General features: G+C 40.1%; 2 protein-coding genes across 2 annotated transcripts; both read left to right on the forward strand.

Moving 5' to 3' along the window:
- Positions 1-4,063: 4,063 nt before the first annotated feature.
- Positions 4,064-40,558, forward strand: LOC140202447 (protein disulfide-isomerase-like). The gene is made up of 11 exons (XM_072267312.1): positions 4,064-4,277; positions 5,871-6,077; positions 17,093-17,226; positions 17,351-17,488; positions 24,085-24,201; positions 27,749-27,874; positions 28,684-28,878; positions 30,599-30,719; positions 38,741-38,922; positions 40,268-40,372; positions 40,481-40,558. Exons 1-11 carry the CDS (start codon positions 4,064-4,066, stop codon positions 40,556-40,558), a joined length of 1,617 nt encoding a protein of 538 aa, XP_072123413.1.
- Positions 40,559-43,003: 2,445 nt separating this feature from the next.
- On the forward strand, positions 43,004-80,378 carry LOC140202448 (protein disulfide-isomerase-like). Its single transcript, XM_072267314.1, has 12 exons — positions 43,004-43,022; positions 45,775-45,918; positions 60,566-60,772; positions 63,849-63,982; positions 69,139-69,276; positions 69,762-69,878; positions 70,276-70,401; positions 72,615-72,812; positions 77,183-77,303; positions 78,594-78,778; positions 78,868-78,939; positions 80,325-80,378. Exons 1-12 carry the CDS (start codon positions 43,004-43,006, stop codon positions 80,376-80,378), a joined length of 1,515 nt encoding a protein of 504 aa, XP_072123415.1.
- The last annotated feature ends 63,801 nt before the right edge of the window (positions 80,379-144,179 follow it).

Consider the following 144,179-nt stretch of genomic DNA (forward strand, 5'->3'; position numbering starts at 1 on the left):
GTAGTTTTCATGGCTATAACTGCAGATAGTACTGGTAATTTTTCCCCAGATGTATTTAATTAGTTTGCATTTCTTTGAGGAGTGTGCTGTCAGTATGTCTTCACCCGTGAAGCTACAGTTTCTTTGAAGCTGCTACACTTCATTGATGCATTCAATAACAAAGTTTCCCCAGTGCTTCTACAAATATAACATACAGGCTCAAAATCCATCTTTGATAATGCACTCTGAAGAACTAAACTTGGGCTGTTACTTGTAAAAGGCGAGGTGTGTGTGAGTGCCCAAGAAATAAAACAAGAGTAATGGTGTATTATTTCACAAAGATCTGCCAGTCATATCCATGCCAGCTCATAGGGGACAAAGCCATTAGGTTCCATTCCCCACTTTATTGAAAACTATTTCCTCTCTCATGCCTATCAACACCCTCTTGATATTTTTCCACTAAGGGGTGATTTATAGTAACTAATTAATCTACCATCATGTCTCTGTCGGTCCTGATGAGTTAGCTGATATTTTTGCAGCTTGTGATTACATTCCGGAAGTAAAGTGAGGCTGCACTCAATGCCAGCGCCACCTAATTTTGACTGGGTGAAATTGGCACCTTATCTCACTTTTGTTTCTTGTTTTGGAATTGCAAGATTGATTTGGCAGAATTACGTCACCTTTTTCCGTTTCTGTCACATCCAGTGTTGTTTTGGTATGTTTAGACATTATTCTAAAATGGTACAAACGCAGTTATGAGACATTCAGTAAACCAGCTGGCAGTAAACCTATTGAACCATTTACTTATGATGTGCTCCTTCACCCGACTGCTTGCATGCTTCAATGTTTCGAGCAGTACCATTTAAAAAGACAGTACAGTCTTTTTAAAAGTTCCACTCTTATGTTTGTAGTATACTACCTCATTAGTTATGTTTCCCCACAGGAACCGGTCCAGTGAAGAACTAATGGGCTGACATTCCTACATAGAGTAGTGCAACTCATTTCCAATTAGAAAAAAATATGGTATAAACCACTAGGCAGAATTCTGGGGTTTGTATTGCTGCATATTTTGTACAACTAGTATTGTTATTTATTTTATCAGGCATCTACTTTCCCTTTGTAATATCTGCACTTCATGAAAAAGTGCTGAGTTTGTACATTTGGACTCTGAATTTCTGCTTCCATTATGCCACACAGAATTCAATTTCTGCTATGTGTGAATGCTATTCAATCAAAAATGCAAGCTTTCCAATGAATACAAATAGTCAAAACAATTTTGGTTGAGTCACCTTTTACACTTTCCTTTATCTTTGCAATTTAATAATATTCGTGGAAAAATAACTAAACACTAACATTGTCATTATATTTTTGTGGGAATTTGCTCCTCAAAGTTAGGAATTGGCTATTTTATCATGCAATGTGTTTATATCTTACTCACTTACTAACTCCCATATTTGTTGTCAAAGGTCAGCTGCTTCACTTAAAATCAGCAAGCTATTAAATTTGATGTCTTACAATATATTCAATCCTTATTTAACTATCAGTAGGTCACAGTGATATTAACAATTATTTTCACCAGCTGAGCTCTATATTCGGTGACTTTATATTATGTCCTAATGTGATTTGAATAAATTCTAAATTCTTTTCAAAAATTAAATACAAGGAAAAATGAACACTTTAGAATAATAGTGTAGCTGGACAGAAGTTACACAATGTAACTCAATTGCAACGTTTAAGGGAAGTTTGGATAGGTATATGGATGGTAAGGGTGCGGAGGGCTATGGTCCTGGTGCAGGTCGATAGGGTAGACGGTTTAAATAGTTTGGCATGGACTAGATGGACCAAAGGGCCTGTTTTTGCACTGGACATCCCTGTAACTCTATGTAATTTATATTAAACATATTGTTAAAAATAAGTTAAATATTTGTAGGTGATGACTAGCTAATATACTGCATAATCTATTTACTTAAATTTGTTAGTACATTCTCAATGACTAGTTACAACTTTTATCATTATTTTATCAAAGTCATCCCAGACTTGATTCAATATTTGGCAATATCAGTGAGAAGGTCACTGCATGGAAGTCTAGTCATTCGATGTGAGAAGGTCAGCAAACAGAGTAACTGACTTGTACCAACCAACATTCACCACGTGTACCATTGCACCTGTTTTAGAATTATAATTTCTCATCTTTTGTGTGTTGTAAGCTGAAGTTGCCTGAAAAATCCATCAGATCAAGTCATTTGCACATATGGACAAGGCTGGCAAATTCTCACATCTATATTTAAGATTTAAATATACAGTAAATACAATTTTGTCACACATCAGGTTAAATCAAACTGTATGAGGAAAAAATACTGCTACTTAAATACAAGTTTTCAAATAAAATCTATTGATTTATTATAAGAATGCGTAGCATTATTTATGAGTCCTCTACTAACCCACGTTTAGCTTCTGGTGTGTTTAACAAAAACAGAAATATTTTGGCATGTGTACAATCTTATAAGATCACTTTACATGCAGGAGGTTGTGCAGGTGCTGGAATCCAGAGTGACACACACATTTTCAAAGAAACTCAGCAATTCTGGTTTCCACACTCTAGGAAGGAGGTGGCTGAACTGGAGAGAGAGCAGAGGTGACTGCCCAGGAATTGCCTGGATTGCAGGACATTAGGAATGGGCAGAGATTGGATAGAGAGGCTGGGTTTTATTTTTCTGGAGAGAAGGAGGCTGAGGTGTGACTTGATGGGAGTATAATAACATTATAAGAAGCATTGATAGGGTAGATGGGTAGATAACCATAATCATTTTTCATGGTAGGATTATCAAAAACAAGTGTTTGAAAGGATGGAGTTTTAAAGGGCGTATGAATGATTTTAAAAAAATTTACACTATGGTTACTTTTCTAGAGGAGGTGAAGGAGTCAGGTAGAATCACTACCTTTAAGAGATATTTAGAGAGGCATTTAAACAGACAAAACATTGAAAGCCTGACCTTTTGCAGGGAATTGAAATTAATGTAGATGAACAAATAGGTTGGCATGGGTGTGGTAGGCCAAGGGCCTGTTGCTAAGTTGCATGGCTCAATGACTGTATCTCTCTTGTGCACACCAGGGAAAATTTACCGTCAATTAGCTGCACAGTTTGTGTTGTTGGAAGAAACTCGAGCACCTTGAAGAAATTCATATGGGAAATGTTCCAACTCCACACAAACAGAAGTCAGGATTGACCCCAAGTCAGTCGTGAGGTAGTAGCTCTACACTGCCACCTGCTGACTATCATCACTGCTTCCCTGATTCCTCTCCGTACCATTAATCTCTTCAGCTCTGTCTTCCTTTCTATCCTACAAACTCCCGGCACACAGAAAGTTGACAACAGTGAGGAAATATGCTTTTGAAAATATTTCCTACACTGTCTCAACACTGGCTGTGATGATGCAAGATTATACAATGCTCAGACTCCAGAAATCTGTACAAATATGTAAGCAGGCTCATATTTTACATACCCATTTCATTCCCAGGACAATAGGTTTGTCCATTAACTGGTTCATATTGTGAACAAGTTTTATGAACCATAGCTCTTCTAAAGCATATGGTTACTTGGGGGGAACAAAGTCCTTCACTTGAGAACTGTCGTAGAGAAAAGACAACAGATAGCTTACATTATGTGGAGGAGTTACAAATACTCATCCAGCCAACACTTTGGAGATTGTTTCAACCACTCAGAAATGGAACCTAATTAGCTTAGAATAAAGATTTAATTTTATTTAATGCATTGATTATCAACTGATAAGATTAATTATCAATGCAGTAAAACAATTAATGGAATAATTTCAGAAGCATTAAGATAATAATCAGACTGTGATTACCTTTGCAGAAAATGACGTTTACCGATGTGCATATATTAAGTGCTTTACATGCTACAACATCAATTCATATTCTAATTCTATAGGCCAAGAATAAACCTTAAACTGCTTTATTAATACCACAACCAGTAATAATACTCCACGAAGTGCTGTCTGTCAGGCGTCATGGTGGCCTTGTCTTTATCAGTGTTGCCTGCAATCAGCATACAGTTCTGATCACCATGGCCAAGTGGTGCCTCTTAATGCTGGTCTTTGCCTTCATCACTGCAACGAAGGCTGAAGCCACTGAAGAGAAAGATGAGGCTTCACCACCAAAAGAAGATTCTGAGGAAGACATTTCAGATGAGATTACTGAAGACCAAGATGTTTTAGTGCTTAACGAGCACAATTTCGAGAGAGCTTTAAAGGAGAACAAATACCTTCTGGTGGAATTTTGTAAGTAAGCATGAGTTCTTTGCGAGCTTTGACTGAAAGTTAAATCAAATTTCCTTGACAAATCAATTGTGTATTGGTAACAGTTAAAAATATTGCCTTGAAATGTCAAAACATTGCTGAATACTATATCCAATAATATCATTAGTCAACTATCAGTAGAATATGGTCATTTTCTGATATAATTACATATTGCAAAGTTTAATCACAGTTCACAAATATGGATAATTTCCTTTATCCATGCACAAATATGGATAATTTCCTTTATCTATTTCTCATCCTTTGCTTTTAGGTAAAAATCAGTATCTGAATCAGCTTTATTTTCACTGAGATATGTTGTGAAATTTAATATTTTTCAGCATCTCTCTACTGTAAGACATAAAAATTACTATAAGTCACAAATATAAGTAAAGAATGCAACAGAGGAATAATGAGGTATAGTTCATGGGTTCATGGACTGTTCCTAAATCTGATGGCAGAATGGAAAAAGCTGTTCTTAAACCATTGAGATGATTTGTAAATACAGATCATTGTCTCTAATTACTTAGAAATAATTAATATTTCATTCTTTCTTTGTATTGAGGACTGCACTATAATATAATGTGTTGTGTTAACCAATCATAAGTAAATAATGTGTGAGAACAATGTTACTTTCTAAATTTTTGTTCTTCTTACAAATTAAACACTTTTGTACTAATTTGAATCGAGCTAAAACTTTACCCATGTACTTAATTCCAAACAATACTATTCATGCTCAAAGTTAACTCCAAAACTGGAATAATAACTTGTGTAAATTCCACAGTCGGCAAATGTTGTTGTGCCGAATGAAGCTTAGATGTTTACTTCTATTCAGTACAAAAGCAAAATTTTGAATCAAACGACTCAGTGTTATTGTCTTCACAGAAATCAGAATCAGAATCAGGTTTATTATCACCGGCACGTGTCATGAAATTTGTTAACTTAGCAGCAGCAGAAGGGGCAATGCACTCGGGTAGAAATGACGACTAAGATTTAAATAAAACCAGTATGGCACCATCGTATCTTTATATGGTATTGCAAATCCATTATGCTGACTACTCTATCTAAACCCTTAAGTGGTTGGACATAGTTTAAATACAATAAACGTCTGTCCCTTTTTGTGTCTCTTAATTTAAATGCCATCTGGTTACAATGCAAATACTAGGAATTTAGCAAAGAACTACCAACTTTCAATTGCTTGGTGGGAGTTGGGGATGATCTATTCAATTAAATAAATTATGCCTAATTTGGGTGCCAGGGCAAAATTATTCGGAGCAAACAAAGATGCAAATCCAATATTGTTCTGTTTTAGTTTTATGAAAATGATTCAGTTACTTGGGATAGTTTTTGTTTGCTTTACATACAGATTTCTTCAAAGTTGAAATATTACACTTGTTCAGACCTTAAGGTGGCAATTGTTGATTTAGCATGTCTAATGTATTCTGTGGTAGAACATTTGACAGATAGGCAAATCAAAGAAACTTAACGTCTTTTTTATGTGGCACCCAAATACTGTTTTCCAAATGTATAGAGTTTAAAATAATTCTTTAATATTATTTCTACTTATCCTTCCCAAAGATGCCCCTTGGTGTGGACACTGTCAGAAGTTAGCACCAGAATATGCCAAAGCTGCAGGACAGCTGAAGACTGAGTCTTCAGAATTGAAACTGGCCAAGGTTGATGCCATAAAGGAGAAAGAACTGGCGTCAGAATTTGATGTACGCAGCTATCCCACACTGAAGTTTTTTCAGGAAAGCAACAGAAAAACTCCAATTGACTACACAGGTAATGTGGTTTCAACAGATATTTACTGACTTCAGACCAGACAAAAATACAAAAGATTTAATTTTATGGAAGATAGTAGTTTAAGGAACTACAAGGCAGTTGGATCATATGAATGCAAAATTTAGATTCTGCATAAACCATTGGATTAAAACCAGAATGCCCTATAACTAAAGTCTAAATCCTTATTATTATGTTATTGCATTGAACAGTGAGAAGTAGATAATATGCATTCTGTCACATTTATACACTCAGTGGCTACTTTATTAGGTATCATCCGTACCTAACAAAGTGATCACTGAGTGTATGTTTGTATTTTACTGCTGCTGTGGCCCATCCACTTCAAGATTTGATGTGTTATGCATTCAGAGATGTTCTTCTGCACACCACTGTTGTAATGCATGGTCATTTGAGTTGCTGTCACCTTCCTGTCAGCTTGAACCAGTCTAGCCATTCTCCTCAGATCTCTCTCATTAACAAGGCACTTTCACCCACAGAACTACCGATCACTGGAATTTTTTTTGTTTTTTGCTCCATTCTCAGTAAACTCTAGAGACTGTTGTGTGTGAAAATTCCAGGACATCAGCAGTTTTTGAGAGACTCAAACCACCTGTATGGCACCAAACATCATTCCACAGTCAAATTCACATAGACCACGTTTCTTCCCCATTCTGATATTTAGTCTGAACAACAACGGAATCTCTTGACTATGTCTGCATGCTTTTATGCATTGAGTTGCTGCCACATGATTGGCTGATTAGATATTTGCATTAATGAGTAGGTGTCTAGGTGTACCTAATAAAGTGGCCACTAAGTGTGCCATAGTCATACTGCACCCCAGTTGATTTCCGGAAGAATTTTCCACAAATATTGTTTTACATCGTGGCTAACATGTTTCAGTCCTCGTGTACTGAATACTTATTGTAAGAGACAATATCTTTCAGATCTCCTTGATTCTGTTAGCTTTAATTAAGACCATTATAGCATTTAACATTTCCCTTTCAAATCTCTCAGTGCATTCAAGCACCAAACTGGCTGATTTTTATGTCGTGCACATCTGTACTCTGAAGGATGTCTTGTGGCATCCTCCAGTACTGTCATAATAATCTGTCTGATCAGGTACCTGCAATGCATCTTGATCTGGAAGATCATGGGCAAGAATATCTATTGTGAGTTTGCAGACGATGAGATAGCTTTGAAATGGAAAATCATTGCTAATGGGAGCAGCACTTCCATGGCATAACTAGGGCTCGGAACTGCTGAGAATTACCCTAAGTGGTTGCTGCAAACTTAGTGGTTGCACACTGTCACTGGATGAACAGGAACCTGGTGTATCATTTTGTATCAGGTTAGATCTGTCCAGGATCCACAAGCTCATTCATTTCATGCAGATCTCATGGCTATGAACAGCAATAATTAGAATAAAGTGGGTTACATTGTATAATTATATTGGTCTGCTCTCATGCTTCTAATTATTCAAAAGTTTTTGAAAATAGTTTTGGAATGCCTCTGAATATTAGCAAGAAGAAGCATTGAAAAACGATAGTGCAGTCTAACAGCGAGTGATCCTGTGATCGCAAGAACCTGTTGGACATTGATTAAGTGGAATGCTGCAAGTTTAGTTCACTTGTTTATTGGTAGGAGCAATGGTGGGGTAGCTGTGTGGCCCCTTTTGAAGTGTGGAAAAGGCTTCATGGCGCAGTGCCACCTGTTTGCAGCCATCCAGGAGAGAAGTGTCGGAATTGGAGCCCGGAGGCAGTGAGATGTGGTGTTGTGTATTTAATATTCCAATAACAGTTGAGTGATCTTATATATGTATGTTGTTTGATTAAACATTATTTTCATATAAATAATTAATTATGGATTATACGTGAAAATATGGCAATTGCATTCGTCATCACACTATCATGTGGCACGTGCGTCAATGTTCCCTCTAAGGTTTATCTTTTGCCACTAGCACACAAAGGAATTTAAACTGCACACATAAGGTTGCCAACCTCTACCTTGTTGGCCTGTTAAGTATATTTCACGATCATGCACAATCATATTTCCTTTTCCAGTTTCTGATGCTGAAGGTGTTGACAACATGGGTTCGTGATGATTTATCTGCAGTTCTTAGAAATGGCTTATGAAAATATTGAATATGTAATATATGAAATATATTCAATGTTTTCATATGATCTAATTCTTTTTTACTTTTTCAGTTATTTTTTTTTTCTTCTCCCTGAAGTTTTAGATTTGACCAGAAGGATTTTTCCTTTTTTTAAAACTGTATCCTCAAAATGGACTGCCCAGTCCCCTTTTTTTTGTCTTAGGTTAGTTTAGTGGGTTTTTTTCTCAATAATAGAAATGTTGAGTCTTTTTATTCTATGAACTGTTAAAAGGAGAAGTGGTTTGTTTTTTTTCTTTATATTAGCATTATACAATATATGATTTTGACAGTGTATATTCCTTTCTTTGATTGTACTATTATTGAAATATGTATTTGAGATAACCTCTCCTCTGGTTTGTATTTATCCTTATTCTTTTAAATCAATAAAAAAGATTGAAAGTGAAGTTCTTAGAAATGGCTTATTTGTGCATTTTTATTGAAGAAATTAATCAGTGCACACACGTTGTTGTCGCTGGGCAAAAAAATTGCACAACACAAGATTTTTGTGAACTCTCATTACAAATTAGAGGATAAATTGACATGCGCACCTCGCTTAAAGTAAAAGTCCAAGTTACACTGGTATTTTGGACTCCCCATGTATTCTTTTGAATTAGTTTAATGTTTTGAAGTTACAAAACATAACACACATAACATCCATGCTGGGACTGGTGCTGCCCTCCAGTGTTTGCTCAGTGGAAAACAAGCTGGATTACGTTTGTCTGCAAACCGCTGTGAGCTTGCTCTTGCCAACAACATTCGTAGACTCACTCAGAGACTTGGACTATATTATATTTTTTTGCTTTGACTGTATGTTTACTGCTATCTTATGTGTGCTATATGTGCTTCGTGCTGCGTATGACTGTTAGTACTGAGTTTTGTGCCTTGGCCCCAGAGGAACATTATTTTGCTCACCTGTATTCATGGGTATTCATGTATGGTTGAATGACAATTAAACTTAAACTTGAACTTGAGTTTAACTATGAAGGACAGCAGCTTTGGGGGATTTCTTTGACATTTAGCAAACGTTTCTGCATCTCTAATGGAACAAGAAGATTATAGCTGGGAGCTTAATGTCTGTGGATACATATTATATCGAAAGGACAGGCAGGAAGGCAGAATGGCTGGGGTTGCTCTGTCAGTAAAAAGTGAAATCAAATCATTAGAAAGAGGCGCAATAGGGTTGGAAGGTGTTGAATCATTGTGGATAGAGCCAAGGAAATGCAAGGGTAAAAAGACCCTGGTGGGAGTTATATACAGACCCCCCAAATAGTAATAAGGATGTGATCTACAAATTACAATGGGAAATAGAAAATTCATGCCAAAAGGGCAATGTTATTTCATAGGGTGTTTCAATATGCAGGTAAATTGGGAAAATCAGGTTGGTCAGATAGGTGATGGGGCAGGTAGTTTTGAGGAAATACAGAGGCTACAGAAGGACTTGGACAGATTAGAACAAGCAAAGAAGTGACAGATGGAATATAGTTTTTAGAAGTGTATGGTCATGCACTTTGGATGGAAGAATTAAAGGGTAGACTATTTTCTAAATGGAAAGAAAATACAAAAATCTGAGGTGCAAAGGGACTAGGGAGTCCTTATGCAGGATTCCCTAAAAGTTAACTTGCAGGTTGAGTCTGTGGTGAGGAAGGCAAATGCAATGTTAGCATTCATTTCAAGAGGACTGGAATATAAAAGCAAAGCTGCAATGTGGAGACTTCATAAAGCACTGGTGAGACCTCACAGAGTATCGTGAGCAGGTTTGGGCCCTTTATCCTTCGAAAGGATGGACTGAAACTTGAGAGGATTCAAAGGAAGTTCACAAAAGTGATTCCAGAATTGAATGGCTTGGCATATGAAGAGTGTTTGATGGCTCTGGGCCTGTATTCACTGGAATTCAGAAGAATGATGGGTGACCTCAGTGAAAGGCCTTGATAGAGTGAATATGGAGAGGCTGTTTCCTATGGTGGGAGAGTCTAAGACCAGAATAGTGGGGGGCATCCTTTTAAAATGGAGATGTGGAGGAATTTCTTTAGTCAGAGAGAGGTGAATCTATGGAATTCATTGCCACAGGCATCTGTGGAGACCAAGTCTTTATGTATATTTAAGGCAGAGGTTGATAGCTGCTTGATTAGTCAGGGCATGAAGGGATACATGGGGGAGGGCAAGAGATAGGGACTGAGAGGAAAAGTGGATCAGCCATGATGAAATGGTAGAGTGGACTCGATGGGCTAAATGGCCTAATTTTGCTCCTATGTCTTATGGTCTTAATCTGTTCTGCTCAAGTAGATTTATTCCACAAGGCCCAAATTCCTTATATGGATTCACTGGTCCTGTTATACCAAAAGTTCAAATTATGGATTAAGGATGAAGATAAGTGCAAGATACAGTAATTGTATATAGAGCACAGAATTAATTACCTACCTTTTGAAATCCCATTTAGTAGCACTTGGCCTGAAGCCTACTATGCCTTGATACAACTGCTTATCTTTCTGTCTATTAAATTTTGCCTCAAGACCTGCTCAGACAGATTCCGCCTCCCCCCCACCATGAAAATGTTCTTCCGCCGAATCCTTTTAAATCTCTTACACATTGCTGTATATCTATCCTTCAGCAATGACGAAAAGTTTTCAATAATATATCCTTTCTCTGCCATTCAAAATTTGTTTTCTTTTTCCTATCCTCCCTCAGCTTCCTGTAGTACAAGGAAACAAGTGCAGCCTATCCAGTCTCTCCTCATCATACGAACACTCCATCCCAGGCAATGTGCTGGTGAATCATCTCTGTGTCATCTTTATGCAAACACACCCTTCCTGTAGGACAGTGACTAAAACTGTACACAGGACAATAGCTGAGGCCTAACCAGTATTTTGTGAAGTCGTATCAGAACTTCTGTGCTTTTATATTCTGTGCCCAGGCCGATGAAAGCAAGTATCCTGTGTCTCATACAAAATGCTGGAGGTATTCAGCAGGTCAAGCAGCATCTTTGTATGAGGGGAATTAACAGTCAATGTTTCAGGCTGAGACCCTTCATCAGGGCTGGAAAGGAAGGGAGGAGAAGTTAGAATAAGAAGGTGGGGGGGGAGTGGAAGAGTACAAGCTGGCAAATGATAGATGAAACCAGGTGAAGGGGAAGGGATCCCAAAGACTTTAAACTTCTGTAGCAATCTCCCATGTGGGACCTTGTCAAAGAACTTCCTGAAGCCCATGTAGATCTGCATAACTTAGCAGAGAGGGTGCATGGGAAATGACGCTTAGTAAATTAAGTCTGTAACAACCAAGTCATCCTTCATGCATGTGACCTGTATGTTGAGGAAGGTCAGCAATAACAGAATGAGCAGGCAACATATGCTGGTATTGCTTCTACAAGATTTCAGTGTGCTTACTTGTTGTAGAAACTGTGTGGTGACTGAATCAGAATTAGAATCAGGTTTAATATCACCGGCATATGTCATTGAGTTTGCTTTATATATATATTTAGATTGGATTAGATTAGATTAGATTATGAGGACATGCAGTCCTCTTTTATTGTCATTTAGTAATGCATGCATTAAGAAATGATACAATGTTCCTCCAGAAAAAATCACAGAAACGCAAGACAAACCAAGACTAAAAAAAACTGACAAAAACCACAAAATTATAACATATAGTTACAACAGTGCAAAGCAATACCATAATTTGATGAAGAACAGACTATGGGCACAGTAAAAAAAAGTCTCAAAGTCTCTCGAAAGTCCCATCATCTCACGCAGACGGTAGGAGGAAGAGAAACTCTCTTCCTGCCATGAGCTTCCAGCGCCGCAAACTTGCCGATGCAGCACCCTGGAAGCACCCGACCACATTTAAAATTAATTTAAAAGTTAAATTAAAATAAGTAGTACAAAAAAAAAACAGAAATTAAAAAAGGTAGTGAGATCGTGTTCTTGGGTTTAATGCCCATTTAGAAATTGGATGGCAGAGGGGAAGAAGCTGTCCCTGAGTCACTGAGTGTGTGCTTTCAGGCTTCTGTACCTCCTTCCTGAGGGTAACAGTGAGAATGATGAACTCTGCCTTCCTGAGGCACCAACTCTTTGAAGATGTCTTGAATACTACACATTCCAGTACCCATGATGGAGATGACTAATTTTACAACATTCTGCAACTTACTTCAAACTCGTACAACTGATTCCCCCCCCCCCATCCCATAACAGATGGTGATGCAGCCAGTCAGAATGCTCTCCATGGTACATTTGTAGAAGTGTTCAAGTGTTTTAGGTGACAAAACCAAATATTCTGAAACTCCAGATGAAATATAGCTGCTCATTTGCTTTCTTTATAGCTGCATCAATATGTTGCATCCAATTTAAATCCTCAGAGATATTGACGCCTAGGAACTAGAAATTGCTCACTCTCTCCACTTCTGAGCCCTCTATGAGGACTGGTTTGTTTTCCCTCGTCTTACCCTTTCTGAAGTCCAAAATCAGCACTTTGGTCGTACTGACATTGAGTACAAGGTTGTTGCTGACACCATTCAACTAACTGGTATATCTCGCTCCTGTATGCCCCTCATCACCGTCTGAAATTCTGCTAGCAGTGGTTGTCTCATCAGCAAATTCATAAATGGTATTTGAGCTGTGCCTAGCCACACAGTCATGGGATTAGAGAGAATAGAGCAGTGGGTTAAGCGCACACTCCTGTGGTGAGCCAGTGTTGACTGTCAGCGAGGTGGAGGTGTTATTTCCAATTTACACAGATTGTGGTTTTCTGGTTAGGAAGTCGAGGATCCAGTTGTAGAGGGAGATACAGAGGCCTACTGTAGATTGTGTAGCTTTCCGATCAGGACTGTAGGAATGATGGTGTTAAATGCTGAGCTGTTATCAATAAACAAGCACCCTGACATAGGTATTTGCATTGACCAGGTGATCCAAGGCCATGTTGAGAGCCATTGAGATTGTGTCTGCTGTAGACCTATAACCTACGTGGCGACAGGAAAATTGCAGTGGGTCCAGGTTCTTCCTGAGACAGGTGTTGATTCTGGCCATGACCAACCTCTCAAAGCATTTCATCATCATACTTGTGAGTGCCACTGGACGATAGTTATTAAGGCAGCTTACACTACTCTTCTTAGACACTGGCGTCATTGTTGCCCTTTTGAATCAGGTGGGAACTTCCGACTGTAGAGATTGAAGATGTCTTTGAATATTCTCACCAGTTGGTTGGCACAGGTTTTCAGAGCCTTACCAGTGCTCCATTGGGCCCTGCCACCTTGTAAGGGTTCACCCTCTTGAAAGGCAGCCCGACGCCGGCCTCTGAGATAGAGGTCACAGGGTCACAAGGTCACCAGATGCTGCAGGATCCTCATTGTTGTGATATTATTCTCCCTTTCAAAACAAGCCTAAAAAGCGTTGAGCTTATCTGCTCATGAGGCCATTCATGACGTTGGGTTTTATTGTGTAGGAAGTAATGGTCTGCAAACCCTGCCAGAGTTAACGTGCATCCAATGTCGCCTCAAGACACTCTCAGAACTTTTTCCTTGGATCTTGAAATAGCCTCCACAAGTCATACCTGGCCTTCTTATACAGACCTGGGTCGGCAGTCTTAATTGCCACAGATCTAGCCCTCAGTAGATTATGAACCTCCTGGTTCATCCATGGCTTTTGGTTTGGGAATGTACAGTAAGTTTTCGTAGGCACCCACTCATCCACACAGGTTTTAATGAAGTCAGTGACAACTGTGACATACCCATCCAGACTCGAAGATGATTCCCTGAATACAGTCCAGCCACCGACTCAAAGCAGTCCTGTAAGCACACCTGTGCCTCCCTGGTCCATACCTTCTTGGTCCTCAATAACGGAGCTGCAGCCAGGTGATCAGACTTGCCAAAGTGTGGGCCTGGGATAGCACAGTAGGCACTCTGGATCTTAGTATAACAGTGGTCCAGTGTGTTATTTCCTTTGGTGATAATAATTATTTAGTGATTTTATCAAGCTGGCCTAGTTAGAATCCCCCAAAATGATGGCGAAGGTATCAGGAAGTTCTGTTTCATGCCTTTTGACTACATTGAACCTGAATGGAGGAGCTGAGCTTAATGGGAGGAAACAGACCTGCATCTATAGAGGCTGAAGGGTCTCTATATCTGAACTTTATCTGAACTTCTTTCAGAGTCTTCCATTGGTTAGCCTTGGAATATTCATCAGTTATCCCCTTGTGCTCAATGTTGCAAGGAAGTTAGGACAGGATAAGAAATATTACAAATCAGCATCTCTGAGTGCCTACCCATAACAGCACACTGTGTGAGATCAGGTTCTCATCCTCATCCTGTGACTTCAGAGAACATTGTACAATAGCATCACATCTACAAGAATTGAATGTTCACATTGAGACTCATTGCTTTAGGAGCTCAAGCAATGGTGGGAATGACCTAGTTACTTGTTCTACCAATTTGCCAGCGTTTTGCGGATTTGGATCAGTCATTAGGACACAGTTTAAGAATGTTGCTCCTTCAAAACTGGCTTTCTAACAGGAAGCAAAGAGATTCATTGAAGGTTTGTTTTCAGACAGGAGGGAGAAGTTGATGTCCCCAGGAACCATTGTTTCTGCAAACATATATTAATGTCTTGGACTTTAGAGTCCAGAGTACAATTTCCAAACTTGAGACTGATGCAAATGTTGGAAGTTTAGTAAACCATGAGGCTGATATTAAAAAATTTCAGGGAAATGTGGATAAGCCTGCAGAATGGGTGGATGGGCGGCAGATGAAATTTTACACCAAAAAATATGTAGTGTTGCATTTGTCAAGAACCATAAGAGGCAACGTAAACCAATGAGCATAATTCTAAATGGGGTCTGTAGATATATTCCATGTTATATTAGAAGAAAGCAACTCAAATTGATAAAATGCTTCAAACGGCCGAGGATCCTGGGAAGTAGGATTGGAGGTAAGAATCAAGGATGTCAGGATAAACCTTTCCAAAACAACAGGAGTATTATTCTCAGGTCTGCCAATCATACTTCAGGAAAAAGTGCAAAGGCTTTGCTGAGAAGAGGCATTTTAAGGTGATTCCTGAGATGAGATATCAGTTTCTGAAAAATTAGAGTGGATTAGATTGGACTGATGTTGGTCCCTGTACTGGAATGTAGTGAAAAACTTTGTCTGCATGCCATTCATTGAGGAAGTAAAAAGAAAACAGAATACAGAATACAGTTTTGCAGTTAGAGAGAAAATACAGTGCAGGTAGATAAATAAAATGAAAGACCGTAACAAGGTACATTAAAAGAACAATAATTCATCTTTAGCATTGAGAGGTTCAAATTATAGCCGATATGAGTCTGTCTTTGAGCAAGGAGGTATATGTTGTCGAGCTTTTGAAAGTTCTGCCCAACAGGCCAGAAATGGCCGCATTTGAGTATCACCCATGTGAGCAACCATTCTTGGGCTGCTGAATTGGATATTGTCACATCTAAAAAAGAGGACTTTTCCTTAATGAATAGTTTTGTTTTTTTCCCAGTCACCCCACTTTACCTAGATTGTTTAGTATGATTTTTAAAACCCCATCTTGGGTCCTATTGATTCCCACCTGCTGTCTGTTAATCACTAAAGTGCCTGTTACAGCTTTAGAAGAGCTCTAGTGTTGCTCTAGTGTGGTAATTTTCCATGTTCCAAACCACCATTTGGGTAGTGTTATCGATTGAGCCAACTAATGCTAAATTAGCTACTGCTTTATTATCTGCAATAAAGACAAATTTTAAATCGGACCCATACTGCCAATTGAAGAGATCATTCCGGGTTCAAGGTGTAAACTGCCAGTGTCTAATGCATTGGAAACACCCAGGTACAATTCCTGGAATTATATGAGGCATATTTTGCAGAAATAAGGCATTTGATCCAACTGGTCCATGCTAAAATTTATGTTGCACGTTCACCTACTCCCAACATAATAAGGTCATTTACCAGATGTGCCTGGACATTCAGAGTTTGATTGTGAGTGATTACAAAAACTGGAACTGTACCCTGAAATTCACAAGGTTAACGAGTGATTTGATTCCAGAGGTAGAAAGAAAATATTTTTGCTGGCTGAAGTCATTGAAGAAAGTGAACGAAAATATGTCCATATTCTTTGATTACTTATGTCAGCAAACGGATGAGAAAATTTTGGAGCTTTTTGCCTCAAAGTGACGATCATTGCTAGGCAATTATTATTATTTTTCTGAAATAAATAGATTTTTATTAAGCTAAGGTATTAAACAGTAAGGAGAAAAGAAATGTGCATGCAAAAAATGTCACTGATCTGTCAAGAATTCACTGAATGGTGGGAAGTGTCCAATTCTCTAAATAGCTAGTCCTTTCCACTTGTACCTATCTTCCTTATGACTTGATAATGTCCCGTGAAACTCTGCAGAATTATTCTTTTTTAAAATGCAGTTTGTATTTCTAGTAACACACACAAAATGCTGGAGAAACTCAGCAAGCCAGGCAGGTTTTTTGGAAAAAGGTATAATCAACATTTCAGGCCAAAACCCTGGTTTCAGTCTAATGAAATGACATTAATGTAAACAATTCCCTGATTAGCAGAATATTCCTTCAGAAGAGCATTTTACTTAATGAAAGTGATTACTGGTACAATTTGTGTTTACATTTTTGCCTCACAAGGATGTGATATTTGTCTTCACAGCGCACATCTGTCAATTACCCACCCTTCAGTAGGCTCAGGTATATGAAGTTAAGTGACCCTTTCTTTCAGCAGCTATATTCTATTTCTGAAAGTGAATTTATTTAAAATGTTATAAGTATAATAGTTAAATAAATGTTGATCTTAGACACATGTCCTAGTGATTTTGGATTATTTGAATTGCCATATATTTTGACGATTAGTCGATTTTTTATGCTTCAAAGGGAAAAGAAATGCAAAAGGCATTGTCAGCTGGTTAAAAAGAAGAGCTGGTCCCACCTATACATTTCTAGATGGTCTAGCTGAAGTTGAAGCCTTTATTGATTCAGCTGAGGTTGCCATAGTTGGCTTTTTCAAGGTAATGATTTTACCGTGAAAGATTTTCAAAAACTTGCAAAATGCACTTTTAATTATTTTCTTGACATTATCCTTTGTTATATCGGAAGAAACCTATACCGCTGATTTTACATTTCTTTATTGAGGACCTTGAAAATGACGACGTGAAAACATTTTCTGACGTAGCCAATGATGTTGTGGAAATACCATTTGCTATCACCAATAATGCAGAGGCTTTTGAGAAGTATGGAATTTCGAAGAGTACCATAGTAATGTTCAAAATGGTAAGTTCTGTGAAGTTTTCTTATTTCACTTGGACTATCTTATGGCAATTGACCAGCTGAGCCTTGACATCTTTAAACAGTTCTCGTAAAGACCCGATCTGAACTGTAGGATAAATTTTAGAAAATACTTCCTAGTTGCAAGAAAGAACTAGGAAGTATTTCTAGTTCTAGTGTATATGTATGGGCTGAGAAATTGAACCTATTTATGATTTTTTTATGCATAAAATGTACAAAAAGATCATTTTGGACATGGTCTGAATTGATTATTCTGATTTGCATGAGCTCCGGAGTCATAAATGATTTTAGTTTTGGCAATTTATTGGGTGTTTTTGTTTCTGGGGGTAAATGAGGAACAATAGTGTGATGGGGAGCTAAGGGACAACTTGTATTCTGAATGCTTAAAAAGCATTTTATGCATGCTATTGATGGTGTTGTGTTGTGGCTGCTGCTGGGAACAGCTGATGTTTGTCCTCTTGTCATCAGTCAACTTTAGCAAGTGAAGACCAAGCAGTAGTTGGGGCAGCACTGATGGCCTGTGCTGGCGATTCTGCTTAATCTCACAATCAGACATGAATACCCCTTCCCAGCAGCACCAGCAGACTCCACCATGGATCGCATCTAACACTTTCCCCACTCTGACAATCACTGACCTCTGTCCTGGGCCCACACATACTGTGTGCTCCCATCTCCTGCTAACTGCTAGTGTCTCTCCATCACCTCTTTGCTTCCTACTGGAATGGAAATCTGATACTTGCCGTCTGCACTTCCAGGAAAAATGCAAGTTCTGTGGGTTTTAATACTCATACGTTGGCCTCTACCTTTTTTGTCACAGTGTATAATCCCACAATTAGGCGTATGAACCATTCATTTTACTAACATCTAACTCTACTTGTGCTCACTGCCTCTGAATCAGTCATGCCACTTACACCTTAATGTACAAATATTTAGCAATTAATTCAAAATGGAATTATTTATATATTTAATGTATATGTATGGGCTGAGAAATTGAACCTATTTATGATTTTTTTATGCATAAAATGTACAAAAAGATCATTTTGGACATGGTCTGAATTGATTATTCTGATTTGCATGAGCTCCGGAGTCATAAATGATTTTAGTTCTTGCTAAAACAAAGAAAATTCATGCAGAAGTCAACAAGCTGAAAATATTAAACTATACACAAAAGCTGATGAAGGAACTCAGCCTTTACGGAGAGAAATGGATAGTCGATGTTTAGAGTTTCACAGATGTTGCCTGACCTACACAGTTCCTTCAGCATTTTGTGTGTTGCTCCAGATTCCAGTCTCTGCAGTCTCTTGTGAGTCACTATTAAGGCATTGCCTGATTTAGTAGGTTTTCCTTATATTGATAAAACCATCACTGGATCTCATTGTGTTTAATGTTGATCACAGTATGCAAGTATGTTCTTATTTTTACCGACTTGTTGCCATATGGGAGAGGATCTGAGAAATCAGTACAGTACAGGAACAGCTCTTCAGCCTTCTCTGTTGTGCCAAATTAATTAAGCTATTCACGCCTAATTAAGCTACAGCACGCGCATGGCCTCCTCCGTTCTCTGCATATTCATGTGCCTGAGACCTTTGAATGCCTCTATTATCTCTGCCTGTGCACTACCCCTTAATGCTGAATGATCAATAATGATATATGTGGGAAGAGGGGATGCAGGGTTTGAGCCATGTATACTGAATACAAATGACCTCCCCCTCCACTTATTCCACTATTTTTCCTCCTCCCCCGATGGCCTTTACCTAAAGCTATTGCAGCTATCGTGGAGTTGCTTCCCTTTCAGGTTCTGATGTTTCCAAAATGTCTTAATAGCAATGAGGCAGTAACTGCAATGTCTGCAATCGCTCCTGCTGGAATTGCACATTTTAATGCACAAAATGGTGAAATCACCCTAATGATTGTTTAAAGATCAATTTATAGTGAATTATGCATTCTTATATAGAGATTCCTTGGTTGGGCTAACTTGTTTTGCTGGTTTTGGCCTAAAAATGCATATATTGAAAAAAAATTATCAATTCTTAATCTAAATTTAATGTTTATGCAACAACTTTCATTCAATCATAGAATTAGTTACATTCGCCTTCTATTCCCAGCAGTGTGAGTTCAGTCTTTTGCAGGTTACAGGGGATGAAGAAGGTGGAAAGAGTGAAGGAGAAGGAAATTGGAACCTGGGCTGCATTTCAGGCCTGTTGGATTGGGACGTAGAATTAATATTTTTCTTGTATTTGCCTTCAATAGTTTCAGTAGGTACATTTAATGTCAGAGAAATGTATACAATATATATCCTGAAATTCTTTTTCTTCGCAAACATCCATGAAAACAGAGGAGCGCCGCAAAGAATGAATGATAGTTAAATGTTAGAACCCCCAAGCCCCCCCAGCTCCCCCTCCCCCTTGTAGTTTAATTTCCCTGTTCTTGCTTGTATTTTTATATTTTTTATATAATCACCTATATACTGTATATGTAATTGTTCAGTGAATTTTCCAGTAATTATGGTACAATTGCATTTATATTTGTCATCTTAGTTTTTAGTAGCAGGTGTTGTGACACTTGAATCCAGCTATTTCGTAGGTTAGTCGTCATCACTGGAATTTGCTGTTATCTCCAAGTTGAGTATGAGACGATCACGACTACTTTTTAGTCTGGTCTTCTCTTTGTTCTGTTGATGCTTCAGCTTGTTCGTTCTTTTTGTAACACTCAATAAATGATCATAAGCGACAAGCACTAGGATCCAATAGGCCCATTCTACAGAAAACATGAAACTTTGAATATAATCATCAAAAGAACTTCATTAATTCCTGCTGTTCCCTCTACCCCACTGTCCCATAAATTTGCTAAGAATTCCCACAGGAAAAAAAATCTGAGGGTTGTATGTGGTGGCGGGTCTGCACTCTGATAATAAATTTTACGTTGAACTTTGAACTTCGAACTTTATCTGGCAGCTTTTAACCACTCCACTATGGAGAAACTTGGAAATCCTGAGCGTTGATTGTCTTCTGCTTCAGCTAAATCCTGGCACATCAGTGCTGGTCTGATCATGTTCTTACTGGGCTCAGCAGCAATGCTGACTTCCTCAGCTATTCCAGCTGTGAAATCTGCCCTTTGAACCTGCATCACATTAAAACAAAAATAAATACAGATACTGGAACTCTGACATGAAAACTGAAAATGTTGGCAGTAATGAACAGATCAAGCAGAATTCACAAAGAGAAACTGTACTGGTGTTTCAGATCAGGGAACTTTTGTCAGACGTAGAAGAGTGTGTTTTAAGTTACAGACAGAAAGACAGAAGACCAATTTTTTTCAAGGCAACAATTCCATTAAAAATCAGTTTAGAGATGGAAGATAAAAAAGAAAGAAACTGAAATAGAAAGGAGCAGCTACATCCAACAAGTGAGAATGAAGAGTGGTTACCTGAAAGAGTAAGTATATTTTGAAGTGCCAAGGGCTGCAACGTACCAGATATTGTTCCTTAAGCTTACCTTGAGTATTGTTGCTGCAAGCAGGTGGCCAAAGGCAGAAATATTAGAATGGAACCACACACACATACACACACACACACACACACACACACTCTCTCTCTCTCTCTCTCTCTCTCTCTCTCTCTCTCTCTCTCTCTCTCATTCTCTCTCTCTCTCTCTCTCTCTCTCTCTCTCTCTCTCTCTCACACTCACTCACTCACAGCAGTTGACGTTCAGGCCACGGCCCTTCATGTCAGAATGGAGAGAGACTGGGAGATATACAGGGTTACCCTTACCAACTGAACTGAGGTGTTCTTTATTCAAGTCCAAGGCCCTGGTTTCAAATTAACCTAAATCATACCCTATTTCTATATGAAATTCCTTCATATTATGATCATTAATCACTAAATATCTTATTTACCAGATGATCAACTATCCCTTTACCTTCACATAGTACTAGATTCAAAATATCCTGTTTCCTCTTGTCAACATACAGAGCTAGGCACCATCTTTTAAGAATTCCATGAATTAATTCTCCACACTAACTCTCATATTTCATAACATAAAATTTATATATTTTAGGAAGTTTTTTCTTTGTTTTAGGAAGTCTATTCAGCTAATAAAAAAGTGAGAAGATGAGATATAAACAATTAATGCTGGAAAGAGAGCAGATCGGGAAGCATCTATGAAAAGGAGAACAGAGTTAATTTTAAGTTATAGACCCTTTGTCAGGTTCTGAAGGCTGGATAACATGATTGTATTCATTGCTGTGGCAATGTATTAAAGGGAAAAAATGGTGATACATAACTGGACAGTATCTTCTTTCAAATTCAATCTGTTTTAAGAGCATATAATTGGGGGAGGGAATTTTGAAAGTAAATCCAATTGCTTAGAGCATAATTGATAGAAATTAAGTGTAGGGAAATTGGTTGAAGAAAGAGTGAAGAGGACAACAGTTTGAGGCTGAGTGAGTTCATGTCATAGAGGAAGGTTACTTAAGGTGGACAGATGTGGATGGAGAGTTAAAGGTAAGGGATAAATAGAACGGGAATGCAAGGTACATGGGTTGAACATGTATGTCGATGGAAAAGAGAAGTTTTATAGTAGTGATGGCTGGGGAGATGTGTGAGTAACTGAGGAGGACCTGACCTTAAAGGCAGTCTACACATCAAGTTGGCTCTTATCCCTAGCAAACCATAGCATACCTCTGGCTGCTCTTCACTGAAAATCAAGTTCAAAGAAAATTTATTATCAAATTACACCTGTGTTACCACATGCAACTCTGAGATTTGTTTTCTTGAAGTCACACTCAGTAAATCCAAGAAACATAATAGTATCAATGAAAGACCACCACAGGATGGACAAACAAACCATGTGCAGAAGACAACAAACTGTGCAAGTTCAAAAGAAAAATAAAATAAATGATAATAATAAATAAACAAGCAATAAATATTGAGAACATGAGATGAAAAGTCCTTGAGTCCATAGATTGTAGGAACAGTTCAGTGATGGGGCGAGTGAAACTGTGTGAAGTTATCCCCTCTGGTTCAAGAGCCTGATGGTTGAGGGTAATAACTATTCCTGAACCTGGTGGTGTGAGTCCTGAGGCTCCTGTACCTTCTTCCTGATGGCATCAGCAAGGTGAGAACATGGCCTGGGTGGTGGGGGTCCTTGATGATGGATGCCGCTTTCTTGCGACAGTGCTCCATGTAGATGTGCTCAATGGTGGGGAGTGCTTTACCCTTGATGGACTGGGCTGGACCCACTACTTTTTGTTGGTTTTCCATTCAAGGGCTTTGGTGTTTCAAAACCAGGTCGTGTTGCAGCCAGTCAGTATACTTTCCATCACACATCTATGGAAGTTTGACGAAGTTTTAGAGGTCATGCCAAATCTTTGTTAACTTCTAAGGAAGTAGAGGCACTGCTGTGCTTTCTTTGTAATTGCATTTATGTTGGACCCAGGACAGATCCCCTGAAATGTCAACACTGAGGAATTTAATGTTACTGACCCTCTCCACCTCTGATCCCCAATGAGGACTGGCTGATGGACTTCCGGTTTCCTCTTCCTGAGGTCAATAATTATCTCCTTGCATTTGCTGACATTGAGTGAAGAAGGAAATTAAAACACATGAGGACAGAGAGTAATAAGAGCCAGAGAGCGCAAAATAGAGGTGAATTTAAGGAAGCAGAAGAGGCAAGATGTAAATAAATGAATTAAGTTAGTTAAAAGGCAGATCATTTTCTCTAAGACATGTTCAGTTCTAGGAACAATTAAGTAATGCATTGATTCTATCTGCTCGACATTTATGTCAATCAAGAAAACCATATAATTTCTAGATGTATACATTCCTATCACCATAGCTAAACTACTTCAAAAATTCTCATCATATTCCCATAGTCTCCCACCTCCCTCTGAATGTAACTTTCCCCAGTTATACAACCCTCCTAGTTCTCCGTGCTCCACATTTCTAGATTATTGTTTCAACCAATGGATACTAGATTTTATTTGATAATTACTTCCTTGAACTCTCCTGGGACATTTTTACATTGTTAAAGCTGTTTTAAAATGCAAGCTTAGAGTCATTAATGTATTCTGAAAGAAATTTGCTTTGTCCTAACTTCATGTAAGCAAAACCACAAGAGAACTATTAGTGGCCAACATGTGTGAAGATTATACTCGTGTCTGTAGAGGGCTATAGCCTGGTTGTATTTAATTGGAATTGTCAACTATTAAACAGCCCTCATGGATGCTTATTCAACAGCATATGTTTTTAACCACACTCTGTGATTAGTTGCACACCTATTCTCAGTTAAAATGGTGTCATTGAGGATTTCCATCTAGACCATTGCTCTGACTTTTAGTCTTAATTGTGTGCTTACTTTCAAGCTGTGAGACAATTATCTGGATTTATGTAATTAAAAAATAGTTTAATTTGTGCCAATTACAGAAAGTGAGCCCTAGGCATTTGTTAGCAAAATTTTGCTGATGTTTCTAATTGTAGAAACAGCCTCCTTATCTTAATTGTAATGAACAAAGGTATTTGTATTTGAGCAGTGGTGAATTTCTTTGTTGAAAGTATAATTAACTTGACATTTTTTTCCCTTTAGTATGATGATCGGAGAAATGATTTTGAAATTGATAATCAGATGGGTTTGGTTAAGGATGAACTAACTAAGTTTATCCATGTTAATGAAATACATCTTGTTACTGAATTTACTGAAGAGGTATGTTGCCAATGGTTTTGTTTCCTAAATAGAATAATGTATTCTTTTATATAAGTAAACCAAAACACTGTGAATATTGAAGCTCTATAATAAAAAACAATGACAAAGATAGAGAGCAGGTTAAACAACTATATTTTTGTGGAAAGACTACAAATTTTTGGTTCGGAATGCTGATATTACTTCAATTGTTTGCATGACTTGTATTTTTTTTTATCTTTCTCTAGTGCATCAAGTGTTGGTATTTTATTTTTATTTTTATTCTTTTTTTGTTTAAATTGGGTTCTTTTGGGTTTCTTTCTTTGTGGCTACCTGTGAGCAAGCAAATCTCAAGAACATAAGAACTAGGAGCAGGAGTCGGCCAACTGGCCCGTCGAGCTGCTCCGCCATTCAATGAGATCATGGCTGATCTGGCCATGACTCCTCTCCATCTACCTGCCTTTTCCCCAAGGTTGTATAATTTATACACTCTTTGATAATAAATGGATTTGAATCTTGAGCTACTTGACAGGAGAAACAATAGCTGAAGTGAGAAAAATATAGTCATCGTAGCCCAATAGTTTAAATATGGTTGATTTCCTGCTGCTGTCTGTAAGGAGTTTGCATGTTCTCCACATGAGTGCGCGAGTTTCTCCAGAAGCTCCAGTTTCCTCCGCATTCCAAGGGTGCATGAGTTGGGGTTATTAAGTTGTGGGCGTATTATATTGGCATTGGAAGCATGGGAACACTTGCTGGCTGCCTCCAGCACATCCTCAGAAAGTGGCGGTGATTGCCGCAAACCACGCATTTCACTGTACATTTCAATGTTTCAATGTACATGTTATATTTTATCTTTGGGTATCAGTTTAAGTAGGCTGGTAAATGAATTGTTGAGGAACCTGGTAGATCAAATTCTTATCATAAAAGGTCTATATTGTGGAGGAGTATAAATCACGAGTTGAATGAGGACACCCAACAGTGAAAGGACAAATGACAGAGAACCTACAGGATTTAGTGAACATACTCTCATCACAAATCCAAGCCGAGATGATGGTAAAGCATCGTCGAATAAAATCTCATGGGAAGTCCTTGGAAAACGAGCAACTTTCTCCATTAAGTTATAACATGGTTTTGTCTTTACATTAATATCGAGGCCAGTTCTAGGCAATAGACCACAGGGAGGTCGTTCTGTGCTGTGGCAGGTAGTCTTATTGTTTCATGGCACCATAAGCCCAGGTTTGATCCAGACGAGTGTTACTGTGTGGAGTTAGCATATTGTCCCTGTAAATATGTGGTTGTGCCCTGAGTGTGTTTGATTGCCTCCCTAATCTTAACACTCTGCTGTTTAATAGATTAATTGGCTACCTGAACTTACCCCTTATGCAGCTAGGTGCCCAAAGTATTAGAATAAGGTTGATAGGCATGTGACAGAGAGTAAGATAGAGATATGTGTGAAAGCTGTGATAGCTTTGAGAGCCAGTATGATTAAATAGGCTAAATAGCCTCCTTCTGTGCCATTAGAGGACATCTACTGATTTATGTTACCAATAGACGACATTAGCCTGCACAGGGGATTAAGGAAAATAAGGAACGTTGCAGTCAGAACTTGGTGACAAATTGAAAACCCACATTGTTTGTTAGATATTTTCTGGATTAATTTTTAGTCTAATTATTGAGGACCAGCTTGATCGCAAGAAATCCAGGATACAATCAACCAAAATTGCTATTTTTATTTTAAACTCTACTAAAACTGGTAATACAACCTCATAAAATATAAGCTCAGAATTATTTATTCAGATTTTCTGGAAATCAATGTCATGGGGAATGGAGAAGGCAGGGAAGTGCCAGTTTGACAGATTTCTTCGGGGCAGCTCTTATGGTAACGTTGTAAACTTAGCAGGGAAGTGCATAAGTGCTGTCTATACTATGGAGATTTTGCCACAGGTAAACTCGCAGAGGGCCAATTATCCCAGGTGATTTTATTTAAAAATACAAAGCATCCAACATGTAAGCTGAGTTAGCAATGTGAAGCAAGGAGTTTGGCTGCTATTTTTGATAAGAAGTTGTAGGGATTTCTTTTTTGTTTCTCTAAAATTGGGAAAAATACTTTTAAATGATAACCTGTCCAAATTAAACCTACCATTTTATTTCTCAATGAAAAACCAATTAATAATCCCTAAATAAAGCCAGCTGAGTTTTAAAGTCAAAGTTGTCTGTATTGGGAAAAGAGTTTAGAGAAAATTATTCCCCCAAAATTTTATATACACTGGACAATTTTTTTTTGAAAGTGTTGCTTCCTCAATGTTTTTTTTTGTTTATGATAGACTGCTTGAAAGTGAACACAAATATAATTTCAGACTACTTTTATGGTGTAGAAATTTGGAGAGACAGGAAATTAACTTTTATTAAATAGAATGCATTTAATTGCATAATGGTGCTTAGTTGCAATCATTCAACTAAGCTAAAAATGTTTTGTCGATGATTTTCATTTGTACTCAGTGTCTGAAGCTTCTTGTTTAAGTGTCCAACAATAATCAGCCAGCACCAATAGATTCCGTTTATCCTGATACGGATTCTCCATGACCATGATGCCCTGGTGAAACCTTTCACCATGATTGCCGCTGGCAGTGCCAAGATTTGCAGAGGAAAGCAGAAAATGAATCTTTAGTGACGTGTTGCACTTCATGGCTTTGTATGCTTGAAACATGTTGTCAACCAGCTGCACATAGCTTGGTGCTCTGTAGTTGCCAAGAAAATTTCAACGACATCCTTCAATGCCTTCCACTTGATTTTCTACAGTCCAACTCGAAGTTCTTTAAATTGCCTGTCTGATTAACTGTTTGATTTGCGGACCAACAAAAATGCCTTCCTGGGCATCACATTCTGGCTTGAATGACGAATTGAAATAACAAATATAGGGGATTTCAAAAAAATTGTGCCTGATTGGGAAATTTCATGGTGCTTTTCATGATCAGCAGCCCAAAATACATAAGATACACCCTAAAGTGTTCAGGAAGCAAAATCTTTGTTATCCAGCGATATTAATACAAATCCTTAAATAAGTTGTCATTGATTAAAACTCAGTTGTGAAAAGATGAAAATAAATTTAATTTACATATAATTTGGTAAAATGAACAATATTTTACATTTTGAAAGAATTAATACTTTGTGTAGATATGAAGCTAAATAAATTACATGGAAAGCCAAATTTCGAGAGTGGAAGAAGAATCATTCTCTGATCTAATCTATTTTGGGACATATAAGGTAAGAAGGGTCTGGTTAGGCAAGAGTTTCCTTCAATATTGACAATGCAGAAGCACTTTGAAAAAATACCTCAGTGATCTTGAAATTGTTTAGTTATTTTCAAGATATTATTGCCTTTCCTTTGATCTGGTAGTACTGCGAAAAAGAAGGGATGATTCAATAATATGCGTCAACTAGTGGATAAAGAATCTGTTTTACACTGGTTTTTGTATTGCTACCAAATAATGTTTTAATACAAATAATTTGCACAATTATGCATTGCAGTGTTCTGTCCAACTAGTTCTCACCACTCATTTTTAATTTGCAGAATAATCCAAAAATATTTGATGCTAAAATTGACAACCACATTCTGTTGTTCATCAACAAGACAATTAAAGAACACAATCATCATTTGGAGAATTTTAGGGCTGCTGCAGCTTTCTTCAGAGGCAAGGTATAGAATACATAGCTCACGTCTATTAAACCCTTCCACTGTTTCCCAGTGAATCAATTACAGGTGTTTTAAGAGCTATTGGAATGGTTTTGTTTCTCTTTTTCATTATGAAGCACTTATACTTTGAATAGCTTCTTAAAGACAAGTTTAAAGGTGGAAAATTACTCATGTTTGAAAGGACAACTTTGTATCGGGATTAGAAGATCTATTGACTTGATCCTTAAAATATGTGTTTTATAATACCATTTTGAGCAGCAGGCTTTTCAGCTTTTGACACATTCAGAAATGTTGATACATTAAAATGTTACAAACACTAACTGTTACACGAATAATGTCAAGCAGTTCTGTGGTAAAACATCATACTGGAAATTCATTAATTTGAAACATTTGCTGTAAAGAACATGTGTGTGCACATAATTACATACACACACAAGCACTCATTGTCTTTGTCTCACACATACAGCATTTAATACATGCAGTAATTTAATACTTGCAGTATCCTGGGTAACTTAAAAGAGGTAAGGGTGAGAACTTGATTATCACATTAAACTTATGCTCAATTTTAGAGTTTCTTCTGAGTCTTGATTGTATGATTTTAGTTTTCAGTACAGTTAATCCCTAGTTTGGACAATCAACATTCCTGTCTTCCTTTGGTAAACAAATTACAACATTGAAAGAAATCATACATGTAACTATATTGACAATAAGACAGAGGATCTTTCCTAAGTATCAGATTTTAGTAGGTAATATATGATACAAACCACCGTTTACAGACTAGACTCAAACCCAGTTATTTCGATATTTTTCAGATTCTTTTTGTTTATATTGATATTAACGGCGACAACGATCATGTGCTGGACTACTTCTCTGTAAAGAAAGAAGATGCACCAACAATTCGTTTAATCAACATCACCACTACTAAGAAATACAAGTTTCCATTTGATGAAATTAGCACAGATAACGTGAAAAGCTTCTGTCAGAAGGGCCTTAATGGAAATGTTGAGGTACACCCTAATTTCTAATAGAATTTTGCCCTTGTTAGATTTTTAAGAGAGGAGTTTACAAATTATTGTAAAATGTTAACTCTTTACATTATCCCTACTTTATATAGTCTTGATTTGAAAGTCTTATCCTGAGTACTATTCATTTCTTGTACCGTGAATAAGATCTGAAGTATGAAATCAATCACAGCACACAAAAGGTCAGATTTTACCATGTCACTGAACGATGCAAAAACTGAGCATCTTTCAATGCTCAGTTACATAATGTTCTAAGAGCTCCTTTTGAAGTAAGTACAAAGAGAAAGAAAGGCAGTTTAAATAGTCATAGCCACAGGTAATGATATTTAGACCCTTCAATATATTGAAGCATTAACATAATAGGTAAAATGATGAATTTCTAGAGTGTATTATGCACAACATAAGAACAGAAGAAAATATAAGGCCATTCGGCCCCTCAAACCTACCCCTCCAATCAATACAATCATAGTTATAACTACCTCCGCTTTTACTGCCCTTAATGATCTGGCCTCCACAACCTTCTTAGTTAGAAAGTTCCAGAGATTCACCACCCTTTGTGAGCCTTGCTAAGAATGCAAAAGTAAGTGAAATTTGATTATGTTTTTAAATTTAAGTTAATACAAATACATTGGCCCTAGCAAACCAATTTCAACAAAGAAACATCCACACATAATTTGGTGTTCCTGATCTTATTTCTAGGTAATCCCTCAGGATTGTGGACATCTTGATTCTCCTCTGATTCTGTGGGATTTGATGTCACTAATGAGGCCCATTTAGGATTTGCTGGCTGTATCAGAGAACGGACAAGAGATGCCCAATGGAATTAGAGTCTGGGTAGATCGAGGGGTGTGTACTACTTTTGTCATTTACACTGAGTTTCCGTGTGCTTTCAGTTCATGGACTTAAGGTTCTCAGTGCTATCCTGAAAGTTCCTTCCCCATTTTGAGCAGTCCCGAGCCAGGGATTCATAGGAATCAGTCGGGCCGAGCATTTTTTTCAAGCAGGCTTTGGGAGACATTTTTGAATCTTTTCTTCTGCTTACTGTAATCAATTCCTGGTGACAGAGCTCAGAATAGAGTGTTTGTTTGAGACGTGAATGATACAGTTTCTCCAGTGGAGCCTACAGCATAGGTAAGACCTTAACAATGGTGGTGGTGTCCTAGTGGAAGTCACTGATACTGGTTCACTTACCCTGTCAGTGGAACTGGAAAATTTGTAGAGATAACATTGGTGCCATCTCTCCAAACTCTTTCCAAGGTGCCTTCCATTGATACTTCAAGTTTTAGAAACATGTAAGAGAGCAGTGGCCACTTCCTGTCCAGGAGACCATGTTGATCATAAGGCCTACACCCTCACATGCTTCCCTGAATGAGTCTCTGAATATGCACAAGAATGTGCTTCATCTGCCACTGAGGTTAGGGTGGCCTTGTTTCTAAAATAGAGCTGCCATCCCTGATATCACCTCCATTTCCACTCTCAGAGTTAGTCAGGTGGTCAACAGCATGCAAAAAACAAACTAATGGAGGAACTCATTGGATCAAGTAGCTTCTGTAGAGGCAAAGGAATCCCGGTTTGTTTTCTGCTCCAGATTTATGCATTGGCAGTGTTTTAACTTTCTAGTCAATCACTGATCTTAATTTTAAATTGTTTACAATATATTCCCATTCTATCCACTATAATCAAAGTTTCTTCAAATCATTTAAAGCCTTATTTAAAGAGTAAAGACATACCAGAAGACTGGGACAAGAATCCTGTTAAAATTTTGGTTGGGAAGAATTTTGAAAACATTGCTTTTGATGAAACGAAGAATGTGTTTGTTGAGTTCTGTAAGTATTAACCCAATACTTGAACATATATTTCAGACATTGAATTCTGTATATTCAAATAAACACAATTGATCTATAAATTTTTAGATAATTTTGCCTTCAGTTTACCCAAACTAAGGTGTAGAGTTATTCTGTTTTACTCCTCATCCACACTCCATCATGTGCCTTTACTGAAATTCATAAATGTTTCTAATTTAGGTTCTCCCGTGATTACGTGTGATAGCGATATGTGTACACAACCTAGTTTCAACAAATGTAAAGCTAAAATTATTAGATAAAAGCATTTTATGTATTGTATTATGAGATAATATTATGTTAAATATTAAATCACTACACAATAGCACTGATGTGGATTGTTCAGCCATGCCGTGTTCAAAGGACAAGCTGCTCCTAGAAATTTATTCGAAGATAACTTTCCCTAGTCCTTGAATTTTTAAGATAAATAAAAACATGAAAAAATAAATCAAAATATAGTTATGAAAAAAGGTTTAATTTTCAATAATCCACCGCTTTAAGCTTCTAACCCCTTCACCAACACACAATGGTTAACAATCTATGACTCTATGGCTGGGGTGTGCAAAGCTTTGAAAGTGGTTATGATCACATGAGTAACTTTCAAAAGTGAACTTGGAAACACAAGCTGAAATCCCACCTAGGATTGTGCATAATTAGTACTGAATTATTTGAAATAACCCTGATGTAAAACTGGTATCGGTAATGGTGACCATAAAATTAAACTAAAAACAGAAAATAGCTAAAAGTACTTGGCAGGTTCAACTGTGTTTGTGGGAAGTGGAATAGAGTTAATGTTTCTGGTCAAAGAAATTTGACCATGAAACTCCAGGATTGTTGCATAAACCCATCAGTTTCCCATACTGCCTCTTAGGAAAGGAACTGACCCTTCCAAATCTGGCCTGATGAACTTCACTATGGGGTTGATTCGTAACTGTTCTCAGGTTGTTAATCTGAAGGCTCAAAATCATTATTTTTTTCCAAGTCACTTATCCATTAACAAGAAAGCACTGATCTTACCAGCTCCAGGAATGAAAGCCGAAGTCATAGTGTAGCACCTGCCCAGAACTCCTCCAGATTACTGAGTGTGAGCAGTATGGGAGAACCAATGTTTCCATATTCTTCTGGGGCACACCCTGCCTTGGGCATGCATCCCATCCAGTTCATGTGGATGGTTTTATTTGCCCAGTGAATGTAAAGCATAGAAACAATAGTGGAAGAGTTAAAAAATTTGTCTTGATCTGTTTTGCAACAGACCTTCATCTTTTAAAATGGTAGTAGGAAGTTCCTGTCTGAGGCAGCTGGAAGACTCTTTTAAAAGTTGAAATACTTATGGTGATGCCCTTTACATGATTTCTTAAATATTTATTATTATTGGTGATAATAGAATTCCTTTTAACTGGGTAACCAAGGTTGTTAGGGATAGAAAAAATAATGGGAAAATTTATTTAGTTCAATAGGTGTTTTCTCCTAGACTATTTTCATCTTGTTTTGAGTTGGCACTGGATCCTCCTGACTCTCCATGACCATCTCTCATCTCTTATCAGCCCTAAACTACCCCTAAATGGCTGATCTGCTGGGAATTCAGCACGTCAGGGTTTACAAAATAAAGAGAAGTTTAACCAATAGACTTGGCTGTACCAGAGGGTAGCGTGGCCATCTGCTGGTACTCAAGACAACTACATCTGCAGATAAACCTGCACACATGTTACTTTAGATCAGTGAAGTATGAGAGGCAAAGGTTCACTAGAAGGACTGAACCACCAGATCTGGTGAACACCTATACTATTATCACCTCAGGTTATACTTGGCGATTGTAGGGATGACTTACAGTGGACTGAAAAGCTTGAGCATGTAGATATTAAGAAAGAGGATGTGCTGGAACTTTTGGAAAGCATCAAGTTGGATAAGTCACTGGGACCAGACGAGATGTACCCCAGGCTACTGTGGGAGGCGAGGGAGGAGATTGCTAAGCCTCTGGTGATGATCTTTGCATCATCAATGGGGACGGGAAGGTTCCGGAGGATTGGAGGGTTGCGGATATTGTTCCATTATTCAAGAAAGAGAGTAGAGATAGCCCAGGAAATTATAGACTAGTGAGTCTTACTTCAGTGCTTGGTAAGTTGATGGAGAAGATCCTGAGAGGCAGGATTTATGAACAATTGAAGAGGCATCATATGATTAGGAATAGTCAGCATGGCTTCGTGAAAGGCAGGTTGTGCCTTATGACCCTGATTAAATTTTTTGAGGTTGTGACTAAGCACATTGATGAAGGTAGAGCAGTAGATGTAGTGTATATGGTTTTCAGCAAGACAATTGACAAGGTACTCCATGCAAGGCTTATTGAGAAAGTAAGGAGGCATGGGATCCAAGGGGACATTGCTTTGTGGATCCAGAACTGGCTTGCCCACAGAAGGCAAAGAGTGGTTATAGACGGGATATATTCTGCATGGAGGTCGAAGACCAGTGGTGTGCCTCAGGGACCTATTCTGGGACCCCTACTCTTTGTGATTTTTATAAATGACCTGGATGAGGAAGTGAAGGGATGGATTAGTAAATTTGCTGATGACACAAAGATTGGAGGTATTGTGGATAGTATAGAGGGATGTCAGAGGTTACAGCAGGACATTTGTAGGATGCAAAACTGGACTGAGAAGTGGCAGATGGAGTTCAACCTAGGTAAGTGTGAGGTGGTTCACTTTGGTAGGTCAAAAATGATGGCAGACTATAGTATTAATGGTAAGACTCTTGGCAGTGTGGAGATCAGAGGGATCTTGGGGCCTGAGTCCACAGGACATTCAAAGCTGCTGCGCAGGTTAACTGGTGGTTAAGAAAACATACAATGCATTTGCCTTCATCAATCATGGGGTTGAATTTAAGAGCCAAGAGGTAATATTGCAGCTATATAGGACCCTCGCCACAACCGAATACTGTGCTTAGTTCTGGTCACCTCACTATTGGAAGGATGTGGAAACTATAGAAAGGGTGCAGAGGAGATTTACAAGGATGTTGCCTGGATCTGGGAGCATGCCTTATGAGAATAGGTTGAATGAACTCGGCCTTTTTTCCTTGGAGCGACAGAGGATGAGAGGTGACCTGATAGAGGTGTATAAGATGATGAGAGGCATTGATCTTGTGGATAGTCAGTGGCTTTTTCCCAGGCATGAAATGGCTAGCACGAGAGGGCAGAGTTTTAAGGTGTTTGGATGTAGGTACAGAGGAGATGTCAGGGGTAAGTTTTTTTACGCAGAGAGTGGTGAGTGCATAGAATGGACTGCCGGCGACGGTGGTGGAGGCAGATACGATTGGGTCTTTTAAGAGATTCTTGGACAGGTACATGGAGCTCAGAAAAATAGAGGACTATTGGTAACCCTAGGTAAAATTTCTAAGTAAGTACATGTTCAGCACAGCTTTGTGGGCTGAAGGGCCTGTATTGGGCTGTAGGTTTTCTATGTTTCAATGTTTCTATGTTTCAGCAACATCCCAATTAAATTTTTTGTGTTTAATTCAAGACAAAGAAATTTAATTGAACCATTGTGCAAATATAATGAATGTGTGGCATAACCTGATTGATCAGACAAAGTAAGATCTCAGCTCTCATAAGCAGGCAAACACAAGAATGGTCCAAGTCATCCTTGAGCCTGTTTGGTGGTGCTCTAAGAAATCTAAGGACAGATTGCCCTTTGGGATTACAAAAGTGGCATAACTAGTGATAAATCCACAAATTATTGCAGCCATTATGCGATATGAGAACCTTTCATTCTGTCTCAGTGATGGCATTATGAAGTGACATTCACCTGAACTTCAGTAATAATACAGGACCAGGAGTTCAGCTTCTAAATAACATGCCTGCAGATTCATGTTAGTATTTTGTTTTAGACCATAAGATATAGGAACAGAATTAGTCTATTTGGCCCAGCGAGTCTGCTCTGCCATTTTATTATGACTGATCCAATTTTCTTCTCGGCCCCAACCTCATGCCTTCTCCCCATATCCCTTCATGCCTTGACCAATCAAGAATCTATCATAGTCTGCCTTAAATATCAGAATCAGAATCAGGTTTATTATCACTGGCATGTGACGTGAAATTTGTTAACTTAGCAGCAGCAGTTCAATACAATACATAATCTGGCAGAGAGAAAAAAATAAATAAATAAAATAAAAGTAATAATAAATAAACAAGTAAATCAAATAAATATATTAAATAGAGTTAAAAAGGTGCAAAAACAGAAATACTGTATATTAAAAAAAAGGTGAGGTAGTGTCCAAAGCTTCAAGGTCCATTTAGGAATCAAATGGAACAGGGGAAGAAGCTGTTCCTGAATCGCTGTGTGTGTGCTTTCAGGCTTCTGTACCTCCTACCGGATGGTAACAGTGAGAAAAGGGCATGCCCTGGGTGCTGGAGGTCCTTAATAATGGATGCTGCCTTTCTGAGACACTGCTCCCAAAAGATATCCTTGTTACTTTGTGGACTAGTGCCCAAGATGGAGCTGACTAGATTTACAAACTTCTGCAACTTCTTAAAGTCCTGTGCAGTAGCCTCTCCATACCAGACAGTGATACAGCCTGTCAGAATGCTCTCCATGGTACAACTATGGAAGTTTTTGAGTGTATTTGTTGACATGCCAAATCTTTTCAAACTCTGAATAAGATATAGCCACTGTCTTGCCTTCTTTATAACTATATTGATATGTTGGGACCAGGTTAGATCCTCAGAGATCTTGACACCCAGGAACTTGAAGCTGCTCATTCTCTCCACTTCTGATCCCTCTATGAGGATTGGTATGTGTTCCTTTGTCTTACCCTTCCTGAAGTCCACAATCAGCTCTTTCGTCTTACTGATGTTGAGTGCCAGGTTGTTGCTGCAACACCACTCCACTAGTTGGTATATCTTGATCCTGTATGTCCTCTTGTCACCATCTGAGATTCTACCAACAATGGTTGTATCGTCAGCAAATTTATAGATGGTATTTGAGTTATGCCTAGACACACAGTCATGTGTGTATAGAGAGTAAACCAGTGGGCTAAGCACACACCCCGGAGGTGCGTCAGTGTTGATTGTCAGCGAGAAGGATATGTTATCACCAATCCATACAACCTGTGATCTTCTGGTTATACATAAAGACTTGGCGTCCACAGCTGCCAGAATTACACCGATTCACCACCCTCTGGCTAAATAAATTCCATGTCATCTCCATTCTAAAAGGACACCCTCTATTCTGAGGTTGTGTCTTCTGGTCCTAGACTCTCCCACCACAGGAGACATCCTCTCCACATCCATTTTTTAAAGGCCTTTCACTAGTCGATAGGTTTCAATGAGATCACCCCTCATTTTTCTGAATTCTAGTGGATATATGCCCAAAGCCATCAAACGCTCATCATATGACAAGCCCTTCAATCCTGAAATTATTTTCATGAATCTTCTTTGAACCCTCTCCAGTCTCAGCACATCCTTTCTTAGATATGAGGCCCAAAACTGCTCAAAATACACCAAGTATGGCATCACCATGCCTTATAAAGTCTCAACATTACACCTTTGCTTTTATAATCCAGTCCTCTTGAAATGAATGCGAACATCACATTTGCCTTCCTCACCACAGACTCAACCTGCAAATTAACATTTAAGGAATTCTGCACAAGGACTCTTAAGTCCCTTTGCACCTTAGTTTTTTGTATTTTCTGTCCATTTAGAAAATAGTCAACCCTTCCATTTCCTCTCGCAAATGCGTGACAATATACCTTTTGACACTATATTCTATTCTACCACTACTTTGCCCATTTCCCTAATCTGCCTAGGTCCTTCTGTAATTTCTCTTCTTCCTCAAAACTACCTGCCTCTCCACCCTTCTTCATATTGTTTGCAAACTTTGCAACAAAGCCATCAATTCCATCATCCAAATCATTGGCATATAACGTAAAAAGAATTGGTCCCAAAAAAGAGCCCTGTGGAACACCACTAGTCACCGGTAGTCAACCTTTATTCACATTCCTTGCCTCCTGCCAGTTATCCACTGTTTGAATCCATGCTTGAATCTTTCCTGTAATACCATGAGTTTGTAGCTTGTTAAGCAGCCTTATGGGTGGCACCTTGTCAAAGGCATTCTGAAAATCCAGGTACACCATGTCAACCAATTCTCCTTTCTCTAGCCTGGTTGTTATTTCTTCAAAGAATTCCAAAAGGCAAGATTTTCCCTTGAGGGAAACACACTGACTATGCCCTATTTTATTATGTGCCTCCAAGTACCTCATCCTTAATAATTGACTTAATAATTGACCTCATCCTTAATAATTGACTGGAGTGGAGTGAAGAGTGAGTGACATTTGTAATTTTCCAGTCTTCCGAAACCATTCCAGAATCTAGTAATTCTTGAAAGATCATTACTAATGCCTCCACAAGCTCTTCAGGCACCTCTTTCAGAACCCTGGGGTGGATACCATCTGATCCAGGTGACTTATCTACCTTCTGACCTTTCGGTTTCCCAAAAACCTTCTCTCTCGTAATGGTAACTTAACACACTTCATAAGCCCTGACACCTGGAACTTCCACCATACTGCTAGTGGCTTCCACAGTGAAGACTGATGCAAAATACTTACTCAGTTTGTCTGCCATTTCCTTGTCCCCCCATGACTATTTCTCTAGCATTATTTTCCAGAGGTGTGATAATCTATGCTCACCTGTCTTTTACACTTTATGCATCTGAAGAAACTTTTGATATCCTCTTTAATATTATTGGCTAGTTTACTTTTGTATTCTACCTCTACTTTTTTATGACTTTTTTAGTTGCCTTTTGTCTCATGCTACTTGTCTTTTGCTTGGAATGTCTTTCAGTATTTCCACAATCCATTGAAGAGATTAATTATTTCCTTTGATCTTCATTTTTCCTTAATTGTTGCCATCTAATGGACTGAATTGCATTTGATCTGGCATGCTTCCCATGGTCAAATCCACCTATATTGCTCTTAAATCTGAGCTTAACTCCTGTGTTCCATGGGTTCAAACATTCTTGAGGCTTCAATGCAAAATGAACTGATCCATGAAGAGCAACTAGACCTCAGACAGAGGGTCCTAAACAAAAGCTCAAAGGTTCATTTTATTGTCCAAATATGCAGGTACAATAGTCCTGATGAAGGGTTTCGGCCCAAAATGTCAACTGTTTACTCTTTTCCATAGATGCTGCATGTTCTGCTGAGTTCCTCCAGCATTTTGTGTGTATTACTTTGATTTCCAGCATCTGCAAATATTCTCTTGTACAATACAACTCTGATATTTGTCTTCTCCAGATATCCATGCAACACAGAAAAAACCATGGGAGTCGGTGAAAAAGAAGACATCAACACCCCTCTTTGCATGAAACAAACCCCCAACCCCCTCTCTCACAATAAAAAGGTGATAATAACATCAGACCCTCAACCCCTTTTCTCACACACAAAAACTAACAGATTGTCCATACAGAAAAACCAACAAGTATATCCCCAACCACTCTCTTGCACAAAAACAAACATATCACCCACCTAAGACGTCAACTCACGAATCAGCAACAAGAAAGAAAACACAGAAAACTGGAAGAGTCCTATAATCACATAAATCTTAGAATTTCGAAACTTTCTCCCATCAAAAATGGGGGGAATGTACCTTCATAGTAACCAATACCAACAGAAAACTGATGGAAAAATTACAGGGACTTTGGCAATGAATGGAGGACTTAGAGCAATCCAGTTATAATTTTTTGGGATGTCCTGTGTTGCATGTCAACACCAAAAAGTATGCGGCTTCTATACAAGTTCTACAATATCCTCCCTAAAACAACTAACAGTTACAGTTGTGTTTATCTTGTGGAATAAGCGTAAGATTAGTAACAGGCGATGTAGTTGCTCTATAATGCATTTTTTCACAAGCATCAAACTCCTACACAACAGTTTGGGTTCCTTCATTAATATCATAATGACCAATTCAGTAGAATGAAGAGGTCAAAGCTGTTGACGATGTTTGTTCTAATTTTGTCTCACAGATGCTCCCTGGTGTGGTCATTGTAAGGAATTGGCCCCTGTCTGGGAACAACTAGGCGAGAGGTACAAGGATCATGAAAACATTGTAATAGCAAAAATGGATGCCACTGTTAATGAAGTTGAATCAATCGCAGTCCAAGGATATCCAACAATCAAGTATTTCCCCGCAGGCTCAGAGAGAAAGGTACTGTATGTTGAGACTTTCCATTCTAAGCACTGATTAGGCAATTCTCTCCTTCAGTAATTACTAGGTCCCTGGCTGGCCCTTATCTTATTCCAACTCATAAGAGAGGATGAGCTTCCCCAAGCGAAAGGGCTCAGATGAGACCTTTAAGAGGCCTGCAGAGCTTTGCTTTCTAGGAAAATGGGAGAATGTGCACCAGTAACTCAAACAACTGAGCAACTTGGCCATGTAGATTATCCATCAACACACAGAAAATGTTGGAGGAACTCAGCAGGCCAGGCATCATCTATGGAAGTGAATAAACAGTTGATGTTTCAGGCTGAGACCCTGAGGAGGTTGCTTCAGGAGCACCAGACACAATAGACAAACTCAACAGATTCGCAGGTGCAGTGCTGCCTTATCTGGAAGGACTGTTTGGGACCCAGAATGGAGGTGAATGGGCAGGTGCAGCATTTTTGTTGCTTGCAGGAGTATGTGCCGGGAGGGAGATTAGTGGGAAGGGACAAATGGATAAGGGATTCACAGAGGGAGTAATCCCTGTGGAAAGTGGAGAGTGGAGAGGAGGTAAAGGTGTGTTTGGTGTTAGGATCCTGTTGAAGATGGCAGAAGTTGAGGAGAATGATATGTTGGATGCAGAGGCTCATGGGGTGGTAGGTGAGGACAAGAGGAACCCTATCCCTGTTAAGGCAGCAGGAAGATAGGATGAGTGTGGATATCTGGGAAATGGAGGACATGTGGATGAGGGCAGCATCAATGTGGGAGGAAGGGAAACCCTGTTCTTTGAAGAAGGAGGACATTTCTGATGTCCTGGAAAGGAAAGCTTCATCCTGGGAACAGATATGGTGGAAACAATGGAAATGAGAAAAGGGAATAGTATTTTCACAGGAAACAGGGTGGGAAGAAGCATAGTCAAGATGGTCATGGGAATCGATAGGTTTATAAAAGATGTCGGTCGACAGTTTGTCTCCAGAGATGGAGACACGGAGATCAGGAGAGGTGTCAGAAATGGAACAAGTGAATTTAGGGCAAGGTGGAAATGGGAAGCAAAGTTGATGTAATTGATGACCTCAGCATGGATTCCTGAAGCAGCTCTAATGCAGTCGTCAATGTGGAGCAGGGACAACAGAATCTCTTTTGTTTATAGATTATCCATCAACTAGATTTGGGATCAATTAGTTGCTGTCTCTGCAAACTAATCAATCATACAAGCTGGATGATTTTTGACCTTCATAACAATATCACATCTCATCCTAAAGTGCTACCTAGTCACTTATTTTAGATCACAGTGCTTTTGAAAAGGAAGCACTTTATCCTGTAAATAAGTTGCATTTGGATTCTTTCATAGGTTGTGGACTATGATGGAGCAAGGGATCTGGACACATTTATAACATTTTTAGACAATGGTGGTAAATTACCTCAAGAAGAAGACGATGATGATAATGATGACACAGTTAGTGCATTCTCTTTTTGATTTAAATCAATTTTCTTAAGATTCTATTTCTATTCTCAGATAAAATAACAATTTTCTAATGAGTGATTATACTCTTCATTACTACAGGACTCTGATGACATTCTTCTGGGGAAGACCAACAAAACAACTGAGCAACTTGCAAAAGATAAAAGGGATGAACTATAGTTTCCTTCATTAAAAAAATCAGTAATACAGTGCAAAACAGAGCTAAGCATCGTTGCTTTGGTAATTTAGGTTTCACAAAGATCAATCATTTCCCATTGGTAATATTGTCAAGTCTGTGTGAGAGAACTATTCTCTTTTGTACCATTCAGTTAATCTGAGTGCTTGTGTGTTTGAATTTATTGAACCTGCTGGGTTTGATGAGTAGAGGAAAATTGGGTCGGTTAAATGTGGGACCATTAAAAAACTTGATCCATCCACTTTGGAATACCTATTCAAGTAGACCCCTTATTGGAGCTACTATTCATTGAATTTTCCTCTATTTACTATACCTTGGAAATCCTTTGACAAATTGGGTAGGAGTAGGAAAATTTATTCCTTAGTTTTACCCATACCATTTGCTTCATGTTATGAAAACGAACATTGTACTTATATTGTTTTAAGTCAAAATGGCATTTTTATTCGATACAAGACATGCTAATAAACAGTGACTTATATCCCAATCAAATAAAAGGTGATATCACTGTATTTCCAACTGTGATAGTGTGTTGTGTGTCATCTGGATTTCTTATTGACCACTATTGTTCATTTGATACCTGCTTAATTCCACATTTCCCTACAGGAAACATTTATTTATAAAGGCATTGCCTTTGTGATTTTTCTAATTCCAGGGTCAACAATAAATATAATTCTATATATGTCTCCATTTTAAGAACAAATTTTATATATAACTACAAACTATATTAAATAGATTTCAGCAGTCTTCTAAATTCTGAAGTCTGCAAGAGTAAGTTCATTTATTGTTCGTCTCGCTCTCCTTCTGTTATTCACTACCAGCCTCTCTTCTCACTGCCCACTGGTTGGTTCAGAAATAGACATCACACGACTGGCTGGTAGCATAGTGGCGTCTGCAATGGACTTTGAGGCGAGTTGTCCCGGGTTGGAATCCAACCAGCTCCTTGCACACTTTCCATCCCTGCTGGGTTGAGTGTCGAGCTAGCAACTCAGCCTCATAAAAACAGACAAATGCTAAAGAAACGGCAGGTTGCCTCCCAATGCGCCACAAGGCTTGGAGAGGAACAACATCAACAACAGTAGACAACAAATGTTCTGGTAAAGGACTCTAACATATCTGCATTGTCTGTTTATGTTGTAAGCAGAACAGTCAGAGGTCAACAATAAATATAATCCTATGTATGTCTCCATTTGCAAAACACATTTTGGATGCAACTACGACCTATATTAAAATAGATTTCAACTGTTACTTCTACTTTCACATGTTGACTAAAAAGTTAATAATGTTTCTCAAGGCAGTGCTAATTTTATAAAAGAGAAAACCTATCACTTATTGCATTATCTTCACACTACTGTGAGGATCCCAGCTTGCTTCAAAATAAACAGTGGCAAATATAATCACGTGGATTAACCAATTCCAGAGCAGTTACCTGGATTAGATGATAATGAAAAAAAAAAGAAAATATTTGTCACCAACTATATTGTGAGGTCAAGCAATTTAGATAATATGGATTTTATGGAGAAATACCAAGAGCTCTCCACAGACTTATAGGAATGCCCTATGGCACCATGAATGATTATGGAATTCAATCATGAATGTGAATGCATAGTAAACAATTCCAGTGCACTAACAATATACATGTATGTGGATTTGCTAATTACTTCCAAATCTCTACACCTGTTAATCACACACATATACATTGCTGACAGAAATAACTGAGGCATCAAACCAGATTTAAAAATGTGAAAATTTGCATGTACTCAAAAAATATCATGGATTTTGTGATCAATTCTGCTTGGTACTTTTGGCAGGTTCATTGTGATGCTCATCCTTATGGTTGTCAATTCGAAATAGAGTCATAGAAAGGAACAAAGGAAAAGGTAGTACTGGGAATTGATAGTGGGTTAAGATCGAAAAGGCAAAGTTTAGGGTTAAATAGAGAAAGAGCGAGAGAGAGTGCAAGTGTAGTACTTAGGTAGAGAAGCAGCAATTGGTAGATCACAGCAGCTTCTCAGTGGATAAGTCTTTGAGGATTTAAGGAATGGACCACCAATATGACCATCATCTTTGTTAAGTTCTGTTTCTTTGGACTGGGTGCAACCTATTTAATAAATCTGTACTTTTAACCAATTTTTCAATTTATTTGAAGGCTTAAAGTATCTTTTAAGGGTTCATTGATTTTAATGGTTTGAATCGCTTTCAATAATTTTTGCATATTTCTAAATATCAGAATCATTCAGAGGTTTGTATTTGAATCAGGGTTAAGGGATTATGTTGCTTACCTGGTTGTCCAGGTTTCTTCAGTTGTTTTTTGCTGGGGTGTTAAAATTTCCTAACCAGCTCCCCCCACAGCATTATCTCAATCTTAAAAGACCCTTTCATGCTTGGGACTTTGCCAAGGTAGATTCAGCTATTCTAAGCTGGAAGATCATATGCAAGTAACCATAGAAGGTAAGTTCTTTTCAGGGGCACTGGCTTACACCAAATGCTCACTTTGAACTGCAGAATTATAGATAATGATACCTTTCCCTCATCAAAATCTACCTTCATTTTGATGACTGCTCTGCAACCTGCTATTAAATAACTTCTTGCCTATTTCTTAAGGTACAGTTATTAAGTGTCTACATCTGAGCTACTGAAAAGCAAATTTGATGGTGTTTATATAAAATCAGACTCTGAATGTAGCAGCAACAATTTAATAAATTTTATGAATACTTATCATTGGTACTTAGATGACATTTGCTGTGATAGGTAACACAGCAGATATAATAGCACCCATTCACAGTTTCCACACATTGCCTCTCTTTGGCAATGACATCTCTTTATTCTACACCTTACGATTTCTCATTCTTCAGGGCCAACGGTAGGACTTCACCGTATATCAACTATTAACATGTTATGAACCTGCACCATCTCTTAAGTTATGTGTAAATCAATCGTTAGCTTATTACATTGATATTATTAAATGGTAGCAAAACCAAAATGGTCCCTTCCAATATATGTTTCGAAGTTTCCACTCATCATCACCAAGTGGTCATTCTAAACTCTTTCTTCTTCATCTCTTTGCATCTTCAAAACAAAAAGCCTTTGATCTACCACCTTCAAGCTTTCTTTTGCAAGGCATACATGGAAACAGCTTTGTTGATGTGGCTTTTAAAGATTGCTGGCTAGGTTGTAGGGATAACCAGTTTTCTTGAACGCAGCCATTTGGGGAATTTCAGGACAACCTAGTCAATCAATAACATCAGACAAGTGTTAGGTCTATTCAATTTCAATTTCAGGAAAGGGCCTTTTGGTGCTTAGACCATTAATGAAAGATGGCACATTTTGAATTAGAGTTGATTTATTATTGTCACATGCTGCATACCTAGGTACAGGTAACATCGTTTCGCATGCCATCCATTTTGAATATCTCATTACAATGTTTTTCCTGTAGAATTTACAGGCAGACAGGCAGGCCATTTCCCATATTGCTCCATGTTACATGGCTGCATTTCTGTTGAATTTCTAGGCTGCAAGCTAAGACTGCAATCCATGTTTATTTCCTTAGTAAGTAGTTATTTCAGAACTGGGGAGCAGCCAATACCTGCCAAAAGAACATCTGCAGGCATTCTGACCTCTGCAAGGGACTGGCAGCTGTTGGTGGACCTTGAGCAGCAGCTGAAGTTCCCCAACCATATCACAGCCACCACTCTGCAACCCGACATTGTCCTAGTGTCTGAGTCTAATGAGCAAGTGGTGCTGCTGGAGCTGACAGGCCCATGGGAAGATAGCTTGGAAGAGGCCTTTGAAAGGAAGCTCTCCAAGTATGCAGGACTGCTCAGCAACTGTCAGCAGGCTGGATGGAGAGCAAGGTGTCTCCCAGTGGAGGTTGGTTGTAGGGGATTCGCAGCCTGTTCCTTAGTTAGAGCCTTCAGCATTTTGAGCATTGAGGGAGAGAGGAAGAGGAGAGCCATCCGCAGTACCACCGATGCGGCAGAGAGGGCCTCAAGATGGCTGTGGCTCAAAAGAGGGCAGCCATGGAGTCATAAGTAGCTAGCCATCTGGACACAAGCTGGGGTCTGATCAGCCCCGGCTGGGTCACCTGGAGGAGGTTGTATGATGTTGAAAGACCCGAAACACCCAATAATTCCAGGAACATCACTGAAGATGTGTCCAGAAGCATCAGTAGATGTATGTACACAGCTGCTTGCAAACTTGAAGCATTCCGATCAGTGTTTTCTGTAATTCTCTTTGGGTGCCACAGAAGTGTATTAAGACCCTCTTACAGCTCAGGGCAATCTGGAGTTTAGAGATCCATCTGTAAGGAATTTGTACATTCTCCCCATAAACTGTCTGGGTTTCCTCCAAGTGCTCCAGTTTCCTCCCACAGCGCAAAGATGTACCAGTTACTAGGTTAACTGGTCATCGTAAATTGTCCCGTGATTAGACTAGGATTAAATAGTGGGTTGCTGGGCAGGAAGGGCCTGTTCTGTGCTGTATCTCTAAATAAAAAAATAAAATGAATACTACTGATTTATAGCAATCGCTATTCATGAAAGCTTCTGTTGCTTCAGTATCCAGCAATGAATTTTAAATTAAATGGTGGAAATAGTCCCCAAATGTGATTTGATTTTATCAGGTTTAATGCAAGTAGAACTATGCTATTAATAATTTCAATGTCACCAGCAGTCACTTATTTAACTCTCACAGTAGTTCAGTTTTGATATACAGTACCCGGTGACTGGTCTTTTTCTACCTGCAGAGGTGGAAATGTGCAGTAAAATTATAATGTCTTCTGTGTTCACAGACGCAATAGCTTCAGCTAGTTTTCCCAATTGACAAATAATTCTTTGAAATTTTGTGGTATGGATTATTAGTATCAAACCATCCTTTACACTAAGTTCTCGATCCATTGGCTTTAGCACATATAGTGAGTATTAATGAGCAATGAATAAAATAGGATTCAGTTTACCCATGTGGGCAACCTTGTTACAGTAGCAAGGTTAAAAAGTAGTATTACATCATATTGATTGCAGATGTTTATCTCACCATTTTCCAAGTTTAGCTCCACAAGTTTGTTTGTTCTGGCTATCTTAAAACTGTTCTGAAAGTTTCAATACAATGAAAAATGGAGAGCGATTGAATCAGCTTCTACTCACCCAGAGCCACAGAATGAACACCTCAGTTCTTGTGCTTTTATTACCCGTCTTTTTATCTGCAGTTTGGGCTGAGCTCAACAAAAAGGAAAGAAATGACATGAGAGCTCAACAACCCAAGATCAAGGAAGATCAGAATGTTCTTGTGCTAACGAAAGAAAATCTTGCCAGAGCCCTGAGGGAAAACAAATTCCTCCTTGTTTTTTTCTGTAAGTTTTTTCAACTTGAGGCTAAACAATAGTATGTGTGCTTTATCATTAGCTTGGTTATGCTGTATCAGGAAAGTCTTTGGACTAGTTCTGAGGAAAGCTTCTACAGTGAGCATTGATACGTGTAAGGCTAATGCTACCCAAGGTAACACAGCTTATGGTCAGACTTAAAATCCCTTTTCTCTAAACTTTGATATTCAATTAAGTGTCCTACTGGATGTGGTTCAGAACACACCTGCTGAACACCTGCTGTAAATCCACTTGTGGAATTGCCAAGACCTTCAAGAGTTTCAAGGATACTTGAGAATTGTTTCTACTTATAATAGCGTAATTTATAAATGTCACCGTGTTTTTAATATAAACTTGACTGGCAATTTGAAAGAAAACATTGATTAGTATCCTGCAATTTTGTAACCATTGAGGAACTTTCCCTCAACGGTTACAATGGTTTCCATTGGTAGTCCCACATCACCAGATTCAGGAATCAGTCATTATCCTTCAACCATCAGGCTCCTGAACCAGTGAGAAAACTTCACTCACCTTGGCTCCACAACCTATAGACTTACCTTCAAGGACTCTACAAATCATGTTCCCAGTATTATTTATTTACTTGTTATATTATTTGCAGGATTTGTAGATGCCAAGAAAATAAATCTCAAGGTAGTATATGGTGACATATACCTATTTCGATAATAAATATACTTTGACATTGAACTTAACAATCAGCACCAGATGCAACATTCTCACTTAAAATAAAACAAGTCTTAACATTTCAACACTTCGCTCAAACTGCAGAAGGGAGGATCCTCGGACCATTTAGTTCCTTTCAGCTGGGCTATTCTATATCTCCATTACAGATGTTCCACCATGTTGTAATGTTGATTCTTTCTATTTTTCCTGTTGTCTTCTTCACTTTCTGTACAGTATGCCTAGACAACTGTTCAATTATACCTAATCTTTAATGTCATAATCAGTGTGCACTTGGAATTGTTGACATTTGAATACCTACTGTGATTTACATCATCCCACTTTCTATTATAAATGTTAATGGCAGAAACCTGACTTCCAAAGGTAGAGTTTGTGCTGAAGCTGTTTTCTCCACACTTAAAGCTATTGGGTTATATTTTGCTATACTACTGCGGCAAGACCAACTGTACTTGCTCTTACAGGGTAAATCAAACAGCAATGACTACTATCCTTGCCAACTTAGTTACATGCGTTAATCTAGAAGCAAATGCTTCAACTGCTAGTGCAATTCATGCCGATAGAAATGAAAAGCCTGCAATTATTTTATTAGCTCACTTTGCCCTCACAAATAGCAGCTGAAACTTCTTGAACTTCTGGTAATGCCCCCCAGTGCCCTCTCCTTCACCATTTCCCATCCCCTTGTCTCTCTCTCACCTTATCTCCTTGCCCGTCCACCACCTCCCTCTGGTGCTCCTCCCCTTTTCTTTCTTCCATGGCCTTCTGTCTCCTTTACCTATTTACTTCCCAACTCTTTACTTCATCCCCCCCCCCCCACCCAAGTTTCACCTATCACATTGTGGCTCTCTCTCCCCTCCCCCCACCTTTTAAATTTACTCCTCTGCTTTTTTTTCTACAGTCCTGCAAAGGGTTTTGGCCCAAGACATCGACTGTACTCTTTTCCTAGGTGCTGCCTGGCTTGCTGAGTTCCTCCAGCATTTTGTGTGTGTTGCTTGGATTTCCAGCATCCGCAGATTATCTCTTGTTTATGAGCTGAAAGATCTATAATACTTTCAAAAGTTTTGAATGGAGTGACACATAATAGTTAATGCAAGAGATAGGATCTATGGGCACTTAGAGAATCATGGTCTGATCAGGGACAGTCAGCATGGCTTTGTGAAGGGCAGATAGTGTCTAACAAGCCTGATAGAGTTCTTTGAGGAGGTGACCAGGCATATAGATGAGGATAGTGCACTGGATGTGATCTACATGGATTTTAGTAAGGCATTTGACAAGGTTCCACATGGTAGGCTTATTCAGAAAGTCAGGAGGCATGGGATACAGGGAAGTTTGGCCAGGTAGATTCAGAATTGGCTTGCCTGAAGAATGCAGAGGATCGTAGTGGAGAGAGTACATTTGGATTGGAGGGTTGTGGCTAGTGGTGTTCCACAAGGATCGGTTCTGGGACCTCTACTTTTTGTGATTTTCATTAATGACCCGGATGTGGGGGTAGAAGGGTGGGTTGGCAAGTTTGCAGATGACACAAAGGTTGGTGGTGTTGTGAATAGTGTAGAGGATTGTTGAAGATTGCAGAGAGACATTGATAGGATGCAGAAGTGGGCTGAGAAGTGGCAGATGGAGTTCAACCCGGAGAAGTGTGAGGTGGTACACTTTGGGAGGACAAACTCCAAGGCAGAGTACAAAGTAAATGGCAGGATACTTGGTAGTGTGGAAGAGCAGAGGGATCTGGGGGTATATGTTCACAGATCCCTGAAAGTTGCCTCACAGATAGATAGGGTAGTTAAGAAAGCTTATCAGGTTTTAGCTTTCATAAATCAAGGGACAAAGTTTAAAAGTCGTGAGGTAATGATGCAGTTCTATTAAAACGTAAACATGAGGAATTCTGCAGATGCTGGAAATTCAAGCAACACACAACAAAGTTGCTGGTGAACGCAGCAGGCCAGGCAGCATCTCTAGGAAGAGGAATTCTGCAGATGCTGACGAAGGGTCTTGGCCCGAAACATCGACTGTACCTCTTCCTAGAGATGCTGCCTGGCCTGCTGCGTTCACCAGCAACTTTGATGTGTGTTGCAGCTCTATAAAAATCTGGTTAGGCCACACTTGGAGTACTGTGTCCAGTTCTGGTTGCCTCACTATAGGAAGGATGTGGAAGCATTGGAAAGGGTACAGAGGAGATTTACCAGGATGCTGCCTGGTTTAGAGAGTATGGATTATGATCAGTGATTAAGGGAGCTAGGGCTTTACTCTTTAGAGAGAAGGAGGATGAGAGGAGACATGATAGAGGTGTACAAGATAATAAAAGGAATAGATAGAGTGGATAGCCAGCACCTCTTCCCCAGGGCACCACTGCTCAATACAAGAGGACATGGCTTTGAGGTAAGGGGTGGGAAGTTCAAGGGGGATATTAGAGAGAGGTTTTTTACTCAGAGAGTGGTTGGTGTGTGGAATGCAATGCCTCAGTCAGTGGTGGAGGCAGATATACTAGTGAAATTTAAGAGACTACTAGACAGGTATATGGAGGAATTTAAGGTGGGGGGTTATATGGAAGGCAGGGTTTAAGGGTCGGCACAACATTGTGGGCTGAAGGGCCTGTACTGTGCTGTACTATTCTATGTTCTAAACAAGCTGTCTGACCTTGAAAAATGAGTAGAATTATTATTCCTTTGAGGAGTTTGCTATTGGAGCTTTTTTAACAAGTTGTTATTTTATTTGTATTCTTTATCTCTCCATAAACTCAAATATGTTTTCCAAATAATATATCACTTTCTACAAACTTAGTTAAGATTTTTTGCTATGTGTTTTTTAATGTGGACCCAATATGCCTCTGAAAAGATCCCTCAAAATGATTGTTCGGAAATCTGTGTATGCGTGCGCGCGCACACGCACACACACACACACACACACACACACACACACACAGTGTTTCATTATATACATGTGTGAACCTTTTAACAACAAGCTCTTGTACTAAAGGGCAGCTCTCAGTATCAAAACTAACTTAAACCAACCCGCCAACAACAGATTGCTTACTGTCATAAACCCAACTTGATATCCTACAGCAAAGATTGAACCTCATTGTCAATTGTTAGAAATTGGAAGGAAATTCTTTTCGATGCCATTAGTGTTAATGGGATTAATTTAACGATAGAACACTTACCATTGGTTTCACTCAAAGAGAGTATTACTATCAATCTAATTGTCACTTTGTTCCAGCCCAGAAGATTTCCCCCTTCGAGATTGAGATCTGTTTCACCCTATTATTTAACCTGTTTTAGCATCTGTTTGGTGACTGCACTCCACATAAAAAAAACTTTGTTGCTTAAACTAAATCCTTTCCAGCCTATTTGGGTTCTTTTCGCAAATTGATCCCCTATTCTCTGATTTCCAATCCTCTTAGCCAAATTATTCCATAGAACCCTTCAAAAATTCGTTCACCTTGTTTGAAACTTTCTCAAGTCCTCCTGGCTCTATGCCTTCTCTCACTGTCATCACCTGTAAAATTATTTTGATGCCAAAGGTGATTATTTATCAGAGAGGATTTCTGTATTTTGCAATCAAAACAGGAGATGGCAGCAAAGTGCAATCAGCAACTGCTGGTCGTGGTTCTAACAATTCCCTGGAATTCAATCAATTACCAACTTCTACTATCTAATAGAGCTAAGAAATTTAAAACTAATGATATAGGGTACTATGCAAAAGTCTTAGGCACATAAATATAGCTAGGGTGCCTAAACCTTTGCACAGTATTGCAGTAATTTTATGTTTTGCACTGTATTGCTGCCACACCCAAAAAAAAAACAAATTTCATGACTATATGGAGAGGGGAGGGAGTGGAAAGCACTAGAGAGACATTCTGTAATGATCAATAAGCCATTTGTTTTAAATGAAATGGTGTCCGCAACAATGCCGCCCTACCCGGACACGCCTTCTCTGTCTTTCCCGCGGTCCTCCGGTCTCATCATTCCCAACATCCATTGCTCCCATCAGAGTTACAAACTCAGATCTCTGCCGCACATTGACAAGTACAGTACTGAGCAAAAATCATAGGCGCCATAGCTATATATATATATGTCTAAGACTTTTGCACAGTACTGTACTATCAGAGAAAGAAACTCTTTGATACATTACTAATGTAATTAAATTTGATTTAGTGGTAAGATACTGCATTTATTTTTAACAATTTGAAATAATGCCAATATTATGATACCTTAGCAGTGTAGAATCTGATAAAACATCAGTATCAAAGAATGTGGAATATTAAGCAATCTAGTGCAAACATGATACTGTAGAATTTAAAATAATGCTGTTATTATGCAACAGAAAATTCAGTCGATTGGGCAGCATCTGTGGCAAGTGAAAGAAAGTTAATGTTTCAGGCCAAATAATCTTTCAGGTTCTTCAATGTGAAACGTTAATCCCGTTTCTCTTTTCACAGATACCTCCTGATCTGTTGAGTGTTTTCAGTATCTGAGGTATTTCGATTTTCGAATAGTATTCAATACCAGTTCTTAAAGATCACTAACATCAGTTTTTATGAGTAGCAGGTTTTAACTGAGTTTCTTTGTGAAAGAAGGAAGTCAGTGAGTGTAAAGAAGCTCCCCATATACTAAGGTAAACTAAACAAAAATCCAATCCAAAGGAGAGCTCAATCTGAATTCCACAAGCACTCAGAAGAAAAGGCAGGAACCTGAGAGACTTATACTGGCCAATGAGCAAATCACTATTTGCAGATACACAATGTAAGGTTTTTCGACAGATAAACGTATAAACTTGAAATAACCTCACAGAGCATGTTGATTGTCATGGCAGCAGTCAGTGTAATGGTGGGATAATAAAATGGTGTTGGAGAATTGTACTTGTATTTATAGTGGCATAAAATTGTCAATAAGCTGCAATAGTATTAAATCAGCTGCAACTACAGATTACTTTGAGAGTTATGTAAACCAGGAGTACCCAGGTTGTTGTCGTGTATTTTGTGGGAATAAAATCCACAAAATTACATAGAGATCGCCAGCTCTGCATGAGGTTAGACAACAGCTCTTAAAAATGAAATAAACACAGAAAACGCTGAAAATATTCATCAGATATTTGGGCCTGTGCAAGCGAGCTAGCTGAAGTGTTTGCTGACATCTTCAACTGCTCCTTGCTTCAGTCAGGATCCCCTCGTATTTTAAGAAGGCAACGATAATCCCAGTGCCGAAGAAGAGCAAGGTGGCATGCCTGAATGACTATCGACCTGTGGCTCTGACATCAATTGCTATGAGGTGCTTCCAGAGATTGGTTATGGCACACATCAACCACAGCCTACCAGTCAACCTCAACGCTTTGCAATTTGCCTACCGGAGCAACAGGTCAATGGCAGATGCCATCTCTCTGGACCTACATTCCTCCTTAGAACATCTGGAGAATAAAGACGCATACGTAAGGCTCCTTTTCATTGACTACAGCTCTGCCTTTAATACCATCATTCCAAATAAACTGATTCCTAAGCTCCGGAACCTGGGCCTTAGCACAAAGATCTGCAGCTGGATCTTCAACTTCCTCACAGACAGGACCCAGGCTGTAAAAATAGGGGACAAGATGTCTTCTACAATCAATGTGAGCACTGGTGCCCCACAAGGCTGTGTACTCAGCCCCCTGCTGTACTCACTGTACACCCATGATTATGTAGCCAAGTTTCCATCAAACTCAACATATAAGTTTGCTGATGACACAACAATTGTAGACTGTACCTCGAGTAATGATGAGTTTGAGTACAGAGAGGAAATTAAGAACCTGGTGGCATGGTGCGAAGACAATAACCTTTCCCTCAACGTCAGCAAGACGAAGGAATTGGTTGTTGACTTCAGAAGGAGTAGCGGACCGCACGACCCAATTTACATCAGCGGTGCGCAGGTGGAACAGGTCAAAAGCTTTAAGTTCCTCAGGGTCAATATCACAAATCACCTGACTTGGTCCAACCAAGCAGAGTTCATTGACAAGAAGGCCCACCAGCGCCTTTACTTCCTGAGAAGAATAAAGAAATTTGGCCTGTCCCCTAAAACCCTCACTAATTTTTATAGATGCACCTAGAAAGTATTCTTCTGGGGTGCATCACAACCTGGTATGGAAGTTGTCCTGTCCAAGACCGAAAGAAACTGCAGAAGGTCATGAACACGGCGCAGCACTTCACACAAGCCAATCTTCTGTCCTTGGACTCACTTTACACCACACGCTGTCGGAGTAGTGCTGCCAGGATAATCAAGGGTACCACCCACCCAGCCAACACACTTTTCGTCCCTCTTCCCTCCGGGAGAAGGCTCAGGAGCTTGAAGACTCGTACGGCCAGATTTGGGAACAGCTTCTTTCCAACTGTGATAAGACTGCTGAACGGATCCTGACCCGGATCTGGGCCATACCCTCCAAATATTCGGACCTGCCTCTCGGTTTTTTTTGCACTGCCTTACTTTCCATTTTTCTATTTTCTATTTATGATTTATATTTAAATTTTTAATATTTACTATTTTTAATATTTAGTATTTGTAATCCAGGGAGTGGGAAGTGCAGAATATATTGCTGTGATGATTGTACGTTCTAGTATCAATTGTTTTGGCAACAATAAAGTATAAAAGTATAAAGTATAAAGGTTAGGCAGCAGTTAGTGTTTCAGGCCGGAGTTAGCAAAAGATAGAAATCAAACGTGTTATAAAATGCAAAGGAGGAGGAAGGTGGAAAGAAAAAGGGAAAGAAGGCAAGAAGACAGAAAGCAAGAAAGGTTGGATGATGCCATTGGTGTTGGTGAGTGCTGAAGACTTGCTCATCTGATCTTTCTTAAGTAGATGTAAAAATGAGGTGAATGAAAACAGAGAGAGAGAGAGAGAGAGAGAGAGAAGGTAAAAACATACTGGAATCATAAGATTACAAATACACCAGCTGCTGGAAAGAAAAGTCAATGCTGGAAATATTCAGAAGGTCTGGCATGATCTGTGGGGAAAGAAACAGCTCGCATTTCAGGTCAGTTATCTCTTGTTAGGACTGGGAAACATTTAAAGTAGACCAGCTTGTTTCAGACTGCAGAGACCGGGGTTAGCGAGAACAGAGGGAATATTTGGGAAGGGATGGAGACTGAATCAGAATCAGAATCAGGTTTAATATCATTGGCATATGTACTGCTCCTTGAAGATGACTTAGATACTATGGAGGCTAGTACCCATGATGGAGCTGACTAATTTTGCAGTTTTCTGCATCTTACTTTGATCTTGTACAGTTGCCCCCCGCCATACCAGATGGTGAGGCAGTCTGTCATAATGATCTTCACAGTAAATCTGTAGAAGTTTTTGAGTGTTTAAGGTGACAAACCAAATCTCCTCAAAGTTCTAATGAAATATAGCTGCATCAATATATTGCAACCAGCTTAGGTCCTCAGAGATACTGACACCCAGGAACTCGAAATTGTTCACTCTCTCCACTTCTGATCCATGAGGATAGGTTCATGTTTCCTTGTCTTACTCTTTCTGAAGTAAACAATCAGCTCTTTGGTCTTGTTAACGTTGAGTGCAAGGTTGTTGCTATGATACCACTTAATTAGCTCGTATATCTTGCTCCTGTACTCCCTTTCCTCTCCATCTGAGATTCTGCCAACAATAGTTGTATCATCAGCAAATTTATAGATGGCATTTGAGCTGTGACTAGCCACACAGTCATGGGTGTAGAGGGAGTAGAGCAATGGGCGAAGAGAGTCACCAATGTTGATTGTCAATGAGGAGGCGATGTTATTTCCAATCCGCACAGATTTTGATGTTCCACCATCAACAAATCAATCAATGTACAACAGGTGAAATGCTCAACAGATCAGACAACATCTGTTGAGTGAAAAAGCATGGCGTTAACCCTAGAGGTTAATGATTTTCCTTAGAATCGGTCTGTTCTGAAATAAACTAGAAAGCCTTGTTAGCTGGAATCATTGAGTTCAGTGTTAAATCCTGATGGCTGTATTGTGCGAGTCAGAAGACACTGTTCTCATCATTCAAGATGAGGATTCCTGATGGTACTGGCACTGAGTCAACAGGGGCAGAACAACAACTTAACAAGGAGTTTATTTAGCTAGCAATGCCCAGGGATGAAGCTGATGTCTCTGCTGAGGATTGATCATTCATTGGGAACTTCAGGTAATGAAAATGTGCAAGGGTAAAACTAAAGGGAGAGATGGGATCAGAGGAAAATGAAGAGAGAGAAGGATATGTAAGGATATTAGAATTTGAGAATTGTTGAAAATTGTGATCTTCAACGTCTTAAAGGGAGGAAAACACTTTTGCTAAAGGATCAAAATGTGTCGAAAGATGAGGAAAAGCTATGGACCATGTTAGTTTTGAGAGAGACTATACTAGTGCTGTTGAGGAGAAAGAGGCTGCCATTGACAGCAGCAGTCAGATGTGGTACCTGCATTAGGGAAGAATTTGAGCTTGGCTCACTCACTAACTTGTCTGCAGGCATATCTGAATCAACACACCCCAAAGGCTGTAGGAACTCAACAAGTCAGGCAGCATCTGTGGAGGGAAATGAACAGTCACTGTTTGGGCTGAGACTCTTGGATGGAAACTGGAATAAAAGGGTGTGAGAGGGATGGAAGCATGATTTGATAGGTAATAGGGAATCCTGTGAGAGAGAGGGAAGTGGGAATAATGTGAAGCTGGAAGATGGGAAGGATTGAATGAGGTGGAATCTGTTAGGAAAAGACAATAGACCATGGAATAAAGACAAGAAGGTGGGGAGCCAGAATGAGGAATATGGGTGATGGGCAGGTCATGAGGGGAGAGGGGAAAGAGAAAGGATAGCTTAACATTCTTTTTGTGCTATGTTATAAGAAGATCTAACAAAGGGCAACTGGGTGGGAAAACCCAACAAGAGTGTGACACAGAGGAAAAGAAACTGCAAGTTCTCAGAACGTCACCTACAAACTTTTTTGTAACATACAGGAGCTGAAGAGCTGAGCCAATGGGGGACAACATAGATGCAAGCAACATCAAAATAATTACTGAAACCAAATGTAGGGGAATGATACTCACACTATTCAATTTTCTCACTTCCAAATCTTAAAATATTGGTCCTTCTCTCTTTTTATCCCTTGGACACACCTTACCACTTTCTAACTGAGAAACCTTCCAGCTTATTCTTCGCAATTAACTCTATTTAAAGGGAGCACAACCCGCATCTGCCCTCAGCAAAATCTTATTTGTACAATCGCAAAACCCTTATGTTTCTTTTTCCTCTGAGGAAAAACAGCATCCAAGCCTTCGGAAGGCTAACTGTTCCATAAAACTAGATCCTCAGTCACTGCCGCATCACTCTAGCACTGAGTAAAATGAATTTCCCTGGTTACCTACAAAGAATTGTATATCAGTCACTTGATGTATGTTTGCTTGTGACATGACCAGGGTGGCTTTGCAGTGATACCTCATGGTCTCACGGATTGACTTTGTGCCATAGAAGATGATGGCAGTGATTGATTTCTAAGTTATGGAGGCCTAGTAGTGTATGCAGACGAGTGTGACTAAGAGTCCTTGGGCAGCTTCTGGTAGGGCTGGCTCATTATCTTTATATCAAAGACTCTTTGCCTACACACCAGCTTACTAAGGCTCTGCATAAAGTGAGGGTCTCATCTGATCTGGTCTCTTCTCTTAAAATGCTGCCCATTTCTGCCCTGCTGCAGCTCCTGTCCTCTGAGCTAATGGAGGCACCTAAAAGTTCCTCCCTGCAGCTAGAGGCGGATTGATGTGGGGCAGGAAACATCTTTCAGTGGCTCTGTTAAAGAGAGTGGGAAGCAAGTTGTTTTAGACCCCACTTAATTTGCCATCAAGAAAAAAAATTTCAGCTGCTGCAACTGTCACAGAGTCTTGAGGTCGACGCCTAAAGGTTGATCGGAATATCTAGAGGTTGAGGCACGATGGCCAGAGCCCTGAATCTGTGAGTTATGCGGGGAAGTCAAAGCTCTGAGTCTGCTGGTGGCTGGAGACCAGAGACCGCTTGTTTGGCAGTGGGAGCACTGTGTATGTGGAATGGTAGGTGGGAAGCGTCTTTTCCTGTTGTTGCTTTGTTACTTGTTATGCTATGTTGTGTTGTGTTCTGTGTCATGTTCTGGCGAGCATTCTGGAGCTGCTAAGTTTGTGCTGGAATGTGTGGTGACACCTTCCCTGCTGCCCTCAGTGCATCCTTGGGTTCTGTTTGCTGTTTATGCAAATTACTTATTTCACTGTATGTTCTGATGTTCATGTCATGAAATAAAATGAATCCGAACCCAGAATCTCTCCATGCATGCAAAGCTTTTGCTTCCAATTATGTGGTTGGAATGGCTATATCCATAAGTTCATCTAAGTCTAGGCTTACTGTAAAGCAGCAAACAGAACAGCAGAACACCTGGGGCTTCAGTATAAAATGCAAATAAGCTAATGGAGAGCTTCATGGGAAGCACCATAAAGCTCTTGGGTATGTCAGAAAGCCAATGCCATCCTATTTTCCTCCCAACGTGAAGTCACCCACAGACTGCAGCGTTCTGGTGCAGCTACTACACAACCAGTGAGTGGGATTTGATCCTGGCCTCTGATAATATCTGTATAGAGTCTGCATAGTCTCCCTGTGACCATGTCAGTTTCCTTCGGGTGCTCTACTTTCCTCTAAATTCCCAAAGAAGTGTGAGTTGGCAAGTTAAATGGCTAGTGTGAAAAACCAAATAGATGTAGGTGGCTGGTAGTGTCTGGGGCAGTTATGGAGATGTAGGGAGAATAAAATGGGATCAGTGTAGAATCTGTACAAACAGTGCGTGATGGTCAGCATGGACTTGGTGAGCTTTACTAATGTATGGCTCAGTGAATCACTGACTGGAACATACAGTATCTCCGAATGGCATGGGAATTCTGGGTAAGTAATGAGCACCTTGCTTGTGTCTTGAACTGTTCTTTGACTGATATTCTGAGAACTTGCAGTTTCTTTTCCTCTGTGCACACTCTTGTAGGGTTTTCCCACCCAGTTGCCCTTTGTTAGATCTTCTTGCAATGTAACACAAAAAGAATAAGTTATGCATATGCTATGTCAGAATCAGAATCAGGTTTGTTATCACTGGCATGTGACGTGAAATTTGCTAACTTAGCAGCAGCAGTTCAATGCAATACATAATCTAGCAGAGAAAAAAAATAATGACAATCATATCCAGTGTGTCAACATGGCAACTACAGTGCCTGCTGACGTCACAATTGTCTCTAATACTAAGATTCGGTAAGCATCATACTCTTTTTTTTTTAAAGAAAACAGGTTCATGCTTTCGAAGAACCAAATAATTTATCCTTGGAAATCTGTAGTAATAACCTCATTGATTTTATTGGTAGATTAATTTTCAGTATTTTTCTGCAAAATCTGACGTGATATCAGTATGTGCCAACTACTGCTCTGGCCACTGTGGGCCTTCCCTATTATTATTGGTTAAAGTTTCTCTAGGGTTCTCTGGTATCTTTCTTTGTGTTATGTTTTTGGAAGAGAAGTGGTTCTTGACATAGAAGTTTGCCAAAATGGCCACTGCCAAACGGATATGTAATTGGTAAATGAAGAATTGGATATAGAGAATAAAAAAATCAGAATAACAAATGTTCTTCAACAAGCAAAAGTATTGAACTAGAAGCAACAGGGCTACCTCTGATTTATAGTCACTTTACAGGAATGTTATAGGATCCAGGCGAAATAGTAAGGAAGGTGACTGAAGGCTTGACCAGAGGCAAGTTTAATTACAGTAGTTCTGACTGCTCCTTTACATCTTACCACCTCTAAACACCACCCTTGGCAAAGTTTCCCCAATATTTCACAGAGCCCCCAGATCAGAGAATTCCTTCTCTGAGAATTTTTTCATCTCAGTCCTAAACCGTTTATACCTTATTGCAAAACTGGACTTCCAAGATTTCCTAGCCAGGGAAAGCATCTTCCTTGCATCTAGCCTTGAAGCTTGGAATGTTTTGGAGAGATCTTTCATTCTTTTAAGCCCTGGAGAATGCAGACCAAGTCTATTCAACTACTCCCCATATGGCAAACGTGCCACCCTGGGATCAGCCTGGTGAGTGTTGTTTGTTCTCTACTTGCTTTCTTACATAAAGATGCCAAATCTATACAGAATGCCACAAAAGCCCGGCGCAATTACAGTAAGATTTCTTTAATCCTGTGTTCCAGTCCTTTAATAATGGAAGCCAACATGCCATTTACCCTCATGATCACTGACTTCACCTGCTTGTTGGCCTTCCATGACCCGTGTAAAAGCATATCTAGGTTCCTTTGAATATCAACATCACCAAGTCTCTTGTCATTTAACATTCTGATTTTCAGTTATCTCCACCAAATTGGATAACTTCGTATTCTTCCATATTTTGAAATTAGAATTGGAATTGGTTTGTTACTGTCACATGTACTGGTATACAGTGAAAAGGTTTCCTTGCATACAAATTAAATTATTACACAGTGCACTGAGATAGAGTAAAGAAAAGCAATAGCAGAGTGCAGAATAAAGTGCAACAGTTATAGAGAAAGTGCAGAGCAGGTAAACAAGAAGTTGCAAGATAATAATGAGGCACATTTTATTCCATCTGCCGTATTCTAACCCTTGAACCCTGTTTGTCCATATTCCCTTGTATTCTCATGATGTCCTCATCTGCACTCACAATTCCACCTTGTTTAGTATTATCAGTGAACTTGGAAATATATCATTTGGGATCCTCAACCAAGTAATGTGGATTGAGAATACTTGGTACCCTAACGTTAATGATCAACGTCCTTTGTGGGATGTTATTGACACCCTTCCAAAAATCCAAATACACCATATGTACTAGTTCGCTATTACATCCTTCATTATAGATTCCAGCATTTTCCCTCCCACTGATGGTAGGCTAATAGGTTAGTAGTTTACTGTGTTTTTCTTTCTTTCTTTGTCAAATAGTGAGGTCACATTTACTACCACAAACCTATCGGAGTAATTTTGGAATGTATAAAAGTCTCAAAGATAATAACCAGAGCATATGATTACTAAAACATCCGATCTGAAGACTGAGCTAGAACACTTAACCACTGCGTTTTGGGTGATTTCATATATATTGATGTCATTTGCGTCAATGACTCGCGCAGTCTGAGGATGTGCTGGGGGGCAGCCCACAAGTGTTGCCATGCTTCCAGTGCCAACATAGCATGCCCATAACTTACTAGCCCTAACACATACGTTCTTTGGAATGTGGGAGGAATCCATAGCACCCGATGAAACCCATGCGGTCACAGGGAGAACATACAGCAGTGGAAATTGAACCCCAATTGCTGCCGCTGTAAGACGTTATGTTAACTGCTAAGCTACTGTGCTGGCCCTGGACTTAAGGAACTTAATAAACTTAACCATTTAAAATAATTAGATGATTAAACCTGTGACTATATAGTTTTTAAAGCTTGTTGCTGAATCTTTGGACAAAAGTTACAAGGGAAATAAGGGTCATTTCATCCCTGAAAACACATCAAACCAACCTTATATTAATCAGATATTCTAAACTGGAACAGACCAGACATTGCTTATATAGAAAATGTCTCTGTATCCTGGTTCTGAAAAATAACTTGTTTGCTCTCTTTCCCAGTTCTGATGAACAGTCTTGGGTATGAAATAATAACTCTATTTCTCTTTCCACAGATACTGCCCAACTTGTGTGTATTTAGCATATTTGTCTTTCATTTTGATTGACTAGATCAGTTTATCACCTAATTGTAAAGTGTCTCTAAGTAAATCTTTAGTGTAACTAGATGAAAATTAAATAAAAGGAATAATTCATGCAGGAAAACTTACTCTGGCTGCTCTTGTGTATTTGATTGAATAATAAACTTTGAGAATAACAACAGCATATTTGATTTTGCAGCAGAGCAGATGGTGCCATTATGTTTGTTTTTTCACTTGTTACAGATGCCCCTTTGTCTGGTGCTTCACACGTTTTACTGATTGAATATGAGAATGCTGCCAAAGTGCTCAAGAATGAACGTTTTGAAGCTAAACTTGGCAAGGTCGATGCATCAGAAGAAAAGGATCTTATAGAAGAATTCAATATTCAAGACTACCCAACCTTGAAATTTTTCGTGAAAGGAGACAGGAAGAACCCGCTAAACTGCACAGGTCACTGTTGTTGTTATCGGCACTTATCCCTCCCACACTCCCCAGTACACTCTCCTCTGTTGGTTTGTCTTTGCCTTGTAACACTTAACAAACACCTTGGTCACTCCTTGAGCGTGGGTATAAGAATCAGAATCAGGTTTGTTATCAGTGACAAGTGTCATGCAATTTGCTGCGTTGCAGCAGCAGTGCAGTACAATGCACAGACATTACTATAAGTTACAATAAGGAAGATATAAAATATAAAAAGTAGTTCAAAAAGAGTGCAAAATAGTGAGATTGTGTTCATGGACCGTTCAGAAATCTGTGGAAGAAGTTGTTCCTAAAATGTCGAGTGTGTGTTTTCAGGCTTCTGTACGTCCTTGATGGCATCAACGTGAAGGGAGCATGTCGTGGGTGGCAGGGTCTTTGATGATGGATGCTGCCTCTTTTTAGGCATCACCTTCTGAAAATATCCTCCATGATGGGCAGGCTGGTGCCATTGATGGAGCTAGTTGAGTTTTTCCAATCCTATCCAATGGCACCTCCTTACTAGAAGGTGATGTAACTGTCTAGAATGGATGTAAGTTGAATATCTTATCATGTTCGAAGATTTTCCTTTCTAAAGTATTCTCTCTCATTAGGTAGATAGTGTGTTAAACAATTTACAGACAGCAAAATCTTACAAACAGTAAAAGAAAAGTTTGATTAAATTTTAAATTACTTTTGATAGTGTTAGTTGAACACGCAAGCTGGTGTTATCATACTGCGTACACTCACCAGAACGGCTTTTTAACATTTTATTACTTCATCTAAAAGAAAGAGAATATGTTATCTTGGGGAATGAAATTAAATGATCTACTGCGCAGTCCAGAAAAAATACTGCAAGTACAAAGGAACAAATAAATGTAGATTTAAGTGGGGAACCCAAAACCATGAGCCATGCATATAATGGAGTTAGTAATAAATGTAAGATGGAATTCAGGAGAAACTTAAGGCTGTGGCATTCATCACCTTGTGCAGTGGTTGAGGTGAATGGCACTGAGCAATCTAAGGCTGCAGCTGAATATATATGTGAGCCAGGAAAGAAAGATGTATTGAAGGAATCAGCTAAAATGAAATGGGGTAAAGCTTCTATGGAACACCTTTAGCATAGCGGACCTGTTTCACTCAATGTTCTAACTCTGTTTGCTTCTGCGCTATAAAGTACATTTAATGATGAACATTTTTCTCTCTCTTCCATACCACTGTCCTATTTTTGAAACATGGCTCCACTGAAGTCAATAGAACTGAATTTTTGGAAGTTGGGTAGAACACAAGTTATGCATTTATGCTTCCCTTTCTCCACTATCAACTCTGCTCTCAAATGCATCTCTCCCATTTCACGCACATCTGCTCTCATCCCATCCTCCCGCCACCCCACTAGGGATAGGGTTCCTCTTGTCCTCACCTACCACCCCACCAGCCTCCGGGTCCAACATTTAATTCTCCGTAACTTCCACCACCTCCAACGGGATCCCACCACCAAGCGCATCTTTCCCTCCACCCCCCATTTTCTGCTTTCTGCAGGGATCGCTCCCTACGCGACTCCCTTATCCATTCGTCATCCCCCACCCCTTCCCACCGATCTCCCTCCTGGCACTTATCCTTGTAAGTGGAACAAGTACTACACCTGCCCTTACACTTCTTCCCTCACCACCATTCAGGGCCCCAGACAGTCCTTCCAGGTGAGGCGACACTTCACCTATGAGTCGGCTGGGGTGATATACTGCGCCCGGTGCTCCCAATGTGGCCTTTTATATATTGATGAGACCCGACGCAGATTGAGAGACCGCTTCGCTGAACACCTACGCTCTGTCCACCAAAAGAAGCAGGATCTCTCAGTTGCCACACATTTTAATTCCACATCCCATTCCCATTCTGATATGTCAATCCATGGCCTCCTCTACTATTGAGATAAAGCCACAGTCAGGTTGGAGGAACAACACCTTATATTCCGTCTGCGTAACCTCCAACCTGATGGCATGAACATTGATTTCTCTAACTTGCGTTAATGCCCCTCCTCCCCTTCTTACCCCATCCCTTATTTATTTATTCATTCATTCATTCATTCATTCATTCTTTCCCTCTCACAATAACTCCTTGCTTGTTCTCCATCTTCCTCTGGTGCTCCCCTCCCCCTTTCTTTCATCCAAGGCGTTCCGTCCCATTATCCTCCCCCTTCTCCAGCCTTGTGTCCCTTTTGCCAATCGAATTCCCAGCTCTTGGCTTCATCCCTCCCCCTCCTGTCTTCTCTCATCATGTTGGGTCTCCCCCTCCCACTTTCAAATCTTTTACTAACTTTTTTTCCGTTAGTCCTGATGAAGGGTCTCAATCTGAGATGTCAACTGTACCCCTTCCTAGAGATGCTGCCTGGTCTGCTGCGTTCACCAGCATTTTGTGTGTGTTGCTTGAATTTCCAGCATCTGCAGATTTTCTCATGTTTGCGTTTTTATGCAATTAGTGCATGTGGTTGACGGTAAATTTGCACTTCACAGCACAAGAACTCAGAAAAGATCTGTTAGGTCAGGACAGCATTTTTATTTATTTTTGAAACATGTTTCAATTAGATTGAAAGGTTCTGTAATGGTACACAATGCTTACATTTGTGTTCGTTATTCACAGCAATATTTAAAGCAGGTTTTAATAATATGGATTTCTGGAAGCAATCATTTTGGTTTAATTTATATATTTGAAATTAGTTAGGAAGATCAGCAAATTCAATTTAACCTTTTTAATGCAGGTTATGTAATATCAATTTGATAATGAACTGTTTTTATAAAGGTATGGGACTGCACAGGAAAAGTCACATGACATTTTTAGCTACCGTTTCCAGCTGATATCATTATCTTATAGTATTGTACACAAATACATTGGCATTCTAAATGGCATGAAGAAGCCCCAGTAGAGATAAAATATGAAAAATAAGCCCCTGATAAGAAAGGAAAAGAAATGTATACTCTTTTCTTGAGTTAGCAAGCCATGAATTTCAGTAAGTAAATGCAGAAATTAGATTTTTCATAAAAATTAAATGCTACATAGTCTAAATCCTTTCTTTCAGGAGTAAGAACAGGTGTTTCCATTATCACCTGGTTAAAGAGAAGGATTGGTGATAGTGCCGTACGACTGACCAGTATGTCTCAAATTGAAGGTTTTATTAACTCTGAGGATGTGGTGGTAGTCGGTTTCTTTAAGGTAATTATTCTATCCAGTTTTAAAATTAATGGCTTTTGGGCATGTAGACATTGTTGTGCTTTGTGCTAATGCCTGATCATTTTCCCTGCATGGAATCATCAAATTGTCCTTAAAGAGATTTGAACTATCAGAGGGATGGTTTGTATCCTGAATCTTGCACCATGTTACACCACATTTCCCAGTGAGAGTTGAAGAGATCCATTCCCTTTTCTACGTCTCCACTAAGCTTTTTGCAGAAACGTTTGTCAGATACTAAAGGATTAATCAACCTAACAGCTACAGACAACTACATACAAAGATGAACTGGAGGCTATAGGTTACACAGGGGTCACATATTTAGATTCCCACCACCACCATCTGACCCCATCCCCCAGGCGATTCTTTATCCAAAGCCCAATGCCTTTGAAAGCATCATTGTAACACAATTATTTAAACTTATAATTAAAGTCTGATTACATAGAATAGAACAACACAAAGTTGTGCTGAGCCAATTACATTAGTGATCAAATACTGTAACAGTCTGCTCTAATCCGTACCTTTCCATTTCCTGCATATGCCTATCTAAGATCCTTTTGAATGTACTTATTGTATTTACATTCACCACTACCCCAGGCAGATCTTCCGAGTATCCACCACTCTATATGTAAAAGACTTGACCTGCACACCTCCTTTAAACTTTACATTAAATGCATGCCTCCTGGCAATAGATCGTTCAACCCAGGGAAATGATACCGGCTGCCTATCAATGCCTCTCATAATTTTATAAACCTCTATCAGATCTCCCTCAGTCTCAGCCGCTCCAGAGAAGACAACCAAAGTTTGTCTAACCTCTCCTTACAGCAGGAGCCCTCTAATCCAAGCAGCTTCCTGGTGGCAAGGTAGACGAGTGGCTAGTACAACCCCTTACAGTATTGGTGGCTCGGGCTCAATTGCTGCTGAGTTTGTAAGGAGTTTGTACGTCTTCCCCCTGGGTTTGTTTGGGTACTCCAGTTTCCTTCCACAGTCTGAAGATGTACAGGGTGGTAGATTCATTGGTCCTGTGATTAGGCTAGGATTAAATCAGGGGATTGCTGGGCAGCGTGGCTTGAAGGGCTGTAAGGGCCTATTTCATGTTGTACCCAAACAAACAAACAAGTAAATAAACAAATAACTAACTAACTAACTAACTGCACCCTCTCTAAATCCTCAACATCTTTCCAATAATGAGGAAACCAGAAATGAATGCAGTACTCAGGATATAGTCTAACCTAAAATTTTATAAAGCTGCAACAAATTTCCTGAATCTTGAACTCAGTTCCTAAACTAACAAATGCAAGCTTGCCATATGCCCTCTTTACCACCCTATCAACACATGTAGCCATTTTCATGGAGCTGTAGACTTGGACCTCAATCTCCCTCTGCACATCAGCACTGTTAAGGGACTTTTCATTAACAGTATACTGTGTGTTTACATTTGTCCTCACAAAGCGTAACAATTTGGCCCAGTTCATCTCAATATGTCATTTCTCTGCCCATACCTGCAACTGATCTATATCCTGCTGTGTCCTTTGGCACTCTTCTATGCCATGCACAATATCAGCAATCTTCTTATCATCTGCAAACTCACTAACCCGTTCCTCTATGCTTTCATCCACATTGCTTGCATATATATTACAGACAGCAGTGGTCCCAGTACAGATCCCTGTGGAATATTTCAGTCATAGACTTCTATGCAGTGTAAGTCCCATTGACCACTACCCTACATCTTTTATGGGCAAGTAAATTCTGAATCCAAATGGCCAATTAACTATGGATCCCATTTTTCTTAATCTTCCGGGTGGGCATTCTGTGAAGGATCTTGTTAAGCACCTTACTAAGATCCATGTACAACATCCAAAGCTCTACCCTCATCAATCACTTCTGTCACTTCTTCAAAAAACTCATTCAAGTTAGCAAGATACAACTTGTCTGACTCAAAGCCATACTGACAGTCTCTAATCAGGTCAAGACTTTCCAAATGCTCATAACTCCTACCAGTATGAATACTTTCCAGTAACTTCTTCACCACTGACATGAGACTTACTGGTATATCATCTCCAGGATATTCCCTAATTCCCTTCTTGAATAATTGAACATTAGCTATTCACCAGTCCTCTGGAACCATATCTGTGACTTGTGAGAACATGAAAATATTGGTCAAGCAATCTCATCTCTTGCCTCCCTCAATAAACAGGGATATGTATAACAGCCCCTGAGAGACCCAACACTGCATCTTTTTTTAAAAATCTCAAAATACCCTAGCAAGTTAGCATGGAAAAGTGATGGAAAAGTGATGAAAAAGCAGACCTAATGTTTTCATGCCTTCTATTTTCACAATTTTCCATCTTTCTCCATTTTCTTTTTTTTTAATTTTATTTTTATTTGGATAAGGAATTCACAAATATCATGTACTTTTTTCACACATATAACCTTTTCCATTTTTTATATGTATAAAACTACAATTATTTATACATTCTTAAGTACACATTGAGATGATATAAAAGGAAAATAAACATTTAAATAGATAATTATGTACTGTGGTAAATCTAACCTATTAGGCTAAGTAATGGAATTAGTTGTTAAGAAAAATGGTAATAATAGTTTCCATATAACCCTTCTGGACCATTTCCACTGGTCCAAAATGTTGTATATAAGCCTATGTATCAACCATTGTAGGTGTTTATATCCTAATTTGTTCATGCTTGCTCCTGCCCGCAGACATGATTATCCAATCCCTATGTACTTATTTACTTAATTTTTTCATTTTTTTATCCCTTTCCCAAATCTTTCCCTTTACTTGTGTTAATTCTCTATTTTCCAAAAGAAAACAAAAAAAAAAACAAACATTTAGACTAGGGGTGCTTACGTTAGCAATATTACTGTGTTGATGAGAAGAGCAGTATAACTCATTAGGAGAGTCATCTAAAGTCTGCTCGCATTGGGGTTATATATTCAATCCATTTATTCCAGATTTGATAAAATTTTTCTTTTTGAGTTCTCAGGGAGTAAGTCAACTTTTCCATTTTAAATATTTCCAAGATAATTTCGTACCAATCTTCTAATGTAGGTGGTATTGGATTTAGCCATTTTCTAGTGATTGATTTGTTACTTGCCGCTAAGAGGGCCTGCAGCAACTTTATATCTTCCTTCTGTTCAAGAAACAATACATGCCCCATGAATCATTTCAATATCCTGATTCATGGTCTCTGTCAACCTTCACATTCATGCTGTAACTAATAATAATTTTGTGAGCTTTCAGGTTAGTTTCCTCACAGGACACATCGATTTTACTGCAACTCTGCATCAGGCTCTCCTGAAATCACAGATAGATTTTAACATGTAACAGCTGCTGAAGGACTTTTGGAGCTAGGACCTGCATCACCGGGTTCAGAAACAGTTATTACCAGCCAACCATCAGGCTCTTGAAACAGAGGGCATAACTATACTCGCCCATCACTGAACTGTTCCCACAATCCATGGACTCACTTTCAAAGACTCCTTTTTTTTTTGCACATTGGTTGTAGTCTGTGCTGTTGTGTGTGGCCTTTCATTAATTCTGTTATGTGTCTTGTACTTAATGTGATTGCCTGCAAGCACATTAATCTCAGGGTTGTATATTGTGACATATATGTACTTTTATAATAAATATACTTTGAACTTATTATTCAAATTTATATAGGCTGTTGTGAATTGGTATACTGAATATGGAAAGAGACAAGAGGTTGTGGAAACAGGAGGAGCTGAAGGCAAATATTGAAGCAGTGAAAACTAACAATAAATTCTGAACCCTAGAAGGCAATGAATGTGAAAACTAAAACAAAACAAAGGATAACAGGGTTGTCGTGATGGGAGATTTTAATTTCCCCAACATTGATTGGCATCTCCCTAGAGCAAGGGGTTTAGATGGGCTGGAGTTTATAAGGGTGTTGAGGAAGGTTTCAAGACACAATATGTAGATAAGCTTACAAGAGGAAAGGCTGTACTTGATCTGGTATTGGGAAATGAACCTAGTCAGGTGTCAGGTTTCTCAGTGGGAGAGCATTTTGGAGATAGTGATCACAATTCTATTTCCTTTACCATAACATTGGAGAGGGATAGGAACAGACGAGATAGGAAAGCACTTAATTGGCGTTAGGGGAAATATGAAGCTATCAGGCAGGAACCTGGAAGCATAAACTGGGAGCAGATGTTCTCAGGGAAATGTACGGCAGAAATGTGGCAAATGCTCAGGGAATATTTGCTTGGCGTTCTGCATAGGTACATTCCAATGAGACAGGGAAAGGATGGTAGGGTACAGGAACCATGGTGTACAAAGGCTGTAGAAAATCTAGTCAAGAAGAAAAGAGAAGCTTAAGAAAGGTTCAAAAAAGTAGGTAATGATAGAGATCCAGAAAATTATAAGGCTAGTAGGAAGGAGCTTAAGAATGAAATTAGGAGAGCCAGAAGGAGCCATGGGAAGGCCTTGGTGAGCAGGATTAAGGAAAACCCCAAGGCATTCTACAAGTATGTGAAGGGCAAGAGGATAAGACATGAGAAAATAGGACAAATCAAGTGTGACAGTGGAAAAGAGTGCATGGAACCGGAGGAGGTAGTGGATGCACTTAAAGAATATTTTGCTTCAGTGTTCACTACGGAAAAGGACCTTGGCGATTGTAGGGATGACTTAATGGATTAGAAAGCATGAGGATATAGACATTAGGAAAGAGGATGTACTGGAGCTTTTGGAAAGCATCAAGTTGGATAAGTCACCGGGACTGGACGAGATGTACTCCAGGCTACTGTGGGAGGCAAGGGAGGAGATCGCTGATCCTCTGGCAATGATCCTTGCATCATCAATGGGGATGGGAGAGGTTCCAGAGGATTGGAGAATAGAAAATATCAAAAAATTCAAACTCAAACATCTAGGACAAAAATCAAGATAGACACCTTCATACATTAAATAGTTAAAATCCTGAAGTTTCTCATGCAAGGTACAGATAATTTATATGTATATAAATCACTGATAACAACTTTTGGTGCCAGAAGTTTAAATTTGCCATTTTGAAGATGTTATGAAGAGAAGTTTTCCACATTTACAATAAATTTTCTGTTGTGTTATAATAGTAAGTTATTAAATAAAAATATTTATTTCAATGCAGGATCTAAAAGGTAATGACACTCAAACTTTTTATGAGACTGCACAAGATATTCCTCATCTCCCATTTGGTATCACAAACAGTGCAAAACATTTTGTTAAGTATGCCATCACCAGGGATACCGTCATTCTGTTCAGAAAGGTATGACTCTGATATCAATAGTTATGTCTGTAATGTTTGAAATTAATGTAGGTTTTTTGATTTCAAAGTTTAAGTGGTTATATAAAATTAAGGAGACCATAAGGTTTTGATTTAAACACTGCTAACTGCTAAAAGGTGCTGTTGATGTCCTTTGCATCAGCAGATTTGTTGCCTCTGGAACGTAACCAACTGCGTCAGTAACAAGTATCTTTTGATTGCTTAACGTTATAGGATTATAGGCAATTATAGGATTACTTGATCATGTCAATCTGAAGTGTAACCAACAGCAGAAAATGGATGAAAATGTGAACAGTTTTTTAAGGAGAAATATAACAAATTTCTGTTAACAGAATGAGATAGAAACGCATACTTCCATATTGTTGTTTGTGAAATATGTGAAAAGTCAGGCAAGCTATTATTGTAATATATGCTGTTAAAGAGTCGATGATCATTTCTAAACACTCTGCTTTTCTTTTTGGTTGTAGTTTGAAGAAAGGCGTATTGATTATGAAATCACTGATGAAAATAGATTGGAGAAAAATGTTCTTAATAAATTCATCAAAGTCAATGAGCTGCAGTTAGTCACAGAATATAATCAACAGGTACATTTGTAACTTAATTAAATATAATTAACAATTTTAAACTTTTCATACTGTATATTGATATATTCAGAAGGGAATTTAATTGTTTATTTGGGAACCTCATAATTTCACTCAATTCAAATGGTGTATTCTCTTATTCCATATTACCACATAGAAATTAATGAAATGATATGAATTATTAAACATATTTATATTATGTTACATTTCTGACAATAAAACCATGGTAACCAAGATCTTCTGTGTCCATATGTAAGTTTGAAGTCGTATTCCTAACATAAAAATTTTAGATTTTTTCTCCAAAGTAGTACCTAAAAGCCATTTTTTGTTTTCAATATATTCAAAATGCTCCATTTTGAGAGATTAAGCCTTTTTTCAATATCTAAAATATATTTTTCAGAATTCTATGAAAACCTTTGATGTTGACGTCGACAGTCACCTTTTGCTCTTTGCAGACAAGACCTCAAAGGACTTTAATGAGATTCACAAAGGCTTTAAAGATGCAGCTGTTCACTTCAAGGGCCAGGTTTGTTGTGCTACTGTTTGTTTTAAATAAATTAATTAATCCATACTGCAAACTTAGAGTGAAAAGTACAAATAACTAATTAATCATTTTTTACTTAAACATGCATTTCATGACATTTGGTTTTACTTGCATCTTTTTTCTTTCAGATTCCAATATTTTAATTTAATCTGCCTTTTACACCTACAGTAATACACAGCTTTCTAACAGTCATAAAACTCTTGATATTGTAATAATTATTATACTTTTACTCTTCCAATCATTCTCAAATCAAATATGGACCACGGCTTAAAAAATAGCACTCAGTGTCAATCAGTCAACTAACACTGAGGTTGTAGTGCAGCCCAGAAATTAAATCAACATAGACTTTAAAATGTATTTTATCCTTTTCACTGACTCAAGCATTATAACATCTTTACTATTTTGAGCAAGAGGCCTTGATAATTATGCTGTAATGTCAGTCTGGTTTCCCTCTCTCACTGCCATACACGTTTTTGACATTTGTAATTTAATCCACATTTATTTAATGCAGATCATTTATCATTCATCTGATTCTGATCTTATAATGCGATGGCTATCAAGACCCATTTCTTATTCACCCAATTTCTCTTAAAGTTGTTTATAGTCAACATGATGAGATTATGCCCAGAATTTCAATCAAAAATGCTTAATGATATTATAGTTAAAACACTTTTTCTGAATAATCAGCACGACACAATCTATTATCAAGTTATGCATTTTTTAATCACTAACCATTGCCAGACACATAATGGAAACTGTTTAGTTTAACCAAATGCTTGTCATAAAATGATTAGATTTGTGCTGATCAAACAATAATGCGTCTGCTAGAATTGTGTTGTGGTAAAATTTAGAGCTGGTTTGATCATTTGTAGGGCATTCGAAGTTTGACACATGAAAAATATCCTGATGTTCTAGGTGAGAGAAGAGGTCAGTGTTAACCCTTCACATTATGGTGGCAAGTCAACAGACTTCTGATCTGTAATGAGATGGACCTTGGGTCTATGGGGATAGAAATGAAGTAACAATGAAGTCAGCCATGATTCCATTAAATAATGGATCAAGCTTGAAGGTCTGAGTGATCTCCTCCTTTGCCCAATTCATATGCTTTACGTTGCTTGCCTATGTTACCAGATCAGAGCACCAACTGTACTCTGTATCTTTAGCGATCTTGAAGTTGAACATGCATTACCACATGATCTTGAAATGCTGGCTTTCTCTCCTGGTAGGGAAAATGCAACACTCCATGGAATCTTTATACTGGTTCTTTTGAAGTTCTCAGTTTTGCTAATCCATTGATTCCAAGCCTCACTGATTCTTGCTCAATTGAATTGAAATCATGGAGAAGGTGATTATCAAGCCAACATACTTTAAACTAATATATACTTGCATAAATAGTAAGGAAAAACAGGCTTTAGTATATAATGTCCCATCGGAATTTCTAATTGCTAATATTTGATGAGGACTAAAATAATTACCGTATTTATCTCGTGCAGATTGTAGAAAAACTCAACAAATTTCAATTACGCTAAGAAGTTTTAACTGATTCTGGTGTGTGTGTTCATCCAATTAATTTACTCACATAGGAACTCAACTGGGTTATCAGAATATAAGCACAAGTAAGCTATTTTTGATCCATTTAATAATTGGTAATTGGAAGTAAGATTTACATTGTAAGATATCTTCCATATTATTCCAACATAAGGACCAACACAGACATTAAAATCCTGATGATACTTCATCTGTATTTAATTTAGGAAACATGAAAGGTGAATTACTTACAGTTACCAATAGCAATACCATGATAGTATTTAGATCATTGTAATGACATTGACTGAGGGATAAGCATTGACCTAGATGCCAGGTAGCATTCTCCTACCCTTGGAAGAAGATCTGTTCTGAGAGGGCAGATATGTGTCAGTTTATTGCCTCATTTGAATGATGGCTTCTATGCATTGCAACATTAGCTCTATACAGCTATGTTAGATACTTCTGCTCAGACTTGAGCCCACAATTTTCAGACATGGGGAAAACAGTGGTATCAGCAGAGCCATATCTGGCTTGTATACCAATCTCTTTTATTAATAATTAACAAAAATATATATTTCAAATGAAAATTCTATTTTTCTGCTCTTTAAATAGTCTACTGCTTTTACAGATATTTTGATTCCAACAACACTAATTTTTGAACTCTTCAGATAATCTTTATTTTGGTTGACACTGATGAAAATAGAAATGGCCGCATCAGAGAATTTTTCCAGATTCGAGACTTGGACATACCTGCTGTTCGAATGATTAATATAACAGAGACAGTGAGATACAGAATGCAAGCTGACAAGGTTACAACTGAAGAAGTGGAAAAATTCTGCCAAGCATACGTTGATGGGAAAGAAAAGGTAATGTAACGTCAATAGAAAATAACCACACAACATGTAAAGTGGTCATTATCAGAAGCAAAGATGGTGCTTCTCCTTGCATCCCCTAGACTTTCAAATGTAAACATTTAAATATGTATGTATCTAAGAGAGAGAGAGAGAGACAGAGACAGAGAATGTCATTATGTTTGTGTTAGTATTACCGTATTAAAAGCATTTAATATCTTTAATAAGTATAATTTTGATAATGTAAGATCTAACATGAACGTTCTGTATTTATGTATGTGTGTGTGCATGTGTATTTGACTGTGCAATTGTTTAATATGGTTTGTACGTGTAAATGCTGCATGTGTGTATCTGAAAGAGTAATAAAGGGAGAGAGCGAGAGAGAGAGACAGAACGTCATTTTTTTTGTGTTAGCATTATGAAACATCACTGCCCTTTGTGGATGCTTTTTCTCATTATCTTCAAGCTCCTTTAGCAAATAATCTGGGTAAAGTCAAGTTAAAGTCCACAGTCATATCTGATGTTAATTAATTTTCTTGGCTGCCAACAACACTGAACAAGTTTCTTTCTGGCAACTACTGGAGACTTTGCAAGGATCTGTCAGTCTACAATTCATAACTGCATTATTAATATCACAAAGCTGTAATGTTGACCTGCTTGTGAAATCACCTTTGGGATGATTCAGAGCAGGTCCTCACAGTTTTTCTGAAAGAGGAAACTGCAGCTTTGACATCTGAGTGATCAATTCGTCATCCTTGCAACTTCCAAAAGGACAAATGAACAGCAGCTAAATTATATCAAATATCCAAGTAACCTGAACCCACAATCATAAAAATATACATTTTCTGTGATGCCAGTGTTGGTTATAACCCAGTAAATCACAGGTTATCCACTACCTCCCAGATCATGATCAATCAATTGACGTTTCCTGGAGAGGTTAGCTAAGATATGCCCCAGGAAAAGTGCTGCAGGAACGACCAGGGTCCAGTTATCATAATTTTATTTATTCATTTGACCTTCCATTATAAAGTCAGATAAAAGGATGTTTGCTGATGATTCAATTCCATTTACAGCTGCTCAGCAAATAGAGCAGCAAGACAGAGACAACATATAGCACGGCTCGTATGTGGCAGGGAACTTCTGCACAATGAAAATGCCAGTTAAAGACCAAAACCAAGTCTGACAACTTACCCCTGAAATTCAATTACCACTGCGGAAGTCCCCGCCATAAATATCCTATTGGTTCATTAAGGTTGTTATAGCTGGGGTCGGTAGTTCCCACGACCTATCAAATGCTCCCAGTGGAGTACATCTCAGAAAATCTCTGACAACGCAGTCCAACTACTGGCCTTCATGTATGGCTTAGCTACTAAGCCCAGAGGAACCATTTCTACTGCCAAAGGTGGGTTACTGGAGCCTTAAAACCAGTCACGTAGTGCAGATGGGGCTCCTCAGCAACAGCCGGGGGCTCACCAGCCACAGATGGGGGCTCACCTAGGAGAAGGAACACCCTGATCTCAGATCTCCACTACCTTGTAGCTATACCCACTCACAGGGAAAAAAAACCAGGCTGGAGTCCCTAAGGCAGTCCTACACTGAGTTCAACACTGGCTGGCACCTCCTGCAACGGCACTGATGCTGAACTGTATAAGTCTCTGCTGTTCCTTTGGATTCATCAGCTACATGGAGAAGGAGGGCCTGCTACATGGGCAACAGCTTGCTCTCCATATCGTACTGCCCTGGCTTGTGTATCAGGTAAACAGTTAGGATGTGATAGGTCAGACCCCACTTGGAGTACTGTGTTCAATTCTGGTCATTTCACTACATGGAGTATGTGACTACCATAGCAAGCGTGCAGAGGAGATTTACAAAGGTGTTACCTGGATTGGAGAGTGTGCCTTTTCAGAATAGGTTGAGTGAAGTTGTTTTTTTCTCCTTGAAGTGATGGAGGATGAGAGGTGACCTGATAGATGATGAGAGACATTGATTGTGTGGATAGCCAGAGGCTTTTTCCCCAGGGCTGAGATGGCTAACACAAAAGGGCATAGTTTTAAGGTGCTTGGAAGTCAGGGGTAAGTTTTTTTTTACATAGAGAGTGGTGGATGCGTGGAATGCACTGCTGGCAATGGTGGTGGATTCAGATAAAGTGGGGTCTTTTTAGAGACTCTTCAATAGGTACATCGAGCTTAGAAAAATAGAAAGCTCTGCTGTAGGGTATTTCTAGGCAGTTTCTCGAGTAGGTTACACGGTCGGCACAATATTGTGGGCCAAACAGCCTGAAATGTGCTGTAGATTTCTATGTTCTATGATATCCATAGTAAACCCTGACCAACAGTGGGCCTCAACACATATCCTGGAGATTACCACTGGCAAGAAACTCAAGTGGATAAGCCATGTCATACCATCTCTACAAAACATGCCAGACGATGGGTATTGTGTGACGAGTGACTTTTATCCTAACAGTCCAAGGCCCTTCCACCATCAACAGGGCAAAAGTCAAAGTATGGTGGAATACGCTCTACTTGCTTGAAGAATTGCAGATCCAGCAGCTCTCAGGAAATCTGCTTTGATTGGCTTCCTATCCATTGTCCTAAATGTTAATTCTCAACATCATCATCTACAACATGCACTGCAATTACTTGCCTAGACTACTTCATTAGTACCTTCTAATCCCATGATCTGTACTACCAAGGATGCACTGGAACTTCACTGCCTGCAGGTTCCTTTCAGAGTCTCATATCACAATCATTCCGAAATATATTGTTGGTCCTTAATTAATTAAGGGGCTGCATGGTTAGCATAACGCTTTCCTGTGCCAGCAGTATGTTAGGTGTTCTATTCCCACCGCTAGCTATAAGGAATTTGCAAGTTCTCCCCATGACCACATGGGGTTCCTCCAGGTGCTCCAGTTTCCTCCCATGTTCCAAAGATGGACAAGTTAGGATAAGTAAGTTGTGGGCATGCTATGTTGGTGCCAAAGGTAGAGTGACACTTGCAGGCTGACTCCAGCACATCTTGGTCTGTGTTAGTAGTTGATGCAAATAACGCATTTCGCTGTATGTTTCAATGTACATGTGACAAATAAAGCTAATCATTAAATCTTCTATCTTTGTCTCTGGATCTAAATCCTGGAACTCATTCATGGATACACTGTGGGAGCACCTTTACCAGAAAAATTGCACTGGTTCAACCTGGTGGCTCTCTACTTTTTCCTCAAGGACACAAAGGAATGGCTAATAAGTGTCAGCTATGCTAGCAACACTCTGATCCCCAAAACAGGAATTAATCAAAAGGAAAGGCTGCATACACCTCCAATTACAGAGTATCACTGTACTACAACATTGATTCTAATATTGATTTCTGTTAGAGGTGTGTGACAATAGAAATGGACTGTCAGTCTAGGTACCATATCCGATGCGGACTTTGGTGACCATGGTTTTCCATATAGATCTCTCCTTCGTTTTTTGGATGACTTCCATTTCCTCAATGTGTAGCCACCTGGCTATGCTTTTGACGTACATAAACTGAGGTCTTCCTCTAGGTTTACTCCCCTCAATCTTTCCAGAGAGTATGAGTTTTTCTAGTTCATCTTTCCGCATGATGTGTCCTAGGAACCTGAGTTGTCTTTCTCTTATTTTTGGTATGAATGATCGAACTGCTTGGGCTCTTCTGAGAACTTCTTCATTTGATGTGTGTGTGGTCCATGATATTTTTAACATTCTCCTGTAGAACCATAATTCAGCTGCTAATTCAGAAATGGACAGTTCCCTAAATTGCTTGTTATGATTTCTACCATATAATGTAGAATGGAAGGAGGCATTGACCAGTTTATGAAGGAGCAGTGACAACAAGCTGTTGTACAGTAGGGGGAGGTTAAGGAGAAGTTATAGAAAATTGATCAGTCATAGCTGGTAGGAGATGATTGGATAAACCTTAGGTGTTCATTTTCAAGAAACAAACAACCGTTGTTGCAGTTTTTTATGTGGAAATGTATTATTTCAGGACCAGGTTTCAAAAGTTACTTGTAAATCTGTCTATCTTGTCAAAAAAAATTATATTTGGCATCCAAAAACAGTATACAGCATACCTTCTTTTTGTGATTTTGAATCCATTGTTCAAAAGGACTTTATTGGCAGGTTTTTGAGGGAGGGCAACAGCAAAGTACGAGACTTCAGTCTCAAATGTTTGCCCTGGAGATTGGGTGGTAGTGATTGTGAGCCTTAATTATTTTTCCTCCTGCTCATTATCAATGCAAAAAAGAGTTTGGCACCTTTCCAAGGGCTTCAGGTGATTGTTAAATAAGGACAAGTATGATGGAGGTATCTTATTAACTTTTCAAATTGAGTTTTAGCTGATGATAATAATATGTGCTCTTTATACAATAGCCTGAAGAGTCCAGCGAAGAAATTCCAGAAGATTGGAATAAGAATCCTGTTAAAGTTTTAGTGGGAAAAAATTTTGAAGAAGTTGTGTTTAATGAGACAAAGGATGTCTTTGTGCTCTTTTGTAAGTATATTTTAGATGTTCACAGATTATCTTTGCAGAATATAAATATAAATAAACTTCACGAAAGTTTTAGATAACCATATAACACATGATATGTTCAATGGAAAGGTAATCTGTAGGAGTTTGTAACAATCAGATTGGCAATGTCCACATTTTGTATCCACACTGCAGTTAAATTTTAGTCCCCTGGAGTCCAATATTATTCTGCTGTAATTTATTCTGAGTCCTTAATGTTGAAAACAACTCAACATTCATTTACTTTCGCCATTTCTTCCTCTTCTCTTCTGATGGTTATGACTATATCGGGCATCAGTTACTCCTCTGAATCTTAAACAACCAACATATGCATGAGGAGCATCCAATTACTTGCCTTAAGGGGATGGAACAACATGTTGTGTTCGCCACTACCCATAGTGCTCATTTCCAGTGGCTGGATAGATACAGATGTCACAATAGATCTTTTTTCGCTTCTATTTGCAGCATTAATAACAATGTCTCAGTCATTAGCCTGATTGAGGAAATAGGCCACAGCATATGGCCATAAGGTGCAGAGTAATCCTGCACGAGTTCTACCAGCTGATCCACTGGAAGAGACCAATGCACTATGGTAACCAACTCATACAATGTTGAGAAACAGCCCCTTCAGTGGCAGAAGAAAAAGTTAATAAAGCTCAAAGTAAATTTGTTATCAAAGTACGTTTCTGTCACTATATACTACCCAAGATTCATTTTCTTTAGGCATTCACAGTAGAACAAAATACAAGGATCAATGAAAAACTACACACAAAGATTGTCAGCAATCACATTGCAAAATATGACAAACTGTACAAAATACAATAATAATAATGTAAATAAATAATATTGAGAACATGAGTTGTAGAGTCATTGACAGCGAGCCCATAGGTTGAGTTCAGTATAGAGGTGAGTGGTTCAGGACCCTGATGGTTGATAGGTAATAACTGTTCTCGAACCTGGTGGTGTGAGCCCAGAGGCTCCTGTACTACCTTCCTGATGGCAGCAGTGAGAAGAGAGCATGACCTAGCTGGTGGGATTCCCAGATGATGGATGCTGCTTTCCTGCATGTAGATGTGCACAGTGGTGGGGAGGGTTTTCCTGTGATGGGCTGGGCTGCATCCATCACCTTTTGTAGGCTCTTCCATTCTTGTGCATTGGTGTTTCCATACCAGGCTGAGGTGCATCTAGTGATAACTATACACATTACTAAAACATTTCTCTTGCAATATCTGATATATTGTTAAATAATGACTTATTCCTTTCTCAACCTTTAAGGTGCTCCGTGGTCTCAGAGATGCAAGGACATTAATTCTATATGGGAACAGCTGGGGAAGAAGTACAACAATTCTGAGAATATTATTATTGCTAAGATAGACATTACAGCAAATTATGTTAATTTTGCTGTCATAGTTGAGAAGTTTCCGAGCGTGAAGTATTTTCCTGCTGAATCAGAGAAAAAGGTTTGTACCTTCAGAATCCTTTGTCTCTTTTCCAAATATTTGCTTTATCTGCTTTTTGATGCTGATATTTCCCTCCTATTTTCATAAAGATTGTACACTACACTGGAGCTCATACTCTGGAAGCCTTATCTCAGTTTCTGGACAAACAGGAAGAATTAAAGGTAAGAGTTCAGTCATGACAAGTTCAGACAACTTGATTTCAGAACAATGCTAAAGACTGGAATTTCTAGCAATATCTTAGGAGACAAATCTGCTTTTTAATATGTACACCCACATATTTTAACAAATTTTCATAATAAAATGTTTACCTGCTTTAGTTCAGAAAATAGAGTGCTCAAGTTGAGCCCCTGAAGCTTGAGTATATCCAGTCTTTGCACGTTCTCCCTGTGATCACAGGGGTTTCCTCCAGGTGTTTTGGTTTTCTCCCATAGTCCAAAGACTGACTAGTTAATTGGTCATTGTAGATTGTCCAGTGATTGGGCTAGGGTTGGATTGGGGTTTGCTGAGCAGTGTAGCTCAAAGGGACAGAAGGGCCTATTCTGCACTGTATCTCAATGAATATAGAATGGCAGCCCGTCCTGGAGTTGGAGGACTGTCTGTGTGTGTGGGTGGCGGGAGGAAGTAAAGGGGCTTGTGTTGCTGCCGTTGTTTTGTTGCTTGTTATATTCTGTGTCGTTGCGTTCCATGTTCTGCTGAACATTATAGGCATGCTGGAAATCAGTGCCGACCCTTGCGGGCTGCCAGCAGCATATTTATTTATTTGTGTTGTTTGTTAATGTATGCAACGCATTTCACATGTGTTAAATGAATTTGAATCTGAACTTTATATCCTCCTTTGCTTTCAAGAGATCTGATGCCATTAGAAGGGCAATGAAGTTTTCCCCATATCTAACCCTTGACCAAAGAGTCCAAAATTTATTTCATGTGGAACCTTGATTTGTTGCTTCATTTCCTAAAAACAGTGACAACAGTTTAAAAGAACTTCATTGGCCACAACACACTTCGGATTTCCTAAAGCTCTGAGAAGTGTCGTGGAACAGTTTTTAAAAAAATTTATTGACACGTATCGATTAGATAATAATTGCAGTAATGTATTATTTTCTGGCATAGATGTTGCAGCAAGGATCTTGGTGAAGATCAGTGCTACAAACAGATAAGCATTTGGTGACTGCATGGTGGAGGAGGAGGCTACCACAAGGCAGTTCTCCCTCTAGAACACATTTGCCAGACTACCCCGGGTGGTGGCATCAACACAGGTACAGGAAGGCAATATAATTGGTTGGGAAGTGCTTCCGTACCCCCTTCCTCAACTTGCATACGAGTGGATGGATAGGGAAAGATAGAGAGGAATCTGGGTAGAGAAGGAGGGAGTTTTCAGATAGCTTTGTCCACGGACTGCACCAAGACCATCACAGCTAACTTCGAGCAGAGACCCCACCAATATCTCAAATGAATCTCTCAAGTCTCAGGTAAATAGTCCTGGTTACAATATCTGACAGAATGAAAGTACAGCTCAACATTCTGATCTCTACAATTGTTCCTGCAGAAACTTCGTGAAAATTCACATGCTACAGATGAAGAAATAAAAGATGAACTTTAATGATATAAAATACCAAAAAGCCTTTACTGAATGTTTATCTTTAACTGTCTCTCCTAGTTGTCTACAATTGATGAGGATATAGTGATCAGATGATGGGATGATTTAAAGCAGGTTTATCTGTACAGTCTTTATATCAGTGTATCCTGTGCAAATGCTAAAATAACATGCATTAGATAAATGTTCAGGAATAAAAGTTGAATCATTATATTTTGTGATTTTTGATAGAAATATAAAATGAACTGTTTGAAATCATTATGTTGCTACTCATCGCATTTTGCTACACAGACATCTAGAGAAGAAGCTGGACTCAAATACAGTGAAAAAGTACAATGAACAACTTCACTATCAGAATCAAAAATAATCCTTCCTCGAGTTTATGGATGGCCAAGTTGAACAAGTATCCAGTTAAGCATAAAACTAGAAAAATACCTTAACTATCCCAACAAAATATCCAAAAATGGACCAAAGCAGTGCTACCATTACAAAAATCATTTTATACATTCACTTTATTGGAAAGTTGGTAATTGGATCACTTTTCAAATGTGATGGTTGTATCAGACTGATCACCTCTGAAGCACAGGGGAAATCTGGGCTTCACTGCTGAGGCCACTGCAGCAACTTGGCACCCGAAGTGGAAGTTCTAATTGGTTTTGTTCAGTTGCAGATATGGGTGGAAAAATGGCAGATGGAGTTCGATCTGAGCAAGTCTGGGGTGTTGCACTTTGTGAGATCAAATGTAAAGGCACTACTACTACTACGCCGACTCAGGCCTAGGGGGCCGGTGTCGGGCACGATGACGGACTCTCCACTTCTCCCTCTCTCTCATCAGTGTGTTCAGTTCATCTACATTAGTCGCGCCGCTGTCTTCTAGGAGCGTGTTGACCATAGTCTTGGGAGGGTGTCCAGGGTTCATCCTCCCATGCTTGGGCCCCCATATGATGACTAGCCTGGCAGGTAGCTCAGGGTGGCATAGACAGTGCCACGTTAGTTGCAGTCTTCTCGCCTCGATTTTAGTAGAGAGCATCAGTAGGTTGTTATAGAGCTCGACGTTCGTCATGTGCTGTTGCCAACTCACGTCAAGAGCCATCCAGAGCATTCGTGTACAGCAACCATCTAGAGACTTTCGCATAGTCTTGGTGAGTGTCCTTGTCTTGCATCCGTATGTGAGAATGGACTCTATGACTGCTATGAAAATCCTCTTTTTAAGCCCTCTGGTTGGGTTCGACTTCCAGATTTCCTTCATGCCGTTCATAGCCCTCTACGCCAGCACCTTCTGTATCTTTATGTTTTTCTCCGAACTCATCATTCTTGACCCGAGGTACTTGTAGTAAAGGCACAGTACACTGTTAATGGAAGGATCCTCAATTGCTGATGTACAAAGGGATCAGGATTATGGGCTCCAGGTCTATCACACCCTGAAAGCAGCCTTATAAGTTGACAGGGTAATAAAGCATGCATATGGCATTCTTGCCTTTATTAGATGAGTCACTGAGTTCAAGAATCAGGAAGTTGTATCATTAAAAACCTCTGGTTAGGCTGCATCCAGAATACTGCATTCAGTTCCGCTATCCCCATTTTAGGAAGGATGTGGACACCACGGAAAGGGTACTGAAGAATTTTACCGGAATGCTACTTGGATTAGAGGGCATGTACTATAAGGAAAGATTGGACAAACTAGGTTTGTTTACTCTGGATCTGCAGAGGGGAGACTTGATAGGACAGAAGTTTATAAGATTATGAGGGGCAAAAAGATAGGGTAGACAGCCAATTTCTTCTTCCTAGGGTTGAAGTGGCTATTACTAGAGGGCATGCATTAAAGGTGACTGGGTAAGTTTAAAGGAAATGTGTGAGGCACGTTTTGCACAGAATAGTGGGTATCAGGGATGTGCTGCCGGGGCTGGTGGTTGAGTTAGAGGTGATGGAAGCATTTTGGAAGCTGTTAGATCAGCACATGAACATTTTGTTCCATATCCATACTATAACCTCTAACTTTATTTCCATATAATTCTATATCTTTTTGATGAATATTGTTGTTTTTACATGCATGTCATATCCTGATCAATAAGCCACAGCAAATCCCTAATACATGTAAATATATATGGTGAATAAAATTGGTCCTCGATCCTCAACCTGATCCTTAGAGGTGAAGGTTGACAACAGCCTGTAGATGTACAGATCTCCTACAATACGAAGATCTACTGCTCCTACCACTAAAACTGCCCCCATCAACCCCCACACCCTCCTACATCCAAATCAAACTGAGTTTGATGATACCAACAATAACCTTGGAGGCCAAATCATGCTCAGTAGGGCAAAAACAAAGTCTCAGAAAGAAATAACCTAGAAGCCAGGTCCCACTGGAGCCCAATCAATATCGCGGCACAAAGACCTTGAGAATCCAAAGCTTTGCCACTGAGCACCTCTTTAAATCCAGTACACCTTTGAGATCGGTGTCACGAGGATATGTCAGCATAGTGTGTGCTGTGCAGGAAGTGAACGTTAAAATTATATTAAGGTAATGATAAAAAGTTGGACAAATTAAGCCCCATTTGATTAAGTTTAGGAGAAACCAGCAATATGGAGCAATGTGTACCTTGTGGCAATTTTACCAGATCACCTATTCTGAACCAAATGGGTTAAATCAACCCTATCAAAATTTAAAATATATTTGAAAAATTAGAGCATTGCATTAATACACAGCTACTTTGAGCACTATTTGGTCTGTTCACAGACTCTAAATATTTGTCTGCTAATGTTGCCTGGTGCAGGTTCACCCTTATTGTCTCAAGTTTAATTCTACTCGGATAACAGATGCCTGTCTAGGCAGTGATACAGACTTCATTGTAACATATGAGAAGATGAGGTGAGGGGGTCCACATAACATACAAGATGGCTGTTCCCATTAAAATGCTTCTTCTGTGAGGTCGAAGGAGAAGTTGATCACAAGTGGAATAGGGCAAGGTGGACGTGCTGTACAAAGAGAGCTAGGCTTTCTGCTCTCATCCCAAAATAAAAACATTTTGACAATTTTACTTCCATTCTCCTCTTGTCCTTTGCCTTTACATAGCTCATCTCTGACCTGAGATCTCTGATTTCTGACTGCATTACAGCTTGGTATGAAACACTAATGCCCTTGAATGGAAAATCCTACAAAAAGTTATGGATATGGCCCAGTCCATCAGGACTAAAGTCCTCCCCACCATTTAGCATATCCACACGGGGCATTGTCGCAGGAAAGCAGCATCCATTATCAGGGACCCCCACCACTCTGGTCAGGCTCATTTTCCACTGTTGCCATTGGAAGAAGGAACAGAAGCCTCAGAACTCACACCACCAGGTTCAGGAACAGCTATTAGTCATAGTCATAGTAATACTTTATTGATCCCGGGGGAAATTGGTTTTCATTACAGTCGTACCATAAAGAATAAATAGTAATAAAACCATAAATAGTTAAATAGTAATATGTAAATTATGCCAGTAAATTATGAAATGAGTCCAGGACCAGCCTATTGGCTCAGGGTGTCTGACCCTCCAAAGTTATCCCTTAACCATCAGAGGGGATAACTTCACTCAACTTCACTTTCCCCATCACTGAACTGTTCCCACAACCTAAGGACACACTTTCAAGGACTCTTCGTTTCATGTTCTTAATATTTATTGCTGTATTTACTTGTTATTATTTCTTTTAATTATTTTGTACCTGCACAGCTTACTGTCTTTTGCACACTGGTTGGCTGTGGTGTTTAATTGATTTTATTATGGTTATTGAATTTATTGAGTATGCCCACAAGAAAATGAATCTCAGGGTTGTATATGGTGAAATATATGCGGTTTGAGAATATTACTTTGACCTTCGAACTTCCATCCTTGACAAAATATCACTCATTAACAACAGTATCACAGACAGTCCAGCAGATGGCAGCAATGCATAGAAATGTAATCAACCTTAAGCATGGAAAACCAGTTCAATTGTCCCTTTGTCCATAAAATTTTCTGTTCCTATGCTTAAATCCCTCATCCCATCTGGCTCCTTGCTTATACATTGAGTGTACAAATGAATTTCACAGTTTTTTTCAATACATCCCATGGTTTTGATCTCCTTTACTCAAACTCCTTTCAAATTTTATTTAAAGATCAAAAAGAACTTGTTTTAATTTCAAATCTTCAATGTGATATCATACCCCAAATACTAAATTCAACTCCACTTTCATAATACTGTCTGAAAAGATGAAAATCTGTATTTCAGATGTTATCTTAATGAAGATGTTCTGTTCCTGTGCTTTTTCTTTAGATATTTAGTTTTTGGATATTGAACTTTGAACTCACACAGGTTTGACACCACCACTTTCTTATGATAGTCAATAGGTTTGAAAACTCTTTGTATTCAACCAGCTCTTGAAGGTGATTCTGAAGTTTATGGTAGCACATTTTACAATAATCTAGTGTGTTAGTGTTTTCCAGCACAGAAATAGACCCTTTGGTACAATATCCATGCAACATTGTTGTCTGTTAATCCATTTTTCTTGCAACACACAAAAAAATGCTGGTGAACACAGCAGTGTGGCTCCCAGTGGCCACACAGTTTAATTCCATGTCCCATTCTCATTCTGATATGTCTATCCACGGCCTCCTCTGCTATCAAGATGAAGCCACACTCAGGTAGGAGGAACAACACCTTATATTCCGTCTGGGTAGCCTCCAACCTGATGGCACGGACACTGACATCTCTAACTTCCGTTAATGGCCCACCTCCCCTTCATATCCCTCATTTATTTATTTCTCTTTTTTTCGTCCCTCTCACTATAACTCCTTGCCCATCCTCTGGGCTCCCCTCCCCCTTTCTTTCTCCCTAGGCCTCCCGTCCCATGGTCCTCTCCCTTCTCCAGCCTTGTATCTCTTTTGCCAATCAACTTTCCAGCTCTTAGCTCCTTCCTTCCCCCTCCTGTCTTCTCCTATCATTTCAGATCTCCCCCTCCCCCTCCCACTTTCAAATCTCTTACGATCTCTTCTTTCAGTTAGTCTGTGGTAAACCATGTATATAGGTTGTAACTGGGTTACCTGTCTGGACATGCCTGGACACACCTCTCTGCTGACTGCTCCTGTGGCTCCTCCCACAGGCCCCTGAATAAAGGCGATTGTGTCACTGCTCCTCCCTCAGTCCAGGACAGATACTCAGCATGGACGTTGGTCCATTTACTGTTAATAAGAGCCTTTTGGTATTTACTCTACTTCCAGTCTTTTGGAGTAATTGATAGTGCATCAATTTTATTAACAGTAATTTTAAAGCATGGATCACGTCCTGAGACCCGACAAGCCAGACCTCGACCCGTGAACACCTGAAGCTGGAAACGCTTTGGAACTCTGGCTAGCCTGCTTCGAATCATACCTGGAGGAGATTGAAGTGACTGAGTCCACCGCGAAGCGCAGAGTTCTCCTCTCCAGGGTCAGTCCATGGGTCTACTCAATGACTAGAGACCAGCTGAGCTACGACGGCGCAATGAGCGTCCTCAGAAGACAATACCTGCGGTCAGTAAACACTGTCTATGCGCGACATCACTTAGCAACGTGGCAGCAGTGGCCTGGAGAGTCGAGCGCTGAGTTCGTCCAGGCCCTACAGACACTCGTGCGGGCCTGCGATTGCCGGGGGCTGACGGCCGAACAGCATGCGGAGCTCTTTCGTCACGGGAACCAGGTCAGTGTATGTGCGCTAGTGGCTGCTGGAAAACGCCGATCTTACTTTACGTTCGGCGATTGAGCTGGCCGACACACTGGAGGCCGCTCTGCACAATTCTGACGCTCACCAGGCACGCGATCTCCCGACAGCCTCGTGGACACCGCAGACCCAGCAACCCACTGGCGAATTGACCACGGCTGCTGCCAGTCGCGAGTCCACGAAGTGCTACTTCTGCAGACTCGAGAAGCACCCAGAAATGCTGCCCAGCCCGATAAGCTACCTGCTCCAGCTGCAGAAAGAAGGGCCACTTCGCCAAGGCCTGTAAGTCCAAACCACGAGCGGGATTGAGCAGCGTCGTGTGCAAGGCATGGGGGCTGTCATATTGGCCGTCGCCATCTTGCCTGCATGCCGCCACCATGTGCAAGACATGGGGGCGGCTATCTTGGTTGGCGCTACCTCGCACCGCCTACGACCCACGAGTGCTCACCAGGCACCCCACCACGCCAGACCCAGACAGCGACTCGACCCTGGCTTCCGTGACCCTCGATCAAAACGCTCCCCACCAGCTCGTAAGGTCAGTGATGGACATCCTGTGGAGGGGAGCAGGACAAGCTGTGTGTCTGACATGGGCAGCACAGAGAGTTTTGTCCACCCGGACACGATGCAGCATTGCGGACTCGCAATACAGTCAGTAAGACAGAGGTTTGCCATGGCTTCCGGGTCACATACAACAGACATCCGGGGGGGGGGGGGGTTGTGTAGCGACGCTAGTGGTGCAGGGCACAGAATACCGAGACTTTACGTTACTGGTCATGCCTCAACTGTGTGCCCCTGTGCTATTGGGGCTCGACTTCCAGAGCCACCTGAAAAGCGTGACAATGAAGTATGATGGGCCCCTCCCACCAATCACTGTCGTAAATTCCCAGTTTTGTAGGGATACGTCACATACCCTGCTACTGACCACACACACACACACCGACCCGCACATCCCACCCAACACCATGCCAACTGCCACACCACCGACGCCACTTGCGGCCTCTCCACCCTCAGGATCCCTCCCCCACCGCTGTCCGCCAACCTGACCCCCGACTGTAAACCTGTGGCAACTAAAAGCAGGAGGTACAGCGTGGGGGACAGAGCTTTCATTAAGTTGGAAGTGCAGCGGCTGCTTAGGGAGGGGGTCATTGAGACAAGCACAAGTCCTTGGAGGGCGCAGGTGGTCGTTATTCGGAACGGGGATAGCCAGACCATCAATAGGTTCACGCAGCTCGACGCGTACCCTCTACCCCGCATCGCGGATATGGTCAATCAGATAGCACAGTACAAGGTGTACTCGACCATAGACCTAAAATCTGCTTACCATCAGCTCCCCATCCGCCAGGAGGACCGCCCTTACACTGCCTTCGAGGCGGACAGCAGGCTTTATCAATTCCTGCGCATCCCCTTTGGTGTTAGGAATGGTGTATCTGTCTTCCAGAGGGCAATGGACCAGATGGTGGACCAGTGCCAACTGAAGGCCACATTCCCATATCTGGATAACGTCACCATCTGTGGTCACGACCGGCAGGATCACGACAACAACCTCTGAAAATTTTTCCAAGTGGCCAAAGCTTTCAATCTCACCTATAACAAGGACAAGTGTGTGTTTAGAACCACCCGACTTGCTATCCTTGGGTGTGTCGTGGAGAATGGCCCTGATCCCCACCGTATGCGCCCCCTGTTGGAACTCCCTCTTCCCAACACCCTCAGAGCCCTCAAAAGGTGCCTGGGCTTCTTTTCATATTACGCCCAATGGCTCTGTAACTACGCAGACAAGGCCCGCCCCCTGGACAAGTCCACCACAATCCCCCTCTCAGCCGAGGCCCGCACGGCCTTCAGCCACATAAAAGGGGACATTGCCAAAGCAGCAATGCATGCGGTGGATGAGGCCATTCCCTTCCAAGTAGAGAGTGACGCCTCCGACTTTGCACTGGCTGCTATCCTCAACCAGGCTGGAAGACCAGTGGCGTTCTTCTCCCGTACTCTTCAAGGCCCTGAACTTCGGCACTCTGCGGTAGAGAAAGAGGCCCAGGCCATAGTGGAAGCTATTAGGCACTGGAGGGGCTATCTTGCCGGAAAAAATTCACCCTGCTGACTGACCAGTGCTCAGTTGCATTTATGTTTAGTAACCAACAGCAGGGCAAAATCAAAAATGATGAAATTCTGAGGTGGAGAATCGAACTCTCCACCTACAACTATGACATCATGTACAGGCCTGGGAAGCTCAACGAGCCCTCCGATGCCCTATCCCAGGGAACATGCGCCAGTGCGCAGATTGACCGGCTATACACCCTACATGTAGATCTTTGCCACCCGGGGGTCACCCGGCTTTTCCACTTCGTGAAAGCCCGGAACCTGCCTTACCCCCTTGAGGAGATCAGGACGATGACCAGGGACTGCCAAGTCTGCGCAGAGTGCAAACCGCACTTCTACCAACCTGAAAAGGCACAACTCATCAAGGCCACCCGCCCCTTTGAGCAACTGAGTGTTGACTTTAAGGGCCCCCTTCCCTCCATCGACCGCAATGTGTACTTTCTTAACGTAATTGACGAGTACTCGCGGTTCCCCTTCGCCATCCCCTGCGCCAACACCACTACCATGTCAGTTATAAAAGCCCTGCGCAAGCTCTTCACTCTGTTCGGATACCCATGCTATATCCACAGTGACAGAGGGTCCTCGTTTATGAGTGACGAGCTGCGCCAATACCTGCTGGCTAGGGGAATTGCAATTAATAGGACCACGAGCTATAATCCTGGGGGGAATGGACAGGTGGAGAAGGAGAATGGCACAGTGTGGAAAGCCACACTCTTAGCCCTCAGGTCAAAGGGACTGCCGGTCTCCCGCTGGCAGGAGGTCCTTCCCGAGGCACTCCACTCCATCCGCTCCCTGTTATGCACAGCCACCAATGCCACCCCTCATGAGCGGCTCTTTTCTTTTCACAGAAGGTCGACCACTGGGACCACCCTACCAACTTGGCTGACGTCCCTGGGGCCAGTGCTGCTCCGGAAACATGCGAGGAGCAATAAATACTCCCCGGTGGTCGGGAGGGTTCACTTAGTTCATGTGAACCCTCAGTATACCTATGTGGTTTTACCTGATGGGCAGGAGGACATGGTCTCCATCCGTGACCTGGCGCCCGCAGGAGCTCCGGGCCCCTACCCTGAACACTCTGTGGTGACATTTGACCCCGTACCCACCGATGTATGTACCTACGAGACACCGTGCACCCCAAACCCTACACAGACACCACACGACACTCCCATACCGGGCGCGATGCACACACATGAGGGATTACTGATGCCTAACATGTTGACACCTCAAGTCAGGCCGGAGCCAGCATAACCGCCGTCGCCGATGCAATCACCACTGGTGCTACGTAGATCACAGCGACGGACTCGACCGCCTGATAGACTTGACCTGTAAATATACTTGTTTTAAATATTGTCAGTCACTTCACCCCATGGGACTCTGTTTTTTAAAAAGGAGGGGTGAATGTGGTAAACCATATATATATGTTGTAACTAGGTTACCCGTCTGGACACGCCCCTCTGCTGACTGCCCCTGTGGCTCCTCCCACAGACCCCTGACTAGAGGCGATTGTATCACTGCTCCTCCCACAGTCCAGGACAGATACTCAGCATGGACGTGGATCCAGTTCACTGTTAATAAAAGCCTTTCAGTATTTACTCTACTTCCAGTCTTTTGGAGTAATTGATAGTGCATCATTCTTCTGACGAAGGGTCTCGTCCCCAAACATCGACTGTACCTCTTCCTATAGATGTCGCCTGGCCTGCTGCGTTCACCAGCATTTTTTATGTGTGTTGTTTGAACTTCCAGCATCTGCAGATTTCTTTGTGTTTCCAGTTTTCTTGCATTTGGTTCACATCTCTCCAAGCACTTCCTATCCACGAACCCATTTAAATGTCCTATAGCTGCAATTGTAAATGTCTTATACTTATAATTCTATCATCTCTCCCAGTTACTCTGGAATTTAAGAAAGGAAATAGCAATTACCAGCTGTTCAACAGGGACAAAATGCTGTAAGAACTCAGCCAGCCAAGCAGTGTTTATGAAGGAAAATGAACAGTCAACATTTCAAGCCAAGACCTTTCACCTCATATGCCTACCAGCTTCTTAAGGTCTCTTTAATAAATTGGTGGCTGGAAGTACTGACCTAACTCAGAATGTGTCTCAGAAAGAAGACTAAAGCAGTAATTTTAATGGGATCTCTCCCTCCAATCAAACTAGCATCTGGATTTTGGGATTTTTGGAGCCATTTGTTGACTTAATCAATGCCTCTGATTTCCACCAGAAGGAGCAATGTTGAAGTTTTTTTTTTGTTTTGAGGCAGAAGTAGGAAGTAACACCAATGCAGATATCGAAGTTGCAAGATAAAAACATCCAGAGGACCGGAGCAAATCAGAAGTGGGTGTAACTGGGGATATTACAATTCCTGTACTTTTAATGTGGGGACAAGGATGATCTTTTTGAACAGTTGAGTAAGGTGAAGTAGATGGAGGTGGAAAAGAATCGTAAACTTCCTTCTCTCATCCCAAAATAACAATTTCAGTAACTTCTTCTGCTATTTTGTGATAAAATATCCAATTTGTGACCCTTCCCTCTTCATCCTCAGTGTTAGCACTTTAGGCCAATAAGCTTAGCAGCCGATATCTGCTAACTAAACCATTTGTGTTCACAGCCAACACGACCTAAGGAATGTTCTGGGGCAATCTGCAAGTGGCTCCACACATTCTGGTGTCCTCAATGTTCAGCAGAACATTACAAACAACAACAACAGCCACGAAACAAATGAACAACAGGAACAAAACAACAACAGAAAACAAGTCCCATCTTCTCTCCCACACACTCATATCTTCATTACTCTTCCATCCACCCAACCTCTTCAAGGACCTTTGCTTTGAAGCTAGGGCCACAGGCATCTATTTTTCATGTGCATCTCTCAAAATTGCAAATTTAACCTGCATTCGATCAGACAAGTGGGTGAAGCTGGCGCACAAGAGGCAAGATTGTCTTGGCGCTTCTCTACGCAATGATTTCAAGTCAAGTTCAATTTCAAGTTTGTTGTCATTCTTTCGTGTACATGTATACCAGCAAGCAAAGCAATGTTCCTCCAGACCAAGGTACACAATATTGTACATTTAGCTCACCAGCAACACATAAAGCAATACTACCACAAATAATAAAATATATTCCAGAAGACTGACACTTAGCATAGAACATCTAATAGTCTTCTGGCATGCTACCAGCACCAAATGATATCCAATATTACAGGTTTTCCTTCTTGAGACATAAATTAGAGCTTTTGGCAAAAACCTGTGAAATTCATTGAACATTTAGAAAATCTGCAGCACATTGTGCTGAGGTTGCCAGCGAGATGTTAATTAATATGTCTCCATTCTGATATTGATGTCTTGCAGTGTCAGATTTTAATGTTCAAAACACTTGAAACCTTCTCACTGGTTGATCTATAACTGACTGCAGCCTTTTGAATTTACACACAGCAGTGCTATAAGGTAAAAGCTCTGTCTCATTGATCATCCTGCATTCATCATAATGTTGGATCACAAGGAGCCTGTTTCAGCGCTTGATTCTGGGAGTAAAATACTGTGGTTATCCAACTGCAGATGCATAACCCACTCTGAACTCAAGCAGGTCATTTGGTACATTCTCAATGAAATTGTTACCAACCTGACTTGTGAGACACCTTGGATCCTTCAGAATCGGAATCAGGTTTAAGTTGACCGGCATATGTCATGAAATTTGTTAATTTAGCAGCAAAGTACAATGCAATACATGATGATATAGAAAAAATAAGTCAATTACAGTAAATGTATATTTATTTATTTATGTATATTAAATAATTAAATTAAAATAGTGCAAAAACAGAAATAATATAAAAAAGTGAGGTTGTGGTCACGGGTTCAATGTCCATTTAGGAATCGGATGGCAGAGGGGAAGAAGCTGTTCCTGAATCACTGAGTGTGTGACTTCAGGCTTCTGTACCTCTTTCCTGTTAGTAACAATGAGAAGAGGACATGTCCTGGGTGATAGGGGTCCTTATTAATAGTCGCTGCCTTTCTGAGTTACTGCTCCTGGAAGATGTCTTGGATACTACAGAGGCTAGTACCCAAGATGGAGCTGACTAATTTTATGGCTTTCTGTAGCTTCTTTTGATCCTGTGCAATAGCACCCCGCCCCCCAATACCAGATAGTGATGCAGCCTGTCAGAATGCTCTCCACTGTACATCTATAGAAGTTTTGGAGTGTTTTAGTTGACAAACTAAACTTCCTCAAGCTCCTAATGAATATCTCTCAAGTTCACAAAAATTAAACACCATTTAGAAAGCTAAAATTATTCACAATATTTAAAGAAGTCTCGAAATCATCAAAAACACTAAAAACTGCAGTTAAACCGCATGAATTACTAATTCAAAATTTTTGACAGAATTTAAAGCACCTTCAAGACCAACGTAGTCATTCTGGTGAAGGTGCCTTCACAATGTTGTTGGGCAGGGACTCCCGGGATTTACAACCATTGAGGATGAGGGAATGATAATTCTATGTCATGATGTCAAGTAGGATTTATAGGAGAACTGCAGTTGGTGGTGTTCCCATGGCTCAATGAAAACAAACTTTCAGTGATGATATTTACGTTTGCCTCTAGTTTATTGTAAAACCTAAGGATCTGAGGAAAAGGTTGTTAAAGGTCAGGACCCCAAACCTGTCACAAAGTTCATGGCTTGCCCTAAAATAGACTTCAGTTACTTGGACCACTTACAGCAGGCACCTCAAATCATTGGGAAGATACCAGTTATAGTGCCATCACTAAAGCTTCCAAACTCACTGCAGGATAAGCAAATTTACATCAGCATGCTCTCCCAGATCAGTAATCCCAGTGTTGGGGCCTTAACTACACTCAGTCAATTGGGATGAGTGGACCGCATTGTTTGTGTACCTGACACCAGGCTAAAGAAACACATTGATCTTACCTGCCACTTCTGAACACTTACTGTAGCTGTAAGTAAAACATTCGAGATTCAAAATCAAAGGTTCAAGACTCAAGTTTGTTACATGTCATTTTGCAGTACATAGATATAAAAGTGGACAAAATAATTGTTACTCTGGATCTGATGCAGCCACCCCCCCCCCCAACAAAAAAAGCACAAAAAGATAAAGAACACAATAATTAAAAAACACAATAAAAATAAACATGAGAAATTCTTCAGGTGCAGGAAATCCAAAACAACACACACAAAACACTGGAGGAACTCAGCAAGCCAGGCAGAATCCATGGAAATTAAGAAACAGTCAATATTTCAGGCCGAGACCTTCTTCAGGACTGCAAAGGAAGGGGGAAGATGCAAGAATAAAAATAAATACACTAGATGGCCTAAGTACATAGATTGATTGTATGTCCATAAAGTGACGCTAGGCAGAAGAGTTTCTATACATAAGGTCACTGACAGGAAATGATAAAGTAGTGGTGGTGGGGGATGTGGAGGGGTGGGTTAGTGGGTGCAGGAGTTGACCAATCTTACTGTTTGGAGAAAGGAACTGTTTTTGAGTCTGGTGGTCCTGCCATAGAGGCTACTTAGCCTCCTTCCTGATAGGAGTGGGACAACCAGTCCATTAGCAGGGTGAGTGGGATCCTTCATGATGTTACTAGCCCTTTTCCAGCACTTTTCTGTATACTTGGCCTTGATAGTGGGTAGGCTGGAGCTGGTGATGTGTTGGACAGTTCTGACTACCCATTGTAGATCCTGTCTGTGGGCAGCAGTGCAGTTTCTGTACCATGCAGTGGTGCAGCATGTTGGGATGCTCTCTTCTGCACATCTGTAGAAGGATATTAAATATGCATAGTCCAGCTCTCTTTTGCCTCCTTAGAAAGCAGAGGTGTTGGTGAGTTTTCCTGATTTTGTAGGATGTGCTCTGAGACTATGAGAGGTTGTGTGAAATGTGTACTCCCAAGAGTTTGAAACTGCTTACAGTTTCTACTGCTGTGCCACCGATGTAAAAAGGGATGCTGTTACAGTCATTGGATGCTCATCTGGGAGGGGGTTAGTTTTCATGCAATCCAAAGGAGAGAAGAAGAGGATGAAGAAGAGAAAAAAAAGGAAGAGGATAAAATAAAAGACATCCTGTCTCTGGCCTTCATGATCATAGAGGTGACATAAGATGTGAGAAACTGCAGTGTATTTTGTAAATATGCGCCTTGCATCCTGTGGTGTTGGGGGAGGGAATAAATGTTTACTGTGTTGGATGGAGACCAATCAGGTGGAAAACTTTGTCCTGATTGGTATCGAGCTTCTTGATTGTTACGGGAACTGCAATCATTGAGGCATGTGGCAAGTATTCCATCACACACCTGACTTCTGCTTTATTGTACCATCAAAGGCACCTTGCATAACTTTGCTGATGGTGGTAATTAGAATAGTTGGATTTGTGCTCCCTTTGCTGAACAGAGTAAACCATGGATTGTTTGGTACTCATATCTTCAGTATTACAGCTGGGAATTTGCCTGGTTCCCCCAGCCTTTTATGAAACTTGTGTTCTTATCTATTTGCTGATATTACATGGAGTAAACTGACGGATGACTGACTTTTGGTGGAAGCTGAGATGAATAATTTACTCATCACTTCTGAGTGAACATTTTGCAGGTGCTCTCTTAGCACTCACATACTGGTCCCTGCCATGGCTGAAACCTCGGTTCCTGGACTTTTCCTCTTTCATTTGTATTAATTGTCCACTGCCCTTCATGACTAGATGTGAAAGAGCAGCAGAGCTTTGACCTGCTCCATCAGTTGTGTGATTACTTACTTTTGTCATTCGCTCACTATGTCGGCTGCTTAGCATATGGGATATTCACTTCCTTTACCGCTGGTGGAGAGTGGCTGTAGTTTACTCCACAATGGAGGCTAAATGGAAGGACAAGAGCAGCAATCACATGGGTGTACAAACAACTACAATCATCATTACGTGCCAAGTCATACAATGTAACGATGATGGCCTCGACCATGATTGTTCTTGGCAAATTTTTCTTTGGAAGTGGTTTGCCTTTGCCTTCTTCTGGGTAGTGTCTTTACAAGATGGATGACCCCAGCCATTGTCAATACTTTTCAGGGATTGTCTGCTTGGTGTCAGAGGTCGCATAACCAGGACTTGTGATATGTACCAGCTGCTCATATGACCATGAACCACCTGCTCCCACGGCTTTACAAGACACTGACCGGGGGTGCTAAGCAGGTGCTACACCTTGCCCAAGGGTGACCTGTGGGCTGACGGAGGAAAGGAGTGCCTTACACCTCCCTTGATAGAGATGTATCTGCACTCTACCACCCGACCACAATATTGCCTCTATTTGTTTAAACAGTGGGAATTCACAGTTTGCAACACACTGAAATCTCAGATCAAAATTGGCTAAATACACTGAAGTTCAACAGAAGGCTTTAAAACATTCATTGAAATTTTCTTAAGAGCTATAAAGCATAATATGCGTGGACAGAGCATGCATCAGCTGAACATGTTTAACATTTCCTTATTCAATGCTGGGGCCTTTGCCCGACAGGTTTTGCTGCAGGAAAAAATTCTTGGTTGTGCTCCAAATAGGTAGGGAAAACCATGAGTCAAGTGGCACGCTGCCACTGTTGACAGCAGTTTGGACCACTGACCTATTTTAATTTATGCTCTCCTTTGGAGCAGAGAAAACTTGCAGACTTAGCAGTTGGAAACTGATCACCAGACAGAAAAATATACTGTAGAGGCAGAATTTAAAGATAATGGGATTAGTCTTAAGCCAGGGTGTCAAATAATATATGGCAATGATCACTGGCCATTACAACTCCCATTACTATATTCCAATACTCTACCGAAGGAGATGATCTGATATCAGTGCTGGATATCTTTGGAGACATAAGTACCAGTTGATTGTCCATCAGTTGGACATCACTTCAGAAACAGGAATCTTTAGATAATAAAGACTTTGAGTTATGACAAATGCTCTTCAAGATAGATGGGGGGAGGGAGCTAGGGTTGTGCACTTGGTGCTTTTTGAAGAGAAGAAAAAATAAGGATCAAGAGGGGACACCAAAATGGAGTGGTTGAATCAGCAGGTTGGAGTTAAAATGGTAAGGGTGAATTGGAAGGAAACGTCTATGAATAAGTGTGAAGGACGAACACCAAGCGGTCCCTCGGAGTTGGAGGACACAGACAGAATGAACACCGGCATAAGAATTGGCCATTGACATGCTTTGAATATCATCTGAGTGCATGGTTCATGTTCTTCTGCTGATGTAGCCCATCCACATCAAGGTTCGATGTGTTGTGCATTCAGAAATGTTCTTCTACACATCATTGTTGTCACGTGTGGTTATTGAATTACTGTAGCCGTCCTGTCAGCTGGAGCCAGTCTGGCTACTCTTTGACCTCTCTCATTAACAAGGCATTTTTGCCCACAGAACTGCTGTCCACTGGATGTTTGTTTTTTGCATCACTCTCTGTAAACTCTAGAGGCTGTTGTGCATGAAAACCCCAGATCGGCAGTTTCTGAGATACTCAAGCCACCCCGTCTGGCACCAACGATCATTCCACAGTCAAAGTCACTTAGATCACATTTCTTCCCCATTTTGATGGTTGTTCTGAACAGCAAATGAACCTCCTGACTATGCCTTGTCACGAACCCCGTGACGGGAATGAAGAACCAGCAGAGATGGAAAACACTTTGGAGTCTATTATTGCTATAAACTAATAATATTTATTAATAACTACGCAATACGGTAATATAAATGTAAATAAATCAAACAGGTTAGCAATGATTACATATATAAGCAAGTAAATCAGTAAGTGTGGAAGTATATGTATGAAAAACCCAAGCTTCTTTAAGTCTAGGGGTAAAAAGATACAGTCTTACGATGTTGAGTAAAGTTCAGTTCAGTTCAGTTCGTGGTACTTAGTGGAAAGAGAGAGAGAGTGAGTTGAGTCTTCAGGTGAGCTGATGCCATTGATCTTCTCGTCGTCCTTCGAAATCCTTCACAAGTCACCAACTGTGACTTTATCAAGGGGGATCGGTTTTCCTGTGGTGGAGCTATCACCCTGGCAAGGGTGGACAAATGGACAACTCCCCACCAGTCAACCCCTTCTCCTTCACTGGCAAAGCAATTGGATCAATCTGCCTGATTGATTCTCCAAAACCCACTTTCTCTGCGGGCATAACAATGCTCATTCAGTGTCCAGATCACGTGTCTGAGGTCCGTATCATCTGACCTCCTATTTATCTCACCGGGCTGAGCATCACCTGTCACTCAAAGAGTCCCTCGTTCCGTTGTCTGTAAAGAAATGCAAGCAAGCAACAAATCCTTGAAAGTAACATCAATAATGTGCTGTCGGTCACCATAGCAATCTTTGAGCTGCACGGTGTCATCTCCAAAGTAAAAATCCAAAGTTACCTCCCGTGCCCTAACGTGACAGTCCAACCGTCAGTCTTCGTCTCTCTCTCTTTTCAAAACAAACCATCGATGATAAATAACTCTCTCTTTCTCTCTTCAAACAGTTAATAGGGGCACTCCTGGATCCCCTCACAGCCTGCATGCTTTAATGCATTGAGTTGCTGCCACGCGATTGGTTGATTAGATATCTGCATTACAAACAGGTTTACAAGTGTACCTAATAAAGTAGCCACCGAGTGTATCCACCTATATAAAGATCAATAAATTTGTAAGTAGTTTCTTTCTCTGCACTACCCATTTCAAATCTGAAAGGATGAACGTAAGCTTACCCTGCTCCACAATATCTAACAAGGCTTCATACTGACTAAAGTTTGCAGCTGTAGTGCCACAGAACCAGTTTGTTCAAGATGAAACCTAGCACGCATTTGCTAGGACCCAAATAAATGAGCAATGCTGACATAGTGATTTAGATTGGAAAGGTGACAGGACAATTATGTGGTCTGCAATGAGGTACTAACGTGGCTGCTGCTTTGCTTGGTCGTTTTCCTTCAATCGAAGGCCGTTTTTCTTCCCCTTTATTGATCCCTCCATTATGCTCCATTCTCTAGCTATGATACATGTTGATTCTCCTGTCAGTCTTAAAAGTTAAAGCCAAATATTGTCTGGAAATTTCCCCGGGTGACAGTCCTCTCATTTATTAGGAGGTGCAGAGCTCCCTTTCGATAATTTTCTGGTGTCATGGTCAAGACTGCTTGGTGGTGGATCTTAGATTATCACATTCTACCACTCTGTCATAACATGTCATTTATATAACCATTCCACATAATCTTCCTGATTAATAGTCAGAGAAAAGCAACTTCAGAAAATTGCTTTGGGTGGATTCATAATATTTCAATAGCTATTGATTTTAACTGCAAAGGACATTGCCTGTAAAGAGATATTAAGAGATATTAATATTAATATTAACATTAAGAACAATGAAGGTGACTGAGCACATGGAGGACTGAGCCTATTTCAGTCATTAAGAGCCAGTGAAGAAATCTATAATATAAAACACACAGTGTAAAATGCAGATTTACAATAATGTTCATCTATTTGCTCGGTAAATAAGATGCTACAAAGTCTACAGTGGTTAACAAGGTGTGGAAAAGAGGCACCGTGGGAGGGGACTGAGCCAATGCCTGTAAAATCCCTATAATTATATAGAAGAAGGGGTGAGGGACAATTCAAGAGACAAATCCGGAATAAAGAATACTTCTAATGAATGAATTGACATTTCGTACAGTAGGTTAAATGACTCTAGCTTTTCCAATCTCCAAAATGAAATGAAAATCTTCACATCCCAGCCACCCTTCCAATAAATCTTCTTTACACCTACACTGAGACTTTTAGATTTTTTTAGATTTTAGATTAGACATCAAAGAAAGACTTTGATGTCTTTCTGGATATATATGCCCAGGAATGGACACAGTTTTGCCAATGAACCTAACTGATGCTTGATTTTCCACTCCTTGCTTCCTTTTATAATTCCTGCATCTTTTGATTAACCATATCCATATTTGCCATATTGAAAGATTTGTGGAATTACATCACCTCTTCTCTCAACAGCTCTCTACACATCATTTATTTTGCCTCACTCTATTTTTGCTACAAAACATCAGTTCATAATTACCTACATTAAATATCAATTCACATGTGCTTCCCATTTTACCAGCTTATATTTGGTTCAGATCAAACTCCACTACAACTGGCTGTTCTTTAGAGATCTGCTAACTGTCTGTATTCTTGCTGTTCAGTTTGCCTCACCTATCCACATTTGCAGTGTCAACAGCAGAAGTTTTAGACCAGCAGAAGATGAGGTGCATCAGACTTCCAGCTCCACTGCTGAATCCAGAGGCAGAGCTCTCTGCATCTGACCTAGCTTCTCTCCAGTGCTGCTGGTGAATGAAGTGTAACCCCAATCATTTGAATGGAGTTATTCACTTGTGGAAAAATTAGACTACTTTGCTATTTATACCATACAGAAATATTTTAATTGTTGTCTATCTACAGTTTACCCTTCTGCTACATCTCCAATTTTTCTACCTTTTGAGGAGGTTGACGAGAGCTGGACTATGCACTATTTTATACAGATGCACAGTAGGGAGCATCCTAACATGCTGTTTCATTGTGTGGAATAGAAAGTGCACTGTGATGGACAGGAGAGCTCTCCAATGGGTAGTTAAACTGCCCAGTGCATCACCAACACCAGCCTGCCTACCATCAGAGACATATATACAGAAAGGTGCTGGAAAAAAGCCAGCAATATCACGAAGGATCACAACTGACCTTCTCAAGGACTTCATCAACCGTCTCGACTTCACCGCACCTTGTCCCCATTCCAACCTCACTCCTTCGGAACACTCTGCTCTCCACTCCCTCCGCACTAATCCTAACCTTATTATTAAACCCGCCTATAAGGGGGGTGCTGTTGTAGTCTGGCATACTGACCTCTACCTTGCCGAGGCACAGCGACAACTCGCGGATACATCCTCTTATTTACCCCTCGATCGTGACCCCACTAAGGAGCACCAGGCCATTGTCTCCCACACCATCACCGACTTTATCCGCTCAGGGGATCTCCCATCCACTGCTACCAACCTTATAGTTCCCACACCCCGCACTTCCAGTTTCTACCTCCTACCCAAGATCCACAAACCTGCCTGTCCTGGCCGACCTATTGTCTCAGCTTGCTCCTGCCCCACCGAACTCATTTCTGCATACCTCGACACTGTTTTATCACCCCTTGTTCAATCCCTTCCTACCTATGTTCGTGACACTTCTCACGCTCTTAAACTTTTCGATGATTTTAAGTTCCCTGGCCCCCACCGCTTTATTTTCACCATGGATGTCCAGTCTTTATATACTTCCATCCCCCATCAGGAAGGTCTCAAAGCTCTACGCTTCTTTTTGGATTCCAGACCTAATCAGTTCCCCTCTACCACCACTCTGCTCCGTCTAGCGGAATTAGTCCTTACTCTTAATAATTTCTCTTTTGGCTCCTCCCACTTCCTCCAAACTAAAGGTGTAGCTATGGGCACCCGTATGGGTCCTAGCTATGCCTGCCTTTTTGTTGGGTTTGTGGAACAATCTATGTTCCGTGCCTATTCTGGTATCTGTCCCCCACTTTTCCTTCGCTACATCGACGACTGCATTGGCGCTGCTTCCTGCACGCATGCAGAACTCGTTGACTTTATTAACTTTGCCTCCAACTTTCACCCTGCCCTCAAGTTTACCTGGTCCATTTCTGACACCTCCCTCCCCTTTCTAGATCTTTCTGTCTCTGTCTCTAGAGACAGCTTATCCACTGATGTCTACTATAAGCCTACTGACTCTCACAGCTATCTGGACTATTCCTCTTCTCACCCTGTCTCTTGCAAAAACGCCATCCCCTTCTCACAATTCCTCCGTCTCCGCCGCATCTGCTCTCAGGATGAGGCTTTTCGTTCTAGGACGAGGGAGATGTCTTCCTTTTTTAAAGAAAGGGGCTTCCCTTCCTCCACTATCAACTCTGCTCTTAAACGCATCTCCCCCATTCCACGTACATCTGCTCTCACTCCATCCTCCCGCCACCCCACTAGGAATAGGGTTCCCCTGGTCCTCACCTACCACCCCACCAGCCTCCGGGTCCAACATATTATTCTCCGTAACTTCCGCCACCTCCAACGGGATCCCACCACTAAGCAAATCTTTCCCTCCCCGCCTCTCTCTGCATTCCACAGGGATCGCTCCCTACACAACTCCCTTGTCCATTTGTCTCCCCCATCCCTCCCCACTGATCTCCCTCCTGGCACTTATCCGTGTAAGCGGAACAAGTGCTACACATGCCATTACACTTCCTCCCTTACCACCATTCAGGGCCCCAAACAGTCCTTCCAGGTGAGGCAACACTTCACCTGTGAGTCGACTGGGGTGATATACTGCGTCCGGTGCTCCCGATGTGGCCTTTTATATATTGGCGAGACTCGATGCAGACTGGAAGACCGCTTTGCTGAACATCTACGCTCTGTCCGCCAGAGAAAGCAGGATCTCCCAGTGGCTACGCATTTTAATTCCACATCCCATTCCCATTCTGACATGTCTATCCACGGCCTCCTCTACTGTAAAGATGAAGCCACACTCAGGTTGGAGGAACAACACCTTATATTCCATCTGGGTAGCCTCCAACTTGATGGCATGAACATCAACTTCTCTAACTTCCGCTAAGGCCCCACATCCCCCTCGTACCCCATCTGTTACTCATTTTTATGCACACATTCTTTCTCTCACTCTCCTTTTTCTCCCTCTGTCCCTCTGAATATACCTCTTGCCCATCCTCTGGGTCCCCTCCCCCCCTTGTCTTTCTTCCCGGACCTCCTGTCCCATGATCCTCTCGTATCCCTTTTGCCTATCACCTGTCCAGCTCTTGGCTCCATCCCTCCCCCTCCTGTCTTCTCCTATCATTTTGGATCTCCCCCTCCCCCTCCAACTTTCAAATCCCTTACTCACTCTTCCTTCAGTTAGTCCTGACGAAGGGTCTCGGCCTGAAACGTCGACTGCACCTCTTCCTACAGATGCTGCTTGGCCTGCTGCGTTCACCAGCAACTTTGATGTGTGTTTCTCAAGGACTGTTTGCCCCACTCCCATCAGGAAGAGACTAGGCAACATCCACACCAACACCATCAGACTCAAAAATAGTTACTTCCCCCCAAGCCGTCAGGCTGATCAACACCTCCAGCCGTTACCCACCGCACTGCACCCCACACCACCACCACGTTATCATTTCAATTGCTCAAGGGGATAGTGAGGTCCAGGTCCTGGAGCATTCTGATTAGACCCAGGCCATGCTCTTTTCTTACTGCTGTCATCAGGTAGAAGGCACAAGTGCCTCAGGACTTGCACCACCAGGTTCCAGAACAATTACCACCCCTCAGCCATCAGTCTCTTGGACAAAAGGAGACAACCACACTCATTTAAGGACTCTGTTATATTGTTACTTCATGCTTGTTAGTTATTGTGTTTGCACAGTTTGATTACAGTTTACAGTTCCTGATCTTTACCGTTTACAGTTACTGTCCTATAGATTTGCTAAGTATGCCCACAGAAAAAGAATCTTAGGGTTGTATGTACTCTGATAATAAATTTTACTTTGAACTTTGATTTCCTGTCAGTCTCCTTCTGTACAGATACTTGATACATAGCATAAAAGGTCACTTTATGTGCATACAATCTCTCTAAATATATAAGCTAATCTTATGTATTTATATTTAATATAAAATGTCCTGCTGAAGGGTGTCAGCTGAAATGCCGACTGTTCTCTTTTCCACAGATGCTGCCTGGCGTGCTGAGTTCCTCCAGCATTTTATCTGTGTTGCTTGGATTCCAGCATCTGTGGATTTCCTCTTATTTATATTTATTGTGTTTTTATGTGCTCTTTATGCTTATTGTGTTTTTGCTATGTGGCATCAGATCCACAGTAACAATCATTGTGTTCTCCTTTACACTTGTATGCAGACGAATGGCCATAAACAGTCTTGAATGTTGAAACTTGAAATTGTGTGCAATCTACAAACTTCAGAATGTAACCAGGTTCAGTTTGTTAATGTAAATCAAAAACAGAGCTTTGTTACTTTCATCAACCAATGAGGGACAGAACTTTAAACTTCCCTCCTATTTGAAAAACAAAAACTCACCACTGCTTTCTGTCCCTTAGACAAATTTATATTCTTACTGACAGTACCACTTTCATCCCTGGACCTTAATGTCGCTATCAAGCACCTTGTGTAAGTCCACGTGCAAATCAGCTGCACTAATTCATCAGCAATCAAATTAATCAAATATGGTCTGCTTTTGACAAATCCATGCTGGCTATCATTAAGCGATATGTTTCCAAATGCTGAATATTTTCCCTGAAAGTTTCTCCACGAATGACTTTAGGCCATTTTGCATCTAAATGCTGCTCTATTGACTTACTCAGCACTTTTGAACATTTTCTGTCAATGGCTCTTCAGTTCCTAACAGAGAGAGGGAGGTTTGTAATATTAGGAGATACACTTTGTGGCTATTTTTGTAGATACACCTGTGCATCTGCTTATTCATGCAAACATTTTATCGTACAATCATGTGATAGCAACTCAGTACATAAAAGCATGCAGATATGGTCAAGATGTTCAGCTGTTCAGAACAAACCATCAGAATTTGGAAGAAATGCGATCTAAGTGACTAAGTGATCTAAGTGACTTTGACTGTGGAATGATTATTGGTGTCAGATAGGGTGGTTTGCATACCTCAGAAACTATCGATCACCTGGGGTTTTCACATATTTGTGTTGGGCACGTGACCAAGTGCTTAAGGCGTTCGTCTAGTGATCTGAAGGTCGCTAGTTCGAGCCTGTGGCAGTGTGTTTGTGTCCTTGAGCAAGGCACTTAACCACACATTGCTCTAGTGTCTGTGCAAGGAGTGGCGCCCCACACAGACTTCCAATCTGCGCCTTGTAAGGCATAAAAATGCCCGACGCAGGCCTCTCATGGTCTGAGTCGATGTTCCCTCCCCAAAGTATCTAGAGGTTACGGAGAATGGTGAAAAAAAAAGCATCCAGTGAACGGTGATGCTGTGGGTAAAAAATATCTTGTTGATGCGAGAGGTCAGAGGAGAATGGCCAGATTGATTCAAGTTGACAGGAAGGCAACAGTACCTCAACAGTGTAGAACAGTGGTGTGCAGAAGAGCAACTCTGAATGCACAACATGTCAAGCCTTGATGTAGATGAGCTATAGGAACAGACAACCACAAACGTGCACTCAGTGGCTACTTTATTAGGTACAGGAGGTATCTAATAATAATGTGGCCTCTGAGTGTATATTGGACTGTTACAAATTTCTGGTAGGATAATTTCTCCTGTTCCAAAACATTCTTTGTACTCTGTTCCTGTAAGCATTCTGCATTGGATTATTAGATCAATACTGCTCTGATGCTCGCTGACTCAGATGTTAAAACACTTTTCTGTTCCTCTCAATAGACTGTTTGAATGAATGCTCTAGTCCGACAGTTCCACAGCACGCGTAGCCTGTCCGGTGAAATGATATCGTATTTGTTAAATAGGGTACCGTGCACAATTCTGATTTGATGGAGGCAGTCATGAGAGCATGGAGAAACATCTGGAGTAACTTCTGAAATGCCCGGTTTGCTGTCGCTGCTACTGTGCGATCAAGAATCTAGAGAGAAGGCCCCAAGATCCTTGGCTTTGCCTGCTGCTGGTGACCGGGGTTGGGGTTGAGGCATTCGGCAGAGATGGTGCTCGGTGTTGGAGGACTGGTCGGAGCTCGAAGTTTTTGGACGACTCAGAGTCGGACTGTGGTCAGGCATGGCAGGGAGAGTTTTCTTCCTTCTCCTGTCTGCGTAAGATGTGGGACTTTCGAGAGACTTTGAACTTTTTGCCGTGCTCATGGCCTGTTCTTCATCAAGTTATGGTATTACTTGCACTGTTGTAACTATATGTTATAATTATGTGGTTTTTGCCGGTTTTTCAGTCTTGGTCTGTCCTGTGTTTCTGTGATATCACACCGGAGGAATATTGTATCATTTCTTAATGCATGCATTACTAAATGACAATAAAAGAGGACTGTGTGTCCTCATAATCTTAAAAAAAATCTCAAAGAGTATTGTGGGAAATGCCATCATTCATATAAAATGTTTAACCAATGAGAGACCACATCTCTCTGATGGACATAAATAATCCTACTGTACCATCTTGAAGAAGAGCAAGGGAATTCTTTTGAGGTTCTTTACAACATTTATCACTTGGTCAAAAAACAAGGATTGGTGGAGAGTTTTCAAGAAGAAGCTGGGGGAGGGGGGTTATTTCTGAACATCGTTTTGTAGAAAGCAATCTGATGATAAATTGTGAGGTGTGAACAAGTGCAGCCAAGCAAAGAAACCTGAAAATTCTGTTGCATCAAGGGATGCATTGTTATATCAACTTCAGACTGATTGCTGAATTGATGCAGACTCTAATTATTTATAAACTATTCTCAAAGTAAAGTCTTATGGAAATTACTGAAGGTTGGAACTGGGCATTTTGAGCCATTACATAGGGAGACTCCATTTGGTTGAATCTAGTGGGAAAAATGGAGGCAATGAGGAATAGAGGGGGCAAAAGGAGATGGTTGTGACTGTGAGGGTGGGAAATGATTGAGTAGAAGGTAAAGGAGCCCAGAAGAAATTTGGTCAGAAGGCAATGACTGTAAGTGGTGGGGATGAGATAGTTTGATAGAGCTCAGGGGAAAGTGTGGAGTCACCTGCTTAGGAAAAGGTGGAGGTGACTGGAAAGGATAGAACAGGGACACAGCTATTGTCTTCCCTGCTGCATTAGAGTTAGGTGAAGCACGCAGGCTGTGTGGCGCAAGCGTATCGCTGCACCAGGGTCCGGGTCCTGAGCAGGCTCTCCCGGTGCTTGGACAATTTAAGTGCCAGTCCAGGTAGAATGGAAAGCCCGAGTGTCGGGGCTGGAGGTGGGGCGAGGGTTGGGCTGATGCCACTCGCTGTCCCGCAATACTTACTTCTCTCGCCACAGTGCCGTGGTTGTGAACTGCTCTGGCAGCTGTCATCTCTGTGAATTTCGTGGCTTTTTTGCCCGCTATTATGATGCACTAAGTTCGAGGTTTCTGTCTACTCCAGCTGCTCTGGGAAGCAGATGAAAGGACTCAATCTGGATCAGAAAGCTGTCGTTTGTTCCTATTGTTTGCATTAAGTGTATGTGATTTTTTTTTTCCACATTCTCAGTGTAGTGGTTATGGTACTTCTTTTTAAAAATTGGATATTTTGGGTTTCTTGCTTTGTGGCTGCCTGTAAGCAAACAAATCTCAAGGTGAAGAAATAGATACATTCTTTGAGAATAAATATACTTTGCATCTTTGAATTACTGCTCCTCCAGGATTCTACATCAGGTTTTTCAAAGTCATTGACCTCTAGAAAACCTTACAAGGATCACTGATTGAATTGCATGTAGTCAGCCAATGCCAAGTCAGTGACATTCAGAAGAGCAGAGATTTGAACAGGAAACTTGTGAATGTACCCTTCTAAGCATTTGCAAATGGGGAAAAAAATGGTTTCTCTCTTTTAGCAGCGGATGTACTTACAGCACAGAAAGCTGCTAAAGTGATGATAACTTCTGACATTTTAAGTCCTGTTTCATGTCTAAATCCTGATAAATTCTGTTTGAATAACCTAAAAAGTTTATATGATTCAGCCTGCTGAATCTTCATGCTCTTATCTGACTAAAATGAGAACAAACACTCAAGTTGCCATCTGAATTATTTCAAAAACTAACCAGCCATCCAATGACGTTTGTTTTTAGGAGATTATTTTACCAGCTTCATTACAAATGGTGCTTCTGATTAAATGTTAATTACTTTGCAGATAGCAGGCATTAAAGCTAATAATATGATGCCTAATAAAAGCAGTCATGGTTTGCTTGTAATCCACTGCTTCATTTCCTATATTACATTGCGGCAGTAGTGATAGGAACATTATTAATAGAAGAAACAGCAAAATATTTCCAGATATTGTGGGGATCATAACATTCACAAGCTGCCACAAATTAATAGGATATTTGTTTATAGAAATATATAAATAATAATTGCAATTCCTTTCAAGATGTTGCCATTAACATGTAACACATTGATAGCGAATCAACAGCAAACTAATTAGTTCAAAAGAACAAAAATAAGTGAAAAGCTAATAATCCATGAGGAATTGCAATCTGGACTCCAAATTGTTTTCAAAAGACAAAGTGCTATGACATTGATTTTCTGTACACTTTCATCTAAATATCCAAACACAAATGAACTGAATGACTAGAATATAACAACATTAGTTTTTCTCGTCAGTGGCAATTTAATCTGTAAAGAGTAAAACTGCTTATGGCATTTCTTAGGGAGACAGTGAGTCTCAAAAAGAGAAACCTTTGTCAAAGAGGATAACTGTAAGGAATGTTGGAGAGGAGCAGGAACAATAGAAAGTCAGAGAGATTTGGAGATTCTTAAGGTCTAGCCAGCTAGAGGGGCAGTAAGAACCACTTAAGTGTTTATATTTCAGAAAACTTAGAGCAGCGGTTCCCAAACTGCTTTTCACGAACCCCTCGATTAATGGTAGGAATCCATGGCTTAAAAAAAGGCTGGGAACCCCTGATAGACTATGGTTGGACTGGAAAAAATAAATCACAAGAAATTAAGGCTGAAGAACTCATCTGTTCTTTATTTGGTATTGGAATGACATGCAATCTCTCCGATGCTCTTTTCTAAAAGGTCCAATAAAATAGTGAAACTGCTTCAGCAAAAGCATATGGATTTCTCACTTACTAGGACATATCCTGATATTCTAATCTCAGGAAGTGACATCAGCAAGCTTGCAACCATTGAGAGCACTGGCAAAGATGACCGTGTGCTACAGTGATGTTGGCGGAAGAGGACAGAATCCTCACATACTGTGTGGAAGAACTTGAACAGTGGCCGTACAGGAAATGTCCAGCTACAAAAAATGGCAGCCCTGCAATGTAACCAAATCACCAAGATGCAGAAAAGATCCAGAAGTATCAAGAGGCAAAGTGAATGGATGAGGGCATGGTAAATGGAATATTATGTGAAAAATATGTGAGGTCAGACATAGTAGAAAAAGATAAAAAAGATTCAAAATTTTCACAAGGCTTGACAAGATAGATGCAAAGCATGATAGATTCAAGGAAAGAGGTTGGCTATTCAGGACCAAGACAGAAAGTTGCTTCATTTTGAGGTTAGGAATTTTGAAATTCTGTACCCAGGTCAGATGTGGAGGATCAGACATTGAGCATATTCATGTCAGAATTAGATAGATTTTTTTTGATATTAAGAGAATTAAGGGATGTATGGATAGTGCAGGAAAAATGCATTTAAGTAAAAGATTATCCATTCATTTATTGGATGGACACAGGAAGCCAAATTCCCTCCTGTTCTTGCTTCTGTTTCTTTTGCTCTTAAGTATGAAAATCAATTTTCACAAATTCTCCCCAGAAAACAAGAACAATAAATTTGCATTACAATGTTATTGATGTCACTGAGAAAGATGTATACTCCAAAAACTGCAAAAGTTCTAAAAAAATCTTGTGCCAAGGACTCCATACTCTCTAGAAAAGACTAATGTCAAACCTCTCAGAAATCAGCACAAAATTGGTAAACACACGATAAACTCAATTCTCACCCTTACAATGTTGTTTCTCCTGGCATTGCACAGATGAATTTCTGGGCCTGTATTTTTTTAAAAGTGTAATAGATTATTCACTAAATAGACAAACTGAGGAGAAACCTAATGAAAGTTAGCATATGTGTGATTATGGATGGTTCAGCACCATGCTGTATATTGAATGTATTTAACATTAAATAAATGGTTACATTGATCTTGCCACACATTACTGTAGATGTTGAATATTCAAGTCATGCAAATATATTTCCCACTTTGTCATTCTGTTACTGGCTTAGTTTCTAAGCTATTTAGACAGTAGTCCAGTGATTAACAGAACTCTCAAATCCTACACATGTATTAAGCAAAAGAAAGATAGGAAAAGGAATAGGTCACACAACCTCATGAGCCTGATCTGCCATCCTCTTAGATCATGACTGATCTCTGCTTCATTTTCATTTACAGGTCTCAGCTCTGAAACCCTTGATGCTCTTACTGAACAGATCACATCAGTCCTGTCTTTCTCATTTCAATTGATACAGAATGCATGGCCTTTTGATCAAAAGAGCTTAGATTTCCACTAGGCTTTGTGTGATGAAAGACCTTTCTGATTTCAACTGCTATATAATCCAGCTTTTATATAAAGCTAAGCAGCCTTGCTATAAATTCCTCCAACAGAGGAATGATTGATTTACATCCTCCCTATCAAATCCATTCATTAATTTTAGACAAATGGATTGGATAACATCTATACAAAGACATGGAATTGTAAGCTTTCTAAGCCAATAGGGAAAAAAAACTAAATTATACATCATTTAGCCTTTTCACTTCTTATTTTCCCAAGGGACGTGGGTGTTTGTGGCAAGGACAGCATTTATTTCTCATAGCTAATTGCCTTTGACATAAAGCGACTTGCTCAAAATTTTCAGAGGTCTGTTAAGAGTCACCACATTGCTGTGAATCTAGAGTCACATCTGGACCAGACTAGGTAAGGACAGCAGAATTCCTTCAACAAAGGATCTGTATCAACCAGATGGTGGCTTTTTGGTCACCGTTCTGCTACTGATATTTAAGTTACATATTCTTTAATTTGCTGGTTTAAATTTCCTTTTCTGCCCTGGGGGAATTTGAACTTGCCTCATATTCAGTAGCACAATCATTATCCTTCTACATCCTCTAAGTCTGAGCATAATTTACTCCAACTACCCTCCAAGTCCATTTAAATTTTTGAAGATTCAATGTCCACATTTAGTTTTAGCATCTAAATCATCCCCATACTTAATCACTCCTGCTTTGGTGTCTTCAATTTTTCTGGAATTCCCTTCCTAAACTTGCCTTACAATCTCTCTTGCTTCCTTTAAGAGGATTCTTAAAATGTATCTCGTGATTTTTTTTTGTTCTTTATCTGCACCTAATGTAGAACACTCCAACTTATGTTTGATAATTCCCCCAGGACATCTCATGGGATACTTCATCACATTAAAGATGCTATATAAACAATCTCATTGTTGTACAGCAGGAACTGGACCCCGGTGGAAAACCCAAGCTCATTTCAATTCATCAGTTGTTAACAACAGAGACTTATGATCAATACTTAATACAGCTGGATTCTCAGCAGGGAGCTCCCAGCTCTGATAAAAGCTGATAAAGAATGTTTCGATAAATGACAGGGTTAGTCTGAAATTCCCAATTTAAGTCATAACTTTATTCAGGCAGAATTAAGGACAGCAAGCATAAACAAAAGATCAGGGACAAACCTCGAACCAAGAACCATGCACCCACCATCACCAGCCCCCCAGCGCTCCCACCCCAATTGAGAAACAAGTGATCTAAATTAAGTTTGTATTGGTCCTCGTGATTTGGATAATTCTATAAGACTGACCTTTGACTCCCATTACTCCTTTACCACATAAAAACACCATGTTGAAAGACGGAGGAGATGACAGAAACTTGTCAATTTTTCTGGTTATTATATGGAAGTAAAGGAAGTTGTGCAACAGAATGTCCCATACATTGCATTTGGTGAATTGGAATTGAACATGCATCAGTCTTTTGAGGAGTCAGCAGTGGAAAGAGTGAGCAGCTTTAATTTCATGGGTGTCAATATCTCTGAGATCTGTCCTGGAGTGAGGAGGTACAGGAGCCTGAAGGCCCACAATGAACAATTCAGAAATAGCAGCTTCCCCTCCGTCATCAGATTTCTGAATGGTCTGTGAACCCATGAAACATTATTCCCTCTTTTGCACAATGTATTATTTTATCTAATCTATATAATTTTGTATCTTTACACTGCTGCACAACAAAGTCATCATGTGAACCAGATTCTGATTTTGCATCTATGCAGGAAATTGCTATAAATATCTAACTTTGGTATTTCAGTTTTTCTGATGTTCCTCAGCGACACTTGCAAAGTTTTCGGAGTTAGTGAGAAGATATTTCTATTGACATACAGTAGATATATGCTCTTGCTCTTTCATTCATCCTGTTTACAGTTACTATTCTGTGGATTTGCTGACTATGCCTGCAGGAAAAGTAGTCTCAAAATCGTATGTGGTGACATATATATACTCTGATAATACATTTTACTTTGAACTTTGTCAAACTGGGCCTAATCATAACCCATTTGGCACACTATCTACTTCAGGTGGACTTGGGGATAACTAACCAGAAGCAACGGTTATTGCTGCTGCCTCATAGCTCCAGAGGCCCCAGGTTCAACACTGGCCTCAAATGCTCGCTGTGCAGAGTTTGCACATTTCCTTTATGTCCTCGTGGGTTTTTCTCTGGGTGCTCTTGGTTCTTCCCACGTCCGAAAGATATACAGGTAGGATTATTAACTGGTGTAAATTTGCCCCATGTGTAGGTATGAAGCAAACAAATCAAAGGGGAGCATAGGAGATGGAATAAGTTGCTATATGGATATAATGCGAGGGAGAATGGGTTTGATGGGATTATTATTTTGAAGTATGGCAAGGACTTGGTGGGCTGAGACATTATGATCTGTTCAGGGTGATGGTGATTATTGGTAACTCGGGTTGAGGTGTTTGATGTGTTCACCGAGCTCGGCATTTAGCTTGCAGACATTTCATCACCAGTCGAGGTGACATGCTCAGTGTGCAGTTGTCAGTGTTTTTTCTCTGGGAGTGCTTGCGTTTATATAGGCCTCTGTTCACTTGCCTCGGTCCTGATTAACTCTGTAAACAAACATATCAAAATAGATGCCATTTACATACCCCTAAGAGCCATAGAAACGCGGGCCAAAAGAATTCAAAGGTCAGCTGAACGGATAGCCAATCAGAACCAAGGCAAGCGAATGGGGGCCTATATAAAAGCAAGCACTCCCAGAGAGAAACACCAACAACTGTGCAGAGGATGTCACCTTGACCGGTGATTAAATGTCTACAAGCTAATTGCCAAGCTCGGCAAACATCTCAACATCATAATGATTTGTTTTAACCCTAAAATTTGGTTACCTCTCACTTAGCAACGTAATCAAAAAAGAATTTTAAGTAGAATACCTCCCTTGGCAATAATAGAAGATAATTAAAACTACAGACACTGGAATCTGAATTAAAAACAGAGAGTGTTGAATGAACTCAGTGAGTCAAGCAGCACCATTGCAAAGAAAATTTATTCAACATTTCAGATCATTGATCTTCACTCAGGAGTGAAGAATGAATGCAGGGTTAGTTTAAAAAAAATGGGAACCCCTTCTACACCTTCCTTGACAATATATCCTATCTCACTTATAATACTGTATTGATTGTCTTTTCACACTGTGTTCAGAGTAGCCAGGGAAGTGGAAGCTCCCAGAGTAGGAAGACATGGTTACCTCTTCCCCCGAGGCTCAAGTAAGAAGGAGATGGGAGGCTGGGAGGATGAGAGGATGGGAGTTCAGACAACAATGAATAGAAAATCTCAAAACCAAACACTGGATCCCTACAGTGGATCTTTCTACTCCCCTAGCAGTGAGCCATCAGTAAATGAAGGATGAGGAATGTACTAAATACAGGCTGCATTAATCAACCATGAAGGCAATTAATGAAAGCTAAATTGAAGTTCACACTTTGTATCTGATTGCAGAGTCTGACTGCATGAAACCAACAAATTTGTTTTTAATTACACTGAACCCTGAACCAGTCTTTCCCAACCCCCAATTGGCATGTCAGTGAATTAGAACTCATACAAGATAAAACTCTGATTTGTTTAATTTCCTGATCCTACAACTGAAGATGACACTGTTGCTCAATCTTAAAATGACTGTCAATTCATTTTAGAGGCATGCAATGGGCTTTATTGTAAGTAATCTCCGAGTGGTTTAGTTTCTGTCAGCAAGGTGGGTGAAATCCTTTAAATTAATTGAAATAATTAGCATTTCATTGTTGACAGTAACGTAACAAAATAAACACCCTGGATTCTAATCAATGAGAAGAATCTCCTGTTGTGAAGAATCTTTTTAATTATTGCTTAAAAATTAACTAATTGTCTGGAGGTCCTATAGGATTTCCACCAAATACCAACTTTATCTGGTGAACTTGAAAGAAGTGGCCATAAGGGTTGCCCAGTATTAAATGTGTTTTGTTCATTACTGCCTTATATTAGAGTACCATGGGATAAAAATGCAATTACCTAATAAAAAAAACTATGTCCCGAGTCAGAATGGTATTGATTGTGACTATGGGATGGGGTTTGAATTCATCATGTTGTGTTCAGGAACTTGGGTGCACAGGTACTTATGGATATACCTTGTCTGAGTTTATTTATTTCTTATTATTTTATTGAGATACAGTGCAGAATAGACCCTTCCGGCCCTTTGAGCCTCACTGCGCAGCGATTCTCTGACTTAATCCTAGCCTAATCACAGGACAATTTACAAAGACCAATTAATTTACCAACCGGTAGGTCCTTGGACTGTGCGAGGAATGTGGAGCACCTGAAGAAAACCCACGTGGAAAAATTATAAACTACTTAAAGGCAGCGGCAGGATTTGAACCCAGGTCACTGATGCTGTAAAGCGTTGTGGTAACTACTATACTACTGCATGACTTGTGGTGCAGCAAATGAAACCTCACTTAACCGGTTCTCTTTCTTAGCAGTTCAGAATAATTTTGAACTTAGGTCAGACTAAGTTAAATACAGTCAGTTGCACTGTCCTTTGTTACTCAAAGACACATGACAACAATCAATTGAAGTCACACAGGTGTGTCCTGCACTGCTACAGCAGTTATTTAATTGAAAATAGCTGGGACGAGCAGTCTATTGTAAGCGTCCTGGTGTGAAATTAAGATTAGTTCTGAAGGGGAAATAAAGGCCATACCCAACTAACTAACAGCTGCCATTTCTGCAGGGAATCACTGGCTGGCAGCTGTTCCTGTATTAATGTGTTTTGGACTTCATTGCAAGATCAACCAACTGTGCTGCAGGTCAGATGCCAGTACATCTGTTTCCCTGCTCCATCCAGGATTCTCCACTGGGCACAGTGGTGTAGTCCTGATGTGCTGAGAAGAGAGGCCTCAGTTTTCTGCTAGGTAGTGACGGACCTGTAAATGGATACATCTGAAGGGTGATGCTAAACCACTGGAATCAGATTTGTACAGCAAGCCATTTTATTTGATTTTAATGTCTTTATTCTTTTAGTTTACAAAGTATTTTTCACTACTTAAACCCATTTTAAAAATCGTGAAATGTCTCTGCCTTTTGGGTGTGAGGTGCACTAGTCTATAAGAAGCTGGTCTGTCATAGTTGATGACATTTATTTTATCTTTGCATTGGATAAAAGTCTGGCTGGGTGAACAGGGACTGCTGGCCAGTCTGAGTAATAAGTTACGCCAGGTACAATCTTGTTTTGTGTCTTGCCAGCCTTTCATATGGTCCCATCCAGAACCTGTAGTTTACACTGACCATCATTATTTGGACAAGCTGCTCTATGGCTCTGATCTGTAAGAGGGTTAGAACACAGTCCAGTGACCACAACAAAAGTTCTACACCTTAATCTTGAATAACAATAAACAAACTGAAATTAATATTCACACAGCAATTACATATAAATGTGTACATTTAGCTTGTGGATCTTAACTAGAAGATGCTGGTGTCTGAAGATAATACCGTTCTTTGAAATTTGTTGCACTGTGATCTTAGCAGGTGTGTTTCAAAAAAAAAAGGACCTAATGTGTGGAAAGAGAAAGAGTTAATGTTTCAGGTCGAAGCCGAAAGATCTTCAACTCAAAATGTTAACTCTGTTTTCTTTCTGCAGGTGGTGCCTGAAAATTCTGAATGATTTCTGAATTTTCTCTTTTTATTTCTTATTTCTAACAATTGCAGTTTTTGCTTTTCATTTACTGTTTAATAAAATGTCTGCACTTTGACTACCTATTAAGTTTCTACTTTATTTCTCCAACCAGTGAAATAATCTTTATCTATTCTTGATGCCCTTTCACAATTTTCCACAACTTATAGCTATCTTCTTAGGGAAATCACATGGCCATAGCATTTTTAAGTACTGATGAAGGGTCTCAGCCCAAAATATCAACTGTTTATTCCCCTCTATAGATGCTGCCTGACTTGCTGAGTTCCTCCAGCATTTTGTTTGTGCTGTTCACGATTTCTAGCATCTGTAACAGCTTGAGTTTATAATTTAAATGTCATTCTACATCACCTGTCTATCTTAACATCATTTTCATAAATTCATTGTGAATCATCCAGTGATAATATTATTCCTCTTTGGAACTCAAAGACGAATTTGGACCACATTGTTCTGGGACCATCCATTGTTGGTACTCGCATGGCAAAGTTGTCTTGCAGCACAGTGCTGGAATGCATTTCACATATCTTTGTTCTTTATCCCCCATCACAAAATCCCTACTGATAAACTGCATACAGAACTTCTCAACCCTACACTCATACTCCTGATTCCACATATTTTCCATTTTTTAAAATTCCCTAACACAATGATCCTGGCCATAGCTCCCTATTTATCTGCAACCCCCAACACCACACCCCTCTCGATATCCAAAGTCCGATTTCCACCAAATCATATGTTGCCCAATTGGACCTACGGCTACTATCCCCCTTTAGAGATTTCCTGTCCTCTGAAAAGTGCTGGAAATGTTCATGGAAACAACTGAAGTTTTCAGCAGAGGGCCAACAACTAAAGCAATCTTTGGTCACTACTACAAGATCTATTAGGACACCATGGGATTTCTAGGTATACCTTATTTCCATTGGCCGGTTGCTTTGAACCAGCTGTATTAATTTGAAACAATTTGCTTGCAACATGTGCACTTGCTGTTGTGTCAAGTCAGAAGAGTTTTCTCTCAGTGACAGTGTGTACTTGTCTCCTTTGGTTGCACCTCACTTGTAATTTGTGTTGCAGTGAGAGGAGTGGTTACAGCTCACACACCACCTATAAATTTGCCAACGTCACAGCTGCTGTTAGCAGAATCTCAGATGGCGATGAAGAGGAGTACAGAAGTTTATTACACATGATTCTGATTCTGGGGTTTTAGATACCTGTTTTGCACATTGCCTCATTTACAATGCCTGTTTGACAGGCCCTTTGTCTTTAGAAAAACTGTGACTGCTAAATTAAAAGGGACAAGGTCAAAATCTGAAAGCTTTAAATGTAAATTGAGATTATGCAAAAGGAACAGATGTGTGGAATAAATAACTAGCAGGAAATATATCAATGCTATATTGAATAAATAATTTAAAATGCCTAAATAAATAAACACAGTTACTTGAGCATCTATGTAATAATAGAACCGAAGATATAAAGGTAAAATAGGCAAAGTTGATTGTATTTGGTGGCTGCTGAGTACATCTTCATCACAGATCAATATAAGAACAAATACTGCAGCCCATCAGGAAGGAGATGCATCGCATTCTTCTCAGGACACCAGTGATGGACAATAAATTAGCCACAGCAGTGCCTCAATCAGAGCTTATGAGTTCCTGGAGGAAAAAACCACAAAGGCAGCAGTGAGTTACTAATTGGAACTTGGTGCTGGTAGCAAAGAAAATGAATTAGTTCTCAAGAACGCTTTTATTAGAGTCATGGAGAAGTACCACACAGAAACAGGCCCTTCAGTCCATCTAGTGCATGCTGACACCATTTAAGCTGCCTGCTCCCATCTGGAACCATGGCCCTCCTTATCCCTACTATCCATGTACCTGTCCAAAATTCTCTTAAACGTTGAAATCAAGCTCGCATGCACCTTCACATGCTGGCAGCTCATTCCACATTCTCACAACCCTCTGAGTGAAGACGTTTCCCCTCATGCTCCCCTTAAACTTCTCACCTTTCACCCTTAGCCTATGACATCTGGTTGTAGTCCCACCTAACCTGCTCCTTTCCCCTTTTCCTTTCTTCCAAGGCCTTCTGTCCTCTCCTATTAGATCCCTTCTTCTCCAGCCCAGTACCTGTTTCACCAATCAACTTCCCAGCTCTTTGCTTCATCACATCACACCCCCCCCCCAACCCCCGGTTTCATCTATCACCTTCTGTTTCTCCCTCTCCCACTTTCTAACTCTGACTTCTCATCTTTTTTTTCTCCAGTCCTGCTGAAGGGTTTTGGCCCGAAGCATCGACTATACTCTTTTCCATAGATGTTTCCTGGCCTGCTGAGTTCATTTTGTGTGAGTTGCTTAGATTTCCAGCATCTGCAGATTTTCTCTTCTCAGTGGAAAACATCTGTTTGCATTTACTCTATCTAAGCCTCTCATAATTTTGTATGCCTCTATCAAATATTCTCTCAATCTTCTACATTCTAAAGAATATAGTCTTAACCTATTCAATCTTTCCTTATAACTTAGGTCCTCCAGATCCGGCAACATCCTTGTAAATTTTCTCTGCACTCTTTCAATCTTATTGACGTCTTTCCTGTAGGTAGGTGACCAAAACAGCACACGATTCTCCAAATTAGGCCTCACCAATGTCTTATACAATTTCAACATAACATCCCATCTTCTGTACTCAATACATTGATTTATGAAGACTAATATGCCAAATGCTTTCTTTACGAGCCTCTCTACCTGTGATGCCACTTTCAACGCATTGCGTACCTGTGTTCCCAGATCCCTTTGTTCTACCACACTACTCAGTGCTCTACCATTCACTGTGTAAGACCTACCCTGGTTGGTCCTACCAAAGTGCAAACCCTCGCACTTGTCGGCATTAAATTCCATCTGCCATTCTTCAGCCCATTTTTCCAGCTGATGCAGATCCCTCTGAAAGCCATGATAGCCTTCCTCGCTGTCCACTATACCCCCAATCTTGGTGTCATCTGCAAATTTGCTGATCCGTTTAACCACATCATCATCCGGATGATTGATATAGAGGACAAGAAAACAAAGGACTCAGCACCAATCCCTGTGACACATAGGCACAGAAGTCATAGGCTTCTCGTCAGAGAGGCAACCCTCTACGTCCACTCTCTGACTTCTTCCGCAAAACCAATGTCGAATCCAATTTACTATCTCATCCTGAATGCTGAGCAACTGAACCATCCCATATGGGATTTTGTCAAATGCCTTACTAAAGTCCATGTAGATAACATCCGCTGCCTTGCCTTCATCCACTTTCCTGGTAACTTCCTTGAAAAACTCTATAGGATTGGTTGGACATGACCTACAATGCACAAAGCCATGCTGACTATCCCTAATCAGTCCTTCTCTATCCAAATACTCATATACCCAGCTCCATAGAATACCTTCCAATAACTTTTCCATGACTGATGTCAGACTCACTGGCCTATAATTTCCTGCTTTCTGTTTAGAGTTTTTTAAACAATGGAACAACATTGTCTATCCTCCAGTCCTCTGGTACCTCTCCTGTCATTAAGGATGTTTTAAATATCTCTGCTAGGGCCCCAGCAATTTCTGCACTTGCCTCCCATAGGGTCCAAGGAAACAGCTGGTTAAGCCCTGGGGATTTATCCACCCTGATTTGCCTCAGGGCGGCAAACACTACCTCTTCCTCTGTAATCTATACAGGGTCTATGAAGTTAATGCCACTTTGCCTCACTTCTATAGACTATATACCTATCTCATGAGCAAATACAGATGCAAAGGATGCATTTAATATCTCCCCCAACTGTTTTGGCTCCACACATGGATTATCATTCTAATCTTCCAGAGGACCAATTTTGTCCCTTGCAATCCTTTTGCTTTTAACATATCTGTAGAATCCCTTAGGATTCCCCTTCAACTTGACTGCAATAGCAACTTCCTGCATTCTTTTAACCTTCCTGATTTCTTTCTTAAGTGTTCTTTTGCATTTATTGTACTCCATAGACACCTCATTTGTTCCTAATTGCCTATATCTGCTACACACCTCCTTTTTTCTCTTAACCAGGGCCTCAATATCTCTTGAAAATCAAGGTTCCCTACACTTGTTATCCTTACCTTTTATTCTTACAGGCACATACAAGCTTTGTACTCTTGCATTAGCCAATGAGACTTAACGAATATCAATTTGGTTATGTTTAACATACTTTACCATAGGACCATAAAACATAGCAGCAGAATTGGGCCACAACCCAATGTGTTTCTCAAATGAGCAAACAATGAAGGGGGTCAAAGGTTTTATCAAAGAAGGAATGTTAAGAAGAGTCTTAGAAGTGAGATTTGATATTTTTAGGGAAGATATTCCAAACTCTAAGATTCTATATAAAACACTTTGAATTGCCTTGTGCTGAAAAATTGCTATTAAAATAAACTTACCTTGCTTAGGGTTGAGATGGCTGAGAACATAGCTATCAATCATCATGTGACTTAAAAAACTGGAGGTGCAAAGAGCTTTTGAATTAAAGCAATATTAGGAGCTCATGGGCTGTTGGACTAGGGTTGTTGTTCTTAGAAGAGGATAGCTTAAGAAATAATTTAATGGATGTATGAAGAGGAAAGGAATAAAGAGTTAATATTGCCATTGTGTTGAGGATGGGGGGATTGGTGTGGGAGCAAAGCTAGGGTATGGGTAACAAAAAAGCTGTGATTGAGGTCAAGGGAAATTTTAATGCAACAGCTCATTGTAAGCTAAAATGCAATAACCGTAAGGATGGTGGAAGTATATTTAGTATATAGCCTCTTTCACCTCAGACGGTTGAAGAAGTTTGGTGTGGGCCCCCAAATCCTAAGAACTTTAGGGGCAGAATTGAGAGCATTATACCATACCACTGCCTGGTATGGGAACTATATTTCCCTCAATCGCAGGACTCTACAGAGAATGGTGCAGATAGCCCAGCACATCCGTAGGTGTGAACTTCCCACCATGTAGGACATTTACAGAGACAGGTGTTTAAAAAGGGCCTGAAGGCTCCCTGGGGACCTAAGTCACCCCACCACAAACTGTTCCAGCTGCTACCATCCAGGAAATGGTACAGCAGCATAAAAGCCAGGAACAACAGGCTCCAGGACAGCTTCTTCCACCAGGCCATCAGACTGCTTAAGTCATGCTGACACAACTGTATTTCTGTTATATTGACTATCCTGTTATACATACTATATATTATAAATTACTATAAATTGCACATTGCACATTTAGATGGAGACGTAATGTAAAGATTTTTACTCCTCATGTATATGAAGGATGTAAGTAATAAAGTCAATTCAATTCAATAGTAGGTTTCAAAAGGGCACCAGATAAGTACTTGAAGGGAGAAAATAGAAGAGCCACAGAGGCGAGGTAGAACAGCAGGAATAATGGGGCCTGCAGTCCTGACGCAGAGTTTTCACCCAAATCACTGATGATATTTTCCTGACCACCCCAACCCCCCAAAGATTCTTTTCAACCTGCTGTGTTTCTCTGGCAGACCGTTTGTTGAATAATTGGACTATCCTTTCAGAGATCTGAAGCAGCATTAATGGGCTGAGTGGTATCCTATAGTGCTTGATTGTATGACATTGGTGAATCAGAAATTCCAGCTAAGTTTTAGTGGTTTAGCATCTATATCAAATCTATGTATTTCGATGCAAAATGCAGTTTTATTTCTGTGGCACTGGTAAATTAAATGCTTCAGGTACTGTTTGGCACACTCAGCAGAAGTACTTCACAAGGACTTCATCGAAGTATAATTAGAAAACTGAATTAATAGTACTTTACAAATGTTTCTTCACAAAGAACGTCTGTGTATGTCTGTGTATGTGTATGTGTATGTGTTTGAATTAATTTTGATTGACATGGAGAAATTAAGCATTACTATGCAGATTTAGAAATGAGAATAGCATAATTTCAGCGCAGCAGAATGCATTTACACGGTACCTTAAAATGCAAGACTTCCATTTGAAAAAATTAAGTTTTAGTTTTGACTGCTGTACAGGAATAATCTAATTAACTGCAGAGTGCATAAAGCTAAATAACAGAATTAATAGAAACCCAGTGAACTGCAGAATTGGCAGTATATTTTTGCTGAGCTATGAGATAGCCCTCTAGCTCTCACAATTTATGTTAGCGGGATATAGATTTAGATGCCATTATTTCATGCTGTAGACGTCTGTTACTCCCAGCTGTAAAATGACTAACTGCCCTGCTTTAAAATGCAGAGTTTAATGTCTTTTTGTCACTGTACATAACGTTTGTTTGATTAGTGATTTGGTTATGAATATCAGAATTGCTAAGTTTTATTCCTTATTAATCTTTTCTTCACAAAAAGGATTAAAATTTCCTTTGGCTAGGAAATTAGGAATTAACAGCTGAATTTGGCCGTGAGAGGTAATTATAAACAGTGATTACTTACATCCAGATGAATGTTCACCATGGTTAAATGCATGCAAACTTATAATCCTTTAATTCAATTGTCTATTTATACATCAATAAAATTTATAACTAGTCTTGAATATGTTGATAATAATGCTTGGTATAATAACCAAAAAGAGAGATCCTCGTAGTAAATGCAAATGAATTGCAGTATTTTGTACCTTGCAAGCTGGCCATCCCAGTACTAGAATTTACATATCCTATTATTCTCCATCTTCCCTGCAATTTAATATTGATGGGTTGAGAGGGTAAACAGCTTTAAGTCCCTCAGCATCCACATCACTGGAGACCTCACATGGTCTGTACACACCAGCTGTGTGGTGAGAAAGGCACAACAGCGCCTCTTTCACCTCAGATGGTTGAGGAAGTTTCACATGGGCCCCCAAATCCTAAGAATTTTCTACAGGGGCACAATTGAAAGTCTGACTGGCTACGTTACAGCCTGGTATGGGAACCATGCCTCCTCTAGTTGCAGGATTCTACAGAGAGTGGTGCGGACATCCCAGCACATCTGTAGTTGTGAACTTCCCATGATTCAGGACATTTACAAAGACAGATGTGAGAAAAGGGCCCGAAGGATCATTGGGGACCCGAGTCACCCCAACCATGATCTATTCCAGCTGCTACCATCCAGGAAATGATACCACAACATAAAAGCCAGGACCAGCAGGCTCTGGGATAGCTCTTTCCACCAGGCCATCAGACTGATTAACCCGCATTGATCTGAGTGTATTTCTATGTTACATTGACTGTTCTATTTATTATAAATTTCTATGATTGCGCATTGCACATTTAGACGGAGAAGTAACGTAAAGATTTTTACTCCTCGTATGTGAAGGATGTAAAAAATGAAGTCAATTCAATTCAACAATAACACCTGTTTTTTTCTCTCTTGTTTCCAGTTTTCATGAAGGTTCTTTGAACTGAAACATAAGTATGTTTTTTTTCACAGAGAATGTTAGAATTGCTGTCACTTCCAGCATCTGTAGTTTTGTCTTTTATGGCTTTAATTCTGTTTCTATTACCTCAAGAATAAGGCTTGCAAAGAGATCTTGCTTTACATTTACAGCTTCAAGGCCAGTTAATTGTCATTTTAACTCCTGACCGACAGGGCTGACCAAAACAAGGATTTACCAGTAAGAAAGAATGCTTTTACCATGTCCGAGTTGGGCCATGACTATGGTTTGGCCTAATTAGAGAAATGAAAATAACAAGGCTAATTACTATAATCCTCGTTTTGCCCATAGGTACAGGCAGTCCCTTTGTTATGACAGGTTTCCTTTCCTGAGAACTGTCTTGAACCAGAACCTGTAGGTAGTGAGAAATGAACAAAAATGGTTTGTGGGAGAGGGCAACAGAAATAGCTAGGACAAGAGCGAACATTAGCTGTCTTCACTGCCTCAGTGAGTGAGTCTCCTCACCAAGACTTAGTTGGTTCTTTTGGGCAATTTGTATCATTCACATGGCTGGCTACCTCAAGCTCCCAAAGCACATACTCCATTTGTGATGTGATATTCCACTGACCCTTGAAAATATGGGGTCAATCTAATCCTTTTAGTTTCCTAATCAAGCCATGTCTGGCTCGAGGTGACCTTTTTTTAAATGTATGGGAGGGAAGTTGGGGACATCCGTACCTGTGATTCAAGATTCAAATTCATTTACCACGTGTACATCGAAATATACAGTGAAATGCACCATCTGCATGAACAACCAGCTGTGAACTGTGAATGTTCAGACCAGAGAAGAAAGTGTACTGTAACAAAGCAGTTCCTGATCCATGGTTACATATATTTGCCCACCAAACCCATCCTTACCTGCAGATATCCATCGGCAAAATCCGACCTCAGGGTTGTGGGGTCTGTGCTGATAAGCAAGATCATTGGGACACATCGGGATTTACTGACCTTCAAGGATATTAAAGTTATCAATGTATGTTGAAAAGAATTCAAAATAAAATAGCCCTCATCAATTTAAAAAATTTTTTAAAAAAATGGAAACACTCAATATTATTGATGAATATTTACATGTCTCCCTTGCAGTCAGTCTTATATTTTTTTTGTATTTTCATAGTTTATCTTCTTTTGTATACTGGTTGCTTGTTAGTCATTGTGTGTAGTTTTTTTGTTGATTTTATTGTAATTTTTTGTTTTACATAGTTAACATCATTAACTATGAAGTGTGGCTATTACAGAGACTATGTTGAAAGAGGGATAGGAATGGATGTTTAATATCCCAGTATTTCGATGTTTTAGCAAAGATAGCGAGGGAGGTATACAAGGTGGGGGAGTTGTACTACTAATCAGGGACAATATCACAACTGTACTCAGAGGATACAAAATGGAGGACTTGTCCAGAGTCCATATGCACAGAATTTAAAAATAGGAAGGACACAATCACACTGACTACAGACCCCACAGTAGCCAGCGGGGCAAGAGGGTTAAATGGGGCGAATTTGTTAGGTGCATTCAGGAAGGTTTCTTAAATCAATATGTAGGTGGTCCAACAAGAGGAGGGTGCTGCATTGGATCTGGTGTTGGGTAATGAGCCTGGCCAGGTGTCTGACCTTTAAGTGGTTGAATAGTTAGGGAACAGTGACTACAACTCCTTAAGTTTTAAGATAGCTACATTTAAGGATAAGTATAGACCTTGCAGGAGAGCATTAAACTGAAATAGGGCAAATTACGAGAGCATTAGGGAGGAACTAGGGAGAGTCAATCAGGAACAGCTATTTTCAGGCAAGTACACAACTGTTATGTGGAGACCGTATCAAGACCAGCTGCACAGAGTAGTGGACAGGTACTGTATGTTCCAGTAAGAAGGAAGGGCAAGGATGCAATCCTAGAAAACGTTGGATGTTGACAGAGGTGATGAAGTTAGTCAAGAAGAAAAAGGAAAGGTTTGTGAAGCAACACACTTAAAATGCTGGAGGCCAGCCATCAAACGAGTAAACAGATGATGTTTTGGGCTGAAACTCTTCATCAGGACTGGAAAGAAAGAGAAGTCAGAGTAAGAAGGTGGGAGGAGGGGAGGAAGAAGTACATGGTGCTAGGTGATAGATGAAACCAGGAAGGGGAGGGCTGAATTGAAGAGCTGTAAAGTTGATTGATGAAAGAGATAAAGGGCTGGGGAATGGGGAACCTGATAGGAGAGGACAGAAGATCATGGAAGAAAGGGAAGGGGGAAAGCACCAGACGGAGGTGATGGGCAGGTAAGGAGATGAATGATGGGAATGGGGAATGGTGAAGGAGAATGAGGGCCATTTACCGGAAGTTCAAGAAATCGATGTTCATGCCATCAGATTGGAGGCTCCCCAGATGGAATATGAGGTACTGGTCTTCCAATCTGAGTGTGCCTCATCACAGCAGTAGAGGAGGCCACGGACTGACATGTTGGAATGGGAACGGGAAGTAGAATTGAAATTGGTGGCCACTGGGAGATCCTGCTTTTCCTGGTGAGCTGAGTGTAGGTGCTTGGCGAAGCAGTCTCTCAATCTTCGTCAGGTCCCATCAATATACAGGAGGCCACACCAGGAGCACTGGGTACAATAGATGACCCCAACAGAATCACAGGTGAAGAGTTGACTTACCTGGAAGGACTGTTGGGGCCCTGAATCGTAGTGAAGTAGGAGGTGTCGGGACAGGTGTAGCACTTGTTCCACTTGCAAGGATAAGTGCCCAGAGGGAGATCAGTGGGGAGGGATGAATGTAGAAGGGAGTCATGTATGGAGCAATCCCTGTGGGAAGCAGAAAGAGGGACAGGGAGGAAAAGATGTGCTTCTTGGTGGGATGTCATTGGAGATGGCGGAAGTTGGGTAGAATTATATGCTGGAAGTGGAGGCGAGTGTGGTGGTAGATGAGGACGAGGAACCCTATCCCTGGTGGGATGGCGGGAGAGTAAGGTGAATTTGTAAAGTTTTAGAATCAAACAGAGCCCTTGAGGATTATAACGAGGCTAGAAAAGATCTCAAGAAGGGAATTAGGAAAGCCAGGATGGGCCATGAAAAGTCCTTGGTAAATAGGATTAAAGAGAATCCCAAGGCATTCTATACATACCTCGAGAGCAAGAGCATCAAGCAGTGGTAGGGAAATTACTGAAGAGAATTCTTAGGGATAGGGTTTATGAGCATATGGAAAATGATGGAAAAGGAGAGCCAGCCTGGCTTTGTGTGGGGCAAGTTATGTCTTATTAACGATTGAATTTTTTGGCGAGGTGATGAGGGTGATTGATGAAAGTAGAGCTGTGGATGTTGAATACATGGATTTTAGCAAGGGGTTTGAAAATCTCCATCATAGGAGGCCCATCCTGAAGATTAAGATGCACTGAATCCATGGTGAATTGGGTGTTGAAGTTTAGAACCTGCTTGACCATAGAAGACAGAAGGGAGTGGTTAAAGGGACCTATTCTGACTGGTGGTCTGTGATTAGTGAAGTTCCACAGGGACTGCGCTGGGACCTCTGCTGTTTGTGATGTATATTAATGACCTGGATAAAAATGTATATGGGAGGGTTAGTAAATTTGCAGGTGATATGAAGATTATGATATGATATGTGGATAGCATAGAAGACTGGCAAAGAATACAATGGGATACAGATCATTTCTGCATATGGGCGGAGAAATGGCAGATGGATTTTAATTGACCAAATGTGAGGTAGGTCAAACACGAAGAGACACTACACTGTTAGGGCAATATCCTTAACAGTGTTGATGAGCAGAGGAACCTTGGGGTCCAAATTCATGGCTTTCTGAAAGTGGCTACACAGAGTGATATCGTGGTTAAGAAAGCATATAGCTTGCTTGCCTTTATTAGTCAAGGCATTGAGTTCAAAGGTCAGCAATTTATGTTTCAGTTTAATAAAACTGTAGTTAGGCCACATATAATAATTACAGCATGGAAGCAGGCCATCTCGGCCCTTCTAGTCTGTGCTGAGCTCTTACTCTCACCTAGTCGCACCGCCCTGCACTCAGCCCATAACCCTCCATTCCTTTCCTGTCCATATGGCTGTCCAATTTAACTTCAAACGACGACATCGAACCTGCCTCAACCACTTCTGCTGGAAGCTCATTCCACACAGTTACCACTCACTGAGTAAAAAAGTTCCCCCTCATGTTACCCCTAAACTTTTGCCCTTTAACTCTCAACTCATGTCCTTTTCTTTGAATCTCCCCCACTCTCAATGGAAACAGCCTGTCCATGTCAACTCTGTCTATTCCCCACATCTGGAGTATTGCATACATTTCTGGTCATCCCATTTAAAGCAAGGATGTTGAGACTTTGGAGAGGGTTCAGAAGAAGCTCATCAGGATGTTGCCTGCATTAGAGAGCATGTTCTATAACAGGAGGCTGGAATGACTTGGATTGTTTTATCTGGAGCGATGAAGGCTGAGGTGAGATCTGATAGAAGTTCATGAGATTCTGAGAGGTATAGGTAGAGTAGATAGACCACATCTTTTACCCAGGGTTGAAATATCTAATACTAGAGGGCATGCATTCAAGGTGAGAATTTTAAAGGAGATGTGAGAGGCAATATTTTTACACAGAGTGGTAGATGCCTGGAATTCACTGCCTGGGGTTGTGCTAGAGGAAGAAACAGTCGGGACTTCTAAGAGATGTTTAGATAGAGATATGAATGTGAGGAAAGTGGAAGCTTATGGACATTGTGTAGACAGAAGGGGTCAGTTTACTTAGCTATTTGATTTACTAATTTAAGTAGTTTGGCACAAAATTGTGGGCTGAACAGCCTGTTCCTGTTCTGTACTGTTCTACGTTCTACGAATGCCTGCAAGAACATAAATCTCAGGGTGACATATACATACTTAGATAATAAAATTAATTTTGAACTTTGAAGTTTTGAAGTGAATGGAATTGTTGCTCCTGCACAAGGCATATCCTGGCACAGGTACAATAGACATTTTCACAGTGCTATTACTGAGAAGGTTATGAATCACCATTGGATGCCATGAGGTGTCAACACTGGAGCACAATAGGAAAATTCCAAGCAGCAAACTGTGCTATTGCTTAGAATGTCAGCCTACAACAGCTAGCATTTCCGCAGAGAGTTCTGGCCACGATTTTGCACAGGAAGCTGCAAATAATGAGCCATAGCCATTGACAAGAGGGAAGAAATGCATGTTCTTACGGCTTTGACATGGGTGCTTGAAAGACCTGGCTGTCTGCTGCCAGTTTAGAGGATACCAAGCTGAGCAATGATTCAAAAAGCCTTTCAAATGACTCCACAGATGAAAACCTAGAGCACTTATGGAATCATAGATAATTTACAACACTGAGAAAATCTCTCAGATCATCATGTCTAAGATGGTTGAAACAGAGCCAATTCTGTTACCTAGCAGTCACTCATCATGTAATGGGAGAGAAGGAAATAAAAAAGGCAGAATAGAGACTTTCACAATTCATCAAACTCTTTCAAAGCATCTGAAATAAGAGAATGCAGACATGAAAATTTGTCCGACTTTTTTTCCTGTGTTCTTAACGTAATGGGATGAATGTTTCAAGAGGCAAATGGCAGTACTGCTGCAACACAGCTCCAGCAACCTCAGTTCAATCCTGTCTCTGATGTTGTCTATATGGAGTCTGCATGTTTCAGGCCATGTGTGGTTTATTCTGCCTGCTCCATTTTCATTTCATAACACAAGACTGTGCTGTTTGATAAGCCAGTTATGTTCTGTAAGTTACCCCTGGTGTAGGTGGGTGGTAGAAAAATCAGGGTGTTGATGATGGGCATGTGGGAAGTGAGAGACTGTGTTGTGAATAGCCTGAGAGCTGGCTAAGACTGAATGGGCTGAGTGGCCTCCTTTTGTTGTGCTGTATTTATTTCCGTGATTCTGTTTTGGACATTGTGAGTACTCCCATCAGTCCTTCAGCTCCTCTCCCCATCACCTCATCACTTATGAACTTGATATTTGCAATAGCTACACTGGATACTAAGGACATATCGGGTGTTTCCAATGAAGGATTACAACAATGCAAAATAAATTCCATGACATCTTTGGAATGCATCATTCAAACATCCCAAATGGAATGCTGGAAGTTGCAGTGACCCAAGGAACCAATTCCTGACACCATTGTCTGCACTGTGTTGGACTGCACTTTGGTAGCCTCTTCTTCTAAAGTTTGTCCAAAATGGTTCATCTCAGAATGCAGCAACCATATCCAAAAGTAAAAGAAGCACAAAAGTAGATCAAAAATAAACACTCTGTCAAGTAACTGAGAAAATACTTTGTAAAGTTTATCCCAGCCTGTATCAAGTTAAACTCCTGAATCCTTAGTTAACATTAAAACCTGAATTATTCATCCAAGATTAATTGCTCTTTTAAAGCAGCATCTCTGTAATTCCAGAAGCCATTATGTTCACCAGAGTCTTCAATTACCTGTAACTGAACTCACTCTAAAAAAAACCCATCATTTACACTTCAAATATTCACCTGGCAACATGCATTTTGCTTTTTTACAAATTCCTTTGTTTTCTTAGAAATTTCATTGTATTCCTATATTTTTGTTGTATTTTTAATATAGATATTTTAATAATTTTATTTTGCTATTCAAGTTAATTTGAAAGCATAAAATGCTAGTAACTGTAAAAAGGCTGACAATATGATGGGTTTCATTGTGAGGCATAACAAGCTCCTAATACATTTTAGACAAAGTTCCTATTATACTACCTCTAAAAATTTCAACTCATCCCTTACTGCCAATTATCCTGTGATGCTTCCTTCCAAGAGCTCAACTTCTATAAACCTTGTTTCTTATGTTCTTATCTAGTCTGTGCCAAACCATTATTCTCCCTAGTCCCCTCAACCTGAACCTGGACTATAGCCCTCCACTCCCCTCCCATGCATGTTCTTATCCAAGTTTCTCTTCAATGTAGAAATCGAACCCACATCCACCGCTTCCACCGGCAGCTCTTTCCTCACTCACACCACCCTCTGAGTGAAGAACTGCCCTCAAGTTCCCCCTTAATATTTCACCTTTCATCCTTACCCTATGATCTCTGTTTCTAGTCTCAGTGGAAAATCCTGCTTGCTAAGAGCTCGTATAACCATTATCGATTCTCCCTTTATTCTCCTATGTTCCAAGTAATAAAGTCCAAACCTATTCAGCTTTTCCTTATAACTCAACTCCTCAATTCCCAGCAATATCCTTGTAAATTTTCTCTGTACTCTTTCAGCCGTATTGATATCTTTCCTGTAGGTAGCTGACCAGTACTGCACACAATGCTCCAAATTCGGCCTCACCAATGCCTTATACAACTCCAACATATAATCTCAACTCCTGCACTCAGAATTTTGGTCTATGAAGGCCAATGGGCCAAAAGCTCTCTTTATGAACATACCTACCTGTGACACCACTTTCAAGGAATTATGGATTGGTATTCCCAAATCCTTCTTTGGTTTGGCATTCAATTCGAACTTTAAATTATCTCATTTCTCCTTTTTACATTGTAATTTTATAAATAGTTGTAAGATCTTTTGCAAGAGTAGTAGAGAATTTTCAACACCTGAGATACAAATGTTAGACCAGATGATCAAAGAGAGGGTTTAAGAGACCTCCAGAGAAGTAAGGTAAACAGTTTCAAAGATTGGTGACGAAAGTGAAGTCATAAAGGAGCAGGAAATAAACCAAGAAATGCGCAAGATGCCTTTTAAGAGCCTCTTAGACAGGTACAAAGAGCATAGTAAAATAGAAGGCTTTGTGCTAGGGAACTTCTAGGCAGTTACTGGAGTAGGTTACATGGTCAGCACAACATTGTGGGCTGAAGGGTCTGGAATGTGCTGTAAAGTTCTAAGTTCTATATGCCAAAAATGAAAATTTACAGAAGTCTTGGATGGTTGCAGTTCAGAATCAGGATTAGGATCAGCTTTATTATCACTGGTATATGTCATGGAATTCCTTCTTTTGCAGCAGCAATCCATAAAATATTCTATAAATTATAATAATAAATACTGTTTGTGTATATATATATATATATATATATATATATGTATATATATCAGTAGTCCAAAAAGAACAAAAATAGTGAGGTAGTGTTCATGGTTTCATTGTCTGTTCAGAAATCTTATTACGGGAGTGAAGAAGCAGTTCCTAAAATGTTGAGTGCCTTTGTTCAGACTCCTTTACTTCTAATAGGTCTCTGAATTATAATACAACTTTCTGTAATTAAATATTTTAATATGTTTTATACTGACTCATGTTGTCAATCACTTTGTCCCTGAAATGCTCTTCAAATTGTGTTTTAATTTCAGTTTGCAGAAGTATTTTGAAGAATATTATTTCTGAGATTAAAAATAATAGAGCATCCAGTCTATTTTTAAACATTCATGCCAGATTAAAGTCTCAACATTTAAAGTTTAAGTGTTCTGCCTTGCAATATAAATCTTTACCTCATTGGATATATGTTGTGTTTCAATGCATTTGTAAAAATATTGCAGATAATATTAAGTTCTGATCTTGACAATAATATAGTGTGTCGCTAATGGTGAAAAATATCTTTATTAGTCTCAAATCGGCAGTAAGTTAGACAATTGTATAAAGTAAATGTTATCTTTCCCCTCTACATCAATGGTAAGAACACAATGTAAAATACTTAATACAATTTTGCAATCTCCTATATGGTATGAAACAATAAATAGCTTGTCTTTTGCGGTCATTAATTCAAAATGACAGAAACTTTCCTTCTGGTATTATGTATTATGTATTATGTGCAGCCTAAAGTTTATGAACACTTACTGATAAATTAAACAAAAATGTTCTTGGCCATGAGCACAATTTGGTTGACAGATGAAAATTTCTCCCAGATTTACAAATTAATTTCTTGGAGCTGATTCTCATTATTGTATATTTATGCATATAATGAATAAAACAAAAGTAACAAAATCGGGATTTCTGGGAACCTTGGATTAACTGGTATGTTTAACTTTGTACACACACTCCAGCTGGACATTTTTAGAACTAACCATCCACTTTGTTCGTACAGATGGTAGAGTGAGTCCACATTGAGTGTTTATAGTATAAGCAGACTATGACATCAGTTCTTATGCAAAACTAACCATCAGCCATGTCATATTAATCTTACTTGGAAACCAAACTATTGTCAGCAAGAAGAAGCCTACCTCTCCATACTGTGCTATTTAAAAGGATCATCAATACTTAAAGGCCATCTTAAAACCAAAGTGGGCAGAAATTGCTGGCTTTGCCAAAGATGCCTGGATCTAGTGAAGGAACAAACACAATAACAACGATATTACTTCCTCCCCTGCCCGATTTGCACACTACGAGCCATCTGCTGAAGGAAACAGAGGAATTGGAGGACTTTGAAAGAATCTCATATGAGAAAAGGGTAGACTGGGCCAGTTTTTTTTTCTTGTGATATCCTGTGTAGGCCACTTCTGATCCTAGATCCTATTTACTTGTGAAAAATGCATCAATTGCTTCCTTACTCATTCCTTGGGTCAAAATGAACTCTAACCTACATGCTTACTTAAAAAAAAGACCCTTATCATTTTCAGTCTTAACCTGCCTGAATTCGAGGTTAATCAGTAAACTGGCTCAGTCCAACTAGTTTCACATAATGCTGCAGTATAACATTTGCCATTAAATTGTTCTTAATGACATTATATTAGGTTTTAATGACAATATGAATTTTTGAATACTAGATAGAGACATTGGCACCCCACTGGTTAAACTTCTCAGTCTAGAAATTGCTTCATGTGTTATGTGACCGACAACAATGAATATCAATCAAGACAGGTTATATGAAAACAACCAAACATTTATTAAACACGGATAAACAATAAAAAACAAACGAAAACCTTAACCGGAAATTGACCGCTATGCAGCCGTTCAACAAATCGTCACTCGGCACTGGTTCTTAAAGCATTAAATGCGAAAACAGTTCTTAAAGCGGTAAAGTCAGATACAGTTCTTAAAATGGTAAATTCGGAAGTCCAACAGATTTATACATTCAATTGGGAGAGGTTTCTCTGGAGAAGAATTTCTTCATAGACATGACTTTCCTGCTGGTTCTGTCCAAAGGATTCACGATGAAGGAAATAAACGGCTTAAAACAACCGACCTGAATTTCTAGACAGCAAATCCTGCATGAACTACCTTGCTCTTTCGGCAGGAATTATTTTCGATGCAGGTCGCTACTTCTTCAACGAAGACTCAATAAGGTCGATTCTTTATTAAACTGCCCAACATTCCCGACTTATTTTAATCCTTCATATCCTGTACTTCGATGAAGTCTTCACTCTCCAATACTGCTGGAAAAAGGTACATCAACACATCTAGCAGAAGTTGCCAGTCCAGCACTATTGTACCTTGCAACAGAACGTAACACTCCATTTTAAAAATGAAACTGCGTTATAAAATAAATACGGAACAGAAACGGACACTGACTAATGTTCTAGCTGGAAAACTAAAAACTAAAAACTGAAAACTAACTGCGTCATCTGAGGTCTTCCATTATATACCCGTGGTGAACATGTCATCACATGACCTCACATTGGCAGGAAAATTACATCAGGTGACCTCCAAAAGAGGTATGTAACACATGTTACAAAGTCTGCATTAAACTGATAATGCACAATGGGCCAACACCTGTATTACATTTGGACCTCCACTGCAATAGTCCATAGCACACAAGATTCAGGGTGTTGTAAATTGTGTAGGCTTGGGTTAAGAGTAAGGAGCTGGAGGTGTTCCTGTCTGAGATGGACAAGTACTGAGAGTGGACTTCATTTGGGGAGTTAAATATGGCGCTGTAAAAAAGATCACAGAAAACAGGACCAAATGATGGGTGTGGTAGGAAATATGGAGTGTCTGAGAGGAATTAGAAATTCAGTGCAATGCAAACAAGATAGAATGTGTGAGAAGGAGAATGAGGAGAAATCACTTCATGCCAGTTCTTGTGAGGCAGTGGATTTCACTTCCAAGATTAGTGGAAAAATCAGAAAATATATCAGCATTTGGTTTTAATTTTAGCTGAAGAAAACTGAGTTGAAAAGTAAAGTCAAGTGAATGTAATTGTAGTACTTTGCTGCATGGAGGTAAAACATTAATATGGCATGGTTAGGTTAGGTGGCTGTTTCTCTACTGTAATTTAAGTTTATTGATGAGGTATCCTGGAGTGAGTGACACACCTTATTGCAGAAGCCCAAAGGCTTCCCACCATCAACAAGGTACACTTACCACTTTACTGGATGAATGGAGTTCAATACAAAGCAATGCTACTCAGTTGGTGCCCCATCCACCAACCTAAACTAGGGTTGCAAGTGTGACATCTACAAATGCAACACGATCATTAGCCTAGGCTACTTTAGCAGAACTCCTAAGCTCAGGAGTTCCATCACCAAAAAAAAGGAAAGGAGTAGCAGATGAACAGGGGCACCACCACCTACAGGTTCCCCTGATAGGTTGCATATTGTAACATTGGTGCATCCAAATCCTGGAATCCCCTAATCCAAAAAAAAACACAGAAGTACTTTCAGGAAACAATCCCAATAGCCCCTTCTCAGACATGATTATTGGTGGGCTATAAGTGTTGCTGTTGGTAGTGACATGACTTGAAAATGAATTAAAAATCATGATCAAATGCAGATCTTGCTGAAAGCAGATTACTTATGTGGTTAAAGACAAGTGCATGGTTGGCATCTCATCTCCTTCTACCTTAGGCCACAAACTTATTAATCACCCCTGCTGTGGACACTTTCTGGAGGTCCAAGGTCTGTATACTCCACGACCACCGGACTAAGTGTGTAAATGTAGGAGGGGACTATGTTGAAAAATAAATGTGCTAGATTTCTAAAACGGACTCCTTCTACCTTAGGCCACAAACTTATCAATCACCTCTTGTGTGTGTGTGTGTGTGTGTATATATATATATAGATATAGATATAGATATACACACACACACACACACACACATATATATATAGTTAAGGTGCTATTGATTATTACAGAATGTCTCTCTGACTCTTCCCATTCCCTCCTCTCTCCCTTCCCCTTTTCCCAATCATGATTCCCCTCTCCTTTCCCCTTTCCTGCTCTCAATCCACCAGTCCACAATAGAGACTTATATCAGAATCAGGTTTATCATCGCTCACATATGTAATGAAAAATTTTTTTTTGCAGCAGTGCAGTGCTATACATAAAATTATCACAGTCAATTGACTCCTGAGATTATAAACCACCAACATCCTTTTCATAATATCAAAAAAGCAGCAAGTTCAATACTAATGTACTGTTTGTAATTCCATGTCTTACGTTGTGTTTCATATTGTGAAATGATTATCATTTAAAAACTATAAACTACCATATTACATTATAAGAGTATGAAATACAATTAATAACTGAACAAATATGTTTATTCAGAGTAAATAAGTTGCTGCAATTTTCTCCCCACTGCGTCTGGCATAAGGTTAGGAAAGACTTCTCCCATCTGCTCATTATGATAAATGTTCCTCTGAGACATTCACTATAATGAGTTAGTTCAAAGCACCTTCTAAAGATTCTTCCATATCCAAAATGATAGACATGGATATTAGCAAACAACAAAATAAAATCATGATATATTTTGAATTCTAAGTGTTTATATGGCCCTAAATATCTAATTTCTTTTGAACTGTAAATGAAACATTTCGTTTTCTTTTTGGAATTGAATTGACTTTATTTCTTACATCCACATCCGTGAGGAGTAAAAATCTTTGTGTTACGTCTCCATCCAAATGTGCAATGTGCCATCATAGTAATTTATATTAATTTATAATAAGTATAACAGTCAATGTAATGTGGAGTACACTCAAATCAGCGTGAGTTCATCAGCCTGATGGCCTGGTAGAAGAAGCTGTCCTGGAGTCTGTTGGTCCTGGCTTTTATACTGCGGTACTGCTTCATGGGTGGTTGGGGTGACTTGGGTCCCCAGTGATCCCTATGGGCCCTTTTTACACACCTGTCCTTGTAAATGTCCTGAATCATGGGAAGTTCACAATTACAGATACGCTGGGCTGTCCGCACCACTCTCTGCAGAGTCCTGCGATTAAGGGAGGTACAGTTCCCATACCAGGCAGTGATACAGCCAGTCAGGATGCTTTCAATTGTGCCCCTGTAGTAAGTTCTTAGGATTTGGGGGCCCATACCAAACTTCCTCAACCGTCTGAGGTGAAAGAGGCGCTGTTGGGCCTTTTTCACCACACAGCTGGTGTGTACAGACCACGTGAGGTCCTTGGTGATGTGGATGCTGAGAAACTTGAAGCTGTTTACCCTCTCAACCCCAGATCCATTGATGTCAATAGGGGTTAGCCCATCTCAATTCTTCCTGTAGTCAACAACCAGCTCCCTTATTTTTTTGACATTGAGGGAGAGGTTGTTTTCTGACTCCACTGTGTCAGAGAGATGACTTCTTCCCTGTAGGCCACCTCGTTATTGTTTGAGATAAGGCCAATCAATGTAGTGTCGTCGGCAAGTTTAATTAGCAGATTGGTGCTGTGGGAGGTGATACAGTCATGGGTATACAAGGAGTAAAGGAGGGGATCCTGTATTGAGAGTCAGAGGGTTGGAGGTGAGGGAGCCCACTCTTACAACCTGTCGGCAATCTGACAGAAAGTCCAGGATCCAGCTGCACAAGGCAGGGTCAAGGTCGAGGTCTCTGAGCTTCTTGTCGAGCCTGGATAGAACTATGGTGTTGAATGCTGAACTGTAGTCCAAGAAGGGTTAGTCTTGAGTTAGTCGCTCAACTGTAGTCCATATAAATTGTTATATGGTTATATGGTTATAAGAGCATTCTCACATGAGCATCCTTCTGCAGATGTGTAAGGACAGATGTGTCAAGAGCAGTGTCTATTGCGTCGTCTGTCGATCGTTTGTGTCAGTAGGCAAATTGTATGGGGTCCAGTTTGGGTGGTAGCAAGCTGCAGATGTAATCCTTGACCAGCCTTTCAAAGCACGTGCTTGTTATTGAGGTGAGTGCGACAGGGCGCACTTGCCTCAATATACTTATTCACTTGGCCATCAGGGGAATCAATGAAACCGTGTTTCATTTGTGTTAAGCAAAACTGAATTAAGAGTCCTTCGGTAATGAAGGTTCTGATGAAGGGTCTTGGCCTGAAACGTCAATTGTTCACTCTTCTCCATAGATGCTGCTGGGCCTGCCGAGTTCCTCCAGCATTTTGTGTGTGTGTTTTGGATTTCCAGCATCTGCAGATTTTCTCTTGTCTTCAATAATTCATGCTGGTCTTTCAGCTGATATCTAGGAATGAGATTTTATTTCACATTGTAAGTGCTTGTGCTTAAAACAGAATTAAATCAAAGATCCATATAAGAACTTGAATAGAAAGCTCACAGCTGCTACACCGTTCAACAGCTCATGGTTGATTGTGTCGTCAGCTTCGCACCTGCATTATCCCCATATCTATAGATTCCCTTAACGTCTAAAAAATTATCAATCACTGTCTTGAATGTACTTAATAATCTAGTGTCTACAGGCCTCTTAGGTAGAGAATTCCAAAGATTCAACATCTTCTAGGTAAAGAAAGTCCTTCTCAACCATGTCCTGAAATATTATCCCTTAATTTTGAGACTGTATCCCCTTGTTCGAAACAGTCCAGTAAGGTTACCCCTGTTGACCCCCCGAGGATCCTGTATCCTTTCAATGAGATACTCACTATTCATTTTTCTAACATTAGGGGAGTGTGGGGCCAGGCCACTTAATGTTTCCTTCCAGGAAAATTCCCCCATACCAGTGAAGATCTTGGGCCCTACCACTAAACCCTGTGGCACATTACTCGTCAAAGCCTCCTTACCACAAAATGACATATCGATAACGACAAACGACTCCTCCTCTCTGTTTTCTGAACCTTAACCAACAATCACCCCATCACCCTTCTCCCAATCCTGTGTTCAAATTGTAATAAACCACTTTCTATATATCCAAATATATATCTATATATCCAAAGACCTTCTATATATCCAAATATTCAATGTGAATTAATTTCTTATGTATTCTGCTAGATATAACCATAATAAATTCCAGAATTTGCTTTGATTTGCATGGCTTCCTTTACATAATCCATGGATTTTGCCCATTTCTGTTATTGCTTTCCATTTGTCTTATCACTGCCTCTTTAATAATAGATTCTAGCACTTCTGCAATCAAAATGTACTTCAAAAATTAGCAGGGACTGGGGATTTTAATGAAAGAAATAATTTTAAAGTAGGGCTACAATCATGAAAGGTTCCAATTTAGCTTAGTTTGATTGCCTTCATTGTGACTTAATGGCCTCAAAATGGGGAGAGCAACATAAATAGTGGTGATGCTACTTCCTCCTCTAGATGCAAATCACCAGCCTTTCAGGCAGTAGGTCTTTAACTGTCTTCAGATGCAACTGGTACAGTGATAATCACTTTAGGGTTGAATTGGTTAGAGTGTTTCCACTGCAATATGCTTGATTTAATAAAAACCGAGGAGGTGCCGATGAAACTAAAACCCAATAAGAGAACTCTGTGCATATGCAACTTCTGAACTGATATAATGATATCAATTTCAACTATCACTCAGTGTGCCTGCAGGTCCTGTGGGATCCACTTGTCACAATAGCCTTAAATGAACAGGCAAGACAAGCTCCTTCTCCAGGGCACCAGAAGCATGCCAGTGGATTATAGTCAGCAATACTTTTCCCACTATTTTTCTTTCATAGTTACATTAATGCACTTTTGGCATTTTAGTGAGTCATTAAGCTACGTTTAAAGCCATAATGGATATCATTTTGGGTGCAGTGTGATCATTTGCTTTTCATCTCTTACTCGAGTCAGTCTCAGTCTCAGAAATCACACTCCCTGTCGTGCATTGTTAACATAGATTCAGATTCAGATTTATTTATCTGATGTACATCAATACAGACAGTGAAATGTGTTAATTTCATTAACGACTAATGCATCCGACAATGTGCTGGGAGCAGCCCACAGGTGTTCCATATATTCCAGTGTCAATATAGCATGGCCTACCGTATTGGGCAGAACACAAGTGAGTAAAGAGCAACAGCAAAACTGGCCCCATCCACCCACCTACCCAACACGTTCAAAACCCTCTAATCCCAATATTATTGCTATGTTGGACTTCTGAGAAGGAACAGTTTTTTAAAAATTACTTCTGAAAATAAGTGTGTCTAATAAACGAATTGTCTCATGTTGCATGTTTGTATGTAGATTAGCACAGGTATTGCAGTCAATGAAAGCTCCTATAGTGATACATTTTTTATCTTCATTGTACAATTGACACGTTCTGAAGAACTGGCATCTCCTAATTGTTTAAGTACTGTAATGCAGTTTTCAGCAGCTCTACGTTAGTTGCACATTAGGTGAAAGACATAAAACCATAGAGCAATTTCTGGCAGAAACCTGACAAAACATGAACAAAAATGGTGGGGCTCATTTGTCACTGCATCATATAATGAAGAAAAAGCACAATGAGTTTTACAGATGATTACTCAGGTTCTTGCGAACAGGCAATATACATTTATGTGAAAATCCTGCCACAAGCATGCAGTGCTGTTTTTCCAGTACTGGGTCGGATGCCTATAAATAAATCCCACCTTTTCTATGTTCTGTTTTCAAACCCTGCATCACGCAGAGTGACCTTTTTATGTTGAAGACTTCCTTTGCTCCAATAAATCTCAAAGTGAGAAAGTCTTTCCACGGATCCTCATACTGTGCAAAACCATTTTTAAAAGGTTTAAAAAAGGCAATGAAATTAATGAGGTCTATCCTGTTTTAGCCAGTGGTGCAGGGATTTAGAAAGCTTACATTCACCTCAGGAATTTAATTTCATAGTCAAGCACAGACTGAAAGCAAGCTAACTCCTCTTGGATTGTCAAGTTTACTTCAGAGAATTAGTACAATGGAAATACTATACCAATAAGTGAGTGCAAACCTTGGATAATATCTTTAGAAGCAGCTGTGTGATTACTTTTTTTATCTGGACCACTGTCAACTGGACATCATTGGATGTCTATTATAAAGTTAGCAGACAGCTAAAATCAAGTGTGTGTTTTTGATGATTACATAGAACATAGAATAGTACAGCCCAATACAGGCCCTTCGGCCCACAAAGCTGTGCCGTACATGTCCCTACCTTAGAACTACTTAGGCTTTATCCATAGCCCTCTATTTTTCTAAGCTCCATGTAGCTACCCAGGAGTCTCTTAAAAGACCCTATCGTTTCTGCCTCCATTGCCGCCGCCGGCAGCCCATTCCACGCACTCACCACCCTCTGCGTAAAAAACCTACCCTTGACATCTCCTCTGTACCTACTTCCAAGCACCTTAAAACTATGCCCTCTCGTGCTAGCCAATTCAGCCCTGGGGAAAAGTCTCTGACTATCCATACAATCAATGCCTCTCATCATCCTATACACCTCTATCAAGTCACCTCTCATCCTCCAACGCACCAAGAAGAAGAGGCTGAGTTCACTCAACCTGTTCTCATAAGGCATGCTCCCCAATCCAGGCAACATCCTTGTAAATCTCCTCTGCACCCTTTCTATGGCTTCCACTTCATAATGTCTTTGATCATAATGACACATTTCCATAAAAGTTCAGTAGGTTGGGACCACATTCTCTAAATTTTAGAAGAATAAGAGGATATCTCATTCCTCAAATTCTCAACAGGCTTGACAGTCCAATTACAAGGTGGGTGTTTCTCCTTTGTGAGGAGCCTGGGGCCTGTGGGCAGAGCTTTATAATGGTACAACTGTTACATAGGGTAACTCACTATCATAGCAGGCAACTGCAAGAAACATAAAGTTGTGGTGGTAGGGGATTTTAATTTTCCATATATTGCTTGGGTCTCCCATACTGTTAGGGGTCTAGATGGTTTAGAGTTTGTAAAATGTGTTCAGGAAAGTTTTCTAAATCAATATATAGAGGGACCAACTAGAGGGGATGCAATATTGGATCTCCTGTTAGGAAACGAGTTAGGACAAGTGACAGAAGTCTGTGTAGGGGAGCACTTTGGTTCCAGTGATCATAACAACACCATTAGTTTCAACTTGATCATGGACAAGGATAGATCTATTCCTAAGGTTGAGGTTCTTAACTGGAAGAAGGCCAAATTTGAAGAAATGAGAAAGGATCTAAAAAGCGTGGATTGGGACAGGTTGTTCTCTGACAAGGATGTGATCGGTAGGTGGGAAGCCTTCAAAGGAGAAATTTTGAGAGTGCAGAATTTGTATGTTCCTATCAGGATTAAAGGCAAGGTGAATAGGAATAAGGAACCTTGGTTCACAAGGGATATTGCAACTCTGATAAAGAAGAAGAGGGAGTTGTATGAAATGTATAGGAAATAGGGAGTAAATAAGGTGCTTGAGGAGTATAAGAAGTGCAAGAAAATACTTAAGAAAGAAATCAGGAGGGCTAAAAGAAGGCATGAGGTTGCCTTGGCAGTCAAAGTGAAGGATAATCCAAAGAGCTTTTACAGGTGTATTAAGAGCAAAAGGATTGTAAGGGATAAAATTGGTCCTCTTGAAGATCAGAGTGGTCGGCTATGTGCGGAACCAAAGGAAATGGGGGAGATCTTAAATAGGTTTTTTGTGTCTGTATTTACTAAGGAAACTGGCATGAAGTCTATGGAATTAAGGGAAACAAGTAGTGAGATCATGGAAACTGTACAGATCGAAAAGGAGGAGGTCCTTGCTGTCTTGAGGAAAATTAAAGTGGATAAATCCCCAAGACCTGACAAGGTGTTCCCTCAGACCTTGAAGGAGACTAGTGTTGAAATTGCAGGGGCCCTGGCAGAAATATTTAAAATGTCGCTGTCTACAGGTGAGGTGCCGGAGGATTGGAGAGTGGCTCATGTTATTCCGTTGTCTAAAAAAGGATCAAAAAGTAATCCGGGAAATTATAGGCCGGTAAGTTTAATGTCAATAGTAGGTAAGTTATTGGAGGGAGTACTAAGAGACAGAATCTACAAGCATTTGGATAGACAGGGACTTATTAGGGAGAGTCAACATGGCTTTGTGCGTGGTAGGTCATGTTTGACCAATCTATTGGAGTTTTTCGAGGAGTTTACCAGGAAAGTGGATGAAGGGAAGGCAGTGGATATTGCCTACATGGACTTCAGTAAGGCCTTTGACAAGGTCCCGCATGGGGGGTTAGTTAGGAAAATTCAGTCACTTGGTATACATAGCGAGGTGGTAAATTGGATTAGACATTGGCTCAATGGAAGAAGCCAAAGAGTGGTAGTAGAGAATTGCTTCTCCGAGTGGAGGCCTGTGACTAGTGGTGTGCCACAGGGATCAATGCTGGGTCCATTGTTATTTTTCATCTATATCAATGATCTGGATGATAATGTGGTAAATTGGATCAGCAAATTTGCTGATGATACAAAGATTGGAGGTGTAGTAGACAGTGAGGAAGGTTTTCAGAGCCTGCAGAGGGACTTGGACCAGCTGGAAAAATGGGCTGAAAAATGGCAGATGGAGTTTAATACAGACAAGTGTGAGGTATTGCATGTTGGAAGGACAAACCAAGGTAGAACATACAGGGTTAATGGTAAGGCACTGAGGAGTGCAGTGGAACAGAGGGATCTGGGAATACAGACACAAAATTCCCTAAAAGTGGCGTCACAGGTAGATAGGGTCGTAAAGAGAGCTTTTGGTACATTGGCCTTTATTAATCAAAGTATTGAGTATAACAGCTGGAATGTTATGATGAGGTTGTATAAGGCATTGGTGAGGCCGAATCTGGAGTATTGTGCTCAGTTTTGGTCATCAAATTACAGGAAGGATATAAATAAGGTTGAAAGAGTGCAGAGAAGGTTTACAAAGATGTTGCCGGGACTTGAGAAACTCAGTTACAGAGAAAGGTTGAATAGGTTAGGTCTTTATTCCCTGGAGCGTAGAAGAATGAGGGGAGATTTGATAGAGGTATATAAAATTATGATGGGTATTGATAGAGTGAATGCAAGCAGGCTTTTTCCACTGAGGCAAGGGGAGAAAAAAACCAGAAGACATGGGTTAAGGGTGAGGGGGAAAAAGTTTAAAGGGAACATTAGGGGGGGCTTCTTCACACAGAGGGTGGTGGGAGTATAGAATGAGATGCCAGACGAGGTGGTAAATGCGGGTTCTTTTTTAACATTTAAGAATAAATTGGACAGATACATGGATGGGAGGTGTATGGAGGGATATGGTCCGTGTGCAGGTCAGTGGAACTAGGCAGAAAATGGTTCGGCACAACCAAGAAGGGCCAAAAGGCCTGTTTCTGTGCTGTAGTTTCTATGGTTTCTATTGTCTTAAGGGCAGTAGAGGAAGAAGAATAAAGATTAGCCTCACCTCCAACACCCATGTACTGTAAATGAATAAAAACAAATTACTGGCATTTAATTCTGTGCAATGCAACAGATTTCATGACTTAACAGTGATAATAAATTGGATTCTGATTTTGATTCTTCCACTTGATACTGAGTTAGTGGAGGAATTAGACTGCCGTAGAACACAACAGCTCATCCAATGCTGTTAACAGAGTCTTAACAGAGTGGAGCAAAGCTTAGCGAGAACCAGGGTGGAACAGTATAACAATATTAGAGTGCCAGTCACCCAATTCTGCGGCTGTACAGAGTTTCTACGTTTTCCCTGTGACCACAAAGGATTACTCTGAGCACTCTTGTTTCCTCCCACATTCCAAAAGACATACTGTATATGGGTTAGTAGGTTAATTGGCCACATAGGTGTCGTTGGAAGGCAGAGACTCGTTGGGCCAGAATAGCCTTTTACCATGCTATATCTCTAAATAAAAATTATTAAAAAAAAACACTACCAGAGCTGAGAAATCTCAAAGATTGGGAAGATAGTCAAAGCACAGAAAGTTAAAAGGTGAACTAATAACATATCTCAGATATAGGCCAGCTGGATAGAATAAATAGGTTGGATTTTCCTACATTAGTCAATCTTGTTTCCCTCTTTCTTCTGACTCTTTGCTCTTCCCACACCTTCTGCCTCTTCTTGTTCCCAGATCTTTCCCACCTACTCTTTCCCATGCCTCCCTCACTCTTCCCCTCCCCTTGAACTTCTCCCAAGCGGTGAAAGAAAGCACAGTGTGAGAAATTCATAGTCTGTTGAATGCAGTCGTGATAGTTTTCAGTTAACCACTGCTTGAGCTGGTTGATTTCAAGCCCAGCATAACTGTGATCACTGAACTCCTATACACTTCAGAGAGACAAACTCCCTGCAGGAGGCATTTCAAAGTACTGGAGAATTACCAGAGGACAGTGAGAGGGAAGGTTGCCTATAGCAGGGGAATTTTTATTTACTTATTTTATCCAGCCTTCCTTTCTTTATGAATATTATGAATTCACCTTTTAACCTTCCCTACTCTGAACACCTTCCGAATCTCTACAAATGACTGGGATTCCTCATCTCTGGTATTGTTCAGCACAGCTGTCCTCCACACTTTTTGTTTCTGCAATCTCCTCCAACACTACTAACAGGATAAGTGAGCACACGATAGTGTCCTCTCCCAGATCAACATCTATACCATCGAGGTTCTACTTAAAGTCAACCACTTCTGTCCGTGAGTTACATCCTTCACATAGCCCACACTAATCTACTAAAGCGGTCATCTTGACAAGCGTTCTGTCACAGGAAA

The sequence above is a fragment of the Mobula birostris genome, chromosome 9 (genome assembly GCF_030028105.1).
Source record: "Mobula birostris isolate sMobBir1 chromosome 9, sMobBir1.hap1, whole genome shotgun sequence".
NCBI lineage: Eukaryota > Metazoa > Chordata > Chondrichthyes > Myliobatiformes > Myliobatidae > Mobula > Mobula birostris.

Bases quoted from the DNA above. Each gene is read 5' to 3' on its own strand.
- LOC140202447 (XM_072267312.1), top strand. From the start codon at position 4,064: ATGGCCAAGTGGTGCCTCTTAATGCTGGTCTTTGCCTTCATCACTGCA. The intron at 28,879-30,598 runs GTACACCCTAAT...AATCATTTAAAG, and splicing joins GCCTTAATGGAAATGTTGAG to CCTTATTTAAAGAGTAAAGA. The intron at 30,720-38,740 runs GTAAGTATTAAC...TTTGTCTCACAG, and splicing joins GAATGTGTTTGTTGAGTTCT to ATGCTCCCTGGTGTGGTCAT.
- LOC140202448 (XM_072267314.1), top strand. The intron at 60,773-63,848 runs GTCACTGTTGTT...CCTTTCTTTCAG, and splicing joins GAACCCGCTAAACTGCACAG to GAGTAAGAACAGGTGTTTCC. The intron at 69,277-69,761 runs GTATGACTCTGA...TTTTGGTTGTAG, and splicing joins CCGTCATTCTGTTCAGAAAG to TTTGAAGAAAGGCGTATTGA.